Below are 120,915 nucleotides of genomic sequence, written 5' to 3'. Positions count from 1 at the left end.
AAATTCCTCATAAACACATATTGCCTAGGGTTTTCATTATTTCCTTGAAGAGAGATGAAAACAACTTTAACATTTTAGAATCAAAAGTGAGTTTTAGTATTTTAGTACTAAAAATAAACAATATGTGCCCTGGCTGGCGTAGCTCAGTGGATTGAGCTCAGGCTCCAAACCAAAGCATCACAGGTTTGATTCCCAGGCAGGGCACATGCCTGGGTTGCAGGCCACGGCCCCCAGCAACCGCAAATTGATGTTTCTCTCTCTCTCTCTCTTTCTCCTTCCCTTCCCTCTCTAAAAATAAATAAATAAAATCTTTTTTAAATAAATAAATAAATAAACACTATGAATATTGAAAACAAATTTACTTGAAAATGTGTTACAAATAAAATTTTTAGAACAAATTAATTACTAATCGAAAGTTGTTAACATCTCAAGATATGTGGAAGAATGTAGAAAAAGAGTGTATGGTTTTAGAATTTTCCCCCATTTATGCATTCATGTTTCTGATTTTCTTCATTTTGTTTTTGGTTGGTCTTTATTATATGTGTGGATAAGCCCTGTTGTAAAGTCAAATGTGAATAGAAGTACAGTAACTCATGTGAATATGTTCCAGGAAGAAGGATAAGCAAGTATAAAGCCTTGAAATGGGGACAAACCAAGCAGATTCCAGGAAAAAGTTCAAACTTCTGATCTTATTCCCATGGCTGTGCCACTTTATAACAAGTGGTGCTGAGGATGCTGGTGGAAATGCAAAATGGCATTGCCACTTCAGAAAACAGTTTGGCAGTTTTGCATTGTATTTAACTTTGCATTTACTATATTTACCCAAGAGAAAAAAAAGTTACTTTTACACAAAAGCCTGCACATGAATGTGTATAGTAGCTTGATTCATAATCACCCCAAAGTGGAAAAAAAGCCAAATGTTCTTCAACTGGTAAAGGGTAAACAAATGGAGACATATGTAATGGAATGCTACTCAGCAATAAAATGGAACAAACTACTGTTTCCTGATGCCACATACAAAGATCTCAAATGCATTTTGCTAAGTGAAAGACTCCAAAAGCAATGTACTGTAGGATTCCATTTACCGTATTTTTCGGATTATAAGATGCACTCCCCCCCAAATTTGAGAGGAAAATGGGGGTGTGTCTCATAGTCCAAATGTAGCTTACCTGGCTCTCTGTGGGGTGGGGGGCAGTGTGGTGATGGAGCAGGAGTAACAGGTTATTGAATATTTTACCACATATTTTGCTTCAAATTTTTTTTCCTATTTTCCTCCTGTAAAACCTGGATGTGTCTTATGGTCCAGTGCATCTTACAGTCCTAAAAATACGGTATATGATGGTCTGGAAATGGGAAGACTATAGGGACAGAAAACAGATCAGTGGTTGCTAGAAACTGGAGGTCAGAAAAGAGGTTGACTAAAAAATGGCATGAGGGAATTGGGGGGATAATAGAACTGTTATATACCTTGATTGCAATGATTTTACACAACTGTATGTATTTTTCAAAATTCACTGAACTGTATGCACACATACAAAGTTGAATTTTACTGTTTATTATACCACACTCAAAGTGAATGGGAGTCATTTCCAAGTTGGAGTAAGAATAATCAAAATACAATCACATTGTTGCCATGCTAAGTTCGAAGTTAAAGTTCTATTGCTGTAGATATATCTAATGTTCTGCAGGCAGACTTATGTTCCAGAAAATCTACCCCTTTTCTGACACCTACAGTCATTCATATCATCAATATTTGTCAAATAGCTATTACATGCAATGCAATGTTCTAGGTTCTGAGGATACCTTAGTGAAAGACATGTGTCCCTATCTTCCTAGACCTTGCATTTTAATAACAAACAAGTAAATAAATGCATAGAATAAATAATAAATACACTGTTTAAAATAATATAATTTGACATAGTGGTAAAATTGTTATAAAGAAAAATACAGCTTAGTAAACGGAAAGAGTTATGGGGAAGGGAGGCTATTTCTGATAGCATACCAGAGAAGAAATTCTGAGTGATAGTTGAACAGGGGCAAGAATGTTCCAAGAAGAAGGAACCACAAGTCTCAGCCTTGAAACTGGGATGAATCAAGAAGATATAAACAGTAAACTGAAGACCAGCTTTATAGTCTGGTTTCCATAGTCCATAACCATGCCACACTGTAAATTCAAATCATTTTAATTTATACTTATCAAAAGTATAAAACTCTGGGGAAAATTTGGTCTATTTCTCCAAAAATGATAACTTGAAAGTAAAATCGTGCAGAACTACTGGAAAAAAATTTTAAAACAGGGAAACAAAGCAAATGTGTCAGTGTTCTTAGTTGCAAACTGGTCGATCTGGGCAGACAATTTATGGGGAGAACATCAGGAAGCTTGAAGAAATGAAGAACCAGTCTTTGATTTATTGCCTCTCAGCTCTAAATTCAACCTTCATTATCTGCTCTGCAGTTATTGAGCTGGACCCTGTTAAGCATTTCTTTGGCAATGACTATGATGTTAGTTTTGTCAGTAAAGTGTGCTAGAGGGACACTGCAGGAGGAAGGGGTTCCTCTCCCAGAGTCTGGTGTTTCTATTTGCTTCTTGCATCTACAGGTGGCTGTTGGCAGCAATTGTGGGCACATCCAGTAAATGCTTTTCCCCAGCTATTGTAGGCCAAATTCACATACTGAAGTCCTAATCCCCAGTAACTTAGAATGTGATTGTATTTGGATATATGTTCTTTAAAGGGATAATTAAGGTTAAATAAGGTCATTAGGATGGGTCCTAACCCAATATGACAGGTGTCCTTATAAGAAAAAGAAATGACACAGAAGAAGACCTTGAGAACACACCAGGAGGTGGCCATCTATAAACCAAGGTGAAAGGTCTCAGAAATAATCAACCCTGACACCTTTTCCTTGTACTTCTAGCCTCCAGGATTGAGGAAAGACATTTCTGGTTTATAAGCCAACCAATCTACAGCACTTTGTTATGACAGCCCTAGTAAACTAATATGCCACCTGTGCACATAAAGGCAAGCTCTCAGTGACCACCTTGATGCAGCCCTCTTGACATCAGGCCTCATGGTCCCAGCTGGAAAACAGATTCTTGATTCCCTAAATTCCTGTGTGGGCCCATCACCAGCCTTCAGCCTGCTGTACCCTAGAGTTGTTTGCTAACTTTGCCCACATCCCACTTGCTAGTCTTGACTATGGTTTACTGATGAGGCTCAGTCTTCCTGCCCACAAGAAGAATATTAGCTGTTTGTCTATAATAACTATAGACCAGCTCTGGCCAGGGGCCACCCAGCAACTTGGCCATCAACCAGTGGGTTGTAACCACTCGTACTCTAATAAGGATTGATTCCCAGCTTGGGGAGAGAGACCTCTTCCAAGTTTGTTTCTTCTTTGGGTACTTTTCTTAGCCCTAGGGTATTATTTTTTTAAAAAGTTTTTTTAATTTAATCTTTATTGCATTTTTCCCCATTATCCTTGGGTTCCCTTATACCACCTCACCCCCAGCAATCACCACCTTATTGTCCATTTCCACAAGTCCTTTTTCCTTTTTTCTACATCTCTCCACCTCCTAACAGTCCCCCCACCCCCACTAGCTGTCATCTGCTCTCCATCTATGAGTTTGTCTCTTTTGCTTATTTTCAGTTTGTTCATTAGAGTCCACATATGAGTGAAATCATATGGTATTTGTCTTTCTCTGACTGGCTTATTTCACTCAGCCCTAGGGTATTCTTTAGAGTTCTCTTTGTCCCTATTATGCAGTCATAGTTAATAATTCTTTATATTAAACTTTCCCAGTTCAACTACGCTTGGGCTTTCTCTAGTACAGTCAGACTGATACAAAATTGGTAGTGGGAGCAACCCTAGGAGGTAGACCTGCAAAGATGAAATTTGGGGGTTGGTTTGGTCACACCCTGCCGCGGCCAGCGAGGCAGTGGGTTCGAGACGCGCAGTGACGGACTGAAAAGAGAGAGCGGCCAGATGCTCTGGTGGCAAAAGGCAAGTTTATTGAAAACTCCTGTCATTATATAGTGAGATGTTCTAAAAATAGAATGCTTGCTACACGATGAGAGTCTTTGTTCAAGAAAGTTCACACACCCCTTCAGGTCACGTACAGAACATCCCGAGACATGACAAACATCCTGGTTTAGATTAACTCCAAGGACGCGATGCACCGCCCCAAGGCGCCGGCACCTCCCCGTCCTTCTCTTGGGAACAATCCGATAAAAAAACAAGGCCGGGGGTAGTGTCAGGTCACCTCCCCCGAGGCCAAGGAACAGGCCCAAGCATCATTCTCACAATGCAGGACCCTAACTCTTGACCCCTTCCTGGGGGCTTGGTTCCCCACAACACCCTTGGATTTGAGCTCAATTGCTGAGCAACTTGCCAATGGGAAATAGGAAGCTAATCATCACTGGCATGCTAGGATGTCGGGGGGGGGGGGGGGCTCTGCCCACAGGGCACCCCTATGCCATGGATGAGAGTAAGTCTACCAAGACATGATCTGCTTGGGGAGGAAAGTTGGCCAATCTCTCAAAGGAGAAGGACCAAGAGCCTTTTCCTCAACAGCTTTTATTGGGTTCGTTTGCATAAGAATTCAGGTAAAGCTCGTTACTCATTGCCCAGAAGTATGGATCAAACAACAGAGAACAAGGAACTCTGAGTGTCTATTTTGAGTCAGGGTCAGATAGCTAAAGAGCTGTAAAACTTTAAGGAACAAACTTGCTTCTTCCTTGGACCCTTATCATTTAATTCAGAGCATTCTAAACAAAGCAGGTTTCACAGGATTTTACATATTCTTTCTTAGGCCTGATCGATCACCCAGGGAACCCGCCCTTTCCAGCACAGGGCTGCAACACCCTCTGTCATTGTTTCAGGCTTAGGTGGAGCAAGGGAAGTAAGGCAGCTAAGAGATTAGGAGATTTTCTCGCAGACAATGAGGACTCAGGCTATGTCAAAGCTGAGGAGCGAGGGTCCATCACCCCCTTTTGCTGTAGCCCCCAAAGTCCTTCCTTGGGGGCCTCCCACGTGGTTGTGCCTGTCTTAGGTCATTCCCCCCTTGGGGAATCTTACCCATCATTGGCCAACCAAACAAGCATTGGGGGCCAGTTATGGATGAAGTAGCAAAAGCAGTGCTCCTGCCAAGGAGATAAGCTTTTGTCTCCTTGCTGGCTTACGGTCCAAGATCATTCCCTCAGCCTTAGCTTTGGCAGGGGTTACAGCTTCTGATACCAGGCAGGGCAGTTCCCAGCACTGGGACATTACACACAATCACCTGTGTTTGAGTATAATAAAGTGCAAACTTAAGCAAGTGCCTTAGTTGCCCAGGTGGTTGTAATAGACTATTATGGAATCAATGGTGAATATAAAGAATGAGGTATAGCCCTGGCTGGCGTAGCTCAGTGGATTGAGCTCGGGCTGCGAACCAAAGTGTCGCAGATTCGATTCCCAGTCAGGGTACATGCCTGGGTTGCAGGCCTTGACCCCCAGCAACTGCACATTGATGTTTCTCTGTTTCTCTCCCTCTCTCTCTCTCTCTCCCCCCGTCTCCCTCTCTCTCCCTCCCTTCCCTCTCTAAAAATAAATAAATACAATCTTTAAAAAAAAATGAGGTATGAGATTGATTTTTCTGAGTGTATTTCAAGTACTTCTAGAAAGAAAATGACTACCACAAATCTTTTGACTCTCAGCTCAAGTCACAGTTGGAGAAATGGAAAGCTTCATGATAACCCTAAAAGAATCTTTTTTTTTACCCAGAGAGCTGATATTGCTGAAAATTAAACATAAATTTTAACTGTATGGGTTACTGAATGAAAACAATGGTTGGATTTAGTTTCTGGTCCTCTCTTTCCTGTGGAAACAGCTTGCAAACTAATTTCAAGAAAACTAGCCTTCCTTTACTTATTGTATTTTTTTACATTACCTTTTAGTCCCCTTAAACCCTTCTCCCCCTAGCAATCATCACACTGTTGTCCATGTCCATGAGTCCTTTTACCTTTTTGCTCAATCCCTCCTTTACTTAAATACACGTGAAAACTATATCTGGGGCAGATGTCTGGAAAGGGGTCTTTCATTCTCCTTAAGACCCAGCCCTATATGACTACACACATAACCAAAGTTAAATCTCAGCATATTCCAACAGGACAGGCACACACTGTGACCCAGGAAGACATAGTTTACACACCAAAAAAACTGCCACAGTCTTCTAACACGTGTCATCAGAAACCTACGGAACATGTGTGGGAGTTCATTCTAAAGATGTTAGAACAAGAAGAATGGATATAACACTAGGTCAGGCCAAAATCATCAACATGGATGCTCTTACTGGAGAGCTTTCCTGGCTGGCATCATGTGCAGGAGGAAACTCAAGGTTTAGGGAGGCAGGAACATTGGCCTGGATGTCACACACGTAACCTGTGTGCCCACCTCCCAGCTAGATTCCAGGAAAAGATCAAAAAGCAACTCCTGTCATGAAGAGACCCACCTCCTTGGAGAGCTCTGTGTTTGCTCTCTTTTATAGGTTAGGTGAGACTATGAGGCTAGGTAGGGGATGTTACCATTGAGAGCAGCCTGCTGATTTCCACGGGATTACAGAATCCCAGAGCAGCAGAGGCCAAGTGATGGCATTTAACTGCCAAAGACAAGGTGTATGGGCACACCTGCCATAAAGGGCCTCAGGGACATCAATAAGCAGAATGCTTTGGCTCACAAAGCCCTTTGGCCATAGTGAAATGACCAAAATAGGTAGGTAGTCTCCCATATGGCTTGATCTATATAACAGGGAAAATTTCAGGTCTGGTAGACAAAAACCTAGCTTGCGTTGTTCAAGTCACTGCCTTTAACTAAGTTTTTCTACCTAAGTAAATTTACAGACTAAGGGGTCCTTGGATGGAAGTGTGTGTTGTGGCCCACCCTAACCAGAGCCTCACAGAGAGAGGAATTCTAGCCCACCACACCTACTAAGGGGCAGAACAGGGATTTGAATTCCAGCCCCTACTCTGAATCATTATTTATCCTTTCTCTCCCTGCAGGGCACAAAGTGAGAAAACCCTCAACCCTGATCTGGAAGACACGAGTCCAACTGAAGCTCACCAGGATGTGGGTGTTGAAGAATGTATATTTGCATTCTAGGTGACCAAACAACCTGTGTGACCAGGACTGAGGCGTTTCCTGGGTATCGGGACTTCCTGTGCTACAACTAGAAAAACCTGGGCAAGCCAGACCCGCTTCACTCAGGAACCCAGCCTCCAGCCCAGCAGCCACATTGCCTAAGGGTGCAAGAAAACAGAAAGCTGAACTGCTCAGATCACATGTGATTTTCTTTCACTTGCAGGATAGAATCAAGTGTGTTAATCTATGTGTCATTTTGTAAATAAAGTACATACTCAACTTTATATGTCTTTTAGCCATTAGTACAGATTCCAGTCTGAGGATGGTAAAATATTTACCATAATCTCAATGAATGAATAGTTAACGTAAACAGCCTCACAGCCCAAAGTTACATAAAGTCTGTCATAAAAAAAAACTTTACTTCAAAGTAATTTCCTTATAACTTTCAGAATATCTTAACACCAAGCAAAATATACAGCTATTAAGGGGTACAAATTGTATGTAGAGAAATTTAATGCACCAGCAATGTGGAAACTCTTTTAGACTTTCTTTCAACAGCTGCTCTCTAAGCTTTTTTCTTTAAAAACTTTATTTCAGCTCTCTTTTTTACCTCTTAATTCCTCCATATAGAAAGGCTAGTCATCAGTTAAATGTCTAAAAGGCAGGCAACAGATAAAGGACAAAAGAAAGTAATTTCTTTAAATCCTAGAATCACAGGGTTAAACATCTTAAATTTCAAAATAACCCAGCAGCTTTTCTCCCCTTACCTGAAGTTACATAAGGGAAAGGTGGTACATGTGACATGTTAAGAATAATAGTTAAAGTATACAGGTATCTATTACTTGTTTACTTCTTAAATAAAATAAAATGGAGACTTCCAGCCAAGATGGAGGCATAGGTAGATATGCTGTGCCTCCTCACACAACCAAAAGAAGGAAAACAAGTTAAAAAACAACAACAACAACAACAAGAACTGCCAGAAAATCAATTTGTAAGGAAGTCTGACAACCAAGGAGTTAAAGAAGAAATATTCATCCAGACCAGAAGGAGGGACAGATATGAACAGCTGGGTGGACAGGACTCACAGCAAGGTGGTGGCTGGTGGACTGGGTGGTCTCACATTTGCGTGTGGATATACCAGGAAGAATAACTGGGGAATGAGATAGACTGTGCAACCCAGGGTTACAATACAGGGAAACAAAGCCTCAAAACCTCTGACTAAAAAAAACCTGTGGGGGTTGAGGCAGTGGGAGAAACTCCCAGCCTCACAGGAGAGTTCCTTGGAGAGACCCACAGGGTCCTAGAACATACACAAACTCACCCACCCTGGAATCAGCACCAGAAGGGCCCAATTTGTTTGTGGGTAGCAGTGGAAGTGACTGAAAGCCAGAAGAGAACTGAGCAAGTAGCATTGTTCTCTCTTGGACCCCTCCCCCACATACAGCACCACAATGCAGCAATGTGGGTTGCCCAGCCCCGGCAAATACCTAAAACTCCACCCCTTACTACATAACAGGTGTTCCCAAACTAAAAAAAAAAAAAAAAAAAGGGCCCAAATGAAAGAACAGATTGAAGCTCCAGAAAAAATACAACTAAGTGACAAAGAGATGGCCCACCTATCAGAGGCACAGTTCAAAACACTGGTAATCAGGATGCTCACAGAAATGGTTGAGTATGGTTGCAAAATAGAAGGAAAAGTAAAGGCTATGAAAAGTGAAATAAAGGAAAATGTGCAGGGAACCAACAGTGACAGGAAGGAAACCAGGACTCAATTCAACAATTTGGACCACAAGGAAGAAATAAACATTCAACCAAAACAGAATGAAGAAACAAGAATTCAAAAAATGAGAAGAGGCTTAGGAACCTCCAGGACTTTGAACATTACAACATCCAAAATCATAGGGGTGCCAGAAGGAGAAGAGGATGAGCAAGGAATTGAAAACTTATTTGAACAAATAAGGAAGGAGAACTTCCCCAATCTGGCAAAGTAAATAGACTTCCAGGAAGTCCAAGAAGCCCAGAGAGTCCCAAAGAAGTTGGACCCAAGGAAGCATACACCAAGGCACATCATAATTAAAATGTCAAAGATTAGAAATAAAGAGAGAATCTTAAAAGCAGCAAGAGAAAAGGAGAGAGTTACCTACAAAGGAGTTCCTATAAGACCATCAGCTGATTTCTCAAAAGAAACCTTGCAGGCAAGAAGAGGCCTGGAAGAAGTATTCCAAGTCATGAAAGGCAAGGACCTACATCCAAGATTACTCTATCCAGCAAAGCTATCATTTAGAATGGAAGGGCAGATAAAGTGCTTCTCAGATAAGGTCAAGTTAAAGGAGTTCATCATCACCAAGCCCTTAATATATGAAATGTTAAAGGGACTTATCTAAGAAAAAGAAGATGAAAAACTATAAACAGTAAAATGACAACAAACTCACAGCTATCAACAACTGAACCAAAACAAACAAACAAACTAAGCAAACAACCAGAACAGGTACAGAATCACAGAAATGGAGATCACATGGAGGGTCATCAGCAGGGAAGGGGAAGAGGTAATGGGGGAAATGGTACAGGGAATAAGTAGCATAGATGGTAGGTAGAAAATAGACCGGGGGGTATTAAGAATAGTATAGGAAATGTAGAAGCCAAAGAACTTGTGTGTACAACCCATGAACATGAACTAAGGTGGGGTGGGGGGATGCAGGTGGGAGGGGTATGCAGGGTGGAGGGGAATTAAGGGGGGGATGGGAAAACTGTAATAGCATAATCGATAAAATATTTTTTAATAAAATAAAATGGAGAAGATTCAAAATCTCACATCTACAGGTCTGTCAAGAGAAAGTAATGATAATAGCTAATGTTGATAGATTGGTACTGTAGGCCAGGTACTGTTTCAGGCACTTTGAACCCATTTGCTCATTTCACAGGTAAGAAATAGAGGAAGAGGGAGGTTGGGTAATGGGTCACAGTTAATCAAGGTAATGCTGAGATCCAGCCCCCAGGGATTAGAATCTAGTCTTTGTTTTAACCATCAGTTACATTGCCCCTTCCAGGCAATAATGCAATTACAGGCAAAGCAATTGAGGACTCAGTGGTTGAAGACTATATTTTGAGCCAGGGCTGAAGCAAAAAAGTTAGAACCACTTTCATTTACCATAAGGACTCAGAAACAGGAAGTTGGTGTCCCCAAATGATATGGGATAAGAGCAGTGTATGACACTGAAAAGAGGATCCAGGCTACCCTACAAATATTCCCCTGACCACAGAGTTTCCTTAGAGGTCAGGAACTGAAGTCTACATCAGGACTTGTAGAACTGTGTAAAGTGCATAAAGGGTTTAGTCATTCTTAAATCCCTTTGTTTTCTTCATGAAATCCTGAATAATCGAATCTCTCTGGTAATATTTGATGTTCATAACTGGATGGAATAAACCTTACCTGATAATTATCATACCTATTGTGACACCTAGTCTTCTGTATTCTGTGTGTGTGTAAATGTTTTCAGTATGTGTTAACATAAACAATGTAATATACAGGAGTGGGCAAAAGTAGGTTTAGAGTTATGAATATGCAAAACAGTTTATTCTTCTATTGTTATTTATTAATTATTGTATTATTTACTTGTGTTACAACTGTAAGCCTACTTTTGCTCACATCTGTATATGTGTTAGTTTTAATCTAAAGATAGTAATTTAGCATTTGAAGTCCTCTAATCAGAAATTTAGTCTCCAGGATATAGTTGAAAATCCTTTATCATATTCAGAGGGCCTCCTACAAGTTGTTTAACTACTCTCCATCAGCTTGCTAATTGTTAATAAATTTAAGAAATGAACTAACTTTCTTAGTTGTCTTCTTGACTCAGGCTCTGGGCTGGACCTGAAGATTCTGTTACCTGATCTGACTAATGAGCTGAACTTGCCTGATAATACTTTTTGCAAGGTATTTGGCATTGTGCTAGTGGTGAAAATAATTATTTGTCTACCAAAAAATCCATCCTGCCCATCTTCTTAAGTGCATGGCTATATCATACTTACAGCTTCTCTAACAGAAAGGTGTGGTCACATTGCTGTGTTTTGTCTAAGGCAATGCAAGTAAACGAATGCGGGCCTAAATTTCTGGCCTAAACCTTAAGACCACGAGTACACCTCCTCCATGTTCTCTTTCCCTTCTTGCCATTTGGGTGCCTAGGGGCTTGGCCATGCAGAAAACAAAGGCCCTGGAGATGGTGGGTCATCATATTAGAAGGTATCTGAGTCCCTGAATAAATGCATGGAGCAGTGCTTAGACTTTTGTTTTAAACAACTGTATTACTGTTGAGTCTCTTTGTTATGCCAGCTTTTCCTTTCCTCAAATAATATAGAACCAACTGAGCTGAGCTTCGAGGAACAGGATTCTTGCTGGCTAATGATGATAAGAGTAGAATTCAGTCTGAGGCTTGCTGTTAGAGTAACATGTCAACTCTTAGTGAATTTTGAGTGCAACAACATGAAGCCCTCACCTACCTCTAACTATCAAAGGCCTTTAACATCTCCAAGCAAAAATCTAACAATTGTCAACACACAATTAGACTTAGGTCAGTTTGCAACATGCCCTTCCTGAACTCATGAGAGATAGGGAGATAGTAAGAATTAACTCCGTTATCTGGCTTGGGCAGCTGGGGGACAGGTTAACATTTTCTAGGTGAAAGGGAAAGAAGTTCAGTTTTAGATATGTTGTTAGCTTTAAGGTGATTGAAATATTTCCAGGTGAATCCAGAGTGGGATATTCAGTCCTAGAAATTAGAAGAAAGCCTGGCTTGGAAATAAAAGTTTGGAAATCATCCACTTATGGAGATAACCCTAACAAAGAGTAAGTAAGAAGTAAGTAGGTCAGCCCTGGCTGGTGTAGCTCAGTGGATTGTGCACTGGTCTGCAAACCAAAGGGTTGCTGGTTCAATTCCCAGTCAGGGAACATGCCTGGGCTTTGGACCAGGTCCCCAGTAGGGGATGTGTGAGAGGCAACCACCCACTGATATTTCTTTCCCTCTCTTTCTCCCTCCCATTCTCTAATAATAAATAAATAAAATATTTTTAAAAATTAATAATTGAAACAAAAAGTAATTTAAAAAATTATCTAGGTAAACAACAACTATCAATTAATTTAATTTAATGTTAACTCAAGATTTTAAGTTACCTGAGGATGTCGGAAATTGAGTCTAAGCTGACATACTGCAAAACATAAATACTGCTATGAAAACAGTTTTCAGAATCATCACTTGAGTTAAGCAAAATTTACATTTTCCATAATTTTAAATGCTGCCTAGCAGTAATATTAGTTTATTTGATCTGTAAACCAATATGAAAGGGTTAGAAAATTCATGAGAAAAAAATTCCAAAATTTTCATACCAATAAAATCAAGGGAAAGACATATAGTTATTACTTATTTTTTAAACCAAAATTAATGAGCCAGTCCAATTTTTGTAAGGATTTTTATCTTGACTCTGTAAACTTGGATTTTTATATTAAAGTGTTTATGAGAAAAAAGCAAGCAAGCAAACAAACAAACAGAAAGCAAGCACTTCATGAATGAGGGAAGAAGAGGAGCCTGCAGAGAAGATGGAAGGTGGTAAAGTAGTAGAAAGTAAGCAGAACAATATTTCCTGGAAGCCAAAGAGGGGACATATCAAGAATGAGAGCACTTAATAGTTCCAGATACCAGAATGTGGTCATACAAATTAAGGGCTGGCAGGTGTCCTCTGAGTTTTCATAGTATGGTGGCAACAAGTGCCAGAGTTTGGTAGATTTAAGGTCAGAGTTAAGGAAAGAAATAGAGGCAACTTTTTAAGAATTTTGGCTCTGAATGAGGAAAAGAAATAGGACAAAATTTGACAGTGGAAGTCCAATCTAAAGAAGCTTTTATTTTTTGCTGAGCTTGAATGAGAGAGATTTTAATATATGTAAATACTGATGGGAAGAATCCAACAGAAAATTAAGGGGAGAAGATTGGTGGACTGAGGTCCCTGAGACATCAGGGATGGAAGCACAGGTGGAGGAATTAATTTTTTCAACTCAAAATGGAAGCCAACTCTCAGATGGATCCTCATGCTCATTTTGTCCACATGAATGACCTGTAATTTCATTTTGCATCAACCAAGGACTCAGAGCTCACTCCTTTTACAGTTTCTAGAAGAAAAAAAATCTAGTAACCCAGGCATTTCATAATTGTGGAATTTACTTAGAATTTGGAGGATCCATAGAAAGTGGTCCATTGTGCAATGACCTGCACAACACCGTCCTTGCATCTCCTTAATTAACCCGGACAAGAAGAGTAACTGCTCTAGGCTCTGTGCTTTGGAGGGCATGCTCTGACTGACCCCTCAGTTGATGACACTCTTCACATGAGGAGACACAGGGAGATAAGGACTCTACATCCCCTGACCTCAGAACAGGTGTAAAAAGGTTATAAAAACAGGAGTGACACTTCTTTCAATTCCTATTTGGTTCCTGTTTATTTTTCTCTTCTAGGAAAGTTCTCTCTTGTGAAATTCTAATGCTTTGTATAGATTATTCAGAATTTCATGAACCTCGTCCTTGAAATTTCCTGGACCTCATCCTTGAAGATTTGTTTGGCGTTTTCAATGGCAAATTCTATGGAAAGCCTATGGTAGTAAAATCAGAGCTAGGTCTCACAGGGGCCCTCCACTCCACCACACTGGACACTAGCAGCTGTTCTTGCCAAATCCCACATTGGTGATCTTTAAAATCCATTAAGTGAGGTCCCAGATCCTTTGCTACTCAAGCCATAATCCCCAGGGAAGGTTATACCTTGGATTTCTCAACTCTAAGTGTCTTTGCATTCAGGGCAGGGGCAGAATCAGAGGTTTCTTTCTAAATTCTTAGGAAATTCTCATAGCAAAACATTCAATTACTATTGATTTGGCCAAATAGTGCAAACAGAACAAGTCAGCTCTTCTTGAAACCTAGTAGATTTGAGGCAGCCATCTTCCTTGTATGATGTCTATAGATAAAGCTCTGAAACCAACCCTCAACCACAGGCCTTGCGATGTCCACATAGTTGTTGTTGTTGTTGTTTAATAATTTATGTTTAGTGGGGAAATGGTGGAAGTTTGTGGGGCAGAGACTATAGGCTGATGAAGTTTTATGAAGCCGAACACACTGATTTGAAGGTCTATGGACTTTACATACACTGTCTCAAAAGCCATCCTCCTTCATCTCAGAGCATGCTGGCTTAGCATAGAGGAATTCCACATTTACTCATTAATGATTAACTCAGGATCCTTGGCTCTAAGGGGCAAACTCTACTCTTTCCTTGCTCTTAGTTCTTTTCACATTATGCTGGGAAACAAAAGGAGGCATGCAGATTGAATGATTCTATGTATGTGAAGTTCTAGAATCTGCAAAACTAATCAATAGTAATAGAAATCAGGTCAGTGGTCCCCTGGGACAGGTTTGGGAGGACTGACTACAATGAGGCACAAGGGAACTTTTGAGGTTGTTGAAAATGTTCTGTGTCTTGACAGCTGTATATATTTGTCAAAGTTCTTCTGTTTACTTAAATATATGGGTTTAATGGTATATAAATTTTATCTCAATAAATTTTTAGTCTTTTTAAGTGACTGACATTTTCACAAGAATCACATCCTTCTAAAGACTGAGCTTCCTGACAATTGTCTTTCAATTCAGGGCCACGCTTAAATTTGATCCTATTCCATCTTTTGTGCATGTCCTTTAATAGGTGAAGTTACTAGAGAATTTACTAGGCTGACAAATGTGTCTCTTTAGATCATTTCCTTTTCTTCCTATCCAACATCAGCTGTGGTTGCAAGATCCAGAATTTATTTTGAAGCATTTCTCCCAAACACTTCTCATCTTTGGGATCTCTGTCCAGATATTCCTACCATTAATCAAACATTTTTGATCTGTCTTACCAAAGACTAGGATATCCAACTCTCCCTAACTATCATAAACCCTAGAAACCTGATCATATTTTTCTCATGAGTTCATGTCATTTCCACTTGTCTGACCAGTTCCTTCTTGTAGCAGCACTGGAACTTACTTCTTCTACCATCCGAGAAAATGTCCACTTAAAAAAATTACTGGCCTCTAGAGCATGGAAATTTTAGACAAAAAAGAATCTTAGAGGTCAGTAATGACCTCTTCACTTGTTATATGAGACATTTAAGGTCTTAAGGGTAAAGGTATTTAGAATCAATATTGAGGCTATGGTGGGCAAAGTGCACAGAAGAGGTCAGATCTTACAGGATCAATATTGATTCCAAATACCTCTGCCCTTAAGGCCTTAAATATATATATTTATATTATATTTTTAACATTTATATAATATAAAATATATGTATATATACAGCCACAGATACATAACACGTGTATATATATATATATATACACACATACATATAGGTAGATAATTCTTAAAAGAATTTTTTAAAGATTTTATTTATTTATTTTTGAGAGGGGGGAAGGGAGGGAGAAAGAGAAGGAGAGAAACATCAATGTGTGGTTGCCTCTCGCATGCCCCCTACTGGAGACTTGGCCTGTAAACCAGACATGTGCCCTGACTGGGAACTGAACCAGCAACCCTTTGGTTTGTAGGCCAGCACTCAATACACTGAGCCACACCAGCCAGGGCAAAGAATTTTTATTTTTTATAAATAACAATTTATTGAGAACTTCTAAATATATACATCTCCATTTTATTGTACATAATTTAAAGCCCTGCTTCTCAAATTAGGGTAACTACAGCCCCAGGGATATGCAGTGGAAGACTATGGTGGGCAACGTGCACAGGAGAAGTCAGATCTTATAGGAATGATTTAAAATGGTGGGATGCAATATAAAATCATTTTTTTGTATTGAAACAACTACAAACATCTTAGCAAAATAAAATAGAAAATAAATCCACACATTTTAAAAATCAAATATGTGGCTTCAAAGAAATTCTGAACTTACATATATCTTTATCTTCACCAACCTTAAAATAAAATTTAGCATTTCTACTGATGATCATTGTAGGCAATAAACCCCAGTAATTTTAACAGAACCCACAACATTTTCACAGGTAGGAATCATAAATATTTCCAAACCCAATTCAGTTTTTAGAAGTGTCTGGAATTATCACTTCATTTACCATTACTTCAGAATTACTGCAAGTCTTCTTGCATATAAATGCTCTAGAGCAACTATGAGCTTAAATGTCTCGTATTCTACATGGTTGCTCATGGTTGCTTCTCTGCTACTTCATATCTACAAAATCCTCTCTCTGCTTCTTAAAGAGAAGGCTGAGAACATGTGAAAACACTTAGAATTCTTTCAAAATTCATTTTTATCACATTGGCATCCAAGTTGAACATGAATTAACAATCATTTTCTTTTTTCATATAAGCTGTATTAAAAATGTTGATCTATTGATCTTTGGACAAAATACTTATCTCAAATAAAATTGCATTTTAAAATCTTGGATAATTCTGGTGCTCCTTGCAATAAGAGTCCTGTATTTGTTCTGTAAAATGAAATATGCAAGCTGTCATTTCATTTGCAATAAGATATTTTTGTGAAACAGTATTCTTAACCCTTGTAATAATCAAAACAAACAATCAGGCCTCGCCAGTGTGACTCCGTTGGTTGGAGCATTATCCTGTAAACCAAAGGGTCGAGGGTTCAATTCCCAGTCAGGACACATGCCTGGGTTGCAGGTTTGACCCCCAGTTGGGATGCATACAAGAAGCAACTGATGAATATTTCTCTCTCACACCCATGCTTCTCTCCCTCTTGATCTCCCTCTCTTCCCTTCTCTCTAGAATCAGTAAGCATGTCCTTGGGTGAGGGAAAAAAAATCAGAATGGACTGTGTGTCTATTATGACATGTATATTGCCTTGTTGTTTGAAAGTGTGGATTTTATTATTATTTAGGTATGGCCAAGACAATGGATGAGGAGACGATTGTCATTGACAAGATATTTAGTTACTATATTCATCTGCTCAGGTTGCTGTAACAAAACACCACAGACTATGTGGTATAAGCAGTAGAAAATTTATTTCTCAGAGTTCTGGATGTTGGGGACCGCCCTGACTGGTATCAGAAGCTGAAACCCCCCGCCTAGCTAAGGCTAAGGGAACGCCCTTGGAACCGTAAGCCGGCAAGGAGATAAAAGCTTATCTCCCTGGCAGGAATGCTGCTTCTGCTGCTTTATTCATAACTGAACCCCAAAAAGCTTGGTCGGTTAGCCAAAGACGGGTAAGATTCCCCACGGGGGGAACGACCTAAGCCAGGCATGATCACTTTGGGAGGCCCCCCAAAAGAAGGACTTGGGCTGCAGCAAAAGGGGGTGATGGACCCTTGCTCCTCGGCTCTGACATAGCCTGAGTTCTCAGCTTCTGGAAGAAAATCTCCTTATCTCTCAGTTGCCTTAGTTCCCTTGCTCCACCTAAGCCTGAAACAAATACAGGGTGGTGCAGCTCGGTACTGAGAAGTGCAGATTCCCCAGGGTGATCAGGCCTAAGAAAGAATATGTAAATTACTGTGAAACCTTCTTTGTTTAGAATGCTCTCAGTTGAATGAGAAGGGTCTTAGGAGGAAGTTAGTTTGTTCCTCAGTCTTACAGCTCTTTGACCCCAACTCAATAGACCGGCAGAGTTCTTTGTTTTCTATAGTTCCTTACTTCCCCCTAATGAGTACTGTACTTTACCTGAATTATTATGCAAAATGATCCCAATAAAAGCAGGTATGGACGGTAAATCAGCGCGCTCCCCACTAGGGGGGGTGGCCATTTCGTCCCTACTTCTCCACAGAAACTAGTTTGTCTCTGTGCATGTTTTTTCTCGCGTGTTTATCGTCGAGCCATCCACAGTGTTCCATGGTCACTGCTGGCCGGTGACCCACGCGCAACATCTGGAGGCTTGAAGTCCATGTTCGAGGTACCAGTGGGACTGGTGTCTGGTGAGAGCTCTCCCCTTGGGGTGTAGACAGTCACCTCCTCACTGTGTGCTCACACAGCCTTACCACCTTAGTTCCTTAGAGGCCTGATCTCCAAATACAGGCACACTATGGTTAGGGCTTCAACATATGAATTTGGGGGTACAAACATTCAGTCCGTAACAGTTATGCTCACAGTCCCATGGGGTGTGGGTAGGGTGACAAGGGAAGTACTGGAGTCAGTCAGGAGGCAGAGAGGGTGAGAGGAACACTTGAACGAGCCTTCTGTGATGTCCTAAGGTACAGAAAGTTTAGGATTGGCCAGTTTGAATAAATACAGTGAGCTCTGGGGTAGGGGCTGACCCTCTTTGTCTGGGGGCTGGTCCTGTGGTGATTAGGTGGACTCTGGCCTTGATCATCCCAGTCCAATAGAGGAAGTGATTGGGTATGAGCTGTGGACAATTGGTTTGCTATGAAAGGTATATAATTTATTATCTCTAGGAATGGGCTAGCCTCGCCAGGGTCAGCAGGGCCCCAGATGTCAAAGCATTAAATACAGAAATCAGAAAATAAAAAATGAATATAGAAACCAGTGGTCATTACACTTGTCAAAGTTTGTTTTACTTTTTAATGTTTTTATTCAAGCTAAGGAACAATGGCCTTCACACTAATGTGCCTTAAAATGCACAAGCTAACTTTAACTTGTATGTATTTTCAACATACTTTCTCATTTCAATATATCACATATCTATCCCAAATTATTTATTAACGTATAACAAGTTTCCCCCAAACTAGTGACTGAAAACAACAGACACTTATTATTTTATAGTATCTTTGGTCAGGAATTCAGGCAGCTTAGCCACATGGTTCTGGATCAGGTTCTCTCAGGGAGCCCTAGTTAAGGTATCAGCCAGGGTATCAGTCCCCTCCAGGATGACAGAGAAGAATCAGCTTCCAAGCTCACTTACCTGGTTGTCGGCAGGCCCCAGTTTCTGGCCACATGGGCCTCTCCACAGAGCTACTACAGCACAAAGCAGCTGGCTTCCTGTGGCGTGAGTAATGACAGAGAGAAAGACAAAGAGAGCCCAAGCAGTCAGTATTTTTTAACCTAATCTCTAAAGTGACATTCCATAATTTCTGCCATAATCCATTCATTAGAAGTGAGTGACTAGGTCCAGGCCAAACCCAAGCAGAAGGAATTACACAAGTGTATGAATACCAGGATCATTGGGGATCTGGGGGTTGTCACATTCAACACTGCCTATCACAACTGATAACTCTGTTTCTTTTTTTTTAAGATTTTATTTATTTATTTTTAGAGAGAGGAGAAGGGAGGGAGAAAGAGAGGGAAAGAAACATTGATGCATGAGAGAAACATCAATTAGTTGTCTCTCACAGGCACCCCAATCGGGAAGAGGCCCACAACCCAGGCATGTGCCTGACCAGGAGTGGAGCCTGCAACTTTTTACTTTGTAGGACAATGCGCAACCAACCAACTGAGCCACACCAGTCAGGGCTGATAACTATATTTCAATACAATTGCTTTCCTTTATACTCTATGTTTCTGTTTTTGTTTTTTGCATTTAAACCATTATTCTACGAAGGGGTCTGATGCAGACACCAGTGCACAGTGTCTGAGTCATTATGGATGAAATGAGACATTCACACAGCCTACTAAGTCCAGTGGAGGAAGTGGAGGAAAAGGGACAGCATGGCTTTTCTCTCAAGGGGAACAAAAGCCTTGGCCCTTGCCATTATTGGGTTTCTCGGCACATTACATGATGGGCCTCATTTACTATGCACAGATTCGCTTTAGGTGGTTACCTTTTACAGAAAACAAAGGAGCCAATGCTGCTAATCAAATCACAGAAGAGGGATATTTGCAAATGAAAAGGCAAAAGTATTTGAACTGGTTACACTCATCCTTGGAAGGTTTAGCATGGATTTTAGGAAGTTACTTTGCAGTAAATGTTTGTTGCTTCAATTCAGGATGAGCAAGAGCAAGAGCTTTTTTAGCAAGAGCCAGACTCAAAGCTGCCTAGGCATATTGCAGGCCTGATTCCCCACAGGAGAACCTATCCGTGGGCGTGGGTGCTGTGCATCTCCGAGTGGGAGCTGGGCCCACGCCATGCAGAACAGTATCCTACAGGGTCTGAAGGCTTCTCCAGCTAAAGAGAGTACAGACAGGTTAAGAATCCCAGTTCTAGTGCTAGACAGATCTGAATTCAAACCCTGCCTCACCTAGCAGCCATGCAGACCTTGGGCAATGACTTCACCTTTGCAAGCATTGGTTAGTATGTCTCACAGAAGTGTTGCAGAGATTAAAGGAGATCATGCATATAAAACATTAACATTCTGAATAATAGTTTATTGGGCACAAAAATCAGAGCAGTGGTTTTTGCTGGGATAGAAGGGATATTGACTGGAAAGTGACATGAAAGAATTTTCTGTGGCAATGGAAATGTTCTACATCTTAACTGGTGTGCACTTTGCATAGGTTTATATATTTGATAACATGTAAGATTTGTGCATTTGACTATAGTTACATAATTATATTTCAATAAAATTTAAACTTGACCTAAAGGGAAAAGAAACATTAACATTCTTCCAGGTTATTTCAAGCACCCAATAAATGGTAGCTAATACCAATATAGAAGAGAATGTGCCTGAATTTCACACATATGCATAGTTGTCTATTTCACATAGTTGCAAAGCCCAGGAATGGTTGGGTGTTATATTCTTTCCCCCTGCTGAATACCTTAAATACCTTAAGGAAAGTACCTACGTGGTGATGCCCAATGTGTTTGTACCTGCTCCCTTACCAAAAAGCACCATATAAATTAGCAAGTATTATTGTACCCAGAAGTACTGACACAAATGAAATCAGCATAAGGACCAAATGCTGGTTTCATATAGGAGAGGACACATAACTCAAAATGTCTCACACTGACAGAATCTCAAGCCTGACAATCAGCAGAACACCTGTCAGGCAAAACATAGGTAAATAGTGAAAGCTGAACTAGAGGAAGAGCAAAACCCCTTTTAATCTTTCCAACTAGGTGTTCCTTTCTGCCAATGCATTTCAAAATGTAAGAGGCAGGGAAGAGACCAAAGTTACCCTATTTTTGTGTGATCTGTTTGTGAAATTCTTTTAACACAGGGATGCAGTTTTCAGGAATCCAGTAACAAATCAGAGACAAGGTGGAGTCAGGAATGGTTTGCTGCCTCCATTTGTTTGTTCCTGTGAGTCTGAAGACTAGGAAGATGGGATATGAAAGAGATAGGCCAGCATCTTGCATGCTCTGACCTGGAGCCTGGACACAGATAGAAATGGCCAGTTCAGCTTCATCAGAGAAAGCGTCTGTCCCAGCTGGTGTCCCTTGCCTAGTGCAGCCACGACTCCCCAGCACATACACAGCATGTGTTACAGAGAGAGGCAGCATCTGTCGCCAGCCACAGAGATGTAAACACATGAGTACATTAGTTTCATTTCCCTGATACCATGACAGAACACCAAAACCACTTTGTTCCTTTCCACTCCACCCCCCTCCCCTGCAAGTTCATTGTCTATTCCCAGACAAATTTTTCCAAAACCATACCAGAGAATTTGATTTTAAGTATCTTGATTAGCACTGGAGTTAAAATTAAGCCATTCAGGCAAAGGGTTTATGGGATTTCTCTGTATTATTTTGTACAATGGCACATGAATTTACAACTATCTCAATTTTTTAAAAGTGTACTGTGACAAGAAGAAAAAAAGAAACTTCACTTCTCCACAAAAAAGAGCCCCAACTGAAAATCAACTTTTTGGTTAGACAAACTTCCTCATTCAAGCACTATCTATATATAGATGTCATTTGGTACTTGGTGGATGGTCATGAAACAGAAAATGACAGCTGTTTCTGTCTTCTCCTTATCCTTTACCAAAATCAGCAAGTTCCTTAACAGCACCTGTAAGCATATATATGTTGGCTGTATAAACAGGAACTGGGAAAATCCTTTGTTCCAGAGAGGAGAGCTGGAAAAGTACCCAGGAGAAAGAGGAAGATGCACCATTTATGACAGATTCTTTTGGACTTTTGGATTTTATACAGTGTGTGTGTGTATTACTTAGTCCAAAAATATAATTCCCCAAATCTTACATATTCTTTAAAGGTCTGACACAGACATAACTTTCTCTATGAGCTTTTCCCATCCTACCAGTTGGAATTCATCCCTTCCTGTGTGTTCCATTGAGCAGAGGTTCTCTGTTGAAAAACTTGACAGCTTTCTTAAAAAACACAAACGCTCAGCCCCCTTTCTGACCCCAGAACAACTAGTTGAGAATCTCAGAGGGAAGGTGGACAATATGAGTGCTTTTAAAAAACTCCTCTGGTAATGATAATGTGTACTTAGGCTTCAGAACTTCTGCACTGGCACTTTATCAAGCCACAATTCAAGCCATGGCCCTAAAAGTAAACACTGAATAACTAATTACATTTTTTAAAACACATTCACACCTTTTATATCATTTTGTCTTCAGAACAATTCTGTGAGCTGGACATCACTGCCCAGACGAGGAAAGGCAGTTGAAGTTCTAGGACTTCCCAAAGGTCCCTTGAGCTTTGCAGTTCTGTTTCTATTTGTGTTTGACCATCCCCCACAAGAAGAAAACCAATTTTATATCACCCACCCATATCTTAGCACAGCCCTTTACACACAGGTGGGGTTCAACCACAATTTATCAGCAAAGTGAAAAATGAGTAATCCAGCAGGGCGTCAGGAAGTGCTTCTCAGTCACCTAGAGATCCTGGGTGGCTTACTCTCCAAGAGGGTTTCTACATTATGACTAAGAGTTTATTTCCCTTATCTCTAACCACTTGTTTACCCCTATCAAAATTATTTCAGTTGCATATTCAAAATACGCGTACCCAGGCCCCATGTTTAGAGGACCAGGATCTCTGGAATGACATTCAGGGTAACCTATTTTTGTTTTTTGTATTTTGTCTGTACATGGTAATAAAACATACACTACATGAAGTTCACCATCTTAAGCATTTTAAAATGTATAGTTGAGTGTGGCACTAAATACATTCACATTGTTCTGCAGTCATCATCACCATCCGTCTTCAGAACTTTTCATCTTCTAAAATTGAAAGCCTGTATCAATTAAACAGTAACTCCCCATTACCTTCTTTCCAAGTCCCTGGCAACCTGCATTTTACTTTCCTGTCTCCAAATTTGACCACATTAGACACCTCACATGAGTGGAATCATGCAGTATTTGCTTTGACAAGGGATTCTGCCACAAGGCTGTCACTTTACTATTACTGTTAATAAGACCTAGTCCATACAATTGTAAATACTACTCAATATCCCTACCTGATCTCAGCCCACTTTGCAATTTCCTGAACTATACTATTGTGGGGGTTGTCTCTTCTTTTACACACTACTCCTATATACTAATCTTTAATCCAACCCTACCTTAGAACCTGACCTTCCACAGCCTCACAGCTTTCTAGATCCAACTATCAATCCTCTCGTCCCCAATAAGAGTTTTACCCTCTTTCCATCCTTTCTAAAATGTGGATAGTGGGGTGGAGGATCACAGTTAATACCATAAGGAGCCAAAGGATAACCCATCTCTTCTCTACTGGCTGCTACTGTAAATACCATAGAATACTGTCTTGCTGTCTTAAACCATTTTGCCTCACTCCTCCAACTGATCACAAAAATACAGTAGGGGGAAGCTGTGAACACCAGGATACATGAAGGAGATTGCACCACTGAATCCCACAAGTATTCTACCACGAAAGTTCACACCATAATTGCAGGGAACCAGAACAGATCAATTTAAGAAACAGAGGCTAACAAGAAGAAACCCATGAGCAATGAGAAAACAAACAACCCCCAATTGAAGGGAAATGAGGAAGCCTCAGGAAAAATGCTAAATGAAATAGAGGCAACTCAACTATCAGATTGTGAGTTCAAAACAATGATTATCAGGAAGTTCAATGAACTCACAATAATCTATCAGAAATTAGAGGGAAACTACAACAATCTCACTGCAAACTATATAAACATAAAAAAGGAAATAGAAACTCTCAACAAAGGCCAAAAGGAAATGAAGAATACAATTTCTGAACTGAAGAACATGGTAGAAGAAATGAAAAGCAGGATCGATGAAGCAGAAGATTGGATTAGCCAGCTAGAGGACAAAGAAGAAAAAAACATCCAGAAAGAGCAAGAAAAGGAAAAGAGGCTCAGAAAGAATGAACAGGGATTAAGAGAAATGCAAGACAATATGACACGTAATAATATCCGTATAATAGGGATATCAGAATGAGAAGAAGAAGAACAAGGGATCAAAACCTAGTAGAAAAAGTAAAGAAGGAGAACTTCCCTAATTTGATGAGAGAAAAAGTCACATAAATCCAGGAAACACAGAGAGTCCCAATCAAGAGGAACCCAAAGAGGCCCACCTCAAGACACATCATAATTAAAATGGCAAAATTGCAAGACAAAGAGAGAATATTAAAGACAGCAAGGGAAAAACAGGAAGTAACATACAAGAGAGCCCCAATAAGGCGAATAGCTGACTTCTCAGTGGAAACACTTCAAGACATAAGAGAATGGCAAGAAATACTCCAGGTAATGAGAACCAGAGGTCTGCAACCAAGGCTACTTTATCCAGCAAGGCTCTCAATCAAGATAGAGGGCCCAATAAGAAGCTTCCCAGAGAAAGGAAGTCTAAAAGAATACACCTCCACCAAACCAGCTCTGCAAGAGATTCTAAAGAGGCTGCTTTAAGGAAGGGAAAGAACAGAGAAAGAGAGAGAGGAACACATGTACACAAAAGACAATGAATAAGTACCTATCAATAATAACCTTATATGTAAATGGATTAAATGCTCCAATCAAAAGACATAGAATAGCTGAATGGATAAGAAAAAATGACACACATATAATGCTGTCTTCAAGAGATCCACCTCAGGACAAAAGACCTACACAGGCTGAAAGTGAAGGGCTGGAAACAAATCTTCCAAGCAAATGGACAGGAAAAAAAAGCCGGGGTAGCAATACTCACATCAGACAAAATAGACTTCCAAAAAAGGTCCATAAAGAGAGACCCAGAAGGTCATTTCATAATACTCAAGGGAAGAATCCTCCAAGAATACATAAATATTGTAAATATATATGCACTCAACATAGGAGCACCCAAATACATAAAGAAAATCTTAGAGGACTTCAAGAAAGATATGGACAGCAACACAATTATAATGGGAGATGTTAACACCCCACTATCAAAAATGGACAGATCTTCCAAACAAAATATCAACAAAGCTATTGTGGCATTGAACAATACCCTAGATGAAATGGAATTTACTGATCTATACAGAGCCATCCATCCAAAAGAAGCTAAATACACATTCTTTTCAAATGTACACGGAACATTTTCAAAGATAGGCCACATGATAGGACACAAAACAAGCCTCAACAATTTCAAGAAAATTGAAATCATACCACGCATTTTCTCAGATCACAAGAGACTGAAGCTAGAAACCAACCCCAAGGGAAAAAAACCCAAAACACTCAAAATCATGGAGATTAAATAGCATGCTATTAAACAATGAATGGGTCTAGAATGATATTGGGGAAGAAATCAAAAGTTTCTGGAAACAAATGAAAATGAACTCACAACAACCCAAAACTTATGGGACACAGCCAAGGCAGTCCTGAGAGGGAAGTTCATAGCGATATAGGCCCACCTAAAAAGGTTAGAAACATTTCAAACAAACAACCTAACCCTGTGTCTACAAGAACTCGAGGAACAACAACAAACACAGCCCAGAGCAAGCAGAAGGAAGGAAATGACCAAGATCAGAGCAGAATTAAATGACATAGAAACTAAAAGCACAATTCTAAGGATCAATGAATCCAAGAGCTGATTCTTTGAAAAGATAAACAAAATCGACAAGCCTTAAGCAGACTCATCAGGAAAAAAAGAGAAGACCCAAATAAACAAATTCAGAAATCAAAGAGGAGAGATCACAACAGATACCACAGAAATACAAAGCATTGTAAGAAATTACTACAAAGAACTGTATGCCAAGAAATTTGCAAACCTAGGTAACATGGACAAATTTCTAGAAAAATATAATCTTCCAAAACTCAATGAAAAAGAAGCAGAAAGCCTGAACAGACCAATAACAGCGAAAGAAATTGAAGCAGTAATCAAAAAAACTCCCAACACACAAAAGCCCTGGACCAGATGGTTTCACAGGAGAATTCTACAAAGCATTTAAGGAAGAGCTAACCCCTATCCTTCACAAACTATTCCAAAAATCCAAAAAAGATGGGAGTCTCCCAAACTCTTTTTATGAGGCCAACACCATCCTAATTCCAAAACCAGATAAAGACACAACAAAGAAAGAAAACTTCAGGCCAATATCACTGATGAATATTGACGCTAAAATCCTCAACAAAATACTGGCAAACCGCATCCAACAATACATTAAAAAGATCATACACCATGACCAAATGGGATTCATTCCAGGAATGCGAGGATGGTTCAATATTCACAAATCAGTAAATGTACTACATCACATAAACAAAAGCAAAGACAAAAACCGCATGATCATATCAATTGATGCAGAAAAAGCATTTGATAAGGTACAGCACCCATTCATGATATAAACACTCGGCAAAGTGGGAATAGAGGGAACATTCCTCAACATAATAAAGGTCATATATGAGGGACCTACAGCCAACATCATTTTCAATGGGCAAAAATTAAAATCTTTTCCACTAAGATCAGGAACAAGACAAGGCTGTCCACTTTCACCGCTTCTATTCAATATAGTACTGGAAGTTTTAGCCACAGCTATCAGACAAGAAAAAGAAATAAAAGCTATCCAAATCGGAAAGGAGGAAACAAAACTGTCACTGTTTGCAGATGACATGATAGTATACATAGAAAATCCTATAACTCCACCAAAAAACTGCTTAACCTAATAAATGAATTTGGCAAGGCAGCGGGATACAATGTCAATATCCAGAAATCAAAGGCATTTCTGTACACCAACAATGAAAAAACAGAAGAAGAGATCAAACAAAAAATCCCATTTGAAATAGCAAAAAGAAAAATAAAATATCTAGGAAATAACCTAACCAAAGAGGTAAAAGACCTGTATTCAGAAAACTACATAACACTCAGGAAAGAAATCAAGGAAGACACAAACAAATGGAAACATATACCGTGTTCATGGATTGGAAGAATTAATATCATCAAAATGTTCATACTACCCAAAGCCATTTACACATTCAATGCAATACCTATTAAAGTACCAATGGCTTATTTCACAGACATAGAACAAACACTTCAAAAATTTATATGGAATCATAAACCACCCCAAATAGCTGCTGCAATTTTGAGAAAGAAGAGTAAAATAGGAGGGATCACAATACCCGACACTAAACTATACTACAAGGCCACTGTAATCAAAACAGCCTGGTACTGGCATAAAAACAGGCACATAGACCAATGGAACAGAACAGAGAGCCCAGAAATAAACCCAAGTCTCTATGGTCAATTAATATTTGACAAAGTAGGAAGCAACATAAAATGGAGTAAAAATAGCCTCTTCAACAAAAGGTGCTGGGAGAACTGGACAGCCACGTGCAAAAAAATGAACCTTGAACACCAACTTACACCATATACAAAAATAAATTCAAGGTGGATAAAAGACTGAAATATAAAACATGACATCATTAAAGTCCTAGAGGAGAACGTAGGTAGGAAAATCTCAGATATTTCACAAAGAAATTTTTGTACTGACTTGTCCCCTAGAGCAAGGTACATAAAGGAAAGAATAAACAAATGGGACCTCATCAAAATTAAAAGCCTTTGCACAGCTAAAGAAAACAGTATCAAAATTAAAAGAGAACCAACTGTATGGGAAAACATATTTGCCAATGATATCTCAGACAAGGGTTTAATCTCCAAAATATATAAAGAACTTACACGGGTGCACTCTAAGAAGACAAGGAATCCAATTAAAAAGTGGGCAAAGGACTTGAACAGACACTTCTCCAAGGAGGACATACAGAAGATCCAAAGACATATGAAACAATGTTCAATATCGCTAGCTATCAGATAGATGCAAATTAAAACCACAATGAGATACCACTTCACACCAATCAGAATGGCCATCATAAACAAAGCAACAAACAACAAGTTTTGGAGAGGTTGTGGAGAAAAGGGTTCCCTAGTGCACTGTTGGTGGGACTGCAGACTGGTACAACCACTATGGAAAGCAGTATGGAACTTCCTCAGAAAACTAAAAATGGATCTGCCTTTTGACCCTGCGATTCCACTGCTGGGACTCTATCCTAAGAACACTAAAACACCAATCCAAAGGAACCTGTGCATCCCAATGTTCATAGCAGCACAATTTACAATAAGTAGATGCTGGAAGCAATCAAGATGCCCATCAGTAAATGAATGGATCAAAAAACTATGGTACATTTACACAATGGAATTCTATGCAGCAGAAAGAAAGAAGGAGCTCCTACCCTTTGCAACAGCGTGGATGGAGCTGGGAAACATTATGCTAAGCGAAGCAAGCCAGGCAGTGAAAGACAAATACCATATGATCTCACCTTTAACAGGAACCTAAACAACAAAACAAAGAAACAAGCAAAATATAACCAAAGACACTGAAATAGAGGACAGGCTGACAGGGACCACAGGGGAGAGTAGAGGGAATTTCAGGGGACATTGGGAAGGGTTCACGGGAACAAATTTAAAGGACACATGGTCAAAAACTAGGGGGAGGGTGGTAATGGGAGGGAAGTGGGGAGGGGTGGGAGGGGGGCTCGACTGGGAGTAAAAAGGAGAAAACTGTATTTGAACAATGATTAAAATAAAATTAAAAAAAAGAAAAAGAAAAAATATGTGGGGGTTGCAGCAGCAGGAGAAACTCAGCCTCACAGGACAGTTTGTTGGAGAAATCCGCAGAGTTCTACAATGTACCAAACCCACCCACTTTGGGATCAACACCAGAAGGGCCCAACTTGCTTGTGGGTAGTGGGGGAAGTGACTGAAAGCAGAGCCAGCACTGAGCAAGCAGCATTATTCCCTCTCAGACCCCTCCCCCAGATACAGTTTGACAAAAAAGCCACATGGGTGCCCTGCCCTAATAGAATACCTAAGGCTCTGCCCCTTACAACATAACAGGAGCACTGGACAAAAAATATGAACCAAATGTAAGAACAGATCCAAGCTCCAAATATAGAACAAAGCAATGAAGAGATAGCCAATCTATCAGAGGCATAGTTCAAAACACTGGTAATCAGGATTCTCACAGAAATGGTTGAGTATGGTCACAAAATAGAGGAAAAAGTGAAGGCTATGGAAGTGAAATAAAGGAAAATGTACAGGGAACCAACAGTGAAGAAAAGGAAACCAGGACTCAAATAAATGATTTGGAATAAAAGGAAGAAATAAACATCCAACTGAAACAGAAAGAAGAAGCAAGAATTCAAAAAAAAATGAAGAGAGTCTTAGGAACCTCTGGGACAACTTTAAATGGTCCAATATCCGAATTATAGGGGTGCCAGAAGGAGAAGAACAAAAGCAAGAAATTGAAAGTTTATTTGAACAAATAATAAAGGAAAAGGCCCCCAATCTGGCAAAGGAAATAGACTTTTAGGAGTCCAGCAAGCCCAGAGAGTCCCAAAGAAGTTGGACCCAAGAAAGCACACACAAAGGCACATCATCATTAAGTTACCCAAGATTAAAGATAGAGAATCTTAAAAGCAGCAAGAGAAAAGGAGAGAGTTACCTACAAAAAAGTTCCCATAAGACTACCAGATGATTTCTCAAAAGAAACCTTACAGGCAAGAAGAGGCTGGGAAGAAGTATTCAAAATCATGAAAGTCAAGAACCTGTATCCAAGATTACTGTTACCTAGCAAAACTATCATTTAGAATGGAGGGGCAGATAAAGTGCTGCCCAGATAAGGTCAAGTTAAAGGAGGTCATCATCTCCAAGCCCTTATTATATTAAATGTTAGAGGGATTTATCAGAGAAAAAGAAAATAAAAAACTATAAACAGTAAAATGACAACAAACTCACAACTATCAACAACTGAACCTAAAAACACAAAGGCAAAATCAAAACAAACTAAGCAAACAACCAGAACAGGAACAGAATCATAGAAGTGGAGATCCCATGGAGGGTTATGACCAGGGAGAGGGTAGGGGGAGAATAAGGGAAAAGTTGAAAGGAATAAGAAGCATAAGTGGTAGGCATAAAAATAGACAGGTGGAGGTTAAGAATAGTATAGGAAATGGAGAAGCCAAAGAACTTATATGTACAACCATGGACATGAACTAAGGTGGGAGGAATGCTGGTGGGGGGCGGGAATGCTGTGAGGAGGGCAATAAATAGGAGAGAAAAATGGGACAACTGTAATAGCATAATCAATAAAATGTATTTTTAAAAGATATGTATACCCAAAAGTAAGATTGCTGGATGATATGGTAACTCTATTTGTAATTTTTGGAGGAAACTCCATACTGTTTTTCATAGTGACTGAACCATTCTTCTTACATTCTCGCCAACAACATGCAAGTGTTCCAGTTTCTCCACAACCCTGTCAGCACCAGTTATTCCTTCCTTCCTCCCTCCTTCCCTCCCTCCCTCCCTCCCTCCCTCTTTCCCTCCCTCTTTCCCTTCCGTCCTTCCTTCTGTTCTTTTTTTCTTTCTCTCTTTTGATAGCAGCCACCCTAGTAGATGTAAAATAATATCTCATTTGGCTTATATTTGCATTTCCCTAATGATTAGTGATGTAGAGCACCTTTTCATATGCCTGTTGACTAGTTTTACATCTTTTTTGGAGAAATGTCTATTCAAGTCCTTTGCCCATTTTTTGAATCAGGTTGTTTGGTTTTTTGTTGTTGAGTTGTAGGAGTTCTTTATGTACTCTAGATATTAACCCCTTATCAGATTACGATTTCCAAATATTTTCTCCAAATTTCATGTTTTCTTTTTATTCTGTTGTTTCGTCTGCTGCACAGAAGTTTTAAAGTTTTATATATTCACAATTATCTATTTTTTTCTTTTGTTGCCTATGCTTTTGGCATCATATCAAGAAATCATTACCAAATACAATATCATAATGTTTGACATTGTGTTTTCTTCTAAAAGTTTTATAGCTTCAGGTTTCACTTTTAGGTCTTTAATCCATTTTGAGTTAATTGTTGTATATGTTGTAAGTTGAGGGCTTAAACTTCATTCTTTTGCATGTGGATATTCAATTTTTCCAGCAGCATTTATTGAAGAGACTAACCTTTTCCCATTGTGGTATCTTGGAACCCATATTGCTGATAATTTGACCATACATGTGAGAGTTTATTTTTGGTTTCTGTAATCTGTTACAGTAACCAGTAACATATTGTTTTGATTACTGTAGCTTTATAGTATGTTTTTAAAATCAGAACATGTAAGACCTACAGCTTTGTTTTTCTTTGTCAAGATTTTTTGGCTAGTTGGGGTGCTTTGAGATTCCATATGAATTTTAGGATGGATTTTTGATGTCTGCAAAATTGCCACTGGCTTTTTGATAGGAGTACATAAAGAACTCCTTCAGATCTAGTTAGTTTGTTGATTTGAGATCTTTCTTCCTTTTTAATATAGGTGTTTTCCATTTTAAAACTTCTGTCTGGAATGTTTTTCTGCATCCCATAAATTTTGGTATATTTGTGTTTTGTTTTCTTTTGTCTCAGGATATTTTCTAACTTCCCTTGTGATTTACTCTGTGACTCATTGGTTCAAGAGCTAACTTTCTAGTTTTGGTAGGAAAAGTTTTTATCTAAAGAGGCTGAAGACCACATGCAAAGTAGGCAGGGCTCTCATGCACAGCATGGACTTGGAAGGCCCATATTATGAGATTCCCACAGTCTGGAGAAGAATCATCATGGACCACCAGCTGTGGAAATGATGAGGCTTGTTGCGTGTCTTGATTACTATCTCTACTTGAGGCTGTGGCTGTGTTTTTGGTTCTGTCCAGACAGAACTTTGGTTTGTGGTACAGTGACTATCCCCAAAGCATAATACAACTATGTCTTATTCTCATGCTCAGAGAGAACCAGCCACAGGCAGAGAGACAGTCTAACTGCCACTGTAGTACAAAAGCAAACACAGACAAAACATGAATTAATGAGCTTGACTGTGTTCCAATAAAACTTAATTTACAAAAACAAGAAGGCAGCTGGATTTTTACCTGGAGACCAGAGTTTACAGACCCCTACAAAATTAAAGGAGGTAACTAAAGCAGGAAATTGATCAGATTTTTGTTCTAGAAAGACTACTCTGAGCAATGTAGAGAAAAGAGTTTGTGTCTTCATATCCTTTTCCTTGGAGTAGCTGAAAGAGATTTGCACCATGGTAAGCCAATGGGCCTTGGGTTTTGAAGATGAGAATAGTGAGTCTGGAAACTTCCACACAATCTCTCACCCTTTTCCTGTCCCTAATTCTACTCACCTTTCTGATGCTATTTGTCCTTTGTATTCTATCTGTCCCCATTTTGACTATAGAGTTGCCAGATTTAGCAAATAAAAATACGGGACACTCAGTTAAATTTGAATTTCAGAAAAACAATACATTTTAGTTTAAGTATGTCTGATGTAATATTTGGGACATGCTTGTACTAAAAATGTATTTGCTGTTTACCTGAAATTCAAATTTAACTATATTTTATCTGGCAATGCTACTAAGGAGTGAGTCCCTTTAGTCTGAGTTCCTCGGAATCCTAAGGAAACACAATACAAGAGAGATCCGGGTGGCCTGATGTCTAGATTGGGTTGTAACTGATGGGCATGTAGGAATGGGGAGACAGTAGAGTGAGGCCTAGTAAAGCTGAATAGCAAGGTATATTTTCACAAGGCCAGAGGCAGAAGGAAAGGGGATGTTGGTAAGAGGTTGCTGAGAGGCCTGAGGAATGTGGGCTAGGCCAGGAAGTGAAGCAAGGGTAGGTGTGATGGCTTTTATAATCCCTTGCATTTGAATAGAGCTTTACAACTTAACAAAAGTTGTTTTCATTGACTCACAGGAACCTGGTAGGGAGGGAACAAGAGTATTAGTAGTCACTGATCTCATGTAAAAGTGGAAAGACCAAAGTCTCACTGTAGGTCAGGCAAATTCCCTTAGATAACCAAAGCTAATGGTCCTTCAGAGACTCAAATAAGGCCTTTTGAACAAATTTCACTTCCCCATCTTCTGAAAATCTGTTCTATGGCTAAAGAAGTTAATGATAGTAAGAGGAAGCAATGCCAGCATCAGCAGCCAGGTCCTGTTCTAAGTGCTTTGTATATTTAACTCACTTTTTTCTCACAGTATTCTGTTGAGGTAAATACTGTTATGACTCCTCTTTAGCCACCACAGAGAAACTGAGCAACTAGTTCAAGATGAGAATGAGAATCCAGATCCAGTCATTCAAGTTCAAGAGCTGAACTGCCTGATAAAGACTTGCTCCTTCACCAAACTTTAGTCAAGCTCCTGAGTCCTCTTCCCAACTAAGCCTTAACCTTGCTTCCTCTTCATCTTTGCTGAGTCCAGTTGTGAGAAGAATCTTGCTGAGTCAATTTAGAGGAAATCCCCTACTTTTGATGATGATCAAACTTCTCATCCCCAACCCTTGTTATCTCATCATCCTGGCCTGTCTTAAATAATAATCCTGTTAAGTCACTTTAGCAAAAATTCCCCTACCCTTAACTTTTTCTCTTAGCACGTTTCCATTCACTGACCTCTTCAGAGTGCTCACTGGTTGTAAATTCCCAACTGTCTTTGCTGTGTTGGGAGTTGAGTCCCATCTCTCATCCCTATTGTTATAGCACTGACACCTTTTGCAACAGTCCTGAATTAAATCCTCTTTACCATTTTAACAAGCATCAGAAGAAATTTTTCATTAACATGCCCAGCCACTGGGATATGCTGCTTCTTCAGGACAGAGGGTGGAAGGTGTGAGAAATTAGAGGTGTGAGGAAGGAAACCACAAGTGAGCACAAACTAAGGTGGAGATAAGCTGAGTGATAGACTATGTCCTTCTTCCCAGACTCCTCTCCCCTTTCATGCCTTTGCACAAGCTGTCACCGAAATGGCGCTACTGCTATTCCCCACACCTCCTCACCTCAAACTCCTATTCACCCTTCATCACCTATTCAGATGTCACCAGGTATAGGTGACCTACACTTTCCTAGATAGTGTTTAGACTCCTTTCCCTGAGTGGCAGGGAAATGTGGCAGACTTCTCTCTTAATGCCTGTGTTAAAGGACTGCATTGCCATCATTTACAAGTCTGTCTTCATTAACAGATTGTGTACTCTCCCTGGCTGATGTGACTCAGTGGATTGAGTGATGGCCTGTAAACCAAAGGGTCTCAGGATCCATTCCCAGTCAGGGCACATGCCTGGGTTGTAGACCAGGGCCCCAGTGGGGGGCACTCAGGAGGCAACCACACATTGCTGTTTCTCTCCCTCTCTTTTCCTCTCTCTAAAAACAAATAAATAAAATTGATTGTGTATTCTTCTGCATGAGGGTCATGCCACCTTCAGCCCTAAATTCAAGACTTAAATCAACATCTAATTCTCAGTGGCTTATACAATAGAAGCTTATTGTGAATTTCGGAGGACAGTTCCTGACCTGCAGGAGGGTATCCATGTGGTCATTTAAACACCTTAGCTCCTTTTATCTTATAGTTCCACCTTCCCTTGGACCTTGAAGTTCTCTACATTCAGCGGGAAAAGGGGGATGAAGGGACTACCTGTGGAAGCTTTTGATGAACCAGGTTGGAAGTAGCACTCTTCACTTCTACTCATGTTCCGTTGGCCACAACTCAGGGAAACTGGGAACTGTTGTCTCATTGTATGGCCTAGAAAAAAGGAAATGGACCACAAACTGCCTGGTTTGAATTACAGTTCTATCACTTACTAGTTGTATGGCCTTGGACAAGACTCTGGATTTTTAAAAGCCACAGTTTCTCATCTGTATAAATGAGAATAATACCTATCTAATGGGCTTGATATAGGGAATAAATGAGTTAATATATGTAAAATACATCTAGTATCTAATAGAAACCCTTATGCACACTGTCCCCACTTATCTCCTGCTTCTCTCACTACTCAAGCCACCAGAACTCTTTGCTCTTTCTGGAAAGTATTCAACGTGCTCAGGACCTTTGATTTGCAGTCTCTCTACCCTGAAGGCTCTTTTCCAGGTTTCTGCAGGAATTCCTTCAAAACTCTTTCAGATGTCATCTGCCCTGACTACACAATCAAAAATTACAAACAGCCCGACTCCAATAGTTCCCGTTCTTCTTCCTTACTTTATTTTTTCCATATCTTCTATTACCATCCAATTTGCCATGTTTTTAACTTAGTTTTCATCTGTCTTCCCCAAGGGGCCTTAAGCTCCACAGGGATGGGATTTTTGCCTATTTCCTTCACTTATGTATTTCCAAAACCTACAATAGTGTGTGACACAAACTGGGTGCTCAATAACTTTAGGCAGCACATCAGCATATTAACAAATGAATGAATGGTGATTCTACAGAGGTGAGACTGTTTGATGATGTGACTGCCGTCCACCCTGCAAGCTGTACCTGAGCCCAAACAGAGACAACTTACTGTAAACCCTCTTACAGTCTGTCTGATCATGAATCAATTTTCATTCTAACAACAAAAAAATCAGCACTGCTCCCCTGCCTCCTGGTAGTAGCTGTATCTGGAAAATGTTTCATTTGTCCTGTTCTGGTCAAGCATGTTAAAGTAATTTTCCACATCTGGTAGCATTCAGATACTACTACCTGTGACTCTTCCCCCTCCCCACTTTACCCTGTATAATTCTTTGGCAGCTGCTATATAGCATCAGAATCCATTTCATCTTGCAGCTGCCCAAATTATGTCTTGTATGTAAATGTCCCCTCATAAACTCTATTGGTCACCACCAGACTGGAGTGGTCAGACTTTTTCTTTGGTCTTTCCCTGCTTTGTACTTGTGGATGGAGAATTTCAGTCTTAGGGCTTTTTCCCTGGGTCTGCGTGTACAAACAATTCTCCAATGACACTCTGATATCTCTGGCCTTACTAAATGTCTTTTGGAATTGTGGTGGCTATTATTTCTGGATTGTCAGACATACAATTCATCCATTAAGTATGTGCAACGTGCAAACACTCTGTTGGAGACATACAGCACAATACAAAACAAGAGAACCTCTTGTCTCAGCTGTGGTTTGACCAGAATTATATGAAATTGGAACAGTCTCAGAAAGTCCAGAAAGTGTGAATTTGCAGAAGAGCAACAAATATAAAGTCCCATTGCATCTTGATAACCAGGGACCGATACAATGATCTATTCAGAATGTTAAATTTGGCATATTCAGAGTCAAGAAACATCCTGAGATGATAGTTAAAGTTCACACTGTGTTAAAATGAACATCAGTTAATTTAATAACCAGGTATTAAAAAAACTGAAAAAACGTTGCCTTTTTTCTTTTTTAACAGCAGTGAATTCCTTCCAGTGTCAGTGTGAATTTTTGCAACTGTGTCTTGTTAGCACTTTCCTGTCAACTTTTTCTGATTGTGTCAGTCTGAGGGAAGAAAGCAATGTGGAAATCAGTTTTTCATGTGTTGCATCAACTTCAACAGCACTCTTTTCCTCAAAGAGTTATGTCCTTCTCTTGCTTAAAGTGGCACTAATAGAATAGGTGATGTGTCATGTATTACTTCCCCACCCAGGGGCTAATTCTATTTTTTACTCCAAATTGAGTGTATTTTAATAGACACTTTACAGAGTGTGTTTTCACAGGCTGTGAAAATACTGAAACTGGTTTAGTTGGTCTGGGTGGAGATTGAACTTTCTACCCATTATTTGGTTGAACTCATTTGTGCAATAACTGAATCCTTCCACAAAATAAAACAAGCATTCAAGTGTCTCACTACAGCTCACAGTGATTAAGGACAGGGTCCTGAAGATTTTTTTTCAGAAGAAAAATTCTTGTCAGTAACCCTCCACCCACCACTCAACCCCACCCTTCACAGCCTAGGTGGGGTTCCTGTGTTTTATTCTCTGAAAACAATCCTTTACAATGTTGAGCATTTGTGATTGTATCTTTCAGCTCAAGAAGGAACTGGATCTCATTCAGTACAGTATCCCAAATGCCTGTCACAGTTCAGTGATCCATAAATATATGTATTGACAACCAACTAACTGACAACCTTTTCCCTGTGATTAACCTATGGGGAACTGAAAAAGAGCATCAAATTTAATTGATCACTTGAATCCCCTCTTAACTCTACCTTTCCTACTTTTGTGACTCTGGGAAAGTCCATCAGACTTTCTGAGTTTCTACTTCCTCATCTGCAAAATAAGGATGATAATAATATCCTCCTCCTTCAGAGGAGCAAATGTGATTATGGTCTTGGAAGTGCTTAGTGAATATTCAAAGCACATTAGCCAGAGTCAGTTAAGTGATGAAACATTGATGGATGCAAGAATAAAAGAATTTTATGGTGTCAGAAAACTAAAAACAAAACTACCTTTTGACCCAGCAATTCCACTACTGGGATTATATCCTAAGAACCCTGAAACACCAATCCTAAAGAACCTATGCACCTCAATATTCATAGCAGCACAATTTGCACTAGCCAAGTGCTAGAAGCAACCTAGAAGTGCCCATCAGTAAATGAATGGATCAAAAAACTATGGTACATTTATACAATGGAATACTATGCAGCAGCAAGAAAGAAGGAGCCCCTACCCTTAGCGACAGCATGGGTGGAACTGAAGAGTATTATGCTAAGTGAAATAAACCAGGTGGCAAAAGATAAACACCGTATGATCTCACCTATAAGCAGAACCTAATCAACCAAACAAACAAGCAAGCATAATACAACCAGAGACATTGACATAGAGAACAATCTGACAGTAATCAGAAAGGAAGAGGGAGAGGGATAATAGGGGATAATGGAGAAAGGCCATCAAGGAACATATATGAAGGACACACAAAGCCAAAGGGCATGGGTTTGAAGGTGGGAGGTAGGGATGGTTGGGGAAAGAGGGTGTGGTGGGGTGAAAATGGAGACAGTTGTACTTAAACAACAATTAAAAAAAAAAGAACTTTATGGTGGAAAATAAGATGAGTAATGTAATAATGGAGGATGTGGTCACCAATATCTTTGTTACCTGTAGTCAGTTTATTTGAGGCAAAAAAGATATATAAGCATGGGGGAACTTGTGGAAGTGGCAGCAAATGAATACATTTACCATCTGCCTTACCTTCTCCATACTATGTGACTGCAAGGTCCCTGAGATCGGGGATCGCGGATTATTCATCATTGAATGCCAAATCCTAGGTCAGGGTTGGGGCAGGGCATATTCAAAGGGCATATTACCTGACCTAACTTATCTACATTTCCTCCAGGTGTTGAATTCACCCCTTCCTTTATGCATAGGCCTGTGACTAATGCCTGGGAATTAAATTGCTTTACCTGTATTCAAATTCTGCCTACCTTTTAGTGTTTATGAATCCACCCCTAAGTTTTGTTTCCTCCTGGCATAGGATCATATCTAATCACTAATTCTGTGGATTAGTCAAATGACACCATGTTCTGACTTCTCAGGGTTGTGTCAAGGACACCCACCCAGACAGAACTAGAAACTGACCCAACAATAATACTTACCTGGCAGGGGAGATACCATGATCATGAAACTGACCCAATAAAAAAATTTACCATGGAATGGGGATTGCTAAGGGTGCAGAGAGGGAGAGGAGAGTAGAGGGGAGAGAAATGGTGATTGAAGGACTTGACTTTGGATGGTGAATACATAATACAGTACACAGATGATGTGTTTTGGAATTGTATACCTTAAACCCATATAATTTTATTAACCAGTGTCACCTCAATAAATTCAATAAAAAGGGATAAAATAAGAAATACCGAGCACTTCCGGCCAAGATGGAGGCCTAGGCAGGCACATTGTGCCTCCTCACACAACCAAAATAAGGACAACAAAAATTTAGAAACACAAAAACAACCAGAACTGACATAAAATTGAACTGTACAGAAGTCCAACAACCAAGGAGTTAAAATAGACACATTCATCCAGACCAGTAGGATGGGCAGAGTCAGGCAGCTGGGTGGAGAGGGGTTGTGTCAAAAAAAAAAAAGTGGTGGCTTGCAGACTCCGGGCATGCAAGGCAGCAGCTGATAGACTCTGGGCGCACAAGACAGCAGCAGGCAGACCCTGGGCACACAGGTAGTGTCTGGCAGACCCCAGGCGCAGGGTGGCAGCAGGCAGACCCAGCAAGGCGTGCTAGGCAGGTGGCTGACCAGGCAGTCACACATTCATGCGCAGATAAACCAGGCAAAACGGGGGAGTGAGACAGACTGCACAACCCAGGGCTCCAGCTCAGGGAAAATAAAGCCTCACAACACTGATTGAAAATGCCTGTGGGGGTTGAGGTGCCAGAAGAGACTCCCAGCCTCACAGGAGAGTTCATTGGAGAGACCTACAGAGTCCCAGAACATACACAAGCCCACCCACACAGAAATCAGCACCATAAGGGCCCAGTTTGCTTAGGGAAAGGGGCAGAAGGGACTAAAATCTGACAGAGTGGAGCAAGCACCATTGCTCCCTTTCTGACCCCTGTCCCATGTACAGTGTCAAAACCCAGCCACACGGGTTACCCCACCCTGGTGGACACCTAAGGCTCCACCCCTCACTACATAACAGGCATAACCAGACAAAAAAAAAAAAAAAAAACCCCAAAAACCCAGAATAACAGGTCAAAGCTCCAGGGCAGATACAAATAAGCAACGAAGAGATGGCCAACCTATCAGATGCACAGTTCAAAGCACTGGTGATCAGGGTGCTCACAGAATTGGTTGAATTTGGTCACAAATTAGATGAAAATGAAGGCTACACTAAGTGAAATGAAGGAAAATGCACAGGGAACCAATAGTGATGGGAACAAAACTGGGACTCAGATCAATGGAGTAGAGCAGAAGGAAGAAACAAACAACCAAACAGAAAAGAATGAAGAAACAAGAATTCAAAAAAATGAGGAGAGGCTTAGGAACCTCCAGGACATCTTTAAACATTAAAACATCTGAATTATAGGGGTACCAGTAGGGGAAGAGGAAGAGCAACAAGTGGAAATGTTATTTGGACAAATAATAAAGGAGAACTTCCCCAGTCTGACAAAGGAAATAGACTTCCAGGAAGTCTGGGAAGCTCAGAGAGTCCCAAAGAAGTTGAACCCAAGGAGGAACACACCAAGGCACATCATAATTACATTAGCCAAGATTAAAATGAAGGAGAGAATCCTAGAAGCAGCAAGAGAAAAGGAGGCAGTTACCTACAAAGGAGTTCCCATCAGACTGTCAGCTGATTTCTCAAAAGAGACCTTGCAGGCAAGAAGGGGCTGGAAAGAAGTATTCCAAGTCATGAAAGGCAAGGACCTACATCCAAGACTGCTCTATCCAGCAAACCTTTCGTTTAGGATGGAAGGGCAGATAAAGTGCTTGTCAGATAAGGTCAAGTTAAAGGAGTTCATCATCACCAAGCCCTTATTATATGAAATGTTAAAGGGACTTATCTAAGAAAAAGAAGATAAAAAACATGTATAGTAAAATGACAGCAAACTTACAGTTATTAACACCCACACCTAAAACAAAAACAAAAACAAAGTAAGGAAACAACTAGAACAGGAACAGAACCACAGAAATAGAGATCACATGAAGGGTTAGCAAGAGGGGAGTGGGAGGAGGTGAGACGGGAGAAAGGTACAGAGAATAAGTAGAATAAATGATAGGTAGAAAATAGATGGAGGGAGGGTAAGAATAGTATGGGAAATGTCGAAGCTGAAGAACTTATGACACATGGAGATGAACTAAAGTTGGGGAATGTGGGTGGGAGAGGGTGGGTTTGGGGAGTGTGGGGTGGAGGGGACTGAAGGGGGGGAAATGCGACAACTGTAATAGCATAATCAATAAAATATATTTAAAAATACTGATAAAACCCACTGCTGTTCACCAGGAGCTACTGGCTAGACACTCTTGCCCTTGTGTCTCCCTGACAGAGCAGGTGTATGTTGTTGGCCCCAGGCACTCACCACCTGCCATGGTACCTGGCTCAAACCTTACTCCTGGTGCTCAAATCCTCGCCACTTTCAGAAAGGCTGAGACAACAGAGAGAGAGCATGGGAACACTGTGTAACCCAGAGTCATGTAAGCAGTTCTTCCACTCTTTGTCACCCAGCTCAAGTGTGTTAACCTACCACTATCAGAAATCCCCTGATTTCTTTCCCCTTGATTGAATAAAATGTTTATGTCATGACTGAAAAAAAAGAAGTTACTATGAGGGTGGTGGCCAGGGTCTGGGAGGAAGAAAACATTGGGAGTTGTTGTTTAATGGGTATAAAGTTTTAGTTTTGCAAGATGAAAAAGTTCTGGAGATTGCACAAAATGTGAATATATTTAACACTACTGTACTGTGCCCTTAAAAATAGGTAAGAAAGCCCAGGCCTGGTGGCTCAGTTCATTGGAACATCATCCCATGGGTGACTCAGGTGGTTAGTGTCATTCCATACACCTAAAGGTTATGGGTTCAATTCCAGTCATGTTACATACCTGGGTTTCGGGTCTAATCCCCAGTGGGGGCACCCATGGGAGGCAACCCATCAATGTCTGTCTCTCTCTCTTTCCCCCCTCCACTCATCTCTCTCTTTAAAATCAATAAAAACATAATCCTCAGGTGGGGATTTAAAAAAATGGGTAAGACAGCTTTTCCACCTGCTCCTCCCTCCCCCAAATGCCTCTCTGGCTGCATCTGCACCAAGCTCACTCTGAGCTCCAGGCTCCTGCTAACCAGTGCTTCTGTCATCTCCCTCCAGCTGCTGTCAGGATCATCTATCAGGACCTTATCAGCCATGACAATATGATCTCCTATATCTCAAGATACGGATGATTACAGTCAGTGTGTGCCTGGAGGGGAGGGGAAGAGGGTCAGTGGACAGAGAATAACATTGATGACTTGGTCATTGGTGGCAATGTCTCCACTGAAGTTCCTGAGGGCAAAGTTTCCAAAAGCACAGCCATCACTGGTGTCAATATTGTCATGAACCATCATTTGCAGGAAACAAGCTTCACAAGAAAAGCCTATAAGAAGTACATCAAAGATGACATGAATTAGTCAAAGTGAAACTTGAAGAAGAGAGACCCGCAAGAGCAAAGCCTTTTATGACAGGGGCTACAGAACAAACTGAGCGTATCCTTGTTAATTTCAAAACTCCCAGTTCTTGATTGATGAAAACCTGAATCCAGATGGAATGCTTGCTCTGTGGGAGTACTGTGAGGATGTTGCAACCCCACATATGATTCTCTTTAAGGATGGTTTAAAGAGGGAAAAGAGTTAAGAATCTGGAATTTGGGTCTGTCACCTGTCATCATAACTGGTTGCTGCTTTTCAGCCACACACCAGGACTAGGACAAATGGGACTGATGTTATCTTAAGCTCTTCATTTATTTTGACATTGATTTATTTGGGGTGGAGGCATTGTTTTTAACAAAAAGATGTCATGTATGCTGTCTAAAATTAAAATGCATTTAAACTACAAAAAATGGGTAAGAGTAAATTTTATGTTGTGTGCCCTTTATAATAATTTAAACACTGTAACCATCGGACATCTCTACCATACACTGAAGAAAGAAAGTAAGAATCCCCATGGGATAAAAACATTGCATTTCATTTTATGACAGATTATATAAAAGCCTGGAGGTGTTCTTAGCAACTCCAGAATTCTTAAGCACTGATCTGTAGGAAATAGGAGTGAAGTGTCATCTAAATATTTCATATTGCCTGATTGAAAAATGAACTTAGCGAATGGGTGTCTGCACTGTGAAATAGTATGTGAAAGCTATTAAATCCACAAAATACATGGACCCAAATAAATTCTGACACTTTCTACAGAGGCAAATTAAAGTAATTGAAGTGAGATTTGTTCCAGCACTTGAAGGGTTTTTTCCCCCAGCTTTACTGAGATGTAATAGACATATAACATTGCCTAGGTTTAAGGTGTACAACCTATTGATTTGATACACTTAATGTTGTATTGATAAATTGATTACCACCTCCATCACTGTTTTGTTGTCGCTATTGTTGTTAGAATATTTAGGATCTACTGTCTTAGCAACTTCCAAGGATATATTATACTGCAGTATTATTAACAGTGCTTTGGTTTGAACAAAAGTTTAGCAATTAGAGATTTCTCTAGCAACAACTACAGACCCGTGGGGGAGGATATACCCCTTTGATTTTTGGCTCCTAGGTTCTGTAGCTCCAAGTTATTTTGCTGAATTCACATGCCCTTTGTCTTTTTGCTTAACAGGGCAAGGTTGCCTAGAGTTACATGCCTAACAGAAATAGAGAGGTTTTCAATATTCACATTTACCTTCTTTAGAAACCCAGATACTAATTTTATCCAACAGTTTGTCACTTGTCATATTTAAATCACTGCTTAAATGACAGCAACATTCTAATCACAGCAAAGTACAGTTAATCTGTACTTATTCAATCTGTTCATTTATTCAATGAACGTTTCTGGAGACACAGAAATGTGCCTGTTACTGCACTCCCAGCAGGAAGTAAAATGGATGTGGAGCCCACTCCCTTGAAGTGCTCTGAAAGTAGAGACATGGTATGGATCAAATCATCAGAGTAGCACATGTGGACCTGCAATGACAGTCTGTGACAGGGGCACTGGGCCATGGGGAAATCAGGGAAGGCCAGTTGGGCCTGAGATCTGAAGGCTGAGTAGATGCTTATGGACTAAGTGAAGAGGTGAGGCCAAAACCCCAATGTTCAGTCTCAGACAGCTTCATCTTCTCCAGCATCCTTGATCTGCAGAGTGCTTATAGGTTTACAACCACTTCCATTATACCTCACATTATGGTGATGCTCTGTAGGGGGAGAAACAGGCATTACTAGCCCTCTGTGTAATTGAGGGTACAAGGTTCAGAGTCATTAAATGGCAAACCCACTGGACTGACTTCAGACCTCCAATTTTAAGTCTTTAAAATATCATTCCCTTTTCCTTAGTGACTCATTTCCTTGCTCATGACCCCAACAGAAAACTCTTAGACTCACCTCTCAGGGCCCACCTTCAATTCATAGTCATGTTTCACATTAGCTGCTGGATACATCCCAATAATGTCACCTTAATAAAATAAAACCATTTTTGCTTTTAAAGTTTCTTGCATTAATTCTAATAATACTGTTCTGCCAAAATCTCAGATTACTGTAGTTTAAGTTTCCAATTATCTGAGAAGGCAAGTCTCCTCTTGTTTGTATTTCTCATAGTTTTCTTAACCTAATATTGGACATTTATTTTCCCCAATGAACTGTATGATTATTTTGTCTAATTGAAAGTGGGGTGGGAATCTTGTTTTCATTCTAATGGAAACTATATGAAATCAGAAGGAGGAAGAAGATGGCATCGGAGTAAGAAGGAGCAGATTCAGCTTCCCTCTGCTCAGGGGAGAAAATCCTGACCGATCTATGGAGTAGAGAAGCAAGCAACCAACATACTTCAGCATATGTGAAAATAAGGGACCAAGGATTGTGGCGGAACCAAAAAACCAGACCCTAAGAAGAGTGCTGCAACAAGACAAAAAAGAATAGGTGGAGGCGGTGAACACCAGGATACCTACTGGAAGAGGAAACCCAACAAAGGAACCACTAGCAGATAACAACAGAAGAAGGTGAAGGAGGGAATGGTAACCACACAAACCTCAATCCAGGACCTATCTGGAAATACAACTAAACAGTAGAGACACTACCCAAAACAAACAACTGAACAAGAGCAAGAGAGAATTCTTTAAACCTATACACACAGAAGAAGCAGCTTCAACACAACCTGCCCTCACCAGCAAAACAAAATACAAAAGGTGGTGGACAGAGGGACCCTCATTTAACCAGTTGGTGGGAAGGAACCACCAAAGAAAGACCCAACAACAATCAAAACCCAAAGGCAAACACAAAGCCAACTGAAATGACAGCCCAAGACCAGAGAGCTTGGGAGATCAAGGAAACTGCACCATTGAAACTCATTGCTATTCTACTAAAGATGTTCACACCACAAACCCAGGGAGCCAGAACAGATCAATTTAAGAAACTGAGGCTAACAAGAAGAGTCTCACAAATAATGGGAAGACAAAGAAACAATCCCCAAATGAAAGGAAAGGAGGAACCTCAGAAGGAATGCTAAATGAAATAGAGGCAATTCAACTATCAGATATTGAGTTCAAAGCAATGATCATCAGGAAGCTCAATGAGCTCACAATGAGCTACTAGAAACTACAGGGAAGCTGCAATGAACTCCCTGAACACTACATCAACATTAAAAAGGAAATAGAAACTCTCAACAAGGTCCAAGAGGAAATGAAGAATACAATTTCTGAACTGAAGAGCACGGTAGAAGGAATGAAAAGCAGGATCGATGAAGCAGAAGATTGGATCAGCAAGCTAGAGGACAAAGTAGAAAAAAACACCCAGAAAGAGCAAGAAAAGGAAGAGAGGCTCAGAAAGAATGAACAGGGATTAAGAGAAATGCAACACAATATGAAACGTAATAATATCCATATAATAGGGATACCAGAAGGAGAAGAAGAAGAGCAAGAGATAGAAAACCTATTTGAAAAAGTAATGATGGAAAACTTCCCTAATTTGATGAGAGAAAAAGTCACATAAATCCAGGAAACACAGAGAGTCCCAATCAAGAGGAACCCAAAGAGGCCCACCTCAAGACACATCATAATTAAAATGGCAAAATTGCAAGACAAAGAGAGAATATTTAAGACAGCAAGGGAAAAACAGGAAGTAACATACAAGGGAGCCCCATTAAGGCTAATAGCTGACTTCTCAATGGAAACACTCCAAGCTAGAAGAGAATGGCAAGAAATATTCCAAGTAATGAGAACCAGAGGTCTGCAACCAAGGCTACTTTATCCAGCAAGGCTCTCAATCCAGATAGAAGGCCAAATAAGAAACTTCTAAAAAAAAAAAAAAGAAGAAGAAGCTTCTCAGACAAAAGTCTAAAAAACTACACCTCCACCAAACCAGCTCTGCAGGAGATGCTAGAGGGACTGCTTTAAGAAAAGAAAGGAAAAGAGAGAGAGAGGGGGGAACACACGTACATAAAAGACAATGAATAAGTACCTATCAATAATAACCTTAAATGTAAATGGATTAAATGCTCCAAGCAAAAGACATAGAATAGCTGATTGGATAAGAAAACATGACCCACACATATGCTGCCTACAAGAGACCCACCTCAGGATAAAAGACCTACACAGGCTGAAAGTGAAGGGCTGGAAACAAATCTTCCAAGCAAATGGACAGGAAAAAAAAGCCGGGGTAGCAATACTCACATCAGACAAAATAGACTTCCAAAAAAGGTCCATAAAGAGAGACCCAGAAGGTCATTTCATAATACTCAAGGGAAGAATCCTCCAAGAATACATAAATATTGTAAATATATATGCACTCAACATAGGAGCACCCAAATACATAAAGAAAATCTTAGAGGACTTCAAGAAAGATATGGACAGCAACACAATTATAATGGGAGATGTTAACACCCCACTATCAAAAATGGACAGATCTTCCAAACAAAATATCAACAAAGCTATTGTGGCATTGAACAATACCCTAGATGAAATGGAATTTACTGATCTATACAGAGCCATCCATCCAAAAGAAGCTAAATACACATTCTTTTCAAATGTACACGGAACATTTTCAAAGATAGGCCACATGATAGGACACAAAACAAGCCTCAACAATTTCAAGAAAATTGAAATCATACCACGCATTTTCTCAGATCACAAGAGACTGAAGCTAGAAACCAACCCCAAGGGAAAAAAACCCAAAACACTCAAAATCATGGAGATTAAATAGCATGCTATTAAACAATGAATGGGTCTAGAATGATATTGGGGAAGAAATCAAAAGTTTCTGGAAACAAATGAAAATGAACTCACAACAACCCAAAACTTATGGGACACAGCCAAGGCAGTCCTGAGAGGGAAGTTCATAGCGATATAGGCCCACCTAAAAAGGTTAGAAACATTTCAAACAAACAACCTAACCCTGTGTCTACAAGAACTCGAGGAACAACAACAAACACAGCCCAGAGCAAGCAGAAGGAAGGAAATGACCAAGATCAGAGCAGAATTAAATGACATAGAAACTAAAAGCACAATTCTAAGGATCAATGAATCCAAGAGCTGATTCTTTGAAAAGATAAACAAAATCGACAAGCCTTAAGCAGACTCATCAGGAAAAAAAGAGAGAAGACCCAAATAAACAAATTCAGAAATCAAAGAGGAGAGATCACAACAGATACCACAGAAATACAAAGCATTGTAAGAAATTACTACAAAGAACTGTATGCCAAGAAATTTGCAAACCTAGGTAACATGGACAAATTTCTAGAAAAATATAATCTTCCAAAACTCAATGAAAAAGAAGCAGAAAGCCTGAACAGACCAATAACAGCGAAAGAAATTGAAGCAGTAATCAAAAAACTCCCAACACACAAAAGCCCTGGACCAGATGGTTTCACAGGAGAATTCTACAAAGCATTTAAGGAAGAGCTAACCCCTATCCTTCACAAACTATTCCAAAAATCCAAAAAGATGGGAGTCTCCCAAACTCTTTTTATGAGGCCAACACCATCCTAATTCCAAAACCAGATAAAGACACAACAAAGAAAGAAAACTTCAGGCCAATATCACTGATGAACATTGATACTAAAATCCTCAACAAAATACTGGCAAACCGCATCCAACAGTACATTAGAAAGATCATACACCATGACCAAATGGGATTCATTCCAGGCATGCAAGGATGGTACAATGTTCGCAAATCAGTAAATGTACTACATCACATAAACAAAAGCAAAGACAAAAACACATGATCATATCAATAGATGCAGAAAGAGCATTTGATAAGGTACAGCATCCATTTATTATAAAAACACTCGGCAAAGTGGGAATAGAGGGAACATTCCTCAACATAATAAAGGTCATATATGAGAGACCTACAGCCAACATCATTCTCAATGGGCAAAAATTAAAATCTTCCCTGGCTGGCATAGCTCAGTGGATTGAGCGCGGGCTGCGAACCAAAGTGTCACGGGTTCGATTCCCAGTCAGGGTACATACCTGGGTTGCGGTCCATGACCCCCAGAAACCACACATTGATGTTTCTCTCTCTCTTTCTCCCTCCCTTCCCTCTCTAAAAATAAACAAATAAAATCTTTAAAAAAAATTAAAATCTTTTCCACTAAGATCAGGAACAAGACAAGGCTGTCCACTTTCACCACTTCTATTCAATATAGTACTGGAAGTTTTAGGAACAGTGATCAGACAAGAAAAAGAAATAAAAGGCATCCAAATTGGAAAGGAGGAAACAAAACTGTCACTGTTTGCAGATGACATGATAGTGTACATAGAAAACCCTATAGACTCCAACAAAAAACTGCTTGACATAATAAATGAATTTGGCAAAACAACGAGATACAAAGTCAATATCCAGAAATCAAAGGCATCTCTGTACACCAACAATGAAACAACAGAAGTAGAAATCAAGAAAAAACTCCCATTTGAAATAGCAAAAAGAAAAATAAAATACCTAGGAATAAACCTAACCAAAGAGGTAAAAGACCTGTATTCAGAAAACTACATAACACTCAGGAAAGAAATCAAGGAAGACACAAACAAATGGAAACATATACCGTGTTCATGGATTGGAAGAATTAATATCATCAAAATGTTCATACTACCCAAAGCCATTCACACATTCAATGCAATACCTATTAAAGTACCAATGGCTTATTTCACAGACATAGAACAAACACTTCAAAAATTTATATGGAATCATAAACCACCCCAAATAGCTGCTGCAATTTTGAGAAAGAAGAGTAAAATAGGAGGGATCACAATACCCGACACTAAACTATACTACAAGGCCACTGTAATCAAAACAGCCTGGTACTGGCATAAAAACAGGCACATAGACCAATGGAACAGAACAGAGAGCCCAGAAATAAACCCAAGTCTCTACAGTCAATTAATATTTAAGAAAGGAAGCAGCAACATAAAATGGAGTAAAAATAGCCTCTTCAACAAAAGGTGTTGGGAGAACTGGACAGCTATGTGCAAAAAAATGAAACTCGAGCACCAACTTACACCTTATACAGAAATAAATTCAAGGTCGATAAAAGACTGAAACATAAACTGTGACACCATTAAAGTCCTACAAGAGAACGTAGGTAGGAAAATCTCAGATATTTCATGCAGAAACTTTTTTACTGACATGTCTCCTAGACCAAGGGACATAAAGGAAAGAATAAACAAATGGGACCTCATCAAAATTAAAAGCCTTTGCACAGCTAAAGAAAACAGTATCAAAATTAAAAGAGAACCAACTGTATGGGAAAACATATTTGCCAATGATACCTCAGACAAGGATTTAATCTCCAAAATATATAAAGAACTTACACAACTCCACTCTAAGAAGACAAACAACCCAATTAAAAAATGGGCAAAGGACTTGAACAGACACTTGTCCAAGGAGGACATACAGAAGATCCAAAGACACATGAAACGATGTTCAATATTACTAGCTATCAGAGAGATGCAAATTAAAACCACTTCACACCAGTCAGAATGGCCATCATAAACAAAGCGACAAACAAGTGTTGGAGAGGTTGTGGAGAAAAGGGGACCCTAGTGCACTGTTGGTGGGACTGCAGACTGGCACAACCACTATGGAAAGCAGTATGGAACTTCCTCAGAAAACTAAAAATGGATCTGCCTTTTGACCCAGCAATTCCACTGTTGGGACTATATCCTAAGAACACTAAATCACCAATATTAAAGAACCTTTGCACCCCGATGTTCATAGCAGCACAATTTACAATAGCTAGGTGCTGGAGGCAACCTAGATGCCCATCAGTAAATGAATGGATCAAAAAACTATGGTACATTTACACAATGGAATTCTATGCAGCAGAAAGAAAGAAGGAGCTCCTACCCTTTGCAACAGCTTGGATGGAGCTGGAAAGCATTATGTTAAGCAAAGCAAGCCAGGCAGTGAAAGACAAATACCATATGATCTCACCTTTAACAGGAACCTAAACAACAAGACAAAGAAAAAAGCAAAATATAAGCAAAGTCACTGAAATAGAGGACAGGCTGACAGTGACCAGAGGGGAGAGAAGAGGGAATTTCAGGGGAGAATGGGAAGGGTTTACAGGAACAAATTTAAAGGACACATGGACAAAAACTAGGGGGAGGGTGGTAATGGGAGGGATGTAGGGAGGGTTGAGTGGGTGTGCTGGAATGGGAGTAAAAGGGAGAAAACTGTACTTGAACAATGATTAAAATAAAAAATAGAAAAAAAGAAACTATATGAAATCAATTTTAGGAGAATTGACTGTTTCATGATGTAAGATTTTCCATCCAAAAACATGGCTGACTTTTCCAGCAAATGAATTTTTTGTGTGTTTTAACAAGACAGTAAGAGACGTTCCCCTATATTTTCTATTATTTTTTGTTAGAATTATTCCCAAGTGATTTACGGCTTTTGTCATGATTATACATGGAAAAATATGGTCCCACATTTATTTTTAGTTGGCTCTTAGTAGAACAGGAGAAAAGCTATTTTTTTTTCTTTTTAAACATCAATGTGTGGTTGCTGGGGGTCATGGCCTGCAACCCAGGCATGTACCCTGACTGGGAATCGAACTTGCGACACTTTGGTTCGCAGCCCGCGCTCAATACACTGAGCTATGCCAGCCAGGGCAGAAAAGCTATTTTAAAAAGATTTTATTTGTTTATTTTTAAGAAGGGGAAGGGTCAAGTAAAGGAACATGTATAAAGGACGCATGGACAAGGGCCATGAGGGAGGAGGATTGAATGTAGGAGAGGGTGTGGGCAGGGCAGGGGAGAGTAATGAGGGGGAAAGGGGGGACAACTGTAACTGAACAACAAATAAATAAATAAATACATACATACATACATACATAATAAAAACAGGGCTGCCTTTTGACCCAGTGATTCCACTGCTGGGAATATAGCCTAAGAATCCTAAAACACCAGTTCAAAAAACTTACACACCCCTATGTTCATAGCTGAGCTACTTACAATAATAGCCAAGTGCTGGAAACAGCCTAACCGCCCATCAGTAAATGAGTGGATCAAAAAACTGGTATATTTACACAATGGGATACTACGCAGCAGAAAGAAAAAAGGAACTTCTATCCTTGGCAACAGCATGGATGGAACTGGAGAATATTATGCTAAGTGAAATAAGCCAGTCAGTGAAAGGCAAATACCATATGATCTCACCTATAAGAAGAACCTAATGAACAAAATAAACTAGCAAACAAAATAGAACCAGAGGCATGGAAACAAAAAACAGACTGACAAAGACCAGAGGGAGAGAGTGGGGAGGGGGATACGGTGAAAAGAAGGGGAAGGGACTAGGCAAGGAACATGTCTGAATGACCCATGGACGTGGGCCACAGTATGGGGAATGACTGGGAGTGGGAAGGGGGCTGGAGAGAGGAGGGCAAAGGGAGAAAAATTGGGACAACTGTAAAAAAATAACAGTAAAATATTTAATAAAAAATTAAGTTTTAAAAAAGATTATTTATTTTTAGATAGAGGGGAAGGGAGGGAGAAAGAAAAGGAGAGAAACATCAATATGCAAGAGATACATCAATCAGTTGCCTCTTGCACGCCCCTAACTGGGGACCTGGCTTGCAACCCAGATACGTACTCTGACCAAGAATCGAACAAGCAACCTTTCAGTTTGCACGCCAGCACTCAATGCACTGCATCTCACCAGCAAGGACAAAAAAAAAACTATTGATTTCTGTATATTTATATAGAATCATTCCACCTTATTGAAATCAAGCAAAATAGGTTCAGCTGCCTGTGGTGGCCAAAGCCAAAATCATGAGACAGGTGCTGATGCAAAAGGAAAGAGGCTTTTTTATTCAAGTGCTAGGACCTGTGAGAATGGTGGGCCCCAGTCCCAAAGACCATCTTGCCTTCCTGCTCAAGCCATGTTCCTTATAGGGATAGGTAGGGGAGGACTTTCTTTTTCTACCCAATCATCCTACTAACTTTTGGTATGCTTGGGGCCTATCCATTTACCTTTCTAACCTTCGGCATGCTCAATGTAAGAACCTCCCCCTGCACCATCATGTCCAATGGGAGACATTCGTTGACCCTCCCTGACCATCTACAATATCAATTCCATCCCCCTTGTAAACTCTGGACCCTGGTAATCTTACAAGGGTGAAAGGCTGGAAGACACATCTGTTCGTTCTTCTTGCTGTCGAAGGAAGTAGTCTTACCTATCTATCCCAGGGTCCAGAGACTCCTGCTATCTATTAAAGGAAGGGAGTCAAGAACAGAGGGAATCCTTTATGCTACGGAGAAGGATTCTGTCTTTGAAAGACAGCATATGTGGTGTCTCAAGTATGGCACTGCTGAACAAGTGAAGCTAGTAGACTGCTGCATGTTTCAAGAGACGGTGTTGCAGGTGGACTTCCAAAGTGAGACCTTTGGGAGGCACTGTCCCTTTCCTAAAGAATTTTAAAGACTGACCAGTGTGGCTCAGCTGATTGGGCATCATACCACAAAGTGAAAATTCACCACTTCAATGCCCAGTTAGGACACATGCCTGGGTTATGGGTTCCTTCCCCAGTCAGGGGACATACAAGAAGCAACGGATTTATGTTTCTCTCTCACATCGATGTTACTCTCCTTTTCTTTCTACCTCCTTTCCTCTTTCTAAAAATAAATAAATTAAATCTTTTTCTTTTAAGAGGAATTTAAATTCCTTTCAGGACTGCAGGTTCGGCTTTCCCTTGCAAGATCTGCATCCTGCTCAGGTGGCGCTCACTTTATCCATGTGTGGTGGATCCAAGACTCAATTTCTGTGAGCTTCAGGGAAGAGTGTACCATCAACAGGGCATCATAGGTACTGGTCCATTGCTCAGCTAACTGGTGTTCAGGACCTTGACTCTTCCAGGTCCTTATTAAGACTGGAATGAGTGTAAGGGCTGGAACAGGTATAAAGGCTCATCAGATGGGGAGACAGACCTATAATGAGCAAACTTGTGCAAAGTTTTTAGCGTTTACCCTAAAAGTTGTACATATTGTTTGATTTTTGATTCACGTTCTAAATCTACCTAAAATGGAAACTTGGAAGGGTCACCCACAAACTATTTTAAAAGGGCTTAATGTAAGCCCACTTCAGGGGCATTACCAGAGTAGAAGAAGAGAGAGTACCTAGTCCCACTTCAAATGTGTTCCCTGGCATATTTTTTGCCAGGATCCTCTTTATTTTGTGGTTCACTTTCTCAGTCTTCCCCATAGGCTGAGGTCTCCAAGATGCATGTAGGTTCCTTTGAATCTATAGTGCCTGTTCTATATTCTAGGAAATTTCAGAAGTGAAATTCTGGCAAGTCCAGGTGGGGAATTAAAGCCCAGAAAAGTGGCAGCCCACAGGTGGCCCATCCCATCACATCCTCAGCAGTTCAGCCATCGTGGGAACTGCTTCTCCAATGTACAGGTAAGCGTACCATAGCAATCCAGTTCAGTAGATTCACTGTACCCAGGAACCCCAAAATTTCCTTTGCATGCTCAACACCCTCACTCCCTAAGGCCAACAGCCCTTCCTCCCTGCCATACTCCATGGGTATGGACTTCATGGGTATGAAAGCACACCTGAAGTCAGTGTAGATGCCAACATTCTCCCTGGGACAATCCTAAGTATCCGATGAGGACCAGCAATCCAGCCCCTTGTGCCAAGGATCCCACTGCAAGGGCCATCACCCCATCCATGGTGACTGCTGTGTACTGGCCCTCCACTGACCACCCTCCATGAAGCTGCCCCACATCTGCATACAATTCCCAGCCAGGCTCTGCCAAACACTGACCCAACAGATCTGGTCCACTGGAACAAACCCCATCACTGATTTCCAAGTAATCATGCCAAAGGTCCAAGCCTCAACCTGAGTCCAGGAGCAGAGTGGCTGGGTTCAAGGCAATGATGGCCTGCAAGGCAACACTTAGGCTATCCAAAAAGGTGGCCTTACATTTTCCCATGTGCCTTGCCACCAGCCAACACCCTCCTCCCTGTTTCAACAAGACCAGGATCTGGAGTGGTACAAACACTACAGAATGAACCTCCACACTCCCAGCAAGATGTCCCAGGCAGCTGCCACTGCCCAGAGACACGGCAGCCATTCTTCTGCCATGCAATCCAGTTTAATTTTTATGGGTTGGATGTCAACCACCCCACCTGGGGTTCTGTCAGCCCAAATGGCCTGATCAACCTGCTCACAGATCTTGGGTGGGAAGAGTCCACCCAGGTCCCTTCAGGCAAGCCAGGAGCATCTGGAGCTGGAGAGCATGCTCCAGCAGAATCTCCAAATGTGATTCATGCTTCTCAGGTGAAAAGGTTATCCATACAAAGTAAATTAACAAAGTAAATCTCAGAGCAATGGTGGGGCAATCCCCACTGGGAGAAAAAAAAAAACATATATAAGTCCTTGATCCCCAAGCTAGCATTCCAAAGATCCAAGGAAGGCCTGTTCCTTCAACTGTCAAGACACTCCAGTAACTGATGCTGCAGTTTATCCCCTGGTCAGCTATGTATTGCTACCCAGTTTGGACGGTAAATCATCCCACTTTGGATAGGGATGCTCCCTGGCCAAACTGGGTACCCTCTTGGGTCTTTGGTGGGGAATAGCATTCCTTTATTACACAGGAGTGTGGCTGTTGCCTCTGTGTGACCTATTTCAAGGGTATTTAGAAGCAGGGGTGATAAGGGATGGGAAACTTCCTGCTGCTAATCCTGGGATTCCTAGGTTCAAGGCATTAAACAGACTCATCTCCTCATTTTCCTTTGCTTCCTGTGTCTTACTATCAGGGAGGGGTTTTGAAGCCAATTCCCTTCTTTGCACCATTAACTTATTCCCTTTCTTTGCCAAATCCTTATTATATAAAGACATAAATGCCTGGACATAAGGGATTTTGTCCCATATCCCTGACCATTGGCAAAACACTTCCAGTGATGGTGTAGTAACTTAGAGAACCATTTAGGGATGATGTTCCCCCCACAGTCTGAAGTGTATATAGGCCAAGCAGTGTCACAATAGAAAATCAATTCCTTTTTATTCATTGGATTATGGCTGTATATGGACCAATCTGCTAAAATTTGACCCAATGGGCTCCCTTTAGGAGTCAAAACAGGAGCCAACCCATGATGGCATGAAACTATAAACCCAAAACCATAACCATAGCAAGACCCCAAAGTGGGAACATATAAACAAAACTTGGATCCATAATTCCATTATTCCGAACAAGTGCTCACAAGCAAGTCTTAGCATCTTATCTCTTTCCAGCCAATATTGCAAGCAGTCCTGACTAGACCCTGATGACATGAAGGCCAAGTGACACAAAGCCCAAATGTCAGGAAGAGATGGCCAGCTAATCAAGATTTTGCCAGCAACTGTCCATGATCTTTTAGCTGCAGCAGTTTTCACTAGTTTATTTTATTTTTTAATTCCATATTTATTCTATTTTTTCTATTACCATTTAGATCCCTTATACCTCTCCCCACAGCAATCACCACACTGTTGTTCATGTCCATGAGTACTTTTTCCTTTTTGCTCAATCCTTCTACTTCCTCACCGACCCTCTTAGTTCAGTTTGTTCATTAGATGCCACATATGAGTGAAACCATATGGTATTTGTCTTTCTCTTATTGGCTTATTTCATTAGCATAATGTTCTCCAGGTCTATCCATACTGTCACAAGGGGTAAAATTTTCTTCTTTTTTATAGCTGAGTAGTATTCCCTTGTGTAAATATCCCATGTTTGTTTGATCCACTCATTTACTGATGGACACTTGGGCTGCAGCAGTTTTCAAAAGTAAGCAGTGTCCTTCCCAATAATTCCACACTGCTGGCTAATAAAAACTTCTGGCAGCTTTCAGTGACAAGAGCCCAAGAAGCAAGGATAGAGAACCCCCAGTCTCCACACTGGTTCAAGTCACCCAGTCTTGGGGTTCATCTGCTCCCCAGAAACCTGTTTCGCTTCACCAGCTTGCTCCCAGGGGTGGCATCTGGGACCTGAGCCCAGGTCCTCCAGGACTTACCAAGATCCATGCCCTCCTGGCTGGCTGGCCAAAACCTGAAACCAAAGTGGATTCAGCTGCCTATGGCAGCAAAAGCCAAAATTGTGAGGCAGGTGCTGGTGCAAAAGGAAAAAAACTTTTATTCAGATGTCAGGACCTAGGAGAATGGTGGACTCTCATCCCAAAGACCATGTTGCCTCCCTGCTCAAGCATTTGGTTCTTATAGAGATAGAGAGGCATGGGTTTTCATTTTCTATCTGATCATCCTGCTAGCTTTTAGAACTCTCAGGCCTTACCCATTTCTAACCTTTAGAGTGCTTGGTGTAAGAAGCTTCCCCTGTGCCATCTTGGCCAATGAGGGAGACTTCCTGGCCCTCCCTGACTGCCTACAGTGTCATTATTACATTCCCTTAAAATTATACTTACTAAGAACTCAGCAAGATGGCAGAGGAGTAAATGAAAGCCACACTGACCTCTTCCCAGGACCAATCTGGAATTACAACTAAATTGTGGAGAAATTACTCAGAACCCACTACTGAACAATTGTGAGAGAGAAGCCTTATAACCTTAAACAGACAGAAGAATCAGCTTCAGCACAATCTGTCTGGTAAGGAGTGCAGTGGAAACTCAAGAGTGCTGGCTGGGCATCCACAGGTGGCAGCACCCGAGGTGAGTGGCAGGTTGGATCCCCCTGAGAAGAATGAGGTCTAAACCCTAAACTGGGATCCCCAGCCTAGAGCACAAAAGCCCAAAAAGTACACAGATAACCAACAAAGAAAAGCAGCAGGGTTGCAGAGATAGATGGTTGGAGACACAAAGAGCCATTTAAAGGGCCAACACACAAATTTTCAGTTGCTGTCACTTACCCGGGGTTCTTTAGTAAAGGCAGAAGCAGAGTGAGCTAGAAATGCCTGAAGAGAGACTGGGGTTGAAAGCTCTGGGAAAAGAGCTGAGAGAGTAGCCATTGGGAACCTGGTGCTGAGTAATCCCCCATATAGCAGCAGCCATCATGCTCAGGCAGACTACTTCCCTCTGAGGGGCAGCAGCCTGAGGGGAAACAACAGCCCCTCCACCAAGAGAAACTCTGTCCTGGTTCTGTGGTGCTTATACCTGACTGCTGAGTGCAGAGTGACCAGATTAACAACTGAAAAAGACTACCATAGATAGTAGATCCCTGGAATCTCAGTGCAGACTGCCTAAGGTCAAATGGGGTTAACATCTGACATCACCAGAGGCAGATCCAGAAAGGAAAAACAGTGGTAAATACTAGAGGCTACCAAGATGAAATCTACTGTGGTCTTCTCCATAAATGACAATATTTTCTTTCCTGTATAGCTTCTTAACATTCATTTCTTATCCATCAAGTTTGTGCATATTAAGTCACTAGAATTTATACTATAGTTTATTTATCTCCTTTCTTATAATAGTCTTAGTCTCTTTATACCCTTATTAATACTGGTTCATTTGATGTTGATACTGAGATTATAGGGCAGGGGGAGATATTTTTGTGGATGTGGGTTTGTTCCCTAGGCTTTGTGGTTTTCTTCTGGCAGTACCTGCACAATAGCACACAAGATGTGGTGGATGGAGTCACCCTCAGTCAACCAGCTGGAGGGAAGGACCCACCAAAGAAAGACCCAACAACAATCAAAACCCAAAGACAAACACAGAGCCAACATAAATAGCATCCCAAGAGCAGCAAGTTCAGGAGATCAAGGAGACTGCACCACTGAACTTCTACCATAGAAGTTCACACTGCAAACTCAGGGAGTCAGAACAGATCAATTTAAGAGACTAACAAGAAGAGTCTCACAAACAATGAGAATACAAAGAAACAAATCTCAAACAAAAGGTAAGGAGGAATCCTCAGAAAGAATGCTAAATTACATAGAGGCAAGTTAACTATCAGATATTGAATTAAAAACAATAGTTATAAGGAAGCTCAGTGAGATCACAGAGAATTACCAAAAACTACAGGGCATCTATGAGGAATTTGCTGCAAACTATGTCAACATGAAAGGAAATGGAAACTATCAATAAGAACCAAGAGGAAATGAAGAATACAATCCCTGAATTGAAGAACACAGCAGAAAGAATCAAAAGCAGGCTCAGTGAAGCAGAGGACTGAATCAGCAAGCAGGAGGACAAGGTAGAAAAAACTCCCAGAAAGAACAAGAAAAGGAAAAAAGACTAAAAAAAGAACAAAGAAGGGTTAAAGGAACTGCAGGACAACATGAAATGTAATAATATCCATATGATAGGGCAGAAGAAGAAGAGGAATGGATAGAAAATCTGTTTGAAAAAGTAATGATGGAAAACTTCCATAATTTGAAGACAGAAAAAACTCATACAAATATAGGAAGCACAGAAGGTCCCAATCAAGAGGAACCCAAAGAGGCCCAACCCAAGATGCATCATAATTAAAATGGCAAAATTCCAAGACAAAGAGAGAATCTTAAAGACAGCAAGGGAGAAACAGGAAGTAACATACAAGGGAGCCCCAATAAAACTAGCAGCTGACTTCTCAATGGGAATTCTATAAGCCAGAAGGGAATGACAAGGAATAGTCCAAGTAATGAAAACCAGAGGCTTGCAACCAAGACTACTCCATCCAGCAAGGTTTTCAGTTACAATGGAAGGTGAAATAATGAGTTTCCCAGATAAAAGATGTCTAAAAGAATACACCTCCACCAAACCAGCACAGCTAAAGGGACTGCTTTAAGAAAAGAAAGAAAAAGAGTGAGAGAGAGAGAGGAACACAGGTATGAAGGATGTAAAATGGCAATGAATAAGTAGCTATCAATAATAACTTTAAATGTAAATGGATTAAATGCTCTAATCAAAAGACATAGGGTAGCTGAATGGATGAGAAATCATGACCCACACATATGCTGCCTACAAGAGACCCACCTCAAAACAAAACACCTACACAGACTGAAAGTGAAGGGCTGGAAACAAATATTCCAAGAAAAAGGACAGGACAGAAGACGCAGGATAGCAATACTCATATCAGACAAAATAGACTTCAAAACTAAGGCCATAAAAAGAGACCCAGAAGGTCACTTCACAATACTCAAGAGAAGAATCTATCAAGAAGACATAAACGTTGTAAATATATATGTGCCCAACATAGGAGCACCCAAATATATAAGGAAAACCTTGGAGGACTTCAAGAAAGATATTGACAGCAACACAATTAAAGCAGGGGATTTTAACACTCCACTGTCAAAAATGGATAGATCTTCCAAACAAAATATCAACAAAGATATTGCGGCATTGAACAATGACCTAGATCAAATAGATTTAACTGATATATAGAGAGACTTTCATTCCAAAGAAGCAAAATACACATTCTTTTCAAATGCACATGGAACATTTTCACATGATAGGACACAAAACAAAACTCAACAAATTAAAGAAACTTGAGATCATATCAAGAATTTTCTCCAACCACAAGTGCCTAACACTAGAAACCAATCTCAAGGGGAAAAAAAACGCACTCAAACTCACGGAGATTGAATAACGTGATATTAAATAATGAATGGGTTAATAATTAGATCAAGGAAGAAGTCAAAAAGTTTCTGGAAACAAATGAAAATGAACTCACAACAGTCCAAAACCTATGGGCACAGCAAAAGCAGTTCTGAGAGGAAAATCTTAGTGATACAGGCCTACCTAAAAAAAGATAGAAGCATTTCAAATAAACAACCTAACCCTAAATCTACAATAACTGGAGGAGGAACAACAAGCAAAGCCCAGAGTGAGTAGAAGGAAGGAAATAACCAAGATCAGAGCATAATTAAACAATATGGAGACTAAAAGAACAATTCCAAGGATCAATATATCCAGGAGCTGGTTCTTGGAAAAGACAAACAAAATTGACAAGCCTTTAAACAAACTTGTCAAGAAAAAAAGAGAGGACCCAAATAAACAAAATCAGAAATGAAAGAGGAGAGATTACAACTGATACCACAGAGATACACAGCATTATAAGAAATTACTATGAAGAACTATATGCCAAGAAATTTGAAAACCTGGGCGAAATGGACAAGTTTCTTGAAAATATATAATCTTCCAAAACTCAATGAAGAAGAAGCAGAAAGCCTGAACAGACTGATAACAGCAGACAAAATTGAAGCAGTAATCAAAAAACTCCTGGCACACAAAAGCCCAGGAAGAGTTTCAGAGGGGAGTTTTCAGAGGGGAATTTTACAAAACATTTAAGGAAGACCTAACCCCCATCCTTCATAAAATATTCCAAAAAATCCAAGAAGAGGGAAGACTCCCAAACTCTTTTTATGGAGCCAGCATCATTCTAATCCCAAAACCAGATAAAGACACATTGAAGAAGGAAAAGTACAGACCAATATCGCTGATGAACATAGATGCAAAAATCCTCAACAAAATATTGGCAAACTGCACCCAGCAATACATTAAAAAGATCATACACCATGATCAAGTGGAATCCATCCCAGGGATGCAAGGATGGTACAATATTAGCAAATCAATAAGCGTAATATACCACATAAACAAAATGAAACACAAAAATCACATTATCATATCAATAGATGCAGAAAAAGCCTTTGATAAGATACAGCACCCATTTGTGATAAAAACACACAGCAAAGTGAGAATAGAGGGAGCATTCCTCAACATAATAAAGGTCATATATGAGAGACCTACAACCAACATCATACTCAATGGGCAAAAATTAAAATCTTTTCCACTAAGATCAGGAACAAGACAAGGCTGTCCACTTTCACCACTTCTATCCAGTATAGTATTGGAAGTCCTAGCCACAGTGATCAAACAAGAAAAAGAAATAAAAGGCATTCAAATTGGAAAGGAAGAAGCAAAATTGTCACTGTTTTCAGATGACATGATAGTGTACATACAAAATCCTATAGACTCCACCAAAAAACTACTCGAGTTATAAGTGAACTTGGCAAAACAGCAAGATACAAAACAACAGGATCCATAAATCAAAGGCATTTTTGTACACCAACAATGAAATATCAGAAACAGAAATCGGGGGGGAAATCTCATTTGATATAGCAACAAGAAAAATAAAGTACCTAGGAATAAACCTAACCAAGGAGGTAAAAAAATAAAAAAATTAAAAATTTAAAAAAACCCTGTACTCAGAAAACTACACAATACTGAGGGAAGAAATTAAGAAAGACACAAATGGAAGCATGTACCATGTTCATGCATTAGAAGAATTAACATCATCAAAATGGTCATACTACCCAAAGCAATTTATACATTCAACACAATCCTTGTTAAAATACCAATGACATATTTTGCAGATATAGAACAAACATTTGAAAAATTTACAAAGAACCATAAATGACCCTGAATAGCTTCAACAATTTTAAGAAAGAAGAACAAAGTAGGAGGGATCACCATACCTGACATCAAACTATATTACAAGCCCATGGTAATCAAAACAGCCTAGTACTGGCATAAGAACAGACACATACATCAATGGAACAGAACAGAGCCCAGAAATAAATTCAAGTCTTTATGGTCAAGTAATGTTCACCAAAGAGGGCAGAAGCATAAAATGGAGCAAAAATAGCCTCTTCAACAAGTGGTGTTGGGAGATCTAGACAGCTACATAAAAAAAAAATGAAACTTGATCACCAACTTACACCATATACAAAAATACACTCGAGATGGATAAAAGACTTAAATATAAGTCACAACACCATTAAAGTCCTAGAGGAGAACATAGAGAGGAAAATCTCAGATATTCCACACAGCAATATTTTCACAGATATATCCCCTAGAGCAAGTGACACAAAGGAAAAAAGAAAGAAATGGGACTTCATCAAAGTAAAAACCTTCTGCATGGCTAAAGAAAATATCAGCAAAATGAAAAGGGAACCAACCATATGGGAAAATGTATTTGCCAATGATACCTCAGATAAGGGTGTGATCTCCAAAATATGTAAAGAACTCACACTACTCCACTCCAGGAAGACAAACAATCCAATTAAAAAATGGGCAAAAGACCTCAACAGACACTTCTCCAAAGAGAATATACAAAAGACCCAGAGATATATGAAAGGACGATCAGCATCACTAGCCATCAGAGAGATGCATATTAAAACCACAATGAGATACTACTTCACACTGGTCAGAATGGCTATCATAATAAAATCAACAAACAACAATTGCTGGCGAGCTTGTAGAGAAAAGGGAGCTCTAGTACACTGCTGGTGGGATTGCAGACTGGTACAGCCACTGTGGCAAACAGTATGGTATTTCCTTGGAAAACTAAAAATGGAACTGCCTTTTGATCCAGCAATCCCGGTACTGGGATTACACCCTAGGATTCCTGAAACACCAATTTTAGAGCCTATGTACCCCAATGTTCATAGCAGCACAATTTACAATAGCCAAGTGCTGGAAGGAACATAAGTGCCCTTCAGTAAATGAGTGAATCAAAAAGCTATGGTACATTTACATGATGGAATACTACACAACAGAAAGAAAGAAGGAGTTCCTACCCTTTGCAACAGTTTGGATGGATCTGGAGAGCATTATGCTAGGTGAAATAAGCCAAGCAGTGAAAGACAAATATTATATGATCTCACCTATAAGTGGAACCTAATCAACAAAACAAACAAGCAAGCAAAATATAACCAGGACATTGAAATTAAGAACAATCTGACTAACCAGAGGAGAGGTGGGAGAGAATAATGAAGGGAAAAGGAGGAAGGGTTTTCAGAAACATGTATGAAATACACATGGACCAAGCCAAAGTAGGGTATGATCAAAGGTGGGAACTGGGGATAGCTGGGGTTGGGTGGGGGAAAATGGAGACAACTGTACTTGAACAACAATAAAAAAATGTGGACAAAAAAGATTAGATGGAATTTTTGGACTACTTTATATTTTTTACTGAAAGTGATTTTTTTCTCAAGTAAATGAACAGAATTACAGCATAGCTTTTATTGCACTAATTATTAACATAAATAAAACAGAAAAAAATTAAATACTGTGCCAAGAGAATAGATAACCCTCATTATTGAACATTTGATATTGATAGAAAAACCCAAACCCTTAGGTTTGAATTTTGTTTTCTATTCAGTGACTTCCAATTTAAGATAATTCCATTGAATACCATGTTTAAATGTGTTGAAATGTAAATGTGTTATTTTATTCCATTAGATTAAAGTTCAACATAGTAAAAAAACAGCTTTGAATATGGTATATCTTAATTAATGTCTAATTATATCACTCACAAATTATGTAACTTTTAAATTCCTCTGATTTTTCAACTATCAAGTCATGATTGCAATAGTGTTTACTTTTGGAGGTTTTCTTGAGTATTAAATAAAACACTTTAAATAGTACCTAACATATTAGTAGCACTCAGCCTTTGTTCATTGCTATTTTTATTTTATCATTATTATATAGTATCCAAGTATCAGAGGACAATGTATCATTAAGATATTGTATCACTAATAAATTTTTACCATACTGTATCATAAAAAAATATATTTTCTATTGGTTTTTGGCCTTTTAAATAGTCTTTTGCCATTTAAATAATTTGCTCTTATGTCTATACTTAGAATTATTTTAGAAATAGTAGCTGCTGAATTTTAGTGTTGTTTGAACATCTACTGATGTTTTCCTTATTTTATTAATGTAAAGGATTATGTCAATGAATATCGAACCACTCTTACAGTTTTTGAATAAATCTTGTTTATTGTTTTTCATTGTTTTTATATAATAAAGGTTTCTATAAGCTAATATTTTATTTATAATTTTCTCTCTAAATCACAAGTGAGATTAATCTATAATTATAATTGTAATTAAAAATTACAAGTCATGTGAACATTTTTTCTTATATTTTTGCATTAAAATTATATTGGCTTGAAAACATAAATTTAGAAGATTTTTCTATGGCTTGGAGTAGCTAAACCTGTGTTTCTAACCAGATCCCAGGTGATGCTGATACTACCAGTCTGTGGACACATTTTGGATAGCAAGGGTTTAAATAACTTAACATTGGAAATATCAGACCTTTAGAGGTAAACTAAAATTCAGCTTTGGGGTCATTTGGCTTTAGAGTCTTCTCATTTTTAACATTCAATCAGATTATCATTGATCTATTCATATTTTCCCTCTCTTCTTGGGTCTTTTTATTTTTTTAAGATTTTATTTATTTATTTTTAGAGAGAAGAATTTATTTATTTTTAGAGAGGAAAAGAGGGACTGAAACATCAGTGTATGGTTGCCTCTTGTGTGGCAACCGGCCCAAGGACCTGGTCCACAACCCAGGCATGTGCCTGGACTGGAAATCGAACCAGCAACCCTTTGGTTCAAAGGCTGGCATTCGATCCACTGAGCCACCCAAGGGCTTCTTGGGTCTTTTTTAATAGTTTGTATTTTGCAGAAAATTATACATTTCCAGTAGGTTTTCATAGTCATTGCTGTAGAGTTGTCTACAGTGAGTCTCATGAATCTTTTCTCACATGCATCGGAGTAGGATTCTTTTCTCATTCCTAACCTCTTTTATTTTTTATTTCTTCCCTCTTCAACATTGTAAATCATCTAACTATTTTATATAAATATATATAATTTATTAGTCTATTCAATAAACTTTTGGGGTTATTTTCACTAGATTTTTTACTTATCTTTTTTACTATTTTCTTATTTTTAATTATTTTATTGTTGTTCAATTACAGTTGTCTGAATTTACCCCCCAACACTGCCCACCCACCCCAGCCAAACCCACCACCTTCCCTTGCTTCCACCCCTACTCCTTGGTTTTGTCCATGTGTCCTTTATAGATGTTCTTGGAAACACTTCCCCCCATTACCCCCTCCCACCTCCCCTCTGGTTACTGTCAGATTGTTCTTAATTTCAATGCCTCTGGTTATATTTTGTTTGCTTTTCTTTTTTGTTGATTAGGTTCCACTTATAGGTGAGATCATGTGGTATTTGTCCCTCACCACCTGGCTTATTTACTATTTTCATCCTTTCTGCTACTTTTCTGTATCATTAGTTTAAACTTTTACCTCTCTTGGTTTCAATTTCCTGATTTTTTAAAAATGTCTTAAGATGAATATTTAGTTTCTTTAATTTGTGGTTTCTCTTAGGGCTCTAAATATTACTCGTAGTTCCACTTTTGGGGCCCTGTATGTTTCAATAAGAAGTGGTTTCCTTTTCATTGGTTTCGTGAGAATTATGAGTTCCTTTTTATTGCCTCTTTGATCCAAGACTTACCTAGGAGTTTGTTTCTTAATTTCTAACTATTTATAGGTTTTAGATCACCTTTTATCATGTATTTATAATTTTATATTTTTATGGAAAAAGATTTTCTTTGTTTGTAGGTCATACAGGTCCTTATCTGTACTGTATAAAGTTATTTCGTTATTTCAACTGAATAATGTTTTGACGTGTATAACTTTTGTATTATTTTTTTGGTCTGCAAGATTTCCCCCTAGTTTTATTGAGATATAATTGTCCTAAATCAATGTATCAGTTTAAAGTGTACAGCATAATAAATGTTTTTTGACTGTTAATTCTGGCTAATTATGAGAAAAGTATTTTGAAATCTCTCATTATAATTGTATATTTATAAATTTACCCTGCCTATGTGTATTTGGCTGCTAACATAGACATTTTTAAAAATATTTTATTTATTTATTTTTAGGCAGAGGGGAAAGGAAGGAGAAAGAGAGGGCGTGAAACATCAATGTGTGGTTGCCTCTCACATAGCCCCTACTAAGGACCTGGCCTACAACCCAGACATGTGCCCTGACTGGGAATCAAACCAGTAGCCCTATGGTTTGCAGGCCAGCACTCAATCCACTGAGTCACATCAGCCAGGCTAAAATAGACATTTTTTGATGTCCACTTTATAACTGTTATATCTTCTTAATGATTATCTGTGCCTTTTATATAAGGATGGTCCTTAAACTCAAAGTGCCTTTAGCCTGCATTTCCACCTTGTCTGATAGTAACGTTACCATTCCTGCTTTCACTTGTTTTTCATTTGCTTGACATTTCTTTACCAATACTTTATTTTTACCTTTTTGTTGTCATCTTGTTTTAAGTATGAATCAATATGTCCAACAAGCCACATCTTCACATTCATGTTTTTCTAACATTTTAAACTTTAGCTTTCTAACATTGAGTTTATCATTTTATCCCTAAAACTTTTCTTCTTCTTTATTTTCCATCTTAATTGTGATGAGAAACTTGTTTTGCTATTTGTTCTGAATAGAGCAGCTAGATATCCTTCTGCTAGGTCATCCCCTCTTCTTCATTATTCCCCCAAGCTCAGCCCAGGAGCTCTGGGTGGCATTTTCCCCTGTCTTCTTCAGGTAGGCATGGGACTGAAGCCTGGTCAATTAGACATTGCATTCTAGCCTTATGGACTCACCAGAATGAATGCAATGCAACTGGACTCAAAAAGATGGTAGTTCTTTCAGAAGAGGCACATCCAAGCACAGGCGGCGAAACCAGACTGCCTGGGCAAAAATGCTGGCTCTGTCTCTTATTGGTTACTTTGGGCTAGTTACTTAATATGCCTCAGTTTTCCTACATACCTCATCCTTGTGAGAATTACAAGTGTAAAAATTTAAAACAGTAGTAAGCAAATATGGGTGTTAATTATTGTTAGTTTTTTCTCTTGCCCCAGAATCTGAGAGGAGAAGCCTGGAGCTGTTGGCAACCACTAAAGTACACATGAAGTCAGAGCAGGAACAACTCAGCATGAAGGATAGTGGAGCCAAGAGAAGGAGAGACCTGGACCCTGATCACAGGGCTGAGTCCTGGAACAAATTGGTCCACAAGCTGCTTGTACCCAGGAATTTTCAGACATGAGGCCATAAAACCCATTTTTGCTTAACATTGACTTGAGTCAGAAAGAATTGTGATATGCAACCGTCAAGCAATGTCCTGGGCTAGAAACTTGGAAACCGTTTCATTCTTTCCTCTCCCTCACTGTCCACATCCTATGCGACAAGCTGCACATTCTACTTCTTTAATTTCTTTCCACTTTCGTAACTCAGGAGAGAAAAATGAACATTGATATTTGTTGAGTACTTGTTATATATTTATAGACTGTGCTAGGACAGTTCACTTTTCAACCTCAACAACACTCTTATGAGGAACCTGAAACACACAGGCAGCAACTAATTAGTCCAAGGTCACTTAGTGAGCCAGTGGTAATTCCAACTGAAGAGGCCACAACGACACCAGTATGCCATAGTGTGCAGATAAACTTTTGCTTAGTGTGATGACAGAGGGTTACTAGACTCACTGTACTTAGTAAGGTACATAAATGTCTAATTACTGTGTTGTACACCTGACACTAATGTCATATTGTATGTCAACTGCAATGGAAAAATAAATAAATAAATGAAGGTACGCTTGATGAGGGAGAAAAAAAACAAAACCAAAATTAAAAAAACATTTACTGAATGGCTAACCCCAGGTTACTGGGGTTACTTAACAGAACTTGCTCCAAGAAGTACTTCACTTGGCACAGGCTGGTGGCTCCTTAGTCTTTTTTGAAAAGGGCAATGTGTCTATGGCCATACCACCCTGAAGGTGCCTGATCATGTCTGAAAAGGGCAATGACCCTAAAGTATTCTGGTCAATGTCAAGAGTCACACATACTTGTCCTGACCACTTTTATCTTGGAATTGGTCCTCAACCACAATCTCCCATCTTCATAAACAAGTCCTTCTGTACACATGTCTAATCAGGGAGAACATACAACAGTTTTAGTGATGTGTGTCATTCAATTTTTTTTTTTTTACAAAGCACTTGTGAGCATTAAATGAACTCCCCTCTGTATGCCTTCAAGCTACCAGGACACAGGCCCTGCCAACACTCTTCATCTTGTCCTCAGCTCTTCTGCTGAAGAATTGCGCCTACATTAATACACACTGCTGTGGGAGCTTCCCCTTCCCCAGAACTTTGTAGCAGCCTGATTGCACCACATCAGTGGTAGGAGCAGCTCCAGTCTTGCTTTTGGCAGCGTTTACCCACCTGCTCACGGACCAAGGGTCACAGTTGATCAAGGTTGAGAGTGGGGCAGAAGCTTTGGTTCCTCTTTAAGTGGTAATGCCTCATACCAACTTTCCCACAGTAACTTGGGTAATATCTGTTGAAGTTGATCCTGTGATGATGCAAGCCACCAGCATTACCTCGGCCTCCCTGTGTTTGCCAATGTGGCTGTGTCCGTGGCTCATGTGGCCCTGAATTTTCCAGATCTTCCTCAATCTGGATGTCATGTTGGTGGCTGAGATACAAAAGGGCTAGTCATTCAAATTTTATGTTCAAACACATGAAAGAAAATACAAATTGTTAGAGTCACACTGAGAGAAAGAATGACATTTTAACCTCAACTAAACTAACAAATTTTTTTGTCAGCAACCAGAAGCAATTAAGGTTTTTATATACACTATTGTGTGTCTGTGTGCCTAATGATTCATTAAGTGATTCATTCCCTCTCTCACCCCTCTGCCCAGTTCCTAAGACCTGCCATTTCCTATTATGATTTTCTGTTAAACCCATCCTCTTGCTTTCCACCCCTGCTCAGGCCCTCTCCATCCTTCACTCTCTATGAAATTACTCCTGGAGGGAGCCACTGATTTCAGTCTTGCCTTCTAGAATCCAGGTTCCACACTGACACCAGACAGGTGGCTCCAAAATGCCCTTGACCATGTCTCTGCTCTGTCCCTAACCTTTCAATATCTTTCCTTGTTCATGCCACACAGCTCTTTTGAACAGAAATCCCAATAACCTGACTAGAGGAAGTTTGCATATCTCTGTAGCACTTTGAAAAATAAGACTAGTTTCCCGGTTCTTACTTTAAAACCTGTCTCAAGAACCTTCAAGGCCTTAGGAAGTAAATGAACTATAGATATCGATATCCTAACTAAATGTAGAAGCCTTGAACCTTCATAAAATGTAGGATCCTGAATAAATTTATCTCAATCCTGAATAAATCTTACTGTCTTTGGGAGCAATATTGTCAGCAAAATGTCACATAAAATAAGTGCAATGAGATAAAATGCAGCATCCACATTCTTAAATACAAAAACATTGCCCCCCTAGGCAGAAAAGACAGCTCTGGCAAGATTTCTTTCCTCCAGTCCCACCTCCTAACTTTCCCCACCCCTAACCCCACCCTTGGTGATTATAACCCTAGGCTGAAGCAACAAAGCAGCTAATTCAGTGTTCCTGAGCCTTCCAGAGGTTGACCTGGTTACTGCCCTCTGCAGTTAACCTCTGTGTGGTAAGTATTTTTGCAATACAGAATGCCTTTTCCATTTTGCAAATCTTTTGTCTTTCTCTCCTATCCTCTTTCAAAAGAAATTTATTTTAAAAATAATCAATTATAGAGCCAATAAAATCTTACCATGTAACTAGCATAAGCCAAGGCAGAATTCAATGGTAGGTGTTGATCTAGGGTAATCTTTTAAAAACCCACATGTCTGCAACATGTAATTGTCTTTTAAATTTAATTTGGCAGTAGTGAGTATTAAATCTGTGAATATCATGACTTTTTCTTTAAAATGCACCACTAGAAGATACATTTTTTTAAAAGGAAAAAATGTCCTTAATCATTAAAGAAGAAATCATTGTGTCACCGTTATGACTGGCATGTTTAAACAGAATATTCTAAATTCCTTCTAAGAGGTTTCTCTCTTATTTTGTAATGAGTTTCAAGATTTGCTGTTGGAATTGGTTTTACTGGTGGGGAGGAAGCACCATTTCTGTTTTAATCATTTTGAGGTTTATTATTGTTTTATTATCAAAAGTTAATTCTAAATGTCTCTGTTTTTCTATAACAAAAACAATTTTTTGAAATCATCATGATCTGGCCACTTGTTATATTTCCTGATTTATAGCTGGGTTGCTATTGGCAGTATTACTAAGGCAGCTCTCAGTATTTTCACTGTTGAGGGAATGATTAACTTTTCTCACTTTTACGGTTTAAAGAAAGGGGGGGAAAGAAGCTTCTTTTCCTCCCTTTAACTTCTAGGTCCCTAAGGCAAACACTTTTGTTTAAAATAGTATCTAAAAAGGAAGTGGGGTTGAGAGGTGGCATTTCTAATGTATGCATATCTGGTTTCAAGACTTCAAAATTGTGTGTATGGGACTTACAGTCTTTGACGTACATTTGTTCATTCATTTATTATTTTTTAACACCTATTGAGCATCTACTCTGTTCCAGGCACTGTGCTATGTTAAAAAGGTGAATGGCCAGCACCCATAGAGCTCAGACTCAGGTAGAAACAAGGGACCTGAAAACAGCTCACCTTAAAAACCCAATCCCTGATTGGGGCACAAGCAAGAAGCAACCGATCAATGTTCCTCTCATACATCAGTGTTGCTCTCCCTCTCTCTCCTTCGATTCCCCTCTCTCTAAAATTTGTAAATATAAGTAAATATGTATATAACAGCACCAAATAGACATCTGCAGAGGACTTAATTACATGTGGTTGCTACATGTGGGTGCTACCGGTCCACATCCCTCAATAAATAAATAAGTACAAAGAAGTCCAATGTCACTGTGATTATTTCCATCAAGGATTACATTTATTTGAGGAGGGAGATTAATATTTTTCCAAAATATTTACTACCAGTTTTATCAGTGCCCTAAGCATGTGCTTAGTTTACCTCCTGAGAGTTAACCAACTCGAAGAGCATTTTGTGTTAGCAAAATGCAGAGGAAACTTGGATGCCTGAGCAGGCATGATGGTTGGCCACAAGTTTACTGAAAAATTAGCACTTAAGACCGCATTGAAACTCACTTGAGTTTTACTTGGGGGAGAGAAAATGAAGACAAATGTGTATGAATTTACAGGCTGCCCCTCTTACCACGTAGACCCTGCTCTGAAAGAGTTACTCTGGACACTTTTGGGAAAAAGAAATATTTTATAAGCAAGTGTTTGTATAGGTTGCTGCCTTTTTCCTGAATTAAATTTGTCATCACTTTAAGTGTTTTGTAGCCACCAGATAATTGTATTTTCACTGATGTTTTGAGATCTGTTTATATCAACTGAAACACTCACAAATGGTTTTGCTATCTCTTATAAAATATTGAACGGGAATTACTCAAGTTACAGACACCACCCAAATTCAACATTCTAGACATTATGATAATTGATTTTATGGTTAGGGGCTGGCACTGTCTTAACCCTCTTTACTTCCATCATCAGTACAGTTTGGGGACAGGGCTAGAGGACACACAATAAAACAGACTTTAAAATCATTTAACACACTTGACTGCTTACAAAAATATTAAAATAAAATAAAGCCCTTTTGAGATGTTTTGTACCAAAGTGGGTGTAGCCATTAGCTATATTAAATCACCAGGTAAGTGTTTTTCAACCCATATGACTCTAAGGACCGGTAATTCCCAAATTTAAGTTAAGCAAAATTTAAAATACAGTGCTATACTTCATTGGTTTTCTGGTTCTTTTAGCCAAGATAGTACATCTGAGACATCTATGGGCCTGCTATACTGTTACTATGACCAGATACCAGATATGCTAAGCATGGGTAGAGTTGGTGATGTCCTTGGGGGTTCCTCTGTGCTGAGCTCCTACTGGAGACAAAGAGTTCCATGAAAGATGTGAAGGGAGAAACAGAATAAAGGCAAGACTTAAGTCTGAGGAAATAAATATTTGCCTAAGTAAGGAATCTGGTTTTCATTGAGGGTTTTCAGAACAGCTGCATATAACTTGGGACTTGTAAGGTAACCCAAAAGACTCATTCATTCAACCAATAGTATTTCAACCTTTAATTCTGCAGACAAATATAAATTGTAGGATGAGCAAAAAGAACTCAAATTAAACTTTCTTAGAAAGACTCTTTCTCCCCTTCACACCAACTCAGAGTCATGATAGGGGTCTCAACAAATCAGATCATAATTGTGAGCTGAAGCACAAAGATTGGATACCACTTCTCTTTAAAAGAGATATTGTATAAATACTTGCTCCCCAATTATAACAAACAGCAAGAAAAGCATTCTTCCCTGAACTGTAGGAGAAATGGTTTTATTGCCACATTTGAGAGTATCCTCATGAAAACATGGCCTTGCACACAAAGTATTTATTTTATTAGACTAAATGGAAGGACATATACCACTAGTGTTGATGGGGGTTTGGTTTGTATGGTTGATTTACAAGAGATTTTTTCTTTTGATATTTTTATGATTTTTTTAGATTGTCCTCATTGATCATGTTATTTCAGCTAGAGTTTTTAAATTATACATGTTTGGGGTGAAAATTTAAGTGGTGGGGGAAACTATATTTATGTAAAAGGCTTAAACTCCACTACTTTAATACTCAAATCATCATTTTAGATAGATTTCCTTTAATACAGTGATTCTCAGTCCTTACTCCACCTTGGAATCCGGGGAAGCATTAAAAATATTAACTCCAAGTCCATGAATCGCTTCCAACCAGACCAATGGATCCAAATCCAAATGGAGAAAGGTGAACTCATTACATAACCTAAGGCTCCATATTGCAATTCTTTTATATCTGTTGACCAGGAAGTTACACTACTTAAAATTAGACTCCACAGTGTTTCACTGAAAGCTTGTTGTCACAGTGGGCAGGTTTTGTTAACAGCTGATAAAAAAGTTGTTCAGGCTCAGTGGTATGGAACTAAGGGACTTTAATCAGCCACACATAATTCCTAAGTGCCTGCACAAAATGTACTGCTTAACGAAACATTATCAGCTTGTTTTAAATGGGTCATTTAAATATCTATGGTTGCCTGTGTTGGTTAATTTTTTTTTCTAAATTTCCTCACTGGTCACCTGCTAAAAGAGTTTTAGAACTGGTTTCTGAGGAAAACAAAGGCTCCTGCAGGTATGCCTTTAGCTCACCTCCACATTGAATTAGGCTAGTTTTTCCCCTTGGAGCTACTAGACTAGCCTTCTGTTCGGCTGTGTTGTCCTGGTTGCAACTTTGAATTTTTATAACAATGCATTTGCCTTATGTGTCTTTTCTTCTGCATACCTGTTTCTGTGTATAAGAAGCAGCCCTAGTTGGGAATCTGAACTCAGGTTCTTGCCAAAGACGTCCAGTATAGCCTCACTGCTGCCCAATTCTTATCAAACCTCAGGCAGTGAAAATATTGTTCATGGAGGATTGTCAAAGAATATGCATCCATGTGCTTCTCTGAATAATCTAAATAATCTGATTTTTAATCTTGAATCCTCCCAGATTATCAGAGAGGTAAGTACTTAGTTGGGATCATTTTAGCTTCTCATAGATCACTTTTGGTGATTGTACTCCAGCCTAGGGCTTCAACTCTACAATTAGGAAACGGGTTCAGGAAAATCACTGTTCTCTTTATTGCAGAGAAATTGTTAAAGGCCTTGACCATTCCATGTTGCACATTGTTTTGAGGGCCTTGATGAGAAATTTCTCTGGGTCTCAATCTGTTTTTACTTTATGGACACGGTCAGTCTCCTAAGTATTTGTGTTCCCTCTTCACTTTACCTGGTAGGAAGTTCAGAGTCTAATCTGCAGCTCAGATGTCTAACACTGTGGGAACCTTAAGGCATGCACTGAATTTGCTCCAGGCTTTATTTTCCTTGTGTTTAATTTCTTCATTTTTCATTTCATATTCTGTTACTATATACATAAATTTGTAAACTGTTCAAATCCTCTTAACAATATTACAGCATGAATCAGAGTTTCTCAGTCTTAACACTTTTGGGCCAAATAATTCCTTATTGGCAGGAATAGGCAGGTAGGAGTTAGGGGGAGGAGGCATTCTTGGCGTTTACCTACTAGAGGCCAGTGGCAGTTCCTCTCACCTGCTACTTCAAGTTGTGACAATCAAAATGTCACCAGATATTACCAGATGTCTTCTGAGAGAAAATCACCCTGATTAAAAATCACTAGTATAAATAAATGATTAAATAAGCTGGTATTATCATCTAGAAAAAGAAGAGTTTTCTTCAACCCTCTTAGGGTCCCTGGCAGGGTCTAAAAATTAAACTGACAAAGACAGATGAACAGGAGAAAAGGCTAAAAATTTTACAGAATTTTTACATATACATGGGAGCCTTCATAAGAGAATAAAAGACCTGAAGTGACTAGGGCCAGAAGCTTTTCTACCTTTTAGACAAAGAAACAAGAAATCTGTGAAGAATTGACAAGACAAGGCATTTGTCCTAAGGGTACTAAATGGCAAAGAAATAATATGATTTACTTATTCACAGCCCTGAATTTCCTGTCTCTGGTGATAAGGATGACTTCCTTCTTTCTAATTCAGGAACAATTCCTTTCACAAGAGAGGTTTATCTCTTGCTTTCAGGGAAGAAGGGTAAGGAGAGGGAGGTCAGAGTGACTTTCCTGCCTCTGCTTTTTTCTCAGACTCCTTCAGCTTAAGATATTAAACATGCCAAGATGCCACATGTTAAGGTAGCATGTCCTCAAACCCCTCAAAGGCTTAGTATTTTCTAGGCTATATGCAGGTCACTTCTTTGGGGACACAAAGATAATGAAGCCCAGTCATTCCCCCCAGAAAAAAACAGCCAACAAGCTAAAAAGAAAGACAGAAAATATAAGTTTTAGAACGCACATATCTAAATCTTGTATCTGAAGTTAGTATAGTCACATGCCACACAACATTTCAGTCAACAATGGACTGCATATATGACAGCAGTCCCAAAAGATTATAACAGAGCTGAAAATGTTCTGTCGCTTAGTGTGTTGCTTAGAATTATAGCACAATAATTACTCTCATGTTCGTGGTGATGCTGGTATAAACAAACCTGGGCTGCCTGTTGTATAGAACTACAGTACATACATGATGTATAGGACATAGTACTTGACTGATAATAAAGCTAAATTACTGTGTTATTGGTTTATACAGGGTCCAGCACCAATAACACACCATTTTTATTACAAAAAAATTTTTAAGCATATAGTTCTGTAACATAACAATATCACATTCACGCATACCATATGACATTTTAGGTGAAATGTTCAAATTAAAACTATCAATTATTACACCCATATTATTATCTTAGCAACCACACCCAAGCAGGCATTACTTCTGTTGGACCCTGTATATTATTTACTATGCTACACTTTTTATCATTATTTTAGAGTGTACTCTGTCTATTTATAACAGAAAAGTTTGCTATAACACAGTATGCTGTGTTATGCCAGCAGCCTCATACATCTCCTGTTCACCACATCTCTTAATTGCATCATTTTATCTTGTGTTTGATTTAACCTCAAGTTGTTTTGTACAGTTACATGCTGTACAGGCTTATAGCCTAGGAGCAATAAGTTATACTATAGAGCCTAGGTGTGTAGTAAGCTATCCCCCCAAGGTTTGTGCAGATGCACTTGATGATGTTCAATGACATCGCTTAATGATGCATTTCTTAAAACATACCCTCATTGTTAAGCAGCACATGACTGTATAGCTTCTTGTAGCTTTCTCAATAACCCTGAGAAGAAGGAAGGTAAGATACCATCATTGTCATTTAGAGCAAAGGCACAGAAGTAGCCAAGTATCAATGCTATATTTAGAGCCCAGTGTCCTAACCTCAAGCTCAGTAGTTTTCCCACCACATCATAAAAGTGAAGAGCAAGTTTAGAGAAAGGAGAGAGGCAAATCCAATTTGGAAGATTAGAAATGGCTTCCTGGAGAAGGTAGCATTTGAGATGAGATGTTAACAGGTAAAGAGAGAAACAAGAGACAGGAACTCACAGCAGGAACAGTGTAGAGGGAATGCCTTCAGAGTAGTGAAGAATCTTGTCTGACCAATGAGGGGGGGAAATGATAATCAAAGGACTAGAAAAATAGAGTGGGTCATGTAAGCAGCTTCCTAGTTCAGGCCTAGAGGGTGTGGGTGTGAGAAGGTAGTCTTTCCCTCAAACTATATATGCCTGACACATGTTTCACACATTATAAAAGTAGAGAAGCCTAGTGACTTAGGTCACCAGAGAGATTAGTAATAGTAGAATGACGACAGAGAGATAGAAGGACCCAATTTATCGTGTGTTGTTTATTCCCACATGACTCCAAATTAAACATTTTAGTGAACCAAGATCCCTTTACTTTCTTGATGAAAGGAGCATTATTGGACTTCCCTGGTGTCAGATTCTGAGTCTTGCACTATCAAAAACACAAATACTACCAAGAGAGCTCATTTAAGCATTATCAGGCATAAACATAGTTTTTAACATGATGTAAAATGTGTTTGGATTGACACTTTTTAATAGAAATAATTTCACTTAAATTAGGAAATGCTATACTTTCAACTATGCATAATCGTATTTAATTTCCTCATAACTGGAAGTTTTCATTGTTTTGGCAAAATTTCAGAAATGACACTGTAGGGAAAGAAAAAAATAACTTTCTCTCTACCCTTCTAAGATCTTGGCTGGGGCCCCTGTAACCAAAGACAGGTTAACGGGAGAAAAAATAAACAGAAGTTTCATGACATGTATATTTCATATAGACACCCAGGGAAATGACTGACTCTCAGTGGTGGCTTAGAACATAGGCCTCAATACTCTCTTCAGGCTAAAGAGAGAAGTGGGGGCAATTAAAGGGAAGTGACCAAGGACACAAGAGTTTGTTATGCAGTTTTTAGTCTGGCACCTTCTCCATTCCTAAGAGTTTCTTGAGACTTAGAGTCATCCTTCTCTTCCTGAATGAGGAAGGAAAGTTTCTTTTATGTGTGAATTTCTCTTAAAAGGTAACCTCTTCTCTGTGGTCAGAGTTCCTATGTCTGCTGTTTCTCAAAATAACCAAATCACAGTGACCCTTATGCCAAAGAGATATATTCTAGGACAGCATTTTCTGGTCTACACTGTAACTGGTACACTAGGCAGGAGGAACTGAGTATGATGCAGAGACTGCAGATTTCTGTAATGACACCTCCCCAGAGGTGTTGGGGAGGAGGGGTAGGGGACAGCTGCCTCCAGATGCATGCTCAGACCCAGGACAGGCCCGTGGTGGGATTTTGGGTGCTGGAGAAAAAACTGAAAATGTTTTTTGTTTTTTTTAAAGCAGGGTCTACTGTCTGACAGTGAGGCAAAGGTGTAATGCCGCTGTAATGAGAAGGTATCATAAGACCGACAAACAGAGCAGGCAACTCCATAGAATACAACAGAACTTATCATAGGATAATTCACTTGCAGGAATTTGGGGTCAGAGCAGAAACTACAATGCAGAAGTCTGCCCAGATTTTTCTCCTCTAGAGGCTTATGTTGCATTGCTTTTTTAATAGTATAACTCAGGTACTAATGATTGACAAGACAAAGGGACAGGGGGCAAACCTCCTGGTATTGTAATAGATGATTATTTATAATCAATACTATTCCCAGTATGGTATTTATCTCAGTTGTCATGCCATCCCAGCCATTATTACTAACAAAAAATTTGCAGCTACATTGTAAGGAACTCAGATAATCAACTAGGAAGCTCTGCCATGCCTGCTATGGACAGTGAGGTGGGTCAAAGGACACCGTGTGAAACTTAAAAACTGAAACAAAATCTGGGACACAGAGATGAAGTTAATTTTGCTCACATCAGCGTATTATACAGCTTACTCAATGACTTTATTTATTTTCTTGTTCCAGAAACAGATTGCATATAACCCATGGGATTATTTGGTAGGCAGCTGAAAGCTAGGGAAGGTGGACAGAGGAGAAAAGAAGTGATGGAACCACAGAGGATTAAGAGCCTTGGGAAGGCCAAGGAGAGCGATAGGGGTTTTACCTGATTTCATCAGAACAGCTCTGACTGATTGAGAGAAGGAGACCCATACAGGACCTGGGCTAGTCTGTAAAACTTTTTCCAAAATGACAGCAGACTTGGTAGAATGAAAGAGTATGTACCTTGGCTTTCACTCGCTTGGCTTTGATCCTGGACAAGAGCTGCTTAACTTCCTCAAGCATGGGATTTCACTACAGCAGAAAAGATTGAGAATAGAATTTGTTAGCATGGAAATTGGCAGTAGAAACTGCTCAAGAAATTTCAGTTTTCCTTCCTTTTTCCAGTAAAAAACAATTTTGTGTTCCCAGAGGAAATACAATAATTTAAATAGAAAGCAATTTTTGCTGACATTTGGGTTCTTTGGCCTCTGATCGCTATCTGGAGGAGTGAGATAGAGTTTCCTGTACAAGCTAAGGAAGCTGCATTGTTTTGGCCTCTCCCCACCACTTCCCATTTCTATAAATGTTACTCACTGCTCCCACATCAGTATCTAATACTAAAGTCATTCCCACTGCCCTTCAGGTAAAATACAGAACCTCCAGTGAAATTTGAATTTCAAATAAAGAATGAACAATTTTCAAGTATAGGTATGTCTAAAATTTTGCATGAGGCAGTTATTCAAATTTAACTAAATATCCTGTATTTCTTTTTCCTAAACGTGGCAACTCTATTTAGTCATTTAAACATAATTTCTGTTCTTCTCAGTCTTAAACCTCAGTTTCTGTTTCCTAGGTTCTTTAGCAACCTATGGGTAGAAAAAATACATTAGCATTACCAAGTACTGGCGAGGATGTGGAGCAACTGGAACTCTCATACATTACTGATGGCAGTGTAAATTGGTACTACCACTTCAGTATACTGTTTAACACTATCTATTAACCCTAGGACCCAGCAATTTCACCACAGTTATAGACATAACAAATACATACATAGTCCACCAGAAGATATGTACAGGAATATTCATAGCACCACTGTACTATTTATTATAGTCCAAAATGGAAGTAACACAATGGTAAAATGGATGAATAAATTGTGGTATATCTATATTATATGGCAATAAAAATGAAAGAATTATTGCCATGTCCAATGTGGTTGAATCTCACAATCATTTTGAGCAAAAGAAGCCAGACACAAGAAAATAAATCATGTACATCATTATATATATATATATATATATATATATATATACACACACACACATACAGGCAAAATGAATCTCTGGTGTTACAAGACAGAGTAGAGGTTGCCCTTGGGCAGAGTGCTGGGCTCCCTAGGAGGCTGAGGAGGACTCCTGGGATGCTGGCAACATCCTGGTTCTTCAATCAGGTTGTGTTTACACAAAATGTCCACTTTTCGAAAGTTCATCAATCACACTTACAGTTTCTGCTTTATATTGTACAATGTGTATGGGGTGGGCAAAAGTAGGTTCATAGTTGTAATACAAATAAATAATATAATAATGAATAATAATACAAGAATAAACTCTGTGTTTTGTGTACTCACAAGGGTAAACCTATTTTTGCCACACCCAGTACATTGCACTTTAATTAAAAGTTTACTTAAAGAGGGAAAATAATAGTAGAACTAGACAGATTAAACTGTCAACCAGGGAATAGTAAGCCAAAGGAAAAGAGGCAGGTTAAAAGTTGGGTGGACCTAGCAGGACTTGGTACACAGAAGAGGCATTTCAGAACAGGATGTGAATGAATCCATGGGGATACTGGAATCATGCAATGATTCCTGAGTCCCAGCGCTTGCATTTTGAACATTTCTGAACTCAGAAGCAATATGTTAGTTTTCATTCCTCATAGGAACTGCTTTTCGGGCCTACTGTAGACATGACTTAATGCATCTGCTGGGAAACTGAAATAGACAACCTTTAGGATCCCTCCCAATGCTCACCTTTCATGGCGCTCATGTTTGATGTTCTCTAAACCATGCTTTCTCAACTCAGCACTGTTGACATTTGGGGCTAGAAAATTCTTTGTTGTAGGGGCTGTTTTGTGGCTTCCAGGATAGTTAGCAACACCCTTGGCTAGATCCCACTAGATCATAATAGCATCTCATCCCCAGTTATGACCAAAAATGTCTCCAGACATTGGCAAATGTTTCCTGGCAATTAAAATTATCTCTGTTTCAGAACCAGTCCTCTAAACCTGTATTGTGGAATTCTAGGGTAAGTTTTTGAGTGACTGGTTTCAGGATATTAAAAATAATACACACATAAACAAATACATAAAAAGAAAGCAAAGTCACAAACCATCCACCTTCCAATAGTCCCAAAATTTACTTGAGAAGGGACACTCCAGGTAGGTGCTTACCTCTTATTCCTGAACAGGGCTTGCTTATTTCAGCTGGCCAAGAACTGTGACTCATGACTGATGGAGTTCAGTGGAAAGAAAAATAAAGACTTTGGAGTCCCATAAAACTGAATTCAAGTCCCAACCCTGCCACTCTGTCACTTTTGACGTGTGACTTATTTTCTGTTTCTTTCCCTTTCTTCTGTAGCCTTGTAGAAGAACTACCCACATCTCATAGTATCTAAGAGTGTAAAGGAAGTAAGTGTGGGCAGAGGGATAGTATTGTGTTTCCCCCGGGGCCAAGTACTCTCTTTTATTTAACTAATGTTCATAAAGCACTTACCTTATACCAAACACCACTCTAAGGACTTTTCAAATATTGACTCATTTAATCCTTCTGACAACTTTATAAGCTATGTACTGTTAATACCCCATTTCACAGATAAGGAAACTGAGGCACAGGGAAGAGACTAGGAGAGGAGGAGGGACCACACTCAATGTTTGAGACAAGCCTCATTTTCTCATCTATAAATTAAAGAGGTTGAACTAGCAATAATGATTTTTCCTTGCCCTTGGCACTTAACCTCTTGTCTGCAGTAACATTGTCCTGGGCGCAACATATCATGCTCAAGTTTTTTTCATCAGCTTTCACTGGTACTTAGACTTTCTCTGGTGTATATAAGGCGATTTACAATTTTCAAAGTGTCTTCACATACATGATCTTATTTGAACCTCCCAAAGACTAGCAATAACTAAAATCCAAGTCTTCTGATTCCTACCCCATTGGTCATCTTATCACCACTGTCATTTGCTTTCTGGGTGCTGTGTTCCCAGGCACTTTTCCATACCATTAAATCCGGCATAGGCCCTGCTACTTAGAAACATTCAGTTTAAAATACACACAACACTGGCGCATGCCAGATCACTGACATGTTACAGGAAACATAATGCCTACTACACATAGTCTATTGGCATAATCTCATCACATTAACACAACTCAAGAGAAAAGGCACACTATATTTATTTTAAAGATGTCAAAACTGAAGCTCAGAGAAGTTAGTTTACTTATCCTAGGACACACAGAGGGTGGTAAATAGATTTGAAGCCAGGTTGTTGTTTTTTAATTATTGTTAAAGTACAGTTGTCTTCATTTTTCCCCACCAATCCCCACACCCCAGCCATCCCCATCTCCCACCCTCGATCCTACCCACCTTTGTCCATGTGTCCCCTCCTGAAAACCCTTCCCCATATTTCCCCCCATTATCCCCTCCCACCTCCCCTCTGGTCACTGTCAGTTTGTTCTTAATTTCAATGCCTCTGGTTATATTTTGCTTGCTTATTTGTTTTGTTGATTAGGTTCCACTTATAGGTGAGATCATATGGTATTTGTCTTTCACCACCTGAAGCCAGGTTTGTTTTGGTTTGGTTTTTTAAAACAGTATTTTTTTTGCAATATTTTATTTTTATTTATTTATTTTTTTGTAATCATCAAATACTTTTTTATTGTTCTTCAAGTACAGTTTTCTCCATTTTTCCCACCCCAGCCCTCCCTGCCTCCCTCCCCCATTTTACCCTCTCGTTATTGTCCATATGTCCTTTATAATTGTTCCTATAAACCCTTCACCCTTTCCCCCCATTATCCCCTCCCCTCTCCCCTCTGGTCACTGTCAGCCTGTTCTCAATTTCAATGTCTTTGGCTATACTTTGCTTGCTTGTTTGTTTTGTTGATTAGGTTCCTGTTAATGGTGAGATCATGTGGTATTTGTTTTTCACTGCCTGGCTTATTTCACTTAATGTAGTGCTCTCCACTTCCATCCATGCTGTCAAAAAGAGTAGGAGCTCTCTCTTTCTTTCTGCTGCATGGAATTCTGTTGTGTAAATGTACCACAGTATTTTTTTTATAAATTCACTTACTGATGGACACTTGGGTTGCTTCTAGCACTTGGCTACTGTAAACTATGCTGCTATGAACATTGGGGTGCATAGGTTCTTTTGGATTGGTGTTTCAGGGTTCTTAGCCAGGTTCGTTTATATCCATGGCTCCTAATTACAGTCTAGGCTCTGGCTAGACATTGTGAACCAGACACCTGCAGCATCAGCACTATCTGGGAATTTGTTGGTTTTTTAAAAATATATTTTATTGATTATGCTATTACAGTTGTCCCATTCTCCCCCTTTCACTCCACTCCACCCTGCATACTCCCTCCCACCCACATTCCCCTCCCTTAGTTCATCTCCATGTGTCATAGTTATAAGTTCTTTAGCTTCTACATTTCCCATACTATTCTTACCCTCCCCCTGTCTATTTTCTACCTACCATCTATGCTACTTATTCTCTGTACCTTTTCCCACTCTCTCCCCCTCCCACTCCCCTGTTGATAACCCTCCATGTGATCTCCATTTTGTGTCTCTGTTCCTGTTCTAGTTGTTTGCTTAGTTTGCTTTTGTTTTTGTTTTAGGTGTGGTTGTTAATAATTGTGAGTTTGCTGTCATTTTACTATATGTGTCTTTTATCTCCTTTTTCTTAGATAAGTCCCTTTAACATTTCATATAATAAGGGCTTGGTGATGATGAACTCCTTTAACTTGACCTTATCTGAGAAGCACTTTATCTGCCCTTCCATCCTAAACGAAAGGTTTGCTGGATAGAGCAGTCTTGGATTTAGGTCCTTGCCTTTCATGACTTGGAATACTTCTTTCCAGCCCCTTCTTGCCTGCAAGGTCTCTTTTGAGAAATCAGCTGACAATCTGATGGGAACTTCTTTGTAGGTAACTGCCTCCTTTTCTCTTGCTGCTTCTAGGATTCTCTCCTTCATTTTAATCTTGGGTAATTTAATGATGATGTGCATTGGTGTGCTCCTCCTTGGGTCTAACTTCTTTGGGACTCTCTGAGCTTCCCAGACTTCCTGGAATAGACAGATTGGGGAAGTTCTCCTTTATCAGATTGTTCAAATAAATTTTCCACTTGTTGCTCTTCCTCTACCCCTATAATTTGGATGTTGGAATGTTTAAAGATGTCCTGGAGGTTCCCAATCCTCTCCTCACTTTTTTTTTGAATTCTTGTTTCTTCATTCTTTTGTGATTGGATGTTTCTTTCTTCTTTCTGGTCCACACCATTGATTCCCAGTTTCCCTTCCCATCAGTATTGATTCCCTGTGCATTTTCCTTTATTTCACTCAGCGTAGCCTTCATTTTTTTCATCTAATTTGTGACCAAATTCAACCAATTCTGTGAGCATCCTGATTACTAGTGTTTTGAACTGTACATCTGATAGGTTGGCTACATCTTCATTGCTTAGTTGTATTTTTTTTTGGAGCTTTGATCTGTTATTTTATTTGGGTCATTTTGTTTTTGTCCTGATGCACCTGTTATGTAGTGAGGGGTGGAGACTTAGGTGTTCACCAGGGCAGGGTATCCCATGTGGCTGGGTTGTGATGCTGTATGTGGGGAAGGGGTCCGAGAGGGAACAATAGTGTTTGCTCCACTCTCTGCCAGATTTCAGTCACTTCCCCCACTTCCCACAAGCAAACTGGGCCCTTCTGATACTGATTCTGTTGTGGGTGGGTTTGTGTCATTCTAGGACCCTGTGGGTCTCTCCAATGAACTCTCCAGTGAGGCAGGGAGTTTCTCCCGCTGCCTCAGCCCCACAGGTGTTTTCAATCAGTGGTTTGAGGCTTTATTTCCCTGCGCTAGGACCCTGAATTGTGCAGTCTGTCCTGCTCCCCTTTTTTTTTGCCTGGTTTGTCTGCAAGTGAATGTGGGACCACACAGTCCACCAGCTGCTGCCTTGCCAGTCAGCTCCAGCCTTGTGCAGCCCATTCCACAATCTACTACCTTACTGGGTCTGCCAGCCACCACCTTGCCGTGAGCGCTCTCCATCCCGGCTTCCCAACTCCACCCCTCCTACTGGTCTGGAAGAATGTGTCTCCTTTAACTCCTTGGTTGTCAGACTTCCATGAAGTTCGATTTTCTGTCAGTATTGGTTGTTTTTTGTTTTTAAATTGTTGTGGTCCTTCTTTTGGTTCTGTGAGGAGGCACAATGTGTCTACCTATGCCTCCATCTTGGCCAGAAGTCCCTTGGGAGCTTGTTAAAAAAGCAAATCTCAGGTCTCTTTTAGGACGTAGTGAATCAGGGTCTGTCTACATTCTAAAAGGTAGGCCCTGGATATATTATAATTTAAGAACTACTTATCACAGTTGCATCTCATATAGATCTATCCATGATATATAGAAGTACAAAATCTTTTAAAAAACTCATATGTGCATCCATACACACATACATTATAGTGTTTTTTTATAATATACTTCTAAACATTTTACTTTAAATAAGGAAATTAAGGGATTTATAAGCATGTGGCATGAGTCTCTGTGTTAGATAAGGAATTGAATTAACTGAACTAACAGATATGCAGTATATACTAGGATAGTTGTGATTTACATATATAGCAGTTGCAGCATATGCCCATTGTTGGATTTATATCAGAACCCCTTATTCTCAAAAATTACTCACTAGTATTTTTTTACATCAAATGGCAAATTTTACCTTTACTCCAAACTACTCAATGCACAAGTATATGTGGCCAGTGCTGTACAAAGAGTTATGAAAGGTATTAAGGACTGGAAGAATATTTAAAATACAATCTGTGCCCTGTAGTAATTTTTAGTCTGGGGTCTCTCGAAAAGAATTTTAGCATGGTTTTCCATTTTACCACATTGCCTGAACTGATTGCGATTGATCCTATGGATTTTTTTCCGAAAGCATCATTTTCTTAAAGAAGTAATTTCCTTTTAGCCTTACTGGTACATTTTTCTTTCTTTAATGGTACACACACACCCATGCTGCTGCAGCAACTCTGTATATTTTGACTATACTGATTTTCCCAGTATATTTTTTCAAGGTAATGAATAATTAAACCTTGAGGTTGAAGGTATATCCATAACAGTCAGGCTTAAATATATTGCATGTACAATTTATTCTTATCAATAACTATTTCTCAGATAGTAGATTGAGTTCACATCATTTACCAGCTCTGATCAAAAGGTATGAGCTTTCTATATACTGTCAGAAAATGTCATATGCCCAAAGTGACAGAGTGGGAAGACTGCAACTTGAATTCAATTCTATGGGACTCCAAAGTCCTTTTTTCTTCTTTCCACTGAAGTCCACCAATTGGTAATTACAATTGTCTAGGATTCTAAGATATGTCCAGTGGAAATAGATTCTGTATACAACCTGGGATCGACTAGCAACATTTGCTGTGAGCGTAGGAATGAGCTGCTGATGTGCACCTGGCTACACAGTGCCATCCCTACACTTAAACCATACCTCCTGCTCCAAAAAACTTATGTCTCTATTGTTCATGCATTCCCAGGCTTTCTTCCCCCTAGGCATTTCCTAACACTATTTCCATACCTGCTTTCTGTGCCAAAACAAGAATCCCATGACCTTCAATTAGATGTCCAACATCTCCAGAACTGAATAACAATTCTATTGATAGTTCTGCTAGTTTGGAAAACAAAAAACAACAGCAACAAAAGCAAAAATTAAAATAAAATTAAAAAAAAAAAACTTGTTCACAGAGCATATGCTCGAACTTCTCCAGCTCAGGACCTTGGACCAGAAGCTTCCCTCACACCTCCCTGGTGGCCACAGAGATTCTCAGTACAGACTTGTTTTGATTGAAATCAAATACTACCACTTCCCCTTTGGGTTATACCTGTCCTTCCGGGGTTCTGCAGTGTCTCTGAAGTTTTAGTTCTTTTATTATACTACTGGAAATTCCCACCTAATGGGCTCTCAGTTTCTTCTCTTCATTCATATTTCTGTTACACCCCCTCTTGCTTTATAACTATGCCCAATACCAAAATGAAGCCAGGCTCATTGACTGTACATATTTTGAATAGAGTTATGCTTTTCTTTTTTTCTCCTCTTTTGATTTAGTTCTCAGAGGAATCAGTATCAGACAAGAGTTGAAAAAAACACATTTTAGATTTAAAAGCAGTCAGATTAGGCAATACAGCTGTTATGGTCTCCTTTACCACTCCCACTTTTTGTAACCCCTCTCCCTTAAGAAGCACTTGGGTGCTTATTGCCCTGGCTGGTGTAGCTCAGTGGATTGAGTGTGTTCCTGTGAACCAAAGGGTCGCTGGTTTGATTCCCAGTCAGGGCACATGCCTTGGTTGTGGACCAGGTCCCTGGCTGGGGGCGCATGAGAGGCAACCACACATTGATTTTTCTCTTCCTCTCTTTCTCCCTCCTGTCCCCTCTCTATAAAAGTAAATAAATAAAAATTTTAAAAAAAAAAGAAAAAGAAGCATTTGGGTGCTTATTAAACATGCAGATTTCTCAATTCCTTTCTAAGCCTATTAAATCCAAAGTTCTAGGAATGTTAAACTCCTAACAACATTCTCAGGTGATTCTAACCCACACTAAAGTTTGAAAAATAAAAGGAACATTTGTAATTATAATCAAGTTTTCTATTGTATTTGTATAAGTCATACAATACATGTTAGCGATATGACAGTGGTTTTTCTGAGACAAAATGTCTATGGACAGAAACCAGTAGAAAATACCTGTTATGTAGAATTTTTAAATAAGACCCCATTACAACCAGAATTCCAAAATACTCCTATACAAAAAGTTCAAAGTTTGTGCCTTATTCTACATAAGTTTAAATTCACTTGATTAGGCAAGGCAGTACTATCCATTTTCACAACTTGTAACCAGCACCTCCCTGCTAATTCATTCTCTCCACAATATTCTATTGCATGTACACTCCATGCCAAGCACTGTTGTAGGATTCCCTGGTCAGCCCTTTACTACTTTTTCCTGTTGGTTAATTATCTCTGCTCCTCCACATAGCCATATCTCTTCCTGCATTATCAACAAAAACATTGTTACCCTTCCAATTAAACAGAGAGGAGAAAGACCAAAGTCTAGTTAAATATTTACCAATGCCTTGCAGTTTCAAACAAGATTCCTGGTGTGATCTGAACATAATTATATAGCTTTCTCAAGCTGGCTGGGTTCCCCTTGGTGTCATAAAGCAAATTCTTGATAACAGTTCTTGATAACCTATCCTGGGCAGTTCAAAGTGCTTTGACTTTTATTATTCAAGAACTTTCACCCCTCTTTGTGCCAACTCAGCTGTTGGTTGAAATATACTGATAACAGCCACAAATCTCAGAGAAGACATCAATCCAGAAGAGGACCAGGGCAAGGGAAAAACTAAGAAGATGAATTAGGAAGGACTGAGAAACTGAAATGACACATAAACATAGCCACCAGAGCTGGCTATATTAGAATTGCCTCTTAAAAATTTTATACAGCCAGGGTCCACCCCAGGCTACTCAATCAGAAGCAAGAGTCTGTCTTTTTTACCAAGCACTAAAGATGAACCTAGTGCATAGCCGGAATAGGGAAGAAGTGTGTTGATAAAATCTCTGACCGGGGCCGTCCCTGGCAAGATGGTGGAGGAAGACTGAAGGTAGCAAAGTTCAGTGATTATGTGGGGTGAGGGAGTTGACAACTGAACTGGTCAAGGGAAGTGTTGAAAGTGAGCAGGGACCAAGGACCAAAACTACAGAGCACCGCCATGATAGTCAGATTGAAAATAGTAAAGAAGAAAGTTTTAACATTGGCAATTGGGAAACCAAGCACATTTTCTCTCTTGAGATTACTGACTGTGTAGAAGCTCATGAGACTTCACCTGATTACTGGATAAAATATAAAAATTCTAGGTGTCACTTTGTTTGAGAGACACTATTTTCTGGTGGTTTTGCAACCAGTGGGTTTTTCTGCGGGACCCGGAAGGCTCTTTTTTTGTATTCTGACCTGACACCTTCACAAAAGGAAATTGAATGTTATATTTTTTTTAAGTAATCTTAAATCTTAGGTCTTCTGTAAACTTTAGCTATCAAGACATCACTAACAATTACACAATGAATGCTGACATTAGTTAGAAGCATCTGTTTAACAACAATTTTATCGAAAAGGAAAGAACTCTATTGCAGAGTTCTCTTAAGGAACAAGTGAGATAATGCCTGTGGAATAACTTTGTAAAAATTGATTATAATTGCTATTAAATAGAAATGCTTCAAATGCAAAATAGACATTATTTAGGATGGTTGCTTTGAAAATAGAAAAAATATATGTATCATCTTGTTAATGAACAAAAGGGGGAAGAACAACAGAAAACCTAAGAAAAGAACTTTCATTCTCTTTCCTTTTTGGTTTTAATTTCCAGATTTCCACAACAGCCTGAAAAGGTAAAGCTAAGTTAGTTGGATATGAGCACCCTTAATCAGGAGAGGTGTGGTGAAATGCCTTCTCAACTGGTATCTACATTATATTCAACCAATACAGTTAGGTGTTTAATGCTTTTTTGGTTTTGTTTTTACAGGCAGTGTGCCCTTTTGAAGTTATCCTTAAAAATGAATCCAGTTGTTTCACAGCCAAGATATGGTGCAGGGGGTACGATGGCTAGTGACTGGCAAACTGGCGAATGTGACTGCTGTAATGACATAGGGATTTGTAAGTGCACGTAGTAATTCCTTTCTCCTTGACTATGGGTGATAACGCAGATTACTAACATAATAAAAATTGTTTATCCTGTAACTGAGTTCCATGTTTTACTCTAACTCAAAAGTTACAAGCTGGAAGCCCATGGTGGACTGAGTCACTGGATGATGTGTTTTGTTTGTCCTATACATAATGAGCCTTCTTGATGTACTAATTTTAATATAGTAGAAAACATTTAAAAAAATCAGATTTTACACAAACATCTAGCTTTCCAATCTAGATTTCCAGCTTCTTTTGAAAAAATTTGGAAAATCAGGGAAGATGAGTCATTCTCACATGGCAGAGGTGAGCTGCTACTGAGTGTTAGCCAACCCCATTAAAAAGGATATTCACGATGTAGTTTGCCAAGCTTATGTCCACCAGCCATCATTTGGGGCTTTTTCCAACCTATTTCATTCATTTATTTTCCCTGCTTGGCCTTGAGTTTGTGATCCTTGTTTATACCAATCAATCACCTCTTTTTAAATTTTTCACCTCTTTAGTATCACCATGTTCTTGACATGTTTCTCCAGTTAATTGTTTATGTCTTTCTTTTCCTACAGTGCTGACTCTGTATTTTCTGGCTTCAGCGATACTCTTGTGGCTGTTCCATTTCAGGAAGCACTATGGGTTTTTTATTTTACTGACTTCTAATTCTTTTACACTACCAAACACACTTTTGTGTGAGAAAAATTTCCTTATTTCAGAGTCTATTGCCATATGAGTTGCAGATACTCTGTGTGGAACATCTTTCCAGTATCTTTGAGAAACAGCCTCCTGTTTTTGTTTTTCTTACTTTTATATATGTGTTGGAAGTCCCAAGATCACTGGAGATAGCCTTTTGCTTAAAACAATAAATTTAAAAAAAAACAGAGACTTTCTTATCTAGGGTACAGCAGTACCAATACTCCACCCCAGAGCTTTCCAAAATAGACTTTTACTCGGAGAATGTTAGAGAAGTTTCCTGTTTGTTGTTATTTTCTTAGGCTCCCCTTTTTTTGTCTCACAGAGATTCTTTAAAGTGAAATTCCAGGTAGATTTTTATGCTTTTGGTGCCAATATCCCTTTACTTCTGTTTGTCTCTACCCTCACAGTGCCAATAGGGCTCTACACTTTGCCTGTACAACCATATAGAATCTATTCCCTATTGCTTTTCTCATTTGGGCACTAATAATCTCTCCACTCGCCCATTTCTGACATTCAACACCTTCCCATGGTTTTCAGAGGGCTTTTCAGATGTCTGATGCCACAAACTTCCAATGCAAGCATGACCCAAATGTAAACAAGGGCAGGAAAGAAAGGTAATTCTTACATGCTCAGATTGGCAGGGCAGAAACTTTTACAATTAACTCTGACCTGATATGATGACATGCAAATTTTTTCCAACTCTCAGACACTCAGGTCCAGAAGCAAGACATAAAGACCCAGATGACCACATGGTTATCTCAGAGGGTTTATTAAGGCCATTTCCCGAGCTACCATCTACTTGAGGTTTAGTGGAAACTGTGATGACTTTCGCTAATTCCCCTGTGTGGTCTCACCCTCACTCAGGCCTCTGTGGGACTTTCTTCCCTCTGTGCCTGTCGTGTCAGATTGCCTCTGACATGGATGAATGCTGCCTGTGTGGGGCAAGTGTCGCCATGAGGACCAAGTATCGAACCAAATACGGCATCCCGGTGAGTCACCCAAGGGTCCACTTCGAGGTGGTAGCCCAGATACCCAAGGGCTTCCCTTCAGTCTGACGGATTTCCATGATTGCTCCTCCTCACCTTCATACCTTAACCCAGTCTTTTCTGCACTACCATCCTAAATTTTGAAGTGATTTACAGAAGCAGTGCAGTTATGTATACCTTGGAATATGTTAGTAATAAAATCTTTTATTGACCCAATAGATGTGTCTCTGAAAAAGTTGCTAGGGGAGAGTAGGTGAGGGACAGAGGCCAACACAAGACCCTTAGTCTCTCCTGGCTTTACTCAGACAGGACCCTGCATGTCTGCAGGGTGGGTGACAGTTTTTCATAAAGCCTTGAGTAAAAATGAGTGTGTGGTGGATCCTCTCAGAGCTGACACATTTGCCTCATTGGTAAGTCATTAGTTAGTGTTCATTTATTTAAAAGCAACATTAAGCACATAGAACCTTGTTAAATCATAAGCTGGCGTTCATTTATTCAACAGGAATTTATCGAGTACATATAATATGCCAGTTACTATTGCAGATGCTAGAGACACATCAGTGAATAAAGGAAATCAAAATCCCTGTCTTCATGGACCGCACATTTTTTGTTTTTAAGGTTTTTTAACATAATTTCAGATTTAATGAAAAGTTGCAAAAATGGTACAAAGACTTCCTGAACACCCTTTGCCTGGGTATATTTGATGTTTCCCAAATATTAAAAATTGGCCACACGTTTTATTTTTCTATTTTTTCTGAATTATTTGAGGGTGGATAACAAACTTGATGCACTGTTACCTCTATTTCACAGTATTTCTTTATTTTACTTATTGATTTTTTAAAAGATTTTATTTATTTATTTATTTATTTATTTATTTATTTATTTTTAGGGAAGGAAGGGAGGGGGAGAGAAAGAGAGAGAGAGAGAGAAACATCAATGTGTGGTTGCTGGGGGTTATGGCCTGCAACCCAGGAATGTACCCTAGCTGGGAATCGAACCTGGGACACTTTGGTTCTATTTATTGATTTTTAGAGAGAAATGAAGAAAGAGAGTGAGACAGAGAAACATTGATTTGTTGTTCCCTTTATTTACTGCATTCATTGGTTCATTCTTGTATGTTCCCTGACCAGGAATTGAACCTGCAACCTTGGTGTATCAGGACAACACTCTAATCAACTGAGCAACCCAGTCACAGCTATTTTCGTGTATTTCTTAAAAACAAGGACATTGTTACCCTGGCTGGTATGGTTCAGTGGATTGAGCACCACCCTGTGAACCAAAGGGTTGCTGGTTCAATTCCCAGTCAGGGTATATGCCTGGGCTTCAAGCCAGGTTCCCTGGTGCGGGGTGTGTGAAAGACAAACATGCATTGATGTTTCTCTCCCTCTTTCTCCCTCCTTTCTCCTCTCTCTAAAAATAAATTTTTTATATACACAGATATTTTCTTATATAACCATGAAACAATTATCAAAAGCAGGACTTTAACATGGATATAATATTATAAGCTAACCTACAGATCTTATTTAAACTTTACCAATTATCCCAAGATCATTCTTTAGATGAAAAGAAAATCAATCTGGGATTACACATTGTGTTCAGTTGCCACACCTTGGTCATCTCCTACAATGAGAAACAGTTTCTTAGTCTTTCTTTTCTTTTAAAGGAACATGGATCAGTTACATTTTAGACTATCCCCCAGCTTGGTTTGTTAAATGTTTCCTCATGATTAGACTTAGGTTGTACATTGTTAGAAGAAACTCCATAGAAGCTATGCTGTGTTTGCCATACATCATATCAGAAAACACATGGCATCAATTCATCACATTAGGGGTGTTGTTAACTTTGATTACTTGGTTGAGATAGTGTCTGCCAGGACTGTCCAGTATAAAGCTGCTATTTTCCCCTTTATAATGGGTAAAGACCTTGTAGGGAAATGTCAGTATCCTCTTCACCCTCTAGTTCTATCATCCATTGAAGATTCTTGCCTGAATCAGTTATTTCAATAGAATGGTTGCCAATGGTAGAGCTTATGCTCTAATGGAAGAAGATAGTTACAATGTACCTGAGAAAAAGTACAATACATAGAATGGTGATAAGTGCTAGAGAGAAAAATAAAGCAAGGGAATGGAATGTTGAAGTTTCTCATTTTAAATAGGGTTATCAGGAAAGACCTCAGTCAGAAAGTAAAGACCTAAAAGGATGACAGGATGACTCATCTGGGAAAGGCCCAGGCAGAAGAAAGAGCTTGACCCAAGGCCTCAAAGTAGAACTTACCTGGAATGTTCTAGAAACAATGGGGATGGGGGGGGCAGAAAGAGAGTGTGTGGGGGTGTGGAATAGAAGAAGATGATGTCAGAGTATTAGCAAGGGACTTGCAGACTATAAGAGTTTCAACTTTTACTCTGAACTGGGAAGTCATTGAAATGTTTTAAACAAACACGTGACATGATGGGCTCTTGTTCCTGAAAACTTACCTTATTTTGCTATAGATAATGCTCAGTTTTCTGCCTAAATTTTTGAGGGAAAATTAAGTATGCGGATTATACATGGATGTAATGATTACTCACCATTGGTATAATAATCTCATGTATAATGTGCATAAAAGCGTGGGTTCGCCATTTAGCCCTAGCTTACTCTCTCATTCATTTTGTTGCAACATACCAACCTCCTGCTCCTGCTTGCATTAGGGTCTCTGTACTTTCTGGTCCCTACTCATCTTTCCTAAGGACAGCACCTTCATGTCTTCAGATCTTGGTTCCAAACTATTCTTTCTGAAAGGGGCATCTCATCATCACTATATAAAGAACCACTCTCCCTCTACTCACACAACTCTATGTTATCATCTGATTTTCTTCACAGTATACTTATCACTACCAGAAATCATTTTATTTATCTGTTTATTGTCTATTCTCTTTCATTAAAATGTAAGTTCCTTAACAGCATCAATCCTATACCTAGAATAGTGCTCAACATATAGTAAGCACCCAATAAATAAATGTTTTTTAATAAACAAGAAAAAAAGAAATAAGCCAGTCAGTGAAAGACAAATACCTTGTGATCTTACTTATAAGTAGAATCTAATAAAAATAAAATAAAATAATCAGCAAAATAGAACCAGAAGCATGGAAACATGGAACAGACTGACAGCTCTAAGAGAGGGAAGAGGTAGGGACTAGCTGAAAGAAGGTGAAAGGATTAGTCAAAGAACATCTATAAATGACCCATGGACATGGACAACAGTGTGGGGATTGACTGTGTGAATGGGGAGCAGGGTGGGTGGAGGGGGTCAAAGGGGGAAAATTGGAACAACTGTAATAGCATAAACAGTAAAATATTTAAACAAAAAATTAAGAAGATAATGCATGGAAAAGGCTTAGCAGAGAGCCTGTCAAGTAATAAGTGCTCAATAAATAACTGCTACTATTTTTGTTATGATCTCAGAGAATGAGTCAGCTGTTTTCTCAGAACAGGGATGTGTTCAGGACCCTGGCTTCATTTGTTCCATGTGCTTGCTCAGCACCTGGCTTTCTCAGCACTCCCTGCGGCTCTTGAGTGTGCTGCTTATAAGGCAGCATAACACACAGGAGCTCTTCACTTTGTGGCTAAACCATGAACTTCCTGAAACTATAGGCAAACTGTCATGTATATGTAGTTAGGTATTGGGATTTGAGGTGAGTTCCCAAAGTGGTCCCTGATGCCAAAATGGTATAGGAGAAGGGGCACTTAGCTGTGTGCTGGAGATAAAGGTTCTGAAAGCAGCTCAGTAAATAGCTAATTTTTTGACTATCTAGTAAATTATTTGGCAGCATTGGTTTTCTCATCTGTCATGAGGAAGTTGTGGAAGATGATTCTAAGGTCACTTTCTAAGTCTAGAATTCTATGATATAGTACATTCCCTTGGCAAACATTAAATAAGTATATTTATAGACAGTGTGTCTCTGTTCTTCCTCTTTTAACAGAGCTCGAAAATGATAAGTAATTCCCAGGACTAATTTGTGTAATGCAAGGTTTCCACTTTGTTTCCCTTTTACATCTATGCAAACTTTCGCGGGGTTGCTACATTGCAGGCTCTGACTGATCTGCCCCTCCCTGCATTGGCACAGCCAAGAGAGCATCTGCTAGGCAGGCAGCAGCACAGCCTCTGCAGGAGAGAAGGAGAAAGAAAAGAAACAACTGCTGATTACCGTGTACTAGGATAGGATTTTGACATATATTTGCTCATTTACTACTTACAAACTCTTTGTGGTGCAAGAATTGTCATCTCTACTTTATAGATATGGAAACCAGACATGAGACAGACTTATGGTCACAGAGCACAGAAATGTTGGAAGTTGGGCTCAGTTTATTCTGACTAACTCCAAACATCTGTTTTTTCCCACTTTATCATCCTGCTATCCTGAGTAGATGTGCGGTCAATCATGTGCCACATGACTTTCATTTTCAGCTCAGTCAATGATTCTGAAAATAGTACTCATAACAAGACTTCTTTTTTAACCAGTGAAGTACTAGTCCAGTGTAACCAAACAGAGTGGTGAGTGCAGAATCTTTATTTCTTGCACCCATTTCCCTGGAATGGCATTTGTATTCTGGTCAAGGTATTTGTATCCCTTATTAACTTCAGCATGATACAAACTTACAGTTCATTTGCTTTCTCTTTGAAAAAAAAACTTTTTTGTTCTCCCTAGTTTCTTTTTATAAAATATATTTTATTGAATATGCTATTACAGTTATCCCATTCTCCCCCTTTCACTCCACTCCACCCTGCACACCCTCTCCCAGCCACATTCCCCTCCTTTAGTTCATCTCCATGTGTCATAAGTTCTTTGGCTTCTACATTTCCCATACTATTCTTACCCTCCCCCTGTCTATTTTCTACCTACCATCTATGCTACTTATTCTCTGTACCTTTTCCCACTCTCTCCCCCTCCCACTCCCCTGTTGATAACCCTCCATGTGATCTCCATTTCTGTGTCTCTGTTCCTGTTCTAGTTGTTTGCTTAGTTTGCTTTTGTTTTTGTTTTAGGTGTGGTTGTTAATAATTGTGAGTTTGCTGTCATTTTACTATATGTGTCTTTTATCTTCTTTTTCTTAGATAAATCCCTTTAACATTTCATATAATAAGGGTGTGGTGATGATGAACTCCTTTAACTTGACCTTATCTGAGAAGCACTTTATCTGCCCTTCCATTCTAAATGAAAGCTTTGCTGGACAGAGCAATCTTGGATGTAGGTCCTTGCCTTTCATGACTTGGAATGCTTCTTTCCAGCCCCTTCTTGCCTGCAAGGTCTCTTTTGAGAAATCAGCTGACAGTCTGATGGGAACTCCTTTATAGGCAACTGCCTCGTTTTCTCTCGCTGATTCTAAGATTCTCTCCTTCATTTTAATCTTGGCTAATGTAATTATGTTGTGCGTTGGTGCATGCTTTCTTGGATCCAACTTCTTTGGGACTCTCTGAGCTTCCTGGACTTCCTGGAAGTCTATTTCCTTTGCTAGATTTGGGAAGTTCTCCTTTATTATTTGTTCAATAACTTTTTCACCTGTTGCTCTTCCTCTTCCCCTTCTGGTACCCCTATAATTTGGATGTTGGAATGTTTAAAGATGTCCTGGAGGTTCCTAATCCTCTCCTCATTTTTTTGAATTCTTGTTTTTTCATTCTTTTCTGATTGGATGTTTCTTTCTTCCTTCTTGTCCACTCTGTTGATTTGAGTCTCAGTTTTCTTCCCATCAGTATTGATTCCCTGTGCATTTTCCTTTATTTCACTTAGTGTAGCCTTCATTTTTCCATCTAATTTGTGATGAAATTCAACCAATTCTGTGAGCATCCTGATTACCAGTGCTTTGAACAGTGCATCTCCTAGGTTGGCTATTTCTTGGTTGCTTATTTGTATTTGCTCTGGAGCTTTGATCTGTTCTTCCACTTGGGCCATTTTGTTTTTGTCTTGTTGCGCCTATTACATAGTGAGGGGCGGAGCCTTAGGTGTTCACCAGGGCAGGGCAACCCAGTTGTTGGGTTGTGATGCTGTATGTGGGGACAGGGTCTGAGAGGGAACAATGGCATTTGCTTGGCTCAGGGCTGGCTTTCAGTCATTTCCCCCACTACCCATAAGGAAATTGGGCCCTTCTGGTACTGATTCCCATTTGGGTTGGCTAGGGTACGTTCTACCCTGTAGGTCTCTCCAACGAACTCTCCTGTGAAGCTGGGAGTCTCTCCTGGCACCTCAACTCCCACAGGTGTTTTCAATCAGTGTTTTGCGACTTTATTTCCCCCATGCTGGGACCCTGGGTTGCACGATCTCACTCCCCAGTTTCGCCTGGTTTATCTGCATGTGAATGTGGGACCACTGGATCAGGCAGCCAGCCAGCCACCTTGCACGTCATGTGCTGCTTCACAATCGCCGCTGTGCTGGGTCTGCCCATTGCCACCCCAAGCCGGGGGTCTGCTAGCCGCCGCCTGAGCACCCAGGGCCCACCTGCTGCTGACTTGCGCACCCGAGGTTTGTCAGCTGCTGCCTTGGGCACCTGGTGCCACTGCTTTTTTTGCCGCCACACCTCTCTGCCCTGCCGCCCAATTCCACCCCCTACCAGTCTGGATGAATGTGTCTATTTTAACTTTTTGGTTGTCAGACTTCCATACAGTTCAATTTTCTGTCAGTTCTGGTTGTTATTTTATTTCTAAATTGTTATTGTCCTTATTTTGCTTGTGCAAGGAGGCACAGTGTGTCTACCTACGTCTCCATCTTGGCCAGAAGTCCCCTAGTTTTTATATCTATATTATGAAACAGACTTAGAATCATGGTGTGTATTCCACAGATTTCTCTAGGTTTCTCAGCAAATAATAGCAAGATTTCTCCCCCCTAAAAACTACCTGAGGTAAAAGACAGGCATGGACATACTAGACTAGAAAAGTAATTAGACCCTATTAAAAGGGAATATTTTCTTCTTTGTGGCATATAATATGTAGTCAATAAGGATGGTTTAATGAAAGTTTAAAAGATAAAAAGAATAAAAATAAATAATGAATTAAAGACTGAAAAACACAAGTCCTTTGAGGAAGGGTTAAAGGAATTCGGATTACCTACTAGGCAAAAAGAGAAGGCTGAAAGATTGAATTGTCTACAGGCTAAATATCTATTCTTCCATCCAATGAGGGTCACAACATTAGAAGAATTTTAACTTACTATTCATTTGTCTGCTTTTTGTCCTACATGCTTACTCTGTTAGATGAGAATCAAAAATCACTTAGAAATTAAAAAATTTTCATAAAAAACAGAATACTCATAATCTCAACATTTAGGAGCTCTTAACCCTTATAAACTGAATCTAGTATATATGTATAAATATATATACTAGATATATATATATATATCTAGTATATATATGTATACTAGATATATATATTTATACACACACTGAACCTACTCTTTCTCTTTCTCTGCTCACACTATAAATTAGAAATTATATTTATTCAACACTTTTAAAAAATAGTGCTATCAAAAAATGCAGCTCAAAATTATTTCAATCCATCAAGACACACCATCATAGAACCTGGTTCAGACTAGAGCCCCTTGGGTCACCCAATGCCTCCTGCACAAAGCAGGACTCCTTCAGGGGCATCTCTTCCAGAGGGTCATTGAGAGCCAGATTAGACATTTCTAGAGAGAAAGCCCTCAAACTTTTCAAGGTAGACCATTCTATGGCTTTTCCAAACATTATTCATTCTCTTCATTCTTCTTTTCCCCATAATTATATATCCCTCCCTCACTCTGGATTTCCTTCATTACATGACATGAGAGATGCCAATGAAAATGGCCAGAGGATGGAGAGGGCTGGGTGGGTGGGCTGGTATGGGAGAAAAAGATAGAAAATTGTATTTGAACAATAATTAAAACAAAAGAAAAGAAAGAAAGAAAAAAAAAAGAAAATGGCCAGAGGGGTACATGATGTGGCTCAGTCCGGCACTGCTTACAAACTGTAGAAAACTTAGTGCATTACACAACTGGCTTTAAAGGGAACCATTCCAGCCCAAACCTATATGGCTCAGTTGTTAGGGCATCATCCCACAAAGGGAAGTGTTGCCGGTTCGATTCCTGGTGTACAAGATGCAACCAGTCGCTGTTTTTCTTGCTCTGTTTTTCCCTTCCTTCCCCTCTCTCTAAAAATAAATAAAACTTTTGAGGAAAAAAATAAAATAACGGGAACCATTCCAAAACAGATGAGAGAAGACTTGGGGTGATAGCTGTAACCTGCAATGATTTGAAATGGTGTAAGATTAAAAGAGCCCCATGGCTTGAGAAGAGAAAGACTGAGCTCTGTCAATGTGCTGTGTGATCTTAGCAAGCCTTTAACTTCTCTGGGTCAACAGAAAAGTGGTGATAATATCACAGAATTCTCATTATAAACAAGTGATGAAATGTATGTTTTAAGGAGGTTAGAAAAGCTATACAAATGCAGGGAATTGTGTAATTATATTTACAAGCTAAATGTTGACCTATCTGTCTGTTTTTAACAGGGATCCATTTGCAATGATTTCCTGTGGCTGATGTGTTTCCCTCAGTGTGCCCTTTGTCAACTCAAGCGAGATATTGAAAAAAGAAAAGCAATGAATGCTTTCTAAAAGATGCTTGGTACGTTGTGGAAATTCTTTGATTTGTGAATATCAAAACAAATTTTCAAAGACATCTTTTATTTCCTTGGTACTCTCACAGATACATGAGATATCCCTTAACAAATGGAGGGAAAATGATTTCTTAATTGCCAGCCTACCCCAATCAGTTGGTAGTCAGCTTTCTGGAGCCTGAATTGAGAACACTAAGCCTGGTTGAATAGGAAAGAATTCTGCACCTTTGTAAAGACGTCTGCCACAACAGAAGTGGCCATGTGCTATTCCACATGGACACACCACATATCAACCATGCCCACCTTAGGTCCACCATAATTTAAGGTAGTAGAGACATGTGTATGACCAGATGTTCACCTTAGGCCAAGATCTCAGGTCCACTACTACCAACAGTAACCAACTGGGATGTCATTCTACGTGTGCCTGTGTAAGGCACCTAGTCAGTCATACGTTCTTATTGACACCACTATATTAAAATAATTTTCTCCACAGTGATGGGAAACTATTTTAGTCCATAAATTAAATGTGGACAATTCACTCAGTTATGCAAAATTCCCAAGGTCCCCACTATAAAGATTAATTACTGACTTTTTGATAACTGTCTTCTCAGACAGAGTTGGGCAGCTACCTAAGCTCTCCAGATCACATTTCCTCCTGTTTCTCTTAGGCAAGAGCACAAGGGCTTAGTCCTACCTTTCAATCTTTTCTGTAAATCCCCATAAAATTTATAATTAAAGTTTAGTTTTCACATGGAAATGGCTATTCTCTGAAAAAGTCCCATCTCCCAAGAGGTTTTTGAGAATGTTTGATCAGGATGGTGCATTTATGTGTATGATTGGTTGACTTTGGTACAATCTGTCCCTCTGTAAGCTATTTTTGCCATGCACAGCAGAAAATAATGTCTTCTTCATGAGCCATGCTTTAGTATGTTGCATTTTTAGTACCATTTTAGTGTCCTAGTATTTGCCTTCTTATCGTTTCAAGTGGCTTTCTTCAATGACTCAAATGCTTAACTCACTTTCAAGCAAAGTCAAGATGGGGAGTTTTCTTATCAGTCTCTTTTCCTCCTATACTCTACCTCCTAAGAATCGACTATTACCTCTTTTGCCAAGCAATATTGCTTTTCTAAAGGCATATGTTAGCAACTTGACTCAGAATTTGATGTCAAAATAGCCCTTAGGGAATTATAATGTGGCAGTTGACTGGTTTAGTCATCCAGTCAATGAAAAAGATTGTTTTAGGTTCTGTCCCTTTTAGATACTGTTACCATCACATGTTTGATGATTCATTGTCATTCAGTAACAGAAGTTAGCTCTGATAAACTTACAGAGTATTCCATTGGTTCACTCAACCACTTAGCAAGAGTGCCAACTCATAGTAGGCACTTAATAAACATTGGGGATGAATAAATGAATGCAATGTCTAAGCAAGGAAGCAAATTGAGACCCTAACCTAGGAAACTCATCTAAATCTCAGCTGGTAGTTGTGACTCTTCCTAATAGATTGTTCTGAACCAGGGGTCATTGTTTGATGTAGATTTTTAAATATGCAGCAATTTGGCAGTAGGTTAGGGATGAAATAGTAGTGTTAATATTTGGAACAAGATGGTGTAAAGAGAGATGGAAACAACAAATCCTAATCCTTTCACTCATTTTTTTTCTGATTCCTACAGATAAAATTTACATTGTGGTGAAAGAAAATGCTGGAATAAAATACTACATCTATTAAGTGCTGTCTCACCTCAAATATTAGAAACTAACTCAACTAATCTTATGATTTCAAATAGCTTCAAAACATTTTAATTTCCAGTTTATTTTGAAAGAAATATGTTTCTAGTGCTGTTCTCTAAGATAATTGTCATTAAACAATAATTCCCTCAACAACCCTTGTGTCTTGAATATTGTTTTATGGGAAATTACAATATGCTTCTGTTAAAAATAAACCAAAGTCTGTCAAATGTCAAAGTTGAATGATGGGCAGATGGAGATTCTTCATTCTACTTTTCTACCTTTACAATGTGTGAAAATGTTCACCATAGAAAGTTTTTTTAAATGTTGTCAAGTAAAATGCTTTTATTGGTTTGGATTTTCCCTCCACTGGGAAGCCAGGTGTTAACCCTGTGATGTCCCTCACTCCAGAGAGGTGTGGCTTCCTCCCTTTGAGAGCCTGAGTGGGTGAATCTACTCTAGGAAGTGTTTGTTGAGCAACACAGAGTTTACTATAGATTATATAAACAGCAGAGAGGATTTCTCTCATAAGTCACACAGCAAGCCACCTAATTAAAATTCCCACTAGGCATTTCTACCCTCCCCAAAGTCATCTCAGTAAGTCCTGCAGTAAGTCAGTCACAGGGGCTCCATACACCTTTCTCTCCCCTTCCCCAGGTTAATATGGTATTTTATTATTTTTATTGAGATAAACTTAATATAACATTGTATTAGTTTTAGGTGTACCACATAATTATTTGATATATGTATATATTGAAAAATGATTACCATAACAAACTTAGTTAACATCCATCACCACACACAGTTACAATTTTTTTCTTGTGATGAAAACTTATAAGATTTACTCTCTCAGCAACTTTTAAATATGCAATACAATATGGAGAACTATAGTCTGCATACTGTACATTATATCCCCAGGAACTTTTTATTTTATAGCTGGAAGTTTGTATTTTCTGACCACCTTCACCCGGGTCATCCATCCCTCCTTCCTCTGGCCACTGCCAATCATTTCTCTATGAGCTTGTGTGTGTGTGTGTGTGTGTGTGTGTGTGTGTGTGTGTGTGTGTGTGGTTTTGTTTTTGTTTTAGTTTGTTTTTTAGATTCCACATATAAATGAGAGTATATGGTATTTGTCTTTCTATAGCAGACTCATTTCACTTATCATAATGCTCTCCAGGTCCATCCATGTTTGCCACAAATGGCAGGATTTCCTTCTTTTTTATGCCTGAATAATATTCCATTGTATATATTACACATTTTCTTTATTCATTCATCTGTTGACAGACACTTAGTTTTTTTTACATGTCTTGACTATTGTAAATAATGCAGCAATGAACATGGGGGTTCAATCCACATACCTTTCTAATGCAGAGCAATGTGGTTTCATCTCAGCTTTCCAGACCAAGGAGCAACAGCCCCAAGAGCACAAGATGGCAACAGAATTCTGTTATTAAGCAACATATGTTTTCCATGGAGCTTATTAGAAAATTACAACATACTTTATACATGTTTGTACATAAAAGTTATGGTAAATAAGGAGGTTTTTAAAAACATCTTTGTTTAGGCTGAGAATAGTTTTTATTTAGTTTCATTCTCCCACTCTTGATATCATACTTTATCTTGTGTATTCCAAATGCCTAAGGTTCCCTCATACCAGTCAACTTCCACCAATTAAACAAAAACCCTCCTTAAATGCTCCCACACACTAGAAGGAAGTTGCTAGGGCCAAGAAGCAGCAACTCCTCTAAGGAGGCTGGCTGCAGGGAAAGGGAGACATATGGAAGATTTATGAATTGACAAAGTAAAGAATAGCAGAAGAGAATTCATCTCTCCCCTCCAGGGTATGGAACGATTATCCATACCTCCCACCTCCCAGGGATGCCATATCAGACTTAGCTGTTGCTGCCTAGGGGCTTAAACAACAATAATTTCTTCTGCTCAGGAGTCTACAGTTTGGGCAGGACAACCTGTCTCCACTCATGCAATGTAAACTGGGGTGGCTCAACCCCAGCTGGAGAATATCCTTTCAAGATGAGTCACTCACATGGCTAGTTGGTGCTGCTTGTTGGCTGGGGGTGTAGGCAGGGCTTGAGCCTAGGGACCTGGGTTCTTCTCCACATTAGCCATGCCCCAGTCTACTTGGACTGTCTTACAGTGTGATTGCTGATTGTCCAAAGCAAGCATCTCAAGAGAACCATATGGAAGTGCATGACATATTCATGATTTAGCTTCAGAAGTCATATAGCATCACCTTTGCTGAACTCACTTGGTTGAGGCAGTTGCAAAGGTCTAACCAGGTTCAAGGGGGAGAGGACACCGATTAACTCTTAATGGGGTGTGACAAGACGCTTGAAGAATATAAGAGACAGGAGATATTGTCACAGTCATCTTTGGAAAATACAATCAGCCACAGATACCTGATTGTTGAGGTTGTCTCTTGGGATCAGAGCTATAATCCATCTACTCTCAACAAAGCACCTCTTGGAGGACTGCAGCAGAGTGATGGTCCGCTGCCCAGCTGGGTTGCCAGTTATGGTGGCATAAATTATATAGTACTAGCTAAGTCTTCCTGGTAACTTTGAAAATGTTTTCAGAGCATTAGTGTGGTTAAAGCTTAAAACAATAGCCTCTTCATCCAAAGATTCTGATTTATGATGGGATCCAGTAACATGAATTTTACCAAGGGCCATCCTATTTCTAATGCAGGTTGTTCTCCTGCTATGAGACCACCACTTTGCCCTGGGGTGGGGGGGGGGTGGTAATGGAAGGACCTCTAATGCAATAACTCAGGTGATAACTCAGCAGCAAGGATTGATGTTCTGAGCTGCAGTACCCTGTGTTACCTGCCCTTTCCCTTCCTCTTCTCCTCCATTTTCTTTTTCTTTTCCATTTCTGCTCTTATTCCTGCATTGAGGCATTCTTTTTCTCTCTATAGAGACATAGCCTCTATTCTTTCTTAGGAACAGGGCACATCACAATATAACAAGTGATTCTTTGCATTTCTCCTAATCTCTGTCTCCTGTTAATCAGTCTACAGAATGTTGAGGTTTTCATAGACATTTATTCTACAGTAGTGGTTTTCTGGTTCTTCTCCTAGAAAAAGCGTTATTGCAGGATGCTCCTTGTGGAGTACAACCCTCAAAATCTGTAAACTGGAATAACAGCTGAGGTCATCTTACTTCCTGGTGCAGTTCTTCCCAAGCCTTGACTTTACCCTGTTTCTTCTGTCTCTGGCTTTTGTGTAACAGCTACTTCAGAGGTAGTGGATAAATTCCATTCTGCCACAAATTAACATGCAGCAACAGGTTCTAAATATGCTACTAGTATTTTTTTTCAATCTTTTTATTGTGGTAAAATACACATAGCAAAATTTACATTTTTAAGTGTATAGTTCAGGGTATTAAGTACATTCACATTGTTGTGCAACCATCATCGGCATCCATCTCCAGAACTCTTTTCATCTTGTAAAATTGAAACTCTGTACCTATTAAACAATTTCTCCCCATTCCCTTGTCCCCCCTGAGGCCCTGCAACCATCATTCTACTTTCTGTCTCTGTGGCTTTGACTACAATAAGTACCCCATATATGTGGACTCATACAGGATTTTTTGTGTGTGTGTGACTGGCTTATTTCCCTTAGCATGTCCTGAAGATTCATTTATGTTGTACATATGTCAGAATTTTCCCTCCTTTTTAAGGAGGAATAAAATTTCCTTGTATGTATATACCACATTTCGCTTATCCATTTGATGGACTCAGGGATGCTTCTACATTTTAGCTATTGTGAATAATGCTGCTATGAGTATGGCTGTCCAAATATCTATTCAAGATTCTGTTTTCAATCATTTTGGCTATCTACCCAAAAGAGGAATTGCTGGATCACATGATAACTCTATTTTTAATTCTTTGAGCAAGTGCCATATTATTTTCCACAGTACAAAAGCTGCACTGTTTCATATACCCACCAACAGTGCACAAGGGTTCCAATTTCTTTGCATACTCACCAACACTTTCCTGTTTTTTTTATAATAGCCATTCTAGTGGTTGTGAGGTGGTGTCTATTGTAAAATATATACATATTATAATTATAATAATACAATATATTATTTGTACATATACAAACATGTATTATCTGTATACATACAAATAATATAATATATATTATAGTGTAGTTTCAATTTGCATTCCTCTGATAATCAGAAATGATGATGATCTTTTCATGGTATTATTGGCCATCTGTATATCTTCTTTGGAGAACTATGTATTCAAGTCCTTTGCCCATTTTTGAATTAGAATGTTTATTTTTTATTGTTGAGTTTTAGGAGTTTTCTAAATATTCCAGATATTAATCTCTTACATGATATATGACTTGGAAATCTTTTTTTTTATTCTATGAGTTGCCTTCTTTTTTTGCCAGTGTAATTCCTTTTTTTCAATATATTTTATTGATTGTGCTATTACAGTTGTCCCATTTTTTTCTCCCCTTTATCCCTCTCCACCCTGTATGCCCCCTTCCCTTCAGCATTCTCCCCTCACCTTAGTTCATGTCCATGGGTCATATATGTAAGTGCTTTGCTTCTCCATTTCCTACACTATTTTTAACCTCCCCCTACCTATTTTCTGCCTACCATTTATGCTTCTTATTCTCTGTACCTTTTCCCCCATTCTACCCACTCCACCTCCCACTGATAGCCCTCCATGTGATCTCCATTTCTGTGATTCTGTTCCTGTTCTAGTTGCCTGCTTAGTTTGTTTTTGTTTTTATTTAGGTTCAGTTGTTGATAGTTGTGAATTTGTTGTCATTTTACTATTCATAGTTTTTATTTTCTTCTTTTCCTTAGATAAATCCCTTTAACATTTCATGTAATAAGGGCTTGGTGATGATGAACTTCTTTAATTTGACCTTATCCGGGCAGCACTTTATTTGCCCTTCCACTATAAATGATAGCTTTACTGGATAGAGTAATCTTGGATGTAAGTCCTTGCCTTTCATGACTTTGAATACTTCTTTCCAGCCCCCTCTTGCCTGTATGGTTTCTTTTGAGAAATCAGCTGACAATCTGATGGGAACTCCTTTGTAGTTAACTGTCTCCTTTTCTCTTGCTGCTTTTAAGATTCTCTCCTTCATTTTAATCTTGGCTAATGTAATTATGATGTGCTTTGGTGTGTTCCTCCTTGGGTCCAACTTCTTTGGAACTCTCTGAACTTCCTGGACTTCCTGGAAGTCTATTTCCTTTCCCAGATTGAGAAAGTACTCCTTCATTATGTTTTTTAATAAATTTTCAATGTCTTGCTCTTCTTCTTCTCCTTCTGGGACCCTTATGATTCAGATGTTGGAACATTTAAAGTTGTCCCAGAGGTTCCTAAGCCTCTCCTTATTTTTTTTTTTTTTTTGAATTCTTGTTTCTTCATTCTGTTCTGGTAGAATGTTTATTTCTTCCTTCTGGCCCAAATCATTGATGTGAGTCCTGGTTTCCTTCCCATCACTGTTCATTTCCTGTGCATTTTCCTTTATTTCACTTAGCATAGCCTTCACTTCTTCCTCTACTTTGCAACCATACTCAAACATTTCTGTGAGCATCCTGATTACCAGTGATTTGAACTCTTCATTTGATAGGTTGGCTGTCTCTTTATCACTTAGTTGTATTTTTTCTGGAGTTTTGCTTTGCTCTTTTCATTTGGACCAATTTTTCATATCAGCTCACTTCTTACACAGTAAGGGGTGAAGCCTTAGGTGTTCACCAGGGCAGGGCAAGCCAGGGCAAGCCAGGGCATAGCTATGTTGTGGTGCTGTTTGTGGGGTAGGGGTCCAAGAGGAAACAATGCCACTTTCTCAGCTTAATTAGGCTTTCATTCACTTCTGCCACTACCCACAAGCAAACTGGGCCTTTCTGATGCTGATTCCTAGGTAGGTGAGTTTGTGTACACTCTAGGATCCTGTTGGTCTCTCCAACCAACTCTCCTGTGAAGCTGGAAGTTTCTCCTACCACCTCAACTGCCACAGTTTTTTTCAGTCAGATGTTTTGAGGCTTTATTTCCCTGTGCTGGAACCATGGGTTGCTCAGTCTGTCTCATCCCCCAGTTGTTCCTCCCAGTTTATCCATATGCAAATATTGAACCACCTGCTCTGCCAGCCACCACCCACCCTGGTCCTACAGCTGCCACCTTGCTGCGAGTCCTCTCTGCTCTGGCTGCCCATCTCCACCCCTCCTACCAGTGTGGATGAAAGTTTCTTTATCAATTCCTTAGTTGTTGGACTTCCATAGAGTTCAATTTTCTGGAGTTCTGGTTGTTTTTTTTTTGTTTTAAATTTGTTGTTGTCCTTCTTTTGGTTGTACAAAAAGGCACAGTGTATGTACCTATGCTCCATCTTGGCCAGAAGTCCATGCCAGTATAATTTTCATCTGGTGCTTCCTACTCTGTCATCTTCTCAGCATCTTCCCTATTCCTAGTGTTTTATCTCTATTTCATTTTGATATTCCATGCAGGGCCAACATTTTTTTCACGTTTTCTTTTTAACTCAACCTGTTTCTTAAACTAGTTCAGTTTCCCTTTACCATGTGTAAAGCTATTGGCTGAATCACAACATTTTCCTTTGTTTTCTGTCATTTATATATAGTTCATGTTTTACTACAAGGTCACAACTTGTTATCAGAAACCTGAGCCCATTTTTATATTATTTTCTGTGTTCTTCCTTTTAAAACTTAAGTAATATTTCTGAATTATGAAGAATAAATCGCATTTAAATTAGGTAGATCATGCCTATGGTTAGCTTAAGAAGCTTAATGAGAACAAAATTAGTAAAGGAAAGATAAGAATTTTGTACACAACTGTGGGGGGAAATTCCAAGTATTAACAAAGAATATACAATTCTTTTTTGTATATTATTCCTTAAATTTTCAAAAAATGAAGAGATTCTCAATATAACAGAGCCCATGCATTTTTGTTTGGTAGGTTGTTTTGTTTTGTCTCATGGAACAGGTCACAAAATATTCTTACATCAACCACCTCACCTCTGAGTCTTTGGCAAGACTTAGTTTTGAAACTAAAACTATTTTGAAACTAAAACTATTTTTTTACCTTTTCACTACAGTTTTCCATCACCAAAAAACCTGATTCTAGAACTAGAGTATTCTTTTTTATTTCCTTTTTTGGAGCCTTAGGACAGAGACCCATTGCATTTTACCTTCACTTCAACTCACAAGATGATATCATCCCTGTAGAGAGAAGGGCCGTCATGTGTCTTTCTTTTTCTCTGTTTATTATCAAACTCTACTAACCACTATAGGGGCCTCCACACTTTGGGTACCCAGAATCCACAACCACTAAACATTTGTAAGAAGAGAATACCAGTAAACACAGAACTGCCAACTAATGCTCAACATGACTCTCATATCCACCCCTCCTGACAATATTCTTGCTTTTTTCTCTGGACTCAAATCCCTTGATTGATACCCATGGCTCAGATTCCATGGCCATGGTCCTGTCTGGTCTCACTAGCTCTCTCAGGGTTTTGAGTCCTGCCCTTCACCCTCCCCTGCCCAGAGCCCTAGCTTCCAGACCTGGGTCTCTGTTTCCTGAGGCTGATGACAGTAGCTGAACTGTTTGGATTTTTAATTCAGATGAAGTTATACCCTAAAAAGCAAATGTCAGAAAATAAAAAGTAAATGTCAAAAGAAAACAATAAAAAGAGCCCTAACTGCTGTGGCTCAGTGGATTGAATATTGGTCTGTGTACGGAAAAGTCAGTGGTTCAATTCCAAGTCAGGGCACATGCTTGGGTCATAGGCCAGGTCCCCAGCTGGGAAAATGTGAGAGGCTACTGATAGATGTCTGTATTTCTCTTCCTCTCTTTCTTCCTGCCATCCCCTCTCTCTAAAAATAAATGAACAAAATCTTTTTTTAATTAAAAAACAACAAGAAGAATGAAAATAGTTTTTTTGTTAGACAGAAATGAAAAATCAGACAAAACAAAATTCTTGCTGAAAAGAGAACAATTCCTTCTAATAGTCTTCAAAGTATAGAACATTCTGTAAAGACAGACAGACATTCTGGAATGCTGCACATAAATGTAATTATTTTCCTATAGTTTACACTGATAAATATTTTGTATTCAAATGCCAAAGTGAGTAATTTCATGGTCAATTTACTTTTATTAAGAATATCAGAGCTGCAATCCATTATGGTCTTGGTAGTTTGATTACTTTGTCTTTAACTCAGATGAACATTTCTCCTTTCTATCATTCTTAAAGGAAAACTACATATTTTCTCATGTATTAAAGTTCCAAAATGGAAACTAAGAAATTGGGCAGAAAAACCTGAATTCACAGAACAAAAAAAAGGGGGCAGGGTGAGGGAGAATGAATAAGTCTGTGAGTAGAGAGGAGAAGAGAGAGGGAGGGAGAGAACACAGAAAGAGAAGGAGGCTTGAGTGGAATAGGTTACACAGGGCTTGATTGGGGAGATGGTGAGTTTGACATGCCATGACTCTCAAGTAGAGATATTTAGTTGGCATTTGAGTGGATGAGCTTAAAAAAAGAGTGGTCTAAGATGAAGATAGAGATTGAGAAATTATCAGCCTGCAGCTGATATTTAAAACAGAGGGTGAGGTTGTCTAGGGGAGTGTGGAGAGCAAGGTCAGAGCCCATGATGGCCTCAATATGTAGTGGCTGCCAAAGGAAGAGAGCAGCCCAGGAAGAAATCCAAGTCCAACAATATGCTTGCCAACTGTGTGAGTTTAAGGAGACCACTTGGCCCTCCTGAGCCTCAGATTCCTCACCTGTGTAATGGCAATAGGCTTTCCTACTACTTATCAGCTTTTAAGGTTTTAAAGAAACAATGCTGACATAGAAACAGGGTTTGTCAACTACAAAGTGTGATACATATAAGCATCAATAATTCTGCAGGTCCAAAAGCTCACCTGAAGTTGGTTGTGTACTCTGTGAATGGGAAAAAGAAATATATTCCATAATGTCAGTTCATATAACACAGCATTACAAAAGCTTCAGTGAGCATTGATTTTATACATTTGCCAAGAGGAGAAAGAATAACAGCCGCATATGTAGCCAGAAATCTGTTTTACATGTCGAATAAAAGTGATTAACAAGTGATGTCTTCAGGAAGCAGTGAAGCCTGGCAGCATGGTGAATTTTGCCTACAAAGTAATGTTAGGTTGTGTCCTTTGTTGGCTGCAAGAATTTCTGGTCAGTGGAAGGAAAGGAAAACTAAGTTGTGAAAGATGTCAGGCTGAGGGCTGAATGGCTGCATCTGGGTATGAATCTAGATCACTTCTCCCCTGGGAAAGTTACAAGCCTTAGAGGAGCTTGGCAGCAGAATCACACGCCCAGGAACTGGGGGCACATGGGCAGATAGGTGACCATGGATTTCGGCAGACACCAGGTAGTGTTCTCACTACCATGCAGCACATAGTATAAACTTAAGGATGAGCAAGGACACTTGTAAGTCACTCGGTGTCCTTGATTTCAGATAGGAGCCTCCATACGGGCTGTTTGATGCAGAAAAATAAAAGCAGGCACTCAGCAATGCTATGCTTTCTTTAGAGTCTTTTCTCCCATCGTCTGTCCTCCCCAAGGCACAGAGATCTTCCAAATCTATTCTCCTCTCTCCCTCCTCTTCATGGCATCTGGTGAAAAACAGCTCCCTGGTACCCTCCCTACCCTGCCTTCCAAATCTCCCAAACCACCACCAGCAAACAAACTCTAGATTATTAAGCAGCATATTTAATATCCTAGTCTGTTGTATTTGCCTTTGGACAACTTCATCTAAGCCCAGATGTTCCCAAAGACAGCAGGGTAAGTGATAAAAAAAGGGGGACTTTGTCAGAGAGACTGGTCTTACATTTATATGACCCACAATGTTCATCTCATTGTTCAGCTTTTTATTATTCTTAATTAAAATAAATAGAGATGTGTTCATCTGAAACACTGAGGCTGATAGATCTCTAGTGTTAAATTTGAAGAATGGAAACCAATTTACTTTCCCCTAAATACTTATCCCTTTATGTTTCTTCATCCCTGTTTCAGCAGTTCCAAGTCTGCCCACTTAACAGCGCACATCAATTCTTTTCCATCTGGCCTAAGCAACCCAAGAATGGCTGGTGGAGGGGGGCACTTCCTGTTTTGTGTGTTCAGACTGAGATATGACTATTTAGTTACTTACATTTAAAACCAAACTAGTTATTTGTTTCTGAGCACTCTAGACCTTCATGTTGAAGATATGCTTTAAAAACATTGGATGAGCTCCTGGCTGGTGTGGCCCAGTTGGTTGGTATGTCATCTCAAAGCTGAAGGGTTGCAGGTTCAATCCTCAATCTAGGCATGTACCTTCCTCTCTCCCTTCTTCTCTCTAAAAGCAATGAAAAAATGTCCTCAGATGAGGATTAAAAAATAAAAGTAAAAATAAAAATATCTGATGATTAGTTCAAACCAAGAAACTACTTTTTTTTTCTGAAAGTGAAAATAAAATTATTTCTCCCACAACAAAAGAAGAATCTTCCCCACAAATCTGCAGTTTTTACTGGCAGCAAGAGATACAGATTTCTGGCAGTTAAAAGATAGCCTTTTTAAAAATGAAATGTTTCCAGCCTTCAAGAATATATAGGTCCAAAATCTGAGACACACTATAAATTACAGCTATATGCTAATTAATTAGATTTGGGTATATGAAGAAAAGAAAGAAATTCAGGATGAATTTTTGTTTTCCAGCATGAGCAACCAGGTGGAAGGTGGCACAGCTAACTAGAATCAAGAAAACTGGAATGGGAGTAAGAATGGGTTTTGAGAAAATCTAAAGCTCTTTTTGGACTTGTCAAGTTTGAGGTTCAATAAGACATCCAGGAGAAACAGTCAAGAAAGCAAATGTCAAAATTTTGTCAGTCAAAGGACTCAGGGTAGAAATACAAATTTTAGGATGCCAATGATGGCATTAAAATGGTGCTTGAGTCCATGGCAATGAATTAGACCAGCATGGAGTTTAGAGAAAGACAAGAAGAGGGTTTAGGACAGCCCTGAGGAGTCCCAAAATGTGGATGTTACTTGGAAAAGGAAACATTAGTGAAGGCTTGTGTAAGAGGAGAGAAAGGAAGGTAGAAGAGGAGAGTGCTTCAAAAGTGAGAGACCAGAGTTCCTGCTAAGACGGAGATGTAGGTAGAAACCCTTCACTTCTTCACACAACCAAAAGGAGGATAACAACCAATCTAAAAACAATAAGCAACCAGAAGTGCAAGAAAATAAAACTGCATGGAACTCTGACAATGAAGGAATTAAGGAAACATTCAACCAGACTGGTACGAAGGAGATGGGCAGCCCAGAGGGTAGAGGATACCTGCGGCAAGAAGGTAGACCATGTGATCAAGGCAGGGCTGGCTGCCTAGGAAACTAAGAATCAAAGCTAGTTGTAAACTACCACGGGGGTTGCCCTGGCAGGAGAAACTCCCAGTCTCTCAGGAGAGTTCGTTGGAAGGTGGGGCTAGAGCCAAGCAAGTGAGCTGTATTGTTCCCTATCTGACTCCTCTGCCACAGACAGCACCACAAGGCAGCAAGGAGGGTTGCCCTGCCCCGGTGAATACCTAAGGCCCTGTCTCCTTACAACTTATCAGCTACACCAAGACAAAGAAATATGGCCCAACCAAAACAAAGCATAACCTCAGAAAGAGAACTAGACCATGAGGACATAACCAACCTATCTGATGGAGAATTTAAAGCCCTGGTAATCAAAATGCTCACAGATCTGATCAAGCTTGGTTGAAAAAATGAAAGATACCCAAAATGAAATAAAGCAAAATATTCAGGGAACCAACAGTGACAGAAAGGAAACCAGGACTCAAAGAAATGATTTCAAACAAAAGGAAAAATAAACATCCAACATGAACAGAATGAAGAAACAAAAATTCAAAAAAGTGAAAAGAGTCTTACAAACCTCTGGGACAACCTGAAATGCTCCAATATCCAAATTATAGATGTGCCAGAAGGAGAAGAACAACAACAAGAAATTGAAAACTTACTTGAACAAATAATGAAGGAAAATTTCCCCAATCTGGTGAAGGAAATAGACTTCCAGGAAGTCCGGGAAGCTCAGAGAGTCCCAAAGAAGTTGGACCCAAAGAAGTTGAACCCAAAGAGGAACACACCAAGGCACATCATCATTAAGTTACTCAAGATGAAAATGAGAATCCTAAAAGAAGGAAGAGGAAAGGAGACAGTTACCTACAAAGGAGTTCCCATAAAACTGTCAGCTGATTTCTCAAAAGAAACCTTGCAGGCAAGAAGGGGCTGGAAAGAAGCATTCAAAGTCATGAAAGGCAAAGACCTACATCCAAGATTACTCTATCCAACAAATATTTCATTTAGAATGGAAGGGCAGATAAAGTGCTTCCCAGATAAGATCAAGTTAAAGGAGTTCATCATCACCAAGCCATTATTATATGAAATGTTAAAAGGACTTATCTAAGAAAAAGAAGATAAAAAATATGAACAGTAAAATGACAACAAATTCACAACTATCAACAAATGAACCTAAAACAAAAGAAAAACAATGAAAACAAAAACTAAGCCAACAACCAGAACAGGAACAGAATCAGAGAAATGGACATCACATGGAAGGATTTCAGTGGGGAGTGGGAAGGGAAGAATAGCAGGGAAAAGGTACAGCGAAGAAGAAGCATAATTGGTAGGCATAAAGTAGATGGGGAGAGATAAAAATGGTATAGGAAACAGACGACTCAAGGAATTTATATGTACAACCCATGGACATGAACTAAGGGGGAGGGGGAATGCTGGAGGGTTGGGGGAGCAGGATGGAAAGGGAGAAAAAATTGGGAAAACTGTAATAGTATAATCCATAAAAATATTTTAAAAAAGAAAAACAATGAAAACAAAAACTAAGCCAGCAACTAGAACAGGAACAGAATCAAAGAAATGGACATCACATGGAGGGTGTTCAGTAGGGAAGGGGAGGGGAAGAATGCAGGGTGGGGGGAAGGTACAGGGAATACAAAGTATAATTGGTAGGCATAAAAAAGATGGGGAGAGGTCAGAAATGGCCTAGGAAACAGGGAAATCATAGAACTTATATGTATAACCCATGGACATGAACAAGGAAGGTGAGGAATGCAGGAGAGTTGGGGATGCAGGGCAGAGGGGGAACAAATAGGGCGTAATCAATAAAACACTTTTAAAAAAAAGTGAGAGACCAATCTTACCCTTTGTGACAGCATGGATTGACCTAGAAGATACTATACTAAGTGAAATAAGTCAGTCAGAAAATGACAAATACCATGTGATTTCACTTCTAAAGAACAGAATAAACAAACAAAACAAACAGAAACAGACTCATAGATACAGAGAACAGACTGATGGTTGCCAAAGGGGAGCAGGCTTAGGGGGCTGAGTAAAAAAGGTAAAGAGATTAAGAAGTACAAATGGATCATTACAAAATAATCACAGGGGTGTAAAGTACAGCATAGGGAATATAGTTAAGGATATTATTATAGTAACTGTGTATGGTGTTGGGTGGGTACTTGAAATAACAGGGGGAATACTTTGTAAAGTATATGATTGTCTAACCACTATACTGTACACCTGAAACTAATACAAAATAATATTGACTATAAACTATCATTGAAAATTTTTGTAATTTATTTTTTAAAGTGAGACACCAATTAATATAGAGACAAAGAGGTGCCCTTGAATTTATCCACTCAACTGGAATTGGAGAACTTTGGAGAGCTTCTCTCATTTGGGGTAGTGGGAGGAATGATTTCTGCTGGGGATGGCTACAAAAGGGTAACTGTTTGAGGGAAATGAACCTATTGGATCATCCCTTTCTACCTTTGAACGGTGATAATGTCCAGATAAATAAGTGGATGGGGTACAGGGCTAGATACAAGAAAACTTTCCTCATTTGTGTCCTTCTGAGCACAAAAGTGAACTCAGTTTTAATGGTCTGGATCACTAACAATCAAGTTCCAAGGGTTGACTCTGTACCAAAAAACATTTACAGGAAACTGACCTCTTACGAGTTATCTGAATTCCTGAGAAAAGAAACTGTCTTCTGGCATTCTAAAGGAAATAGCTGTCATCTCATCCTAGAGTCATTTTGTTAAGGACATGTTGACTTGCACTGCCTTCTCAGAGGGTCAGCCAAGAATATCAATCAATTCATGGCAGGATGAGAGGTGGGGGTGGAGGGAGACAGGCTCTGTCTACTATTCATGGCATTGTGATCTGGAATCTCACAGAACAGGTTAGCACAGAAGACTGTTAACTCCCTGAGACAGGATAATGTTTTCTCCATTTGTTTACCCTCTTCAGAACTTGGCAGATAGTTTTACACATAGGAAGCATTCCACAAATAGTTCATTCAATAACTATTTATTGAATGCTTACTATGGGCCTCTCTGTGCCTTGGTCTATGAACTTATAAAATGGGGGTGTAACTGTACCTACTTCATAGGGTTTTATGAAGATAAAATTAAGATACTACATAAAGTGTTTAGAAAATTACCTGCCACAAAGTAAGTGCCCAAGAAAAGTAAGTTTGCTCTGTGACCATTGTTGTCATTTGCCAGGCATTATTTGAAGCTCTGGGGGATGTCGTAGTTAAAAAAATAAAAACAAAGGCTTAAATTCAAAAGCTGTTGTTGAAGGACTGATTAATATTTACTAACCAACACTTTCTGTGAAATATGTCCCTTTATACTTCTCATTAAATCTCTCTTCTCTACTCATGCCCTACAAATCCCACATCTCAAGTCATTAAAGAAAATTAAAGAAGCACTAAAGTCTTATAAGACTCATAGATGAGTTATTCCCCTAAAATGTAAGCATTTTCTTGGGTAGCTTGGGCTAGGGGTCAGCCACTTTTTGAAGCTGGAGGGAGTGCCCCAGCTCTTGGCAGCAATGGCCTCTGCTCAAGCCAGCATCTCCTGAGTGTGCTCTCTGTGCTGTGTAGCCCGGGGAATACCAGGGTGGATTTCATGTGGCTTCCCCTTTCAAGAGCTCAGAGGGGAGCCCAAACTGATGATCCCAGCCTTAGCCTAAGCAGTCTCCACTGCCAGAATTCAAGCAAACTTTCAAATACATGATGACCTGGAGCTGCCTTCAGATGACTTGCATGAGAATTGAAGAAATATTGTTTCCCGAACCTCACCCTGCCTGAAAATACTCAGGAGGGGGGAGAGGGTGAGAATCTACATTTCTAACACAATTACCTGGTGACAGAACCACAGCAAAGTTTGAATATCAATGCTTATTAGGACAGCAGAACCTTAAATCTGACTCGTGGTGACTCTCATATTATCTATAGGCTTTAACATTGTGGTTTTACTCCAATTTCTGAGTTATCAAGCCTTATGTGAATTACATTGGTATCAGTTATGATTATAAAAACTACTCTACTTTTGACTTACAGCCAAGATGGAGGCATAGGTAGATACACACAACCAAAAGGACAACAACAAATTTAAAAACAAAAAATAACCAGAACTGCCAAAAAACTGAACTGTATGGAAGTCTGACAACCAAGGGATTAAAGAAGAAACCACCCAGACCAGTAGTAGGAGCAGAGATGGGCAGCCAGGGTGGTGAGGATTCACAGAAAGGCAGTGACTGGAGGACTGAGCAGTCCCACATTCATGTGCAGATAAACCTGGAGGAACAACTGAGGAATGAGAGACCACACAACCCAGGGTTCCAGCATGGGGGAATACAGCCTCAAAACCTCTGAGTGTAAAAACCTGTGGAGGTTGCAGCAGCAGAGGAAACTCCCAGCCTCACAGGAGAGTTTGTTGGAGAGACCCACAGGGTCCTAGCACGTACACAAAACAACCCACCTGGGAATCAGCGCCAAAAGGGCCCAATTTGCTTGCGGGTAGCAGAGAAAGTGACTGAAAGCCCACCAAGAGCTGAGCAAGTGGCATTTTTCCCTCTCAGACCCCTCCCCCACATACAGTGCCACAACGTAGCCATGTGGATGGTCCTGCCCTGGCAAATACCTAACGCTTCACCCCTTAAATGTTACAATGTAACAGGTATGCCAAGACAAAAAAATATGGCCCAAATGAAAGAACGGATCAAACCAGATCAAAGCCCCTAAAATAGAACTAAGCAATGAAGAGATAGCCAACCTATCAGATGCAGAGTTCAAAAACTGGTAATCAGTATGCTCACAGAAATGGTTGAGTATGGTCACAAAATAAAGGAAGAAGTGAAGGCTATGCTAAGTAAAATAAAGGAAAATGTACAGGGAACCAACAGTTGCAAGAAGGAAACCCAGATTTAAATCAATGATTTGGACCACAAGGAAGAAATAAACATTCTACCAGAACAGAATGAAGAAACAAGAATTCAAAACAAACAAACAAACAAACAAACAAACAAGAGTTTGAGGAACCTCTAGGAAACTTTAAACATTTGAATATCTGAATCATAGGGGTACCAGAAAAAAAAGAGGAAGAAGAAGACATTGAAAACTTATTCAAAAAAATAACGGAGAATTTCGCTAATCTGGAAAAGAAAATAGACTTCCAGAAAGTCCAGGAAGTTCAGAGAGTCTCAAAGAAGTTGCTTCTAAAGAAGCACACACCAAGGTACATCATAATTATATTACCCAAGATGAAAGAGAAGGAGAGAATCTTAAAAGCAGCAAGAGAAAAGGAGACAGTTAACTACAAAGGAGTTCCCATCAGATTGTCAGCTGATTTCTGAAAAGAAACCATACAGGCAAGAAGGAGCTGGAAAGAAGTATTCAAAGTCATGAAAGGCAAGGACCTACATCCAAGATTACTCTATCCAGCAAAGCTATCACTTAGAATGGGAGGGCAGATAAAGTGCTGCCCGGATAAGGTCAAATTAAAGGAGTTCATCATCACCAAGCCCCTATTATATAAAATATTAAAGGGACGTATCTATGAAAGAGAAGAAAATGAAAACTATGAACAGTAAAATGACAACAAATTCACAACTGTCAACAACTGAACCTAAAAAAAAAAAACTAAGCAGGCAACTACAACAGGAACAGAATCACAGAAATGGAGATCACATGGAGGTTTGTCAATGGGGAGGGGCCGGGGGACTAGAATGGGGGCAAAGGTACAGGGAATAAGAAACATAAATGGCAAGTACAAAACAGACAGGGGGAAGTTAAGAATAATATGGGAAATGGAGAAGCCAAATAACATATGTACGATCCATGGACATGAACTATGCTGGGGGGTGGGGGCTACCAGAAAGAGAGGAATAAAGGGGAGAAAAAATGGGACAACTATAACAGCATAATCAATAAAATACATTTTTAAAAATAAAATAAAAGCTACTCTGCTTTTGGCTTTTCAAGCATTACTAGAGGATAATTTTAAAGTCTCATGTTATCCACTAACATCCAAATCAGAAGTATTATGCTTTAATTTTTTGCAAGTTATGAACATCAATATGCTTTCCATCATTCCAGTTTCTTATATATTCTTACAAAACTAAAAAATCCTCAAAAATAGCTTTATATACCATATTATATATTCATGCATAATAAATTTTCTCATATTTAGTAACTTAAAACAACAATAATCATATTTTGTATCTCCTGGATTTTGTGAATCAGGAATTGTAGCAGGACCAATTGTTTGTCTCTGCTCTTCAGTCGAAAGATTCAAATGCTGCAGACTGGACCATCTGAAGCTCATTCATTCACATACCTAGTGGTTGATGCTAGCTTGTTGGCTGAGAGTTTTGCTGGTACTGTTGGCCAGAGTATCCACATGTAGCTTTTCCATGTAGCTTGAGCTTCATCAGAACATGGTGTTGGGTTCCAAGGACAAGCATGGCAGTGTGACAGGGGTGGAGGGATCCTTTGATGACTGATCTTAGAAGCCATATAACATCACTTCACTTGCTGCTCCATTGGCAAGACAGTCACAAGCTTCCAGCCAAATTCAGAGAGAGAACATAGACTGCTCTCTCATGTCAGTATCAGTTGCACTGCAGGAAGAGTATATGGGTTAGGACAAACAATGGGTGGCCATCTTTGGAAAAAACAAACTGCTACATACATGTAATGGGTAATAGGAAGTTGTAATAAGATATTCCCAGCACATGTTGATAAAATTATCCTTGAGCATTGACATATAGTTAATAAGGTTAGCGATCTAGAAATATATGACTGAGACAATTAGAAGCTAGTTCAGACTCCATCTAGGGTAAGACCCTTCCAGTGTATTATCAGAATATCCTGTCTGCACTTACCACATGGAATTGAAATTGCTCTGCTGTTTGTCTGTCTTCCCTGAAAGAGCAGCCAAAGTCGGGATTGTGTCTTGTTCACCTTTAGATTCTCAATGCTCTGTGATGCCCAGCTACATGCCTCATACTCACCATCCAGCACAGTGCTGGATGAGCCAAGAAGCTGACTCACACAGGCTCAGGGCCTCCAGCAAAGGCAGGGACACAATGAGAGACTTAAGAGAGAGCAAGATGCTTCTAATTATTTATCTAAACTTTGGTAAACTAATAAATTAAAAATCTATTTGAATTTCCACATGTATGTAAATGATACATCATTTCAAAAATAAGCATTTATTTTTAACTGCATATGATACTAAAACCATGATCTTCTCAAGGCTTAAGAATCTCCAAGATTCTATATGGTCCTGCCTGCAACTCTTTTTTTCACTATTAAACTCTTTAACCTGTGCAGCTATATCCACGCCTGTTCTTCTCCACAGGTGGAATGAATGTAGAGCATACAGCCTTCCTTGACACTGCTTTGTGCCTTTATTCCCTTCTACCACTGTAGCTATAGCATTATAGGTGTGTCATGCTTGCCCAAAACATTGGCCCACTGCTACAAGGAGTTACAATGAGTAAAGAAAAAAAAAGAAGAAATTACTAAAGCAAAGTATATAAAATACTTTGAAAGAAACAATAATGGGTGTGCACATTTGGGCTTACTGTACATGTCAATTTTTGTTGGAAACAAATAGAATATTGTGTCTTTAAAAAGAATTTAGTAGCTTTAAATACTCAGAAAGAGAAAGTCATTCCGGACGCATTGATAAACTTTTTAAAGGTGCAGAATAGCATGCAGTAAACATGTGTAAAAAAAAAAACAATACCAAGAAAAACACACTCACAGTATGCATCTACTATCTCTGAAGGATGCAAAAGAAGCTGCCCTCAGTGAACATCTTCTCAAAGGGGACAGAGTAGCTGTGGGACCGCAGAAGAATGGAGACTTACTTTTCACTGTATGCTCTTTTGTAGACTTTGATTTTTGTATTCAATTTTGTAATACAAATAATGTATTATTTTTTCCAATTCAATAAAAACAATATTTAGAAAGAAAAAATGAAAGTGGTCAATAAATAATCAAAGAGAAATAAAATTCACACAATCAGCAGAATCAAACAAACAAGGCTTTGTCAGCAAGAAAACAGTGCCTGGGTCAGCAAGATACCTAGCTCCAGCACGAGTCACAGAGGATATTTGAAATTCTTCAAGTGAGAGGGGCAGCCTATCCAGGAATTTGGGAGGAATCTAAGCAAAGGTCACATAATAAAACCATGTGAGGGAGGTGTTCTAGTAGGGGATGTTAACAGAAAGGAATACACAGTATGGAGAGCTGATGGTAGCAGGATTGACGTGGTCAAGACCAGGGAAATCTTCCTGAGGAAGGTGAAGATTGAGCTGAAATCTAGAGGATGGTTAGGAAATCCTCAAGAGGGACCGGCTGGCATGCAGGCGGCGAGGGAAAGAGCATGCGCAAAGATGCTGTAGCGGAAGAGTGCAACTCAGCGCACCCCCGGGTGCACAGGCACGGCTCGCCACCGCCACCAATTTATCCGGATTCAGCAGTGATCAGAATGTTCAATTCTCACTTTATCCAAGCTAAACCTTCCTCCGCAGGGTTAAACCATGGGGTAGGGGGGTACCAATTTGTTTATCAGGAGTAAGATGTTTGATGCAAATTGCATGAAGCCAGGACT

The 120,915-nt window shown here is 39.4% G+C and overlaps 1 protein-coding gene and 2 pseudogenes across 1 annotated transcript; 2 read left to right on the top strand and 1 right to left on the bottom strand.

Moving 5' to 3' along the window:
- Positions 1–34,171: 34,171 nt before the first annotated feature.
- On the top strand, positions 34,172–42,489 carry LOC123806721 (annotated as a pseudogene).
- A 25,639-nt stretch (positions 42,490–68,128) lies between these two features.
- LOC123806831 lies at positions 68,129–68,563 on the bottom strand (annotated as a pseudogene).
- Positions 68,564–69,437: 874 nt separating this feature from the next.
- Positions 69,438–101,079, top strand: PLAC8 (placenta associated 8). The gene is made up of 5 exons (XM_045820215.1): positions 69,438–69,570; positions 88,749–88,879; positions 90,458–90,582; positions 99,089–99,203; positions 100,869–101,079. Exons 2-4 carry the CDS (start codon positions 88,780–88,782, stop codon positions 99,191–99,193), a joined length of 330 nt encoding a protein of 109 aa, XP_045676171.1. The 5' UTR covers positions 69,438–69,570; positions 88,749–88,779; the 3' UTR covers positions 99,194–99,203; positions 100,869–101,079.
- Positions 101,080–120,915: the final 19,836 nt, after the last annotated feature.

Source organism: Phyllostomus hastatus, unplaced genomic scaffold, assembly GCF_019186645.2.
Source record: "Phyllostomus hastatus isolate PE091 unplaced genomic scaffold, TTU_PhHast_1.1 phas_scaffold_39, whole genome shotgun sequence".
Lineage (NCBI taxonomy): Eukaryota > Metazoa > Chordata > Mammalia > Chiroptera > Phyllostomidae > Phyllostomus > Phyllostomus hastatus.
The sequence above is the reverse complement of the archived record's forward strand: the minus strand, read 5'-3'. Positions and strand labels throughout refer to the sequence as shown.

Coding starts and splice junctions, on each gene's coding strand:
- PLAC8 (XM_045820215.1), top strand. CDS start 88,780: ATGAATCCAGTTGTTTCACAGCCAAGATATGGTGCAGGGGGTACGATG. Junction 88,880..90,457: donor CTGTAATGACATAGGGATTT/GTAAGTGCACGT, acceptor ACCCTCACTCAG/GCCTCTGTGGGACTTTCTTC. Junction 90,583..99,088: donor GAACCAAATACGGCATCCCG/GTGAGTCACCCA, acceptor TGTTTTTAACAG/GGATCCATTTGCAATGATTT.